The 144,179-nt window shown below is 36.7% G+C and overlaps 1 long non-coding RNA gene across 1 annotated transcript; it reads right to left on the reverse strand.

Annotated features, from left to right (window-relative positions):
* Positions 1–23,289: 23,289 nt before the first annotated feature.
* LOC104913041 (uncharacterized) lies at positions 23,290–91,649 on the reverse strand. Its single transcript, XR_004161208.2, has 6 exons — positions 91,546–91,649; positions 56,955–57,056; positions 55,028–55,123; positions 33,146–33,235; positions 32,794–33,056; positions 23,290–25,724 (listed from the first exon to the last, which is right to left on the reverse strand). It is a non-coding gene; the product is annotated as an uncharacterized LOC104913041 (long non-coding RNA).
* Positions 91,650–144,179: the final 52,530 nt, after the last annotated feature.

Below are 144,179 nucleotides of genomic sequence, written 5' to 3' on the forward strand. Positions count from 1 at the left end.
AGATCCTTTTTTCTCTCTTGGAAAATGACAGCGAGATTGGAAGTAAACCATTCTTAAATCAGTTAGATTCAGAAGATACAGGGAAGAGAAAGAATGAAACATGAAATATCTTTGTGCCTTTTTTTCTGGCCATGTTTATATGCTCCCCTTAGATGTAACTGGCTTTCAAGCATGCTAATTTGGCTATCATCTTTCTTTTTATTATTTTTTTTTCTTGTAGCATAGCTTGTACAGTCTCATAACATCTTCAAGCAGCTTTTATTCATTGCCCTGAAAACCCTCTGCTCACTGGACATGTGGTTTTCAATTTTAAAAAGCCCTCATTGTTCCTTAAATACTAGTATTGGCCTCTAGGAGGATGATAATAATTCCCCATTGGCCTGTTGATGGCTGAGTGTTTTTTCCCCTTTTTCATGCTTCAGTAATTCTATGAATACAAGTAATGAATGAGCCATGGCCAGTTTGTGCTTTTCTTTCTCCCAGTGCAGTATTACTCTAAATATAAAATGAGTTGGACCTATTTTAGGAATTATTGGGATTGACTCCTTTCACAGGTCTTTAAGCCTTTGTGATTTGGCAAACCAAAATTATAGGCTTCATTCACTGTGCAGCCAATTATACTTACTTTGCATGTGATAATTCAAGTTCTTTGTGCAGTGCTGGAGGTCTTCTGTTTGTTTTGCAAACTCTGAATTATAAAACCCTTTTGTTTTTGCTCATGTAAGCTTTCCATTCCAGACTGGGCTTTCATGTAGTGTAAATCAGTATTGTTTCACCAGGCTCAGTGAAGCTATGCTGTTTTCTACAAGCTGACAATCTAATACATGGATTTACAAATGACAAAGCCCCCAAAATCAGTATTTTTCCCTGATTTTTATTTGGTTTCCATGCAAAGCTGAAACTTGATCAAAGCACCATTGATAGGTGAGCCTGGCCTAAGTGTTGGAGTTAAAGCAGAATCGGGAGCCAATCAGTTCTCAACAGATAGTGAATTTTTACCAGTGAATTTTCATGTGGTTATACTGAGGAGTTATGTAGCTGCTGAGTATATTCAGCATATTTCTTCACAGGACATACGGGAACATGGAAACAGACGTTTAGCTGCTAATTATTCTGAGTGTTCCACATGTTTTAAAGTAGGAAAAGTCACATTGCTTGCTTCGGCAAATAAACTTTGCACAAAGGCAGATGCACTGGGACATAGCTCCTTGTTTTATGGTGATCTGCAGGCTTCAGAGGGGCAGCTTTGCCATGTCAGAAAGGGAGGGAGAATAATTTTCTTTCTTTCCTGGCTTTGTAAATGTCTTTGTGTTTTTCACCAAGGAAAAGCTACTGTTAGCAGGGCTGGGATGGCAGGTCATGGCAGTCTGTGTAAGGGGAATTTCTTCAGAAGGGCTCATCACAGCAAGAATGGGTTAGTAAGTTACTAGCTCAAAGCACTTTCATGCCATAATTTAAAAGTGGCACTCGAGAGATGCTAAGTGCTTAATTAGTTAAGATTTCTAGATCTTCTCATTCACATATACTCTAATTGTAACTCTCATCATTTAGCTCCCTCCCGCAGCCCCCCTGCCTTTTTGTGCTTGGGTACCATTCAGCAGCCCAGTAATAATCTGCCTGGAGGCTGCGACCCTCTGCCCCTGTACATCAGCAGAATTGCAATGACTTTCTTCTTATATGGGTTTTGTTAGATTGGAACATGCAGCTCAGAAGCAATTGCTGAACTCCTACCATCCAGGCTTTAATTTTGGAAACCTGCTCATTCACTTTGCCAGCAGTTATGTTCTAGTTACAAAATGTCTCTACTTTTTTGCTAGTAGTCAGATTTCAGTGTGAGGTACATTAGGACTTTCGGTCCCTTTTATGGCCTTTAAATGGATTGACCTGAAGCCTCCTGAAAACAACAAAAGTCATGTCATTAACTTCAGCAGCCTTTGGATCAAGCTGTGTCAGGCTGCATACGATGACTCTGAAATATATCTACTGAGTTTTCTTTTTCTTCCTTGGAAAATGTTAACAGCTTTTTGTCAACTTCTTGCATCAGTAAGGGTGCTGAAATAAATGGTTTCAAGCTGCTGCTGTGTCAATATTTTCTAAGTGAAAACAAAATATATTTTATTTCAGAATATAAATAATATATTGGTGAAATATTTAAAAAACAAACCAATCCAACTGAAAAAAATGTTTCTGTTTTTCACATCAGACATAGTTAACATTTTTGGGGAACCCAATTTTGCCTCTTAGTCGTAATTTTGGGTAAGAATATTTCACACATGAAAATTGCCTCTGAATGTGTGATGGCTGGTTTGCATGCTTCCTGATAAATGAGATCAACTCTCCAGAACTTTTGCTGCTGTACTGAGAGTGGCATTATTTAATGTGATAATAAGAGGAGTGAGAAAAGCAAGGTAGGAAAAATGACTGAGAGCCGTAATTCTAATTCCTAAATCTCTTCCAATCTGAAGAGAATTTGTCATCTTTATTTTTATCAGGCTGGGTATGCATAACTTTTTTCACTGCTCCTTCACGTTTTAAATCTTTGAAGTTTGGCATCATTTAAGTTACTCGGTTCTACATTCCTTCAAGAGAAATTATATCTTATCTAAGAACGAATGACAAATGCTAGATATACTACTCCACGTGAAGCCTAACCATTGCTTTGCAAAGCAATAATGCTGCCTGCTTTGATTCACATTGTATTCCCTCAGCTCACCTCCCACCAGCCTGTTTATCTTATTCACTAGCAGCCAAATATAAGGCTGAGAAAGCTTTTGAGATTTGTTTCCATAACAAGTGCAAAATTTTCTATTCTGATCACACTGTTTACTGTCTCTTGTTTGTTTGCACTTCCTCATGCACTCTTTCTTTTGCTCTCTGGGGCTTATTGTTTTAAATGCTCCTTGATTGTACCACATTTCTCTGTCCATTTATCTGGGCCCAGGTACACTAATATTGTAATGAAAAAGGATTTCTTCCCTATAGGAGCTGTTAAAAAAAAACTGATGTAAAGAGCTGCATGGAGGAAGCCATTTGCAGTTCACAATAACAATGAGTTTTATTGGTCAATAAATCCCAGAACTATACTGCTTTTTTTTTTTTTTTTTTTTGTGTGTGTGTGTATGTGTGTGTGTATGGAAACTGTTTACCTCTTATTTATTAACTAGCAATTCCAAAAAAAAAAAAAAAAAAGTGCTTCTGCAGAGACTTTACTGGTACCGGGAAAGGCAAAGTTCGCTCTTCTTGCCATGCCAACATTTAACACCCCCTAGTGCTAATGACGCAGTCAGGGCATTTAGGTAGCTCCTCACAGGCTCATCTTGTGAAGTCTATGTTCAGCATCCATCCGTGTCTTTAGAAAAACAGTGCCCCTGGCCCCCATTTAAGCATTATAATGACTTTCTCAGGGGTATTGGATGTTGCTCTTCGTTGAAACTGCTAATTCCCTGCCATATGCTTTCAGTACACATCTGCGGTGTGTTTGTTTCTGTAGACTTTGACACAAGCAAGCAGTCATTGGTCTGTCACTGACTGGGAATTTGTCAGTAAAACCAGAAAAAGAGAGAAACAAAAGAAGTCATCAAAATCAAAGCATTGTCTGAGGAACTGTGGATCTTAGCAGATTTCCCATTTAAAAAGCAAAATGGAAATTTTCAGATCTCTGATTTCAAAAGGCTAATGCTATAATGCATTATTTTGATTGATCTGATGAAACTTGGTGAAGCAGTAAGCTTCCACACTTCTTATCCATCATTTACATTTGTAGATTTATATTGCCACACACACGGTAAGTCTGATGCAATTTCACTGAAACCCTAGGCAAAATTTAGACATAAATCCACACTGTATTGCTGCAGTACTGTTCCTAGAATATTTAATTAAATTAGTGTTTCAGAAATAAACTATTAAACCAATTCTGGAGTCATTATTTAGGTAGAATGCCAAATGACAGAAAGGTTGTGAGGATCAAGTCCTACTGCATGACTAGTGTAATTTATCATGTATTACTAGGCAGCATTAATATGATTCAGTTTTGTTGTTTGTTTGTTGTTTGTTTTAATATTCTTGCCCATGCAACTTCAATGAAAGCTGGCTTTTTATTAGGATAATATTTATATTTCTATCAGCATCCCACTTACTCCTCAGCTGGGATTTGTCCTTTGTGCCTTTGCTGTCACCTGTGGTATGATTGATACATGAGTAATGAGATAAATAACCCTTGCCACATCGTGAGCTCCCCACATTCTTCAGGTGTGTTTGTCTTTCCCAGAAAGGAGATAAATTCTGACTTACTTTAGGATGACATTTACCTTTTCTGAAGAGAATGGAACACCTGGAATAACAGCAAACGGTGGGGGAAAAGATAGAGGAATATCACCTTGGGCTTTTTAATTCATCCAGCTCAGACAAAATTACTGCAGGTTAACCAGGAGGTTGCTTATAGAAACCAATTTGGTTTTCTCCCCCAGTATGTTCCTTTCAGCATCTGATCAGCCATTAAAAAAAGACATTCATTAGCAAAGGGAAGGTTTAAAATGCAGATGAAAGTGGCTCTGCCAGATCTACGTCATAAGAAAAGTGAAAGGAAGTATGGAAAAGAGAATGTCAGAAAGAACAGATGTTGCTAATGAAACACACACTCTGTGCTGGCATGGTTTTGTGGGAGCTGAGTCATCTCAGAAAATATCTTTACTTTTTTACACTTGAATTACATATCGTGTTATAGGGATGATGATACTTAACTCTTATTGACAAGCACTTTTAGCTGAAGTGTTAGAGTAACACTGAATATTAGATGGATGAAGACTGTTAGCAAGCTATTCTGCTTTATCAGCCCACAGATCCCAGAGCGCGTGTTGATTTCTGAGTGGTCAAAATGTTTCCTAGTTTCCTTAAAATTTCCACTGAGCAATAGTTTGGGCTTGCAACAGATCCATTGCTCAGGGAGGTAAAGCACTAACTCGGTATCTGTCCTGATTTGTAATAGCAGGTGAAAAGCCTCTCCCTGTCTGACAGTAACTGTGTTGAATGCTGTGGGGGGTCCCAGTTTGAGTGCTGAAATGCAGAGGCTTCCTTGTTCTGTAGTGTGACTTCCTGACTATGCATATGTTTGAAGAGTTTTGTTTTTTGTGAAAATGAACATGCTTGAATATAAACAAGTTTCAAGATCTCAGAGGTTGCCACAAAATGGAGTTGTTATCTTCTGATCAGCCTTATCCACAACTGTTTCCCACTACCTGTTATTTAGATACTTTGGAACAAATTATTCAGAAGGAGAAGATAAGATTTAATTGCTATTTTGCAATTTTAATGAATAAATGCCATTTCTGTTCATCTTCTATTTACTTTCACAATGTAAGGCAGAGTTTTAATGCCAAGAATGAATTTCATTACCAGCAGAAAAAAAAAAAGACACTTCATTAATACTGAATTGTTATTGCTGGCATATGTGCAGGCTGGCAAATGTCTGTGATTATCAATAGAAATACAGTATTTCAGAGGCATGAGAAAACCTGCCATTTCACAAGTAACTTATTCTCATCTGTTTCTGGAATTTTGATGTAGGCACTGGAAGAAAAGTTAATTTTTGGAGCACCAAAGCTTGGGATTTTCCATAATTCTGGTCTTCACTAAGGACTGAAAACTAAGCCCAGGGCTTCTTGCAATTATTTGTCATCCACACTACTATTCACACAAGAGCAGGCTGAGGACCACAGCACTTGGAGCATATTTACTTTAAGGACAGTACATCCATAATCCAATGTAACTGAAACAATGACATTGGAATAAAATGAAAGATTCTGTAACATAATACTGGAAGGTAGTCATGCTTCTATCTGAAACACTTGGAACAGTAAAATTCACTTAGAAGAGCTTATCTTTGCCTTGAAAACTTGGAGTTAAGTTCTGCACATAAATGCAATAAGGAAAATGCTAAGGAATATTTTCATGTTTCTTTTTCTAACTTGGAAATGTGATGAAATGCTTGAAGATCAAAATCATTTGATAGCTAATAGAAGGCCACAATGAATTTTAGACAAACATCTTTCTCTTTTTTCAGGCTGTTTTTATCAAAAGTTCAAAATACAGAAAAGTTAAGAGGAGTATATCAAAGCTAACATTTTGAAGTATCTCCTACAACAACTACATATTAATATATATACATATATATACATATATATCTGCATTGAGTATGCACTGACTTGACTGCATGAACTGAGTATCCATAATCTCTCTGTAAATGCTTCTAGGTCCATTTATACCAGCTTAGCAAAACCTGACAATTATCTGATAAAAGATAAACAATTAAATCTGACGGTGTTTTTATAGGGATTTGCAAAGAAGATCATGCTTGTGCTGTTTTTAATTGAAACCAGCTAGTAAATGGGTAAGTTAGTTTTGTGGTTTTTAAACTTGAAGTATATATAAATTGACTCTTGTACAGAAACCTTCTCCATTATTAACTCACAGATAAATAAATGCAACATTCAGGCTCCAGTTCTCAAGACCACTGCATGGATGATTATATCTTTCATTTTCTTCTTCTTGAGAAATTCTGAATTAGATCTGAATTGGGATTTAATTTATTTAGCCTTCTGTATTCAGTAAAAGATATTATTATGGTACCCAAATGTGCTTGTAATGACAGCCCCTGCCCTAAAATCCTCAACAGCCATCTTTGATTTAAAGTTCAGATAGAAATGTAATCTAGGTTTCAGTTCCTTGCTGTAAAACTTGGCCCTTTGCATTATACAATCATCACTAATTCTCCTTGACCTTTTTTCCCATCATATTTTCCTACTGAGTGCAAATGTTTTATACAATTCTTTCAACTCTTGCTGTGGATATCTGACACTGCTTGGCTATCTGATGCCATTCTTCCTAATAATTTCATCCATGTGATTGCATTTAGAAAAATCACGTATCCACAATTCTACGTTTGCAGTTTATATATGTTCTTTCTAATCACATTAGCTTCAGGTTTATTACTGGGATTACCATCTCACATGAGTTAGTCATTACCAACTGCCCTTTAACTACCATTTACCTCTCCATTATAGTTATCCTGACTAATAGCTGATTCCACCCAAATTTCTTAAATTCCTCGAATGTCAGGCTTTTTAAGAATCAAATGTCCCTGTGCTTGTGTTGTGTCATTTGAAAGTAGCTTGCTTATGTCTCTGTTCTGATTGTGTAAGGTTAAACTAGTAATATTCATGTAGTTATTCTTCAGTCCTCATTCTGGTTAGCATATAGCTATGTAAGAGAATCTTTAGTACCTATCCTCAGTTACCCAGACAGTATCTTGTTTTCTCTTGTTTCCAGATTTAACTATCCTGAACCATTCATATGTATCTCTCTCCCAGTTCTCTACACTCTTCTAGGTGGTTCCCAGCCATCTCAAATGTCTGCTTGGTATATCATGTAGGTGCAGGGAATTTGGCATATTTCCTTTACATTAGTATTTTTTTTTCCTTACATTTTTTATCTGTAATTGGTTAAATATTACTCTCTTGCTTCATGGGTTTATTTTAAATACTTTTAGGCTAATTATCTCTATTATCCCTAATAGAGATTCTAGGAAGCTTCAAACAGTGATGATGCAAATGAGAGCAGAGCATAGCTCTTTATGCTTCCTGACTTTCAGGAAAAAAGCATCTCAATGAATAAAAACCAGTGAAAAGACAAAGTCCAGAGATTAATCACTGAAGAAGTACTTACAAGTAGTAGGTAGCTTCAGTCAGTTGACAAAGTGAAAGGAAAAAGAATATGCATCCTTAGTGAACTAAACAACTCAGCTCAGCCATTTTATGATTCGACAGCATTACATACACTTTTATTGAAGTGCAGGCACTGAAAGCCATCAGTTATTCTCAGATTCTTTAAATAGCTTCAGTGTGTGGTGTTTCTCTTCTGGTCACATCCACAGTGAAGCACATTAGTATAACAGGATAAAAGAAGTCTCTAAACCTCGAGCAGAGCCATTGATGTCTTATGACAGGAAAACCTAGTCTCCTTTCATCTAAAGGCAGAAAAATGTGTTCAGCACAATTTAGAAGAGTGTGTTAATTTCAGCAACGTTTATCAGAAATTAAGAGGAGTTCATGTATGGGAGGAATCTGATTCTGTTCAACACCAAGAATGCCTCACAATTTTCAGGAACTGGGATACTGAATTGTGTACAGTGGTGACCTTTGTATTATTACACCAAAATCCACAGTCCTGTTGAGATTGAGAGGGGAACTGAATACAGTGGTATATGCAATTTCCAGCACTGACAAAAATATTGGACTTCGGTATTTCATGCAGCACTTAGTTTTAATGTGCAGCAGCATGGAACAAGCCTGTCTTGGCCCTTTTATATTTTTCCACATTAATATTTCAAGAAGAAACTCTTTTCTCCCATAGAAATCATCAAAGCAATAAACAAGTATTTTACATATGCTGTGTAATTCCAAATCAGTGAAAAATATACTTGGCTTTTCCATGTAGATATTTTGTAACAAGGTCAGACCTCCAACTAGTGTAAATCTTTACTGATCCCATAAGGGATTTGTATCAGTTTGGAGCTACAGCCTTACTTTGCCCTATATTTTCATATGTGTAACTTGCTGAGAACTCAAAAAACATGTAGAGACATTGCTATGCATGAGAAAGATAAGAAAAAAATTATTAAAATTAGCTAAATAACATTGCTTAATATTCTTAATGGGAGGTGAAGCTGCAGCCGGTGATGCAGCACGGTGCATGGAGCTGTCATTGGTTGCAGGTTCTCTGTGAGATCCCATGTTTGAAAGCTCTTGCCCAAATCAGGGCCAAATGCTAAATGCCACTATAAACTGCTGTCAGCACAGCCTTGCTATTAAAGCTTCTGCTAGGGGCCAACAGGCAAAACTTGCTACACTAACAGCTTATCATGCCATACAATTTACTTTTAATTGAAAACCCTAGGTCACATTTTCTACTCAAAAAGTTGTTCTTTTACCTGCTTTATTTTCCCATGGAGAAAGCATATGTAATTGTAAGTCCACAGCAGGCTGCAGTTCACCTCATTGGATTGTACCCAGCCTCCTTTGAGCAATCACAGCACCCAGATGCCAAGCTTATAAAATACTTTTCTAGCTATAGCATCTGCCTCCAGATTGATCAGGCAGTTGTGTCTGAGTCAGTTATGTGGTTAAGGAGATAATGGACTGTCTGCGCTGGCTGGCCTGCCTGAATGCCAATTTCTTTTGCCTTGCATTTCACAGTAATTTATGCATCTTTACCAATTGTTGGAAGGTTTTGCTGCAGTCCACCTTGCAGCAATTCAGTATGCAGCAGCAAACAGGCTCCGAACCCATCTTGTTCCTGACTGAGGACTGCCTATACTAAGAATGTGGCTGACTGGATTTTTGCTAGACTCCCTGCTTAAACAACAGTAGCACCAATTATCTGCTGTGCTGTTGTACCAGTCCTTTTATAATTATGCTGTCAGACATTTTCTTATGATTCTGAGCCACAGCAATATAGTAACCTTTCTATTATGAATATTTCAGTGTTTGTAGCTCTGAATAAAGACTGGAACAAAACAAAAACCACTTTCTCACCCTCTGCCCCTCCCTTCCTCCCTTCCCAGATCCTTTTTATCTTTTGAGATACAGAAAGAATAGGAACTAACTGTTAGGCATTAGAATCTGAGGTTATTTTATTTTATTTTTTTCTCTAAGTCACAGTTATTGGGAATAAATAAATGTGATGAATTTATTGTATGTGAGGTAAGCATCCTAATTTTTATCTTCCCTCAGCATGAAACCAGCCTGCTCTGAAAGGACATTTGAATTGAAGAAATAGAGGATAAATATAAATATGGATGGAGGTTAAACCTCCCAGTATAGGTGTGAAGTCATAAACCATTTGACCGAAAATAATTCATTATGTTGTTTCTGTTGCCAGCTTGCTGAACTCATGCAACAAAAATTCCTGAGAGGTAAAAGAAACTGTACAGTAAACAGTGAAAAATATATAATAATAATAATAATAATAAATTGTATATGTAATGCTAATTTTATTACATTATTTTGTAGTAAAGTCACTCTTCATTGCTTTCATTTTTTCCTCCCAGATTTATGGATTTTCAAACAAAGAAAAATTCTGTGAGAGAGCATGTTGTACTTCTGATTCCAGCAGATGCACTCAGGCATGTGTGTTCAAGGAGCATATTGGCTTAATAGTAACAAAACCTTAGGGGCTTTTTGAGTGCACATCCTATTTATTCTGAGGTTAAGCATTTTCCTGTCAAACTGCAGATAATAGTTAATATATTGTAATATGTGTAATCTCATACATTCCTGTGATTTCAATTATTAAGATACTAATATTTTCTATTAATTTTTAAATATACAGGGCATGAATGTAAACCACTGCACACATCTGAATAATTTTTATATTAATTATTGAACCTTTCTTAATTTTATTATATATAGTTCAATATTCTTTGCTAAAAAAAGAAAAACACAACACATATAATGATGTCTGGAATTATACTATCTCTAGATGTAATAGGCATCCATCTGTTCACACACAGATAACCTTCTATACGTATCTCTGATTTTGTACATCATTAAAAAAAATTTAATTTATATTGATTACTATTGAACCAGAACTGACAACAAAATTTGGAAGATTAGCACATGAATTTGTGTCTGAGAAAGATTAATGTATAGAAACAATGTCTCTCTGATTAGAGAACCAAGAGAATGTGCATATCTACAGAAACATGAGAGTAGGAGAGCAGAAAGAAAAACAAGTGTCCCAGCTTGTACTCTGTCTCCTGTCTGGAGTAAATTGAAAGAGTGGGAAAAGGACATAATAGCTCATGGATAGGATAGTTCTGCTAACATTCCCCCTCCTCAGAGCATTTAGCTATGGTTTTGCATGTGGAATTGATTCTTAATATATATTTTGGAATGCTAATTAAGGGAACTCGTGCTGATTATCATAAACCTTACCAGCCTCCTATAGTGATGCAAAGAAAAGATACCTTCATCATTCACTGCTAATACAAATATCTGAAATGACAGATGACATTCTTGATAGTAATTGCAGAAGTACTCAGAATGTGGTGTGGTAGCAGATGTAGTATTCTAGGTTCTTTGTTTTATGCTCATTGAAATTGGTATTTCTATTTAATAAATGTCTGTAAATGACTGTACTGCAGAAGCTTAGGCACTTGACTAAGAACAGACCCATATATTTTTTAAGGGTTAGCATAGGAACAGCCAAAATAAATTCCATATGAAATGTAAAAAGGCATGGGCATCTGCACAGGAGTGTAGGATCAACACAGCATCTAATAGACTTAAGTTGTAAAGGGTTCCTCCTATCCTGGAGAGGAATGATGTAATTTGTGATTTGTATCTTGTAATAGAAATGTAATTTTTTGTCCTGTTTGGTGTCTCCGTGTGCCTCTTCTGCCTGACTCATATCACATGTGCATTGTCTGCCCCATGTCTCCCTTAAATGACAATTTTTGTCTTCTTCTCAGTTTCCCTTCATTCTTTACATCTTACTTATTGCTCTTGTGATTACTATTGACAGGGTGAGAAATAATATTTATGATTTTTTTCTCCGTGAGTCTATTCCAAAAATCTGATTGAAGCCAATGAAATTAGTTATCTGACTGAAATACAACATATTCTTAATAGCTTTTATGAGTAATGACCTGCCTTTGCCACCCTTCCCTTTTATTATATGCTCATCTTCTGTTTCACAACTATCTCTTCAGGAGATGTGTTTGTGGTGTTGCATGTTCTTGATAGTAATTGCAGAAGTACTCAGAACGTGGTGTGGTAGCAGATGTGGTATTCTAGGTTCTTTGTTTTATGCTCATTGAAATTGGTATTTCTATTTCATAAATGTCTGTAAATGATTCTGAAAAGCTGTACTGAGAGAGTCCTTACACAAGAAAGCTACTTGTCACCAAAAAAAAAAAAACAAAAAAACAAAAAAACAAAACCAAAAAAACAAAAACAAAAACAAAAACCACCAAGCAATCAGGGCCATCACAGCATTTTAAATGAGTGCAGTGTCAGCCCCCAAAAGTCTTCATCGTATTGTTGATGCCACTGATGTTTGGATAAATCCCTCTATTGAGCCTCTATAATTATGCCATAGCTGAATTATAATTAGTATGTAAATAGATACATAAAACTATGCTTATCACATGTAGCTATCTGTGCTAGCAATCAGGTTTTACAAATCTCTCCCTTCTGAATGTCCCTCAAGCTACTTGCTTCACATTTTAAATTCTCTGACTTCAGCTACCAGACTGACAGCAAAATTCCAAGCACACTGTGGCCTGTTCATAATTCACACATATTGAAAGGCATGGCAAATTGTGATTCACTTGGCTAACTAGCAAGACAGCATATTGCTGGCTTACGTGTACAAATATCTTTTCCTTCCACCATAGTTTGTATATGTATCTCTGTTCACAGATTTCTGTAACCAAATTGTTTCAGCAGCAGTCAGAAACAAAGACTTGTAACAGAGGAAACTTTCTTTAGTCATGCTATAGGAGTACCTGACCAGAGCTTGCAGAATGTGCCAGGTTGACTGATTCTCAGTTTTGTTACTTACTCGCACAGCTCTGTAACCATATATCAGAATGGGTCAGCAAACAGATTTTCGCAGAACAAAGAAGCAACCACAAGATAAACCCCCCCAAAGCCAGAATTTTCTCTGAGCAACCACAACCCACATAAACCCTTAAAACTGCAAATCTGTTCTTCACCCATCTGTAAATTACAATATTTATATGCTACAGAGATCATGGTGTGCATGGTTAGAACCAGTGAAGAGAGTAAATGTCATTCTTAATTAATAATGGTGACAAGCACTTTCTAGCATTGAAAGGCAAACTGCATCCAAAAACTGCATATTTCCAGCCCTACTGAGCACTGACTCTGAAAGTCAAATGAGCAGCTTTATCTGATTGTTGTTGTTATTAGGGATGCAGTGAAAGCAATGAAAAGTAGGAGTCAAAGTGAGAATTTAAATACATGTCTCTGTGAAAGCCGCTTTCATCTACAGATGGAAAACTCCTAAAAGAATGAGCATGGGGATAGCTGGGATATACAGCAGCTTTAAACATTATTTATTTAGTTACCTGTTGTAGTGATATGCTCAGCTGAGCTGGTTTGTCTCTACTTGTCGCTGGTCTGAGTCAGCCTGGCTCAGAGTTGAACATTTTTCTTCTCCATTCATAGCCCCTGGAATACTGTGCTGCGTTTGCAGCCCAGAATCAGGGTTTGCTGGCAGCCCTCTCTCTTCACTTGGAGAGTTTTTTAAAAGGAGTATAGCTGGCCAGCAGGATGAGGGAGGTTCTTCTCCCCCTCTATTCTGTCCTGATGAGGCCACATCTGGAGTACTGAGTCCAGTTCTGGGCTCCCCAGTTATAGAAATACAGGAAACTTCTTGAGAAAGTCAATCTCTGGAGATATGCAAGACCTGCCTGATTACTTTCCTATGCAACATGCTGTTGGGAACCAGCATTAGCAGACGATCTCTGGAGATCTTTTCCAAACCTATGATTCTGTGATTGTGTGAGATGCATGTCTTGTGACACATTTAACAGTAACCACAGCTTAACTCTGTCATGTACATGTTTCAACAATGACATCAATGAGAATAAAAGCATGTTTAATAATTTGAAGTAGTGTATGTAGAAAAGTTTGGAAACTCAAATTTTTCAAATGTTTTTGAACACATGCATTTCCATCCATCCTTAGGATCTCTTGGAATATGCAGCTGTCAATTTGCTTTAGTTTAACTATGAAAGATGCAAAAAACAGTCTTGAAAATCTAGTTCCAGTGATGTCTCTATCACTCCAGCTTGAATAGTGGACCTGAGTAGTTGCAATCAGTCTACAGCTGCAGTTAGTTTCATCCCCAAAAAGTCTTTTACATCCAGGCCACATCCAGTGGCACAAAAGGAAGTCTTGCCAAGCCATGGAGCTCTTTGTTTCTACTGGATACACAGCAAGTAGCTGCAGTGTCAGAGGTAGCATTGGGCCTTTGGGTTTTAAACCTGGAGAATTACTCCAGTAATGATTACATGAATTGAGTTTTTATGCCTAAGATGTTAAGTTATAAACTTATTTCCAGCCTGTAGCCTGACAGATCAGAAGGGCTGAGGTATTCTACTAACTATGTAGACTCTATCAGTAATTTTCAAAATTTATTACACTTGGAAGGGATCTATTAGAAATAAAGATAAAATCATTCATATCATTGTCTTTTCATACCATTGCATTTCTCACTGCAAAAAAATGGCAGCAGGCTTGATGTGCTGGATTTGAAATATTTATTGTACTGCTAGATCAATCCAAGACCAAACAGTTTTACAGATAACTTTGGCCAGTAATTATATGCAATACTATACACATATGGATCTTCTGTTAAGAATAATCGAGATTGCACACATACGTTAAGGAAAAACAGAGCAACAAGCTCCCCTCCTTTCCTCCCTCAAACACTGGACCACTTCCTTTGCAGGGCAAGCTGTTAAAAATTAAAGCACTTCTCTGAAATCATAATACTTTCTATAACATATGTGAGAATGCAGAAAGCAGTTTGGAAGAGACAGAAACCTAGAGGGGCTGGAAGAGAGCCAAAATGATAAAGAACAATGAGTGGGCTCACTGGTCTGTTGATCTTGGATTCTCCCCAAGTATCATTTATTTCTGTGAGCTGCCGTTTCTTGTCTTTTATTTTTCGTCTTCCTCACACCCTATTTCTTTCTTACAAGACAAGGACAAGAGAAAAAGAGTAAGGCGGTGCAGTGATTTTTAGAGGATAACTGGGAATGAAAAAAATGAGGTGTTTATTAGTACAGGAAATTGGTTTACAGCTTCATAAATTTAAAATAGGCATATCATATTGCGCAGATTATGAAGTGTTAGACTGCTCTACTCAGAGAACTGGACAACCTGCTTTGTAATGCAAAATATACAAGTGCAGTGCAGGTTTACTGGACAGTTAGAGACTACTTAAATCCACTGGACATATACAGAGTCAGGGACAAGCTGAGGTTGAAGGGGGCCTCTGGAGATCTGGTCTGGCCTCCCCCTGCTCAAGGTCAGATCAACCACAGCAGGCTGCTCAGGGTCTCGTCCACCAGTTTGAAATGTCTCCAAGTCCATGTTGCTAAATGAGATGCACTCAAAGATGCTGACAGAACTACCTGATGCCACTGCAAGGATGCCATTATCTATGAAAAGTCATGACAGTTGGGGACTAGAAAAGGTAAATGTTATGCCCATTTTAAAACAGATGAGGACGGTCCAAGGAACTGCTGGCTGAAAAGCCTCAATTCAGTCTCCCTAGCAAGGACTCCTTCCAGATACATAAAGAAACAAAAGAATGATTCATAATATTCTTAAAAACCTAAAGGGGAGCTATAGAGATTTATGTTCAGATTCCTGTAATATTTTTCAGCAAAACAGCAAGAAGCAACAGACATCAATTGTACTAAAAGAAAGCCCATATATTCAGGGAACATTTTTCCATAATACAGGTGGTTAAAATGCTGGAACAGATTTTCAAGGAATGTTGTAGAATAATTATACTTGACAATACTCAGATCTGACTTGACAAAACTCTGATGTACGTTTTCAGGTGACCCTGCTCCAACGCATCATACAAGTATTACTGTCTGGCACACTGGCTGTCTCCCTTATCATTGTGAAGGCAAGTTACAAAATGGTTCTCAAAAAGGGCTTCTTCACAAAAGGAATGTCTGTTAATTTACTTCCACATATTTAAGTAATTCAGTAACAGCAGAGTATCCATCTTCACTTGACAAGGAACTCACGTTTTTCAGGCAGAAAACCAGTCAGAGAAAATATTTTAAAAGGTGGCAAGAATTAAAAACTGAATTGAAGCCTCATGAGTTGCAGATGAGACTTCTCATATTTTAGTAATTTTTCTTCTGTTTCTAGCTGGACTGAAGTCCCAGCCGGAAGTGTACACAGTCTAGTGCATGAGTAATCACAGAATCATTTAGTTTGGAAAAGTCCCTCAAGGTCATGAAGTCCATCAGGAAATGTACCTTCTAATAAAATTATAAAAGTACTAAGTGCAGTCTTAATCTTATTCCCATTGCAATCCTAACTATTATTTGGCATAGTAAAACCCCCCTTCAAAACATCATTGCAGAAGCTTAAATTTGCAATACTGTTCAAAAGAAGCAATTAGCTACTTATTTTTAAGTTGATGACTATCAGTGACCTGTGAGAATTACAACCAAGATCAATATATGCAGTAAACATTGTCAATTTGAATCTTCCAGCCTGCAATAAAGGAGATGCTGCCATTTTCCATGATGAAGTATCTTCCACTTCTAAACTGTAATCAGGTATATAAATACAACATTACTGGATTTTACAATGCAAATTTAGTAATCTCTACATAGCATGTGCAGTGTAAAAGTCCTCAAATGAATAAAATGAAGCACACTGAACAAAAATATGCACAATTTGTTACGCAGAGCATGGAAGGAGTGTTTGCTCAGACAGACTCTGAGCACCATCTGGGAGACAAGTGTTTAGTTTTGCAACAGATTGCATAATTTTCATGAAGAATCTGGAAAAGAGCTCTAAATGCTTTAATAGATAGTTGATTTAACATGCGTTTAATCTTTGTTTTGTGTTGTCTTAAAGGCTATGCATATGTTTTGAATGACAGAAGTAGTCATTAACTTATTACAGTGCTCATCCCTTTGCACAATTTGCTTTCTTTTCATTTCATTGTGTGTGTCTGTATGCATGCAATAGTTCACCTTACAGAGTTGGTTTTCACAGCACATGGTAATTAATCTTAGTAAAAGCCAAGCATCTATTGCATATGCATGGCATTTGATTGATTAGATTAAAAATTTAATGTTACAGTTCATACATTAGCAATACTTCAATATAACATATACCAAGGACTCTACTATCAATAATAAGAATACTTCAAGAACAACACAAATTAACACCTGAAGCATAAAGAATGACCTTGAGAAAATGAAATGCTTTACCTAAAACACACTGCCTCAAACACATTTAAATTGAGCAGTGTGTTTATGTGTTAAAAAGAAGCTGTAGAAAGCACTGCACAGTAGAACAAGAAAACTTAAGGTAAAGAATTTCTCAGTTGGAGCATTTTGGAAGTGATGCAATGTCTAGAAACGATGCACTCCCTTTTAGTTGTTTTAGTAGTGTCAACTAAATATATCTGCTGCACAGTGGTAAAAAGCTCTTCAATGTTCTTTTTGCATAAAATCATTGGGAGACATAAACTGGAGATTCACTTTATTAGACCAAGAAAGTTAGAGAAAAAAATACAAGGAAAATGGGACTATACATATTGAATAAAAAAGTATTATGCGACATTGTTATGATAAAATGAAATACCATCCTTCACTTGGATATCTGCTCTTCTATATCCGAAAGCAAAATCACATCAAAATACTTCTGCAGAGATTGACTTGTAATGCAATACACGGTAGCATCTTTGAACCTTAAGCAATGATAATGCTTTCAAACCTGCTATAAACTGGGTCAACTGTACGAAGAAATTGTAAAAAATGATGCAGTAATTCAATTTAGCACTGTGTGAAAACTGCACAATAGCAGGATTAAAGGGTCTGAAAATGAAGACAAGTTGTTCATTATTAACTCCTTATATGTTGTTCCTTCTGCTTTTTCTAGAATGTCATTTATTTCTAGCTTAGAATTGTAATTTCTGTGTCATGATAGAGTGAATACATTCTGTATTGCCTTCTTTATGAGTACATTGAAGTTTCCTCAAAGGCTTAATAAAGTTTATTAAATAAGTCAGCATTCTCTATTAATTTTATCCACATAGGTAACAAAATAGATTAGGGAAAAAAAAATTATACAATCATGTAAAAGCTTTGGCATGTGTAAAACACAGTCACCTTAAACATAGAGGAAAAAATGTATCAGCTGTATAAATAGGCAAACCACAAGAAAAAAAAAATGTAATGCTAGAACTGTGAACAGAAAGTGCTTGTATGCAAAGGAGGTGCCCTTGTTTTTCCCTTGTAGAATCCAATCATTTAAACAACTGGCCTATTTTGTTACATAGTGATTTTATAAACATAATTTTTTTATGTGACTAATGAGGTCTTTTCTTATCCTAGGCTACTGTGTGTTGTATGTGCATGTGAAAATGTTTTGGGTCATTGTGTGTAACTGCCATGGCCAGTCTTTCAGCAGGAATCCCACCTCTGGTATCACAATAGCACTCCATGCCGATCATCACCAGAGCCCAGTGTTCAATTCAGAGGCAATGTCAAAATGAGCAAGAGAAGAGAAGGAAAGAGAAAGAGAAGAGAAACCAGCCTGGATTGATTTAAAGAGCGGGTAATCTTTTAAATCTCCAGATTAATAAAGAAATAAATAAATCTGCTCCAGGGGAGCAATTGTACTTTTGTGCATGAATCTATAAAAAAACCTCCTCTGAATTCTTTACTTTGAAAGCTTAGGTATGTTCTATTAAATTCATTCTGGACCTTCAAAAAGAAAGTTGACAATAGATAGAAGCGTAGTCTTTTGCTATGGAAAACAGCCTTTCTTCCAAACTGTAGTAAGTTTGATCTCACTCTTTTTATGTAATTTAATCATATGCTTAATTGGCAGAGGATTGATTCAAAACTCTACTTGGTTCTTAGCATTTGTCCTAACAAATGTCTCCCCACCCAGATCAACCCAAGGCTGTCTGGCCAGGAGCAACTCGGCCACAGCAACATGCCCTGCGCGCAATTTCCAGAGGGAGCAGCAAGCCACAGCTGGCTGAAAGGCAGTCTTAGTCCCCCACTTTAGCTGTAGTCGTGGCATTTTTCACATCTAGAACTAAAACTGTTTGGCCCTCCTGATAATTGATATCGGTGACAAATTTTAACAATCCAAACTAAAATAACTTGAATCATGACTTGAGTCATGATCAGCACAGATATTATTACTGATCAAGCAGTCTCAAGCTTAAACTTAGTGACTCAGCTGCATCTTAACAATATGTGTTCTAAAGAATATGCAAAGTGTTAAGTCAACATTAGATGAAAGTAGCTGGGCAGATAGAAAGGCATTCATACAAAGAGACCTCACTCAAAAATATAGATGGATATCATAAGCAGAAAGTATTTAAAATATACATGACAGGAGAGTTTGGAGAAATAACTGGACAAAAGGGATACAATCTTCTAGCTGTAAAATATCATTAAACAATTAGGGTTCTCCCCAGCTGTGGTCCAAAACTTAAGTTCCTCTCCTCTGGAAGTGATCATTCATTATGGCTCTAGGTTTACTTTTATTTCTAAGAACAAGGAAGGATACCTAACTAAGTGGGAACTAAAATATATTTTTTCTGATGAGTCTAATAAGGCAGTTCAGTTTAGTGATATAAGTTTTTAATGTTTTCTTATAGTCAGTCTCAAGTTTAAGTTATTGGAATTTGCAACTACAAGCTTTGTGCTCTGGAAGTATGCTATTTATACGGAGGGAAAAATCTGTGATCCTGCTGCACTCAGACTGTTGATGTTTTACATATTTTCCAAATGCACAACTAAAGTTCTGGATTTCTCATAATATCATAGTATCCATGTGGAAACTTTCAAGTGAGAGAAATTTCACACTAACAGAATTCAACTGTTTTTGTTCTCATGAAAATCAGTGTACATGGCTAAATTCATGAAACTGAAATGATTAACTAAAGCTTACAGTGTCTACCAGAGTATTAGATTTCCATCATGATCATGCAAGAGAAACAGTTTCTAGATTTCAGAGTCATAGTGTAAAAAGGATGTGTATGCTGTTAGGTACTGTTGCAGAGAGCAGTTCTGCATTGACTATAGCAATGACATGATCAGCAAAAGATTTAAATACTCGAAGTAAAATTCACATGGCACTTGCAAAAGGAAAACTGCAGAAATATACTCCCATTTTTTATAGTTTCTTAGATTCATTAATTTACTTCCTGATCTTGACCACTGTGCTTGCAAAAGCAAGATGTAGTGTGCATTTATGCATACCTTGATGTGTGTTAATTGTCACTATACACAGCAAAGTATGACATTTCAGGCATATGATCCTAAATCTGCTGAAATCAAACTAGCAATTTTTATTTCTCTCCAAATTATTTGAATTGGTCCAGATCAGAAAAAAAGTGATGCATGGTGTATCCCCGAGTGAAGCAACATGAGTCAATTCAGTGCCACAATTTGTGCTTGGCAACAACTTTGGAAAGTGATTGGCAGCTGCCTTTGGTAGGTGTAAATGAAAGGATAGAAGAGCTGTTTACTGTGGAAAAAAACCTTGTATTTTATATGGGGCTCAATAGCAAAGAAACAGGTTTTTAGAAATGACATTTTTGTGGTAGCACCCAATAAGTACCTGTATATGGATATCACTGGTATAGCCAGCCTAAAAAGTCATCATTTGGATGAATCACTTGGCCAAGCGCTAATGTGAATAGAAAAGACAGTTTGCTATCTTGGACTGAACTGGGATAGACATAATCACAGTGTAGGTGAGAGATGGCAGCAAACCATTAACGTACAGAGGATTAAAGCATGAGATGGCAAAGAATAAATGTGGACTACAACATTTGTTTGGTAAGCTAGACATGCAATTAGAGGAAGCAGAAATTTAAGAGTCAATGAAACCTAAAGAGAAGGCAGGCCTGTCTGCTGTGATAAGTTAGTCATTTAGGACTACAACAGGTGTTACTACAGTAATTAGAATATACTGAGTTATCTGATTGGAATTCTTGCATGATGAGAGCATTGCCAACTGCTTTTGATACTGACTGACGGCAGCAGTAACAGGCCAAAAACACCTGTTCTGAAATCTTTTTACCAGCAAGAAGAGAAGATGCTTTTCAGTGGTTTTATTTTTCATCACTTCCCCTTTTTTGTTCTAGCCTCCGAAGTCTTTCATAAACAAATTAACAGTAATGATATTTTAAAGGGTGAGTTGTGCCAGATGTTACTTGAGATCTCTCAAAAAAGAGGTACCATACCATTCTATTTTTCATTTATGAACTTCCCTCTATTATTATATGTGCAAACAAATTTTGGGTTTACTTTGTAAGTCTTTAAAGCTATATATTATTATATTCTGATGTTTGTCATAAGCACTAGCAAAGTTTTTTGCTGTCCAGTCTCTCTCTACTGGAGTTTCAGCTCACTTGAAATGAAAAAGATGATTTGTTGTAGATCAATATTCCCTTAAGATGTAAACACATCAGCTCTTAGAAGTGAAGCAAGAGTACCGGCCAGTACTCTAATGTTAGATCTCTATGGATATCTCAGGGGCGGCAGAAATTGTAATGAGGAATCAATAACTTGAACAAATATCTCTTAGGCCTGAAGGAACCTCTTAGAGTATGTTTGTGTCTTTGTATAACCGGAGCTGGCTTTCTGTAAATGAGATGCAAAATGGAGGAATTCAGGAAATTCATATGGTAGTTTCAATGCCGCACAGGAATGCGAGTTTGATCCCAGAGGTGAGAATGTGCTGTCAGTAATGATATTCTTCCTGCCTAAATTTCTGCTGGAGAAAGTACTCTCTTTCACTCATCCATCTTAGCTGATATACGTTGCTTCCTTTTGCTGTTCAAGAGGATGCTCTATGTCACTCTTGGTATGTCTGTTATACAGTGTTTTATGGTGAAATGAGCAGTTTCAAGTCTACAAATTATGCTGAGTTTTTGCTCTCTCCCATGGTGTCCTTGGATGTGAACAAGCTGAGCTTTCTTGTGTTCATTTAATAGACTAAAAAAAAAAAAAGTCAGGATTGTGCTGCTGGATCATTACAGCCACCCTTTTGCCTCTGAGGGCACAAGAGAATATATTTATATATGTATGAGGGTCTATTTCTTCTATTACCTTAAACTGAAGTGCTCTGGGATGCGTGTCAGACATTTTGCCAGGATGGAGTTTCAGGGCAAGCTGAAAATCTCTGCAGACGAATGCTGAGCATGCGTATCTGTGAGGCAAGCAGGGATCCTTTTGTATATATTAATGATCTGAGATGTGCAGAAAGTCTGCAATTGGCTTGATTTTCAAACAATGCAAGAAAACTTCAGATGCTGCATATTGGGTTTTCTTTACAGTAAGGACCTTTTTCCTTTGTTTTGTGAATGACCTTCCCATTTATAGAGTTCCTCTCTGTTCGCTCAAAGCTATTGTTTTTCTGTGTGTTAATTAAAACCCAGATTAAGTATATAGAAGCACACTCAAGCTTCTGCGCACGCCTGGCTGAAAACAGAGCTGTATGAACAGAAACGCTCTAGCAGAGGTGCGAGTTTTGTCAGTGGAGTAGAATGCCTGAATATGAAAGTCATTATTGGAAGCAGAGTGACATTTAAATTATGCCGCTGTTACTCCTACTGGCTTCTGATGATATATTTTCAGAAAGAAAATTAAACAAGTTACAAGGCACTTAAGTATAATGCTTGAAAATGGTATCTTAATGTGGTTATTAAATGAAATGTTAGCCCCGTGTATCTGTATGATTTCACCATGAATGTGGCATTCAAATCTGACAGTGTGCTTCCTCAAGTCTTTACTGGCACTAACTGGTATCTTATAAACGCTGGCTTTGTGCCATTTCTGTTATACTCATTGTACCCACAGAATAGAATCAGTCATGTAGAGAGGGAAACATCTGGTCAAAAATAATGAAAATAAAACCATAAGCTGCCAACTTGCACTGTCATATGTAAAATACAGCAATGAATCACAAACAAGTACAAAACTAACAAGGAAAAAAGGCCAGTGATAAAGGTGAACCAACTGTAATGCCATGGCCCTCCGAAGAAAGTCATTTGCTGATGGATAGAGGAGTAGAGAAGAAACAGCTTTAGACAAGTGAAGACCAATCCTTCCTTTTGAAAAGAAAGCTTTATCCTTCTTGTCTGAGGCCCCATTTAAAAAAAAAAATATATCTATGGGGTTAACTTCATCAGCTCCACTAACTGCACTCCAGTGAGAGATAAGAAGATAATTAAAATTACCACCATGCTTAATCAACTTGCCAGCATAGGGATACTCTTGAATTGGGACACAATTAAATTAAGCTTAACTCCAAATATATACAAGAAGTAGACATCTGGCAAAGTCTAGCTGAAAAAGCACAAAGCTGCATTATGACAATCTCCAAGGACAAAGGAAATAGAAAGTGAAAGGGTATCAAAGAGCAAGACTTCTGCCAAGTCCTTTAATCTTTGTTTTGTAATGCACACAACCAATCACAAAAAATACTTAACTAGTGATTTCACTCACTTATTGCTAAATCTTTAAACTATTGATTTCACTAGTTTACCCACAGCATACATATATATGAAAACATATGCATCTGTGCTAGTGTTCCTTATTTTTTAATTTTTCAGTAAGCATGACTGTTGAATTTTAAAACAATTTACAACTGCAATTAAAATGTCTGAAAATAATATAAAAGGAAGCAGAATTAGCTAATCACAGACAAAATCAAGGCCCTCCTGGCCTTGAAATCTATATTTCCATGAAAGAAAGTCTTTGAAACTTTGTTGAATCTAAGGATATTAATAAGCAGCATTACAGTTTTATCCTACAAATGACCAAATAATTATTTTTTTGTAATATGTCTGGAAGATATATAGCAGAATCACTACTACTTGTACTGAAACAGAAAGTTGAGAGGATGGTCTGAGCTAGTCTCAGACAGATTATATATTGCAAGTTCTTGATTCCTAATCTTGAGGAATCAAGTGTCTGAGCATACACTAAAAGCTATCTGAAGATGAGAAGGCTTCCATTCAGATCTGGCCTGATGAAAACAGAGTGACTAGCAATTGTGCTCTCACATTCTGATGAGTCAGAACACTTTAAAATAGTTTAGTGTAGAAGTAAATAAATATCTTATTTTCCTCTACAATAGGAACCTTGAAGAAGCTTTTATGTTGTGAAGCTCATGCTTCAGAAGCACATCAAGAAGTTAAGTCATTCACCAAGAGCTGAAACCTAGGATCTGTCAAGGGCTTTCTATTTTAAATGACATTTATCTTCATCTTGCAAAAGTATCACCACATTCCTTTTATTTATCTGTGTGAAGAAAGGCAATAATTTTTTTCTTGTCCAACCTGTGGACTTAGTAATTTCATTAGCTTTTGTTTTGTTTTCTATGCTGCTTCTTTGAAATTGTTGTTTCATACATTGCAGAAGGTGGCAGGAGGTTGTAGAAGTATAGAGGGTGATTGAACAAATGAATTTTTTATTTATTCCTTAGTGAGATTCATCTGAATGCTTTGGAATTGCACAAGTGCTCCTGAATTCCCAAGTCTTTCTGTATGGCTCGTTGCAGCCTGACCACAGTGGCCAAGGAGCAGAATATAAATAGAGAGCTTCCTTGTACTGGGACCTAGTGATCTCACTATTGTTTTCTATTTTACATGTTAAATTCAAATATTACAAAATAGTTCAGTGTACCAGATAACAGATTTAAGCCCAAATATATGATGTCTTCCCTATAGCAGCAATCAGTCCTTTCTCAAGTCATTCATTTGATACTCAAATTAAAAGGGGGAATTTATACTTAAATTCCTACCTACACTCCTGAATGAAATGTATCAGAATCCACAATTTATGGGATTTAACTAGACTGCCATCCTGTATTGGAACTGCTAAGTCATGCCCTGAAGCAGTAATTGAGCACCTGATAGGAAGGCAGGGCCAACCCAGGGGAGCTCAGGTGTATGCAATGCATCTGAGTGACTGGAAGGGGTGGAGCCAGGATCCACCCCTTCCCAGACCTTATTTAAGGGTTGGCAGTGGAGGCAAGGGCATCTCGCTGAAGATTTCTGCTATTATGAGGCATTTCAAAAGTAAGTAGATTTGTTCTTTTGTTTTTGCGCCCATGGCTGCTGTGTTTGGACTTGTCCTCATTTGCTGCAGCCAAAGACTTTGGCACTGTGCTATTATTGCTATACTTTCCATTATATTATAGGTTATGCATGCTGTGCTTAATCTAATAGTCTTTTTTGCTATGGTCTTTTCTACTACAATATCCAAATGTATAGCAGGAGACAAATGTTCTTCTAATAAGTTTTCCTGGATGGACAGCAGTACTGTGGGTTGACAGATAGGAGAAGTTGTACCAGAGCTGGGTTTAGGGAACTGCTACAGGTCCTGTACCTCAAGCTAGAGAGTGGAAACTGGAATGTAGAAAGCTCTAGCCAGCTTGGATGGAAGCTCTAGAACTAAGTAGGAAATGAGGCTCTTGATATAGATGCATGATAAAGTTTGTATATGGATGCAAACAGGAGCCTCTGAAACATGGGTTCTGCATCTCGGCATGAGCTGATTTTAATTTAATTTCATAGGAAAGAGAGAGTTACACTGACCATCTTCAGCTGAGGCTAGCAGCTACTCTAAATAGAAGAAAACACCAATATCCAAGGACCTTTGTCTTTATAAAAAGCCTCAGCTCATCAGGTTTGTCAAGTATCACTGGCACGTAAAACACTGAAACAATCTCTCTCCTTCTGCAGAGGAGAGAGTAGTTCAATTCCTGAAGTCTCTAATCAGGCAGAATTTGCTTCTAATTCTCCCTTTACCTTTCAAAACAGCAATAGCACGTCTCTTCATTTCTCTGTTGTGTTCAGCATGTTTTTCACAGTACTGGGTTGTGAAACCAGAACTCCTGTGGACACAGAATCAGAAACATACTTAAGAATTTGTTTGTGGTTCTGAAGTCTTGGGAAATCTCTCAAAAGCTATATGCTTTTAGCCCTGCTGAATTGCTTCTGTCTTCAGATCTAATCTTTTCAGCAGCTGTTTCTCACTTTATTCAGAGTGGCCAGGCTTCTCCCATAGGAAAAATTATGTTTCCAGATTTCCTAAAATTCTATAATTTTTATTCCCACAGTGACATAAAAATAGGTCACACTTTGAATCCTATTTATGCTAGCTTCACAAACTTATTCATTGGTTTTATCATGCAGATGGTTGCATGTAAGAAAACATATTTGTTAAATGTAAATCTTAACTGCTTGGAGTCTCTGTCTCTACATAATATCTAGCCTAATGTCACCACAGGACAACATTTATGTTTTCATTTAAAAATAAAGTAAGCAGATGGGACTTCTCTCATCCATAGAGTAGTAAATTAAAAGCAAAAGTAACCATTTTTTTAATATTGTACTCTGCTGGGATGAGTGTTTGGCATTATGACATCTGGTCTAATTTGAGTATTCTAGTAGCTGCTGTGTAGCATTTACTAAAACTCTGAAATGAATCCTGCTGATATTATTTCTGCATAATCTGTGTGAACACCATAACCCACACAGCAAACCTGTGCGCTTCTGCGTTTCGGTCGAAAACAAACAAAAAGAATGACAAAAAAGCTCAGTACAGACCTCAGTACTTTCATAGCATATGTCAAGTAATAATCACTGTAACTGAGACACTACCATAGAAAGTTAAACTTACACTTGTCCACTATTTGCTTCATAAAACTTTCATTTCAGATTCTGTTTATGAAGACAGCGAGAACCATAAAGAAAAGAGAGGTAACAGTCTGTCAATTTGTATCTTTGAATACTTCCTCCCAAGTAAATAGCTTTTCCTTGTTCTATTAAACACTGATTTTCTGTGAGTCATCTATTAGGAGACCGAGTTATAGATATTCCATATATATAACCAAGTTATTGAGATTCCACTGAATATTAGAAGTGTTTCTTCAATAGGTTGAGATGTTATGGTGCCAAGAAATCATCAATATTAACTTAATCTTTGTCCTTAATTCTAAACTATTAAAACCTGTCATCTTCTACCAGGCACAAAGCGTGCTTAATTTTTGAGAGTTCAACATACTATGCTGCAGGTATGCCATAAAATTGAAGTAGCTCTTTTATCTAAATACATAATTCAAATAAACACACTCAAAAGATAAATGCACAGATGGGGTTTCCCAAGAAATAATGTCTTTTGTTCTATTACAGAATATAGAATTTTCACTTGTAAATCATTGATTTTAATTTGGTCAAAAATTTTACCTTCCAGAAACTATTAGTTGCTAGCTGGTCCCAGTCTAAATCTTAATAAGAAAATCAACACAAGCCTCTCGCTCAGAGATAACGCTATCTAGTAGGACACGTTTGTCTTTCATCCCTTGTATTTAGCTTGGCACTGCAAGTCATAAGGGCTAAAGCCCTTAGGAACATGCTGACCTTCCAGGTATGGCAGGTGACTTCGGCTCCAACTCTGTAAACTCAACACCTATTTTCTAGCTCCAAGGCTGCGTGGAAAGGATAACTCTCTTAGATTTTAGGAGGACGCTTTGGCAATCTAGCCTAAAGATAAGTTCTTTCTATGTATATATTTGTAATTTATTTAGGAAAAATTGGCACTATTACTAAACTACGGGCAAAGGCATTTTCTCAATAAGGTAGAATTAGAGCTTCGTAAGCACTTATGTTCTGCTGCTAGCTAAGAAAGAGGAACAATTATACCAAGTGATATGAGAAAATAGCAAGCCCTGTGTTTATTCAAAGGCTATATGATTACTTTAGTTTATATTTTTGTTCTGACAATAATGATTACCATATTTATGTGAAATATGTTATGAGCAAACATTCTGTTTTCCAATATGTAAAGAAATTGCACTGATAGAAGAAAAGACGTTTTATTCTTAAGTATCCTTAAAATTTGCTGTGCAAAAAATACCATGAACAAATCTGCTATATAGTTATACTTGGGTAGTCTCATATGCCTGGTTACCCTGGAACTTGGGTTTCATGCAGGTGCAGGGCAACATCTAAATTTATGCAATGGAAAATGAATTTTCTCCTGAATCAGCCACCACAACTGCACTTTCATTTGCAGTTGTTAGTATGAAGACTGTTCTCAATGCAGTGCCTCCTATTTTATTATGTTAATCCACAATATCAGAGATGGATGTTGCTGGTGTGGCAACTCTTGACAGCTACGTTGTGACACTAAGGTGAAAGTTTGAGATTGCAGAGACAGGACAGAAGACAACTTTTCCAACATGATAACAGCAAGCTTCATGCTACTGTGGAGCACGTTGCCTGTCTTGACTGGAATGTCCTACCACACCCACTGTATAGCGCAGGTCCTTCTGACTTGCATCAGTTTTGGCTGATGAAGAATGGACTGCATAGGCAACATTTTTCCTACCAACAGCATTGTCCTAGCAGCTGTCAAACAGTGGGTCATCTCTGCTGGTACAGATTTTTACGAGTGTATCTTCTTCATGGCTTGTAAAAATGCTTAGCAAATGGTGATGAATATTTTGAAAAATAGTGTTTTGTAGCTGAGAATTTGCTCTACCAAATTGTGTTGTTATGTTCTTGGTCTCTGTTTTAGTTTTCATTGGAAATAAATAGGAGACGTTACTTTCAGAGCTATCTAAGATTCAAGAGACTTTAATTTGCCTTCTTCCTGAATACACTTAACTACTTACCATATTAGTATTAGTGAAAACCAAATGTTTTTCATGAAGAATTCTGAACAAAAAATGTTAGTGTTTTCCTTTTCAGCCCAGCTTTTATAGAAAGCATAAGGAACTGGAGTCCAAAAGGAAGCATATGCAGAGAGCCATTTAAGATACCCATTTGGAAACCTGATATCAGCTATATCTTAAATAACACCTCTTTCTGTGGACTTAAGGTAAGGGGAAATTCTAACCTTCTTTCTGGTTTTCTTTAGACAAACGTAAATGTAAGATTTCCTGGCTAAAAAGTAGCTGTTTCTTCTACTCTCATTTATATCAGTAGCTAAACTACTCACTGAAGAGGTACTTCAGTTCACAGCTTCTTCTACCCAGGGAATTGAAATTCAAATTCTTATCTGTCTTTCTAAAGAGTACTTCATCACCACTATATGTTGTATGATGTATACATCTGTAAGTATGTAAGAAAGTATTTTTCTGTCATTTTAGAGAAATAGTTTATTTTGCATGACATACTAATACGGGAGTATTTGTGCTCAATTTTCAATGTAAGCTTGTGGTTGGGACTCTATCCTGGTGAGAGGAAAAACATAGGTTCAGATTCCCTAAAATGTGTGAAACAATTCAAAACAGACCTCCTGTGCTCTGCTGTGTTCTGAGTTCTGGATAGAAGGAGTTACTGATTATTGCTCCTGTATTCTTCCACACTTTGAAGTTCTCATGAAACTAAAAATGAGCCTTTTGTGCTGAAACAGTTTTGTTTTTTTTTTTTTCTTTTCAGTACTAACAGACAAAATAGAATCTGGTCTTTGCAAGTAGCATTCCCATGTGGGCTCTGGGAAGATATTTGATTGTCTTTAGGGCAAGAACTAATTCAGAGAAGGGCTCTTTTATTCACCACCTATGAATCCTGACCTTGACCTAGAAAGTCTATCCTCAGTGTTGTATGAGGGGCAATTAAACTTCTGTTAACCAAAACCTCCCTATCACAGCAAAATATGTCAAGTGTATCAGAGCTCAAACCTCCAATCTCATTTTATTCCTTTTAAATGTGCCAAGCTGCCTCAAATTAATTTGAAGGAACTGAGAACAACATTTAATAGTTTTGAGAAACTGGAAGCTCCTTTAATCTCTTTTGGGTTGTTTGGGTGGTTTTTGTTGTTGCAGGGAGAACAGGTTTCCAAAGACACTTCCAAAACCAAACGTGTGGCTCAGATATTTAACTAGTTCATTCAACTCGGCTGCACTGGCCTAAGAAGTTACTGTGCAGCTACTGAATCTTGTAGCTGTTAGTAACAGCTCGTAGGCGTGTTTTTGAATGAATGCAGTGAAGGGAAAACATCAGAGTAACAGGCTTTTCCCCGAGGAGGGGGCAGGCTGGTGTATGTGCATACACTGTTTCCTGATGAGAAGGACTTTCTATTGCCAAGTGGTTAATACACTGATCACTCTTAACCTTTCGCAGGCTCCAAAAAGGTGGAAAGTGTATTCATCTGGAGCACATACTGTTGAACAAATGGTGGTCAGACAGCTCTCTGAGTTTTTACAGAAGGCAAAGACACTTTAAAATTCACAGGTTCTCCAATTCCTGCTGAAGGAGCACAGCGTGATTTTTTTGATACTCAGTCAGTAGTGTCTGACAACAATAAAGGTTTGCATGTCTCTAAAAACTGCAGGTAATATTGCTTTTCTGAGGTCTATACTTCATTATACTAACATTAAATTTAGTTCTTGCTTACTAGCAGGTGCTATTTATACCACAAGAGTATAAGGGATATAATACAGGATATAGATATAAGGGATATATGTTATTATACAATATAGGAGATACAATATAGAGGGAGCTTGGTTACTATTCTACACCAGAGTAAATCTCACTCACTGTAAATCCCCAAATGTTCAATCATTTTCCTAAAGCTTCATTTTCTTATGTTCAGTGCATCCAGAAGCACTTTCTATATTAAGTCCTTGAAAATATGGAAGCTTTACAGCAAGATAGATACTGAAAATGACATGTAACTTAGGTTATCATTTTCCTAGTAAAATCAATGCTTCTAGAATGCTGGATCCTAGAGTTTTGCAATTTTGCATTGATCTCATTTGCCCTCTTTCCCTTGAGAGCCTTTCTGAAATATTGCTGTTGAGTAACATGCTTGCTAGTATGAAGAGAATAGAGAAGGAGAAACCTTTGCTGGTTGAGTAAAATGCAGAATGACACAAAACATCCAATTCAGCCTCCTTTAGGGTGTTTAAGACACAGAACTCATTTTTCTGGATGAAAAGCAGACAGTGACACTGCCAGCAGCAACTGTGTCAGCTCAGGTTCTCCCAGCAGGAGGGACATACAGGGTGGCTGGAGTGGGAAACGTAACAGATGCCACAAATGGAAGCGCTCATTTAGATCCCCCATTTAACTAGATAAAATGAGATGTGGGAAAGTTAGCAGTGACTCTTCAAAATAGGACACATGCAACTGTTCACTAACGAAAAGTATATAACTAATTAATAAGATCTCTTTAAATAAGCTTGCATCCAAAGTGTCCATATCTAGATATAAATGAATAGTGAATGGCTTGATTTATTATCTTCCTTGCAAAAACATTGTGAGAAAAATATGTGAGAACAAAAGGGTAATGAGTCAAGTAGGGAAACTGTTCTCCTCCATCCAGGATACTTTAATAAATTACATAATTTCATTATGTCATATTTAACTTCTTTCAAAAACATTTCTATTGTGTCTCTTTGTAAAGGAAAAAATTGTTTATTTTTTTTAAGAACCTAAATATCAGAATAAGCAAAATATATTTTTAAGGAGAAAAAAAAAAAAAGGAATTTTGAAGTGGCATTCTTTCTAGATCACCTATATCAACCTTCTATACTACTCTGCACTAATGTGTATGTTGTTCCAAAAGTAAAACCTCCTACTTATGTCCATGGAAACTATATATACTAAGAACACAGTAACACTGTTTGATAGAGGAAATTCTCAGATAAAAATTGCTATTTTTCAAAACACTCACTCCTGTTAGCTCTGCATTCGTGACAGCAATGAACAACAGCCTGCATGCTGAGCTCATAAAAATCTGCACTACTGGAGGTGAACACTGTTGCTTCTCCTGAAATGCACTGTTCATTGCCCTACTGTGTTCACATCCACTATTTGGTCTCCATAAATGTTCAGCAGTCATCAATGAATGTCAGTGGGTGCCATTTTTTCTGCACGGAAGAATTCAGTTCCACACCTTTGCTTCATACACACTTTTCATGTCAGGTGCCATTTTGTCAGACTGCCCCCCCTGCTGCCACCTGTAGCACAGCTACAAAAAGTAAGGGAATATTGGAGGGAAGGTTCATCCTCTACTGCTGTATCACCAACATGTGCCTATGCTGCTGTGGTCAACACAATAAAACAGGAGGCAGTGCTTTTGGAGCAGACCTCATATATAAGGTAGGACTTCATCCTGTATACACTGATAAAATAAAATTTAGTTTTAAAGATAAAATATGAAACAGTCTGCAACTATTTGGATTGTTTCCAAGCCTTTAAAATAAGTGACAGCTATTAAGTTTATCATTTGTCTTTCTGACTAGTGGAATGGTTCTGTGAACAAAGTTGTTTATGTTAACTTGGGATTAATTAATAAAGCAGTTCCTGCAATGATCTGTAAATCATCAAAACCCCAATTAGGAGGGCTACAGCAATTTGTTTTTCTATATAAAGAAAGTTATCATTTCTACTGTTAACTAGAGAAACCAAGACTTGCCTACAAAAATATAAATAACTGATATTTAAAGGAAGGGAAAAAAGTGAATTGCAAACTACAGTTATGGAATTTTTTTTTAAATGATTACATTCTGTCCATCTACTTACAAAGATGAGAGATACTTCATTATTGTGTTGTAATTCATCCCTATATACTATTCTATAATGGAGTCTGCCATAATTGCTTTTAGCGGAAGTTTGGTATAATCTCTGAATTGCAACTTAACTAAAATGTGCTATGTCACTTATGACAGTAGAAAAGTGCGGAAATTTATATACAGCAATAAGGCAAAAAGATACAGGAAGGTCCACGGCCCTGCATTATCAGTGGGGTACTCAGCGAATGTGAGGTTACTGCTGTTTAATGAAGCCCAAAGTAGAGAATGTACAATTGAATTTGGTGGCAGACAGGGAATAGCAGTTATGCTTGTCTTTTCTCAGGAATGCTTTTTCTCTACTCTTGACTCTTCTTTTTGAATTCTTACATGAAATCAGTTTGAGTCCCTCAAATATTTATTTCTATAAAGCAGTTACCTGATGGCACTCCTGTCATCGTACCATGAGCATTAGATGTGGCTTGGATAGTACACAGCTCTTCCCAGGAAAGTTACACTCAGTTGCCTGAAGAGAGATGCAAACAGCTTGAGATGGCCAGTGATGAAGATTACAAGTAGCACATAAACATCATTGTTTCCATGGCTTGTTTAATCTGATGAGCACTCTGGGGTTAAAAAATATTGTTCTGTCTGCTGCGTAGTTTGCTTGTGGTTGAGGCAGAGTACATCTGTCAGGGAAAACTAGAGGCAAATACAGCTAGATTAGATATGCCAAAGCTGACTTCCATTGAGGCATGCTTTGTACACAGCTTCTCCTATGTTCAGCTCACCTGGTAACGCCATTCTTCCAGATCACCAGAGTCCAAGGAGGAACCTCAGCTGTGGTAAGGTTTAGGAAGCACGCAGACTTATTCTGGGTCCTGCATGGAAAATTCTGTTAATTGGGTAAGCTCACTCTAGTGTACAGGCACCAACTGGCAGACACAACTTGCACAATGAGAGAGATCCATAATTTTCAGACATAACTAACAATTTGTGACAATAAAGCTGCAACAAGAGCCAAGATGCTGGCATTTCTTGTCACCTATTTCAAGCATGGTAACTAGCATTTGCATTTGTTTCTTTTCCAAAGGCAGTAACTTATTTTTATGAAGTAGGCATTTGATTCATGCATGTTTAGGACAATTTTATTTTTAAAGTTAAGTCTCTAAAGAGTTTAGTCTTGTTTCTCTTAAGAACTCAAACAGCCTTTAATTAAATTAACACTGTATCCATCCACAGAAATGTTGTTATCCATAGGCACTGAGATCAGAACTGTCTCAAAAAGAGCAAATAGCAAAATTGTGATAAAGGAAGGTGAAGATGATGGAACTATATGAAATTCTGCATGTGGTAAAATGAGAATTCTTGGTTAGGATTTCTTATAACAACAAAAGGATGTTCAGTGAATTGGACAGGCACAACCCTTCAAAACCACAGAAGTAAATAGTTGGTTACCACAGAGTACAACTGTCCATCGTCATTCAGAGAAGTGTCATGTTTACAGATAGATAGCTTAATCTCCCTTGTCCAGAGCATACCCCTGGCTCTTAGGATTCCTCAAGAGGGGATGTACAACTTCATTTTTAGATCACACCCTGGGCTACAATACGCAGGATATCAATCACTCCTACCCTGAAGGTTAAACTTAACGCAGAAGCCTATGCATGGTCAGTGCTAGAAAAACATTCAGTATTTGCTATTTGGCTGTGGGCATAAATCTTTAAAGACCCCCAAAAAAGGAAGAAAGTACAAGAAGAGATTTGTAAACGCATAGGAAGAAAGCAGGTAAACCAAGGGGGAGTAGCTTTTTTTTTTTCTTTTTCTTTTTTTATAGTCTAAATCCATTATTTTGATCCCACAGCAGCAGACTTAACAAAGAGAAGCAATTTGCAACTGAAGAAACATTCACCTGAGCTGGTACTGTCCTAAGCACTGAGTATCATTGTAGAGATGCTAGCTCAAATTCAGAATGGTGTATGGCTGCTGTTGAACAAAGTTAGCTCTGAGCTAAGACCATCTGCCTCTCAGCAGCACACATTAGGCAGCCCAGCACCATGTTGATGTAAACATACTGCTTTACGTTCTGGAACCAGCTCCTGCACAGTCATTCTGTGTTCAGACTGCCCCCCAAGCTCTCTTTCCTTGAAAAAAACCACCTCTCTATTCAAATCAAATGGTGTGCTTTTGTTTATTGGGTGATATTTCTGGGAGAGGGAGTCCTTAATCATTTCTTGTCACAACAAATTTCATAGGCTGTCTGAAAAAGGATGTAGAGTCATTACAGTTAACACTTCTGACGTGGTTTCTTAACAGCTCTTAAGCATCACTTGATGGATGGCTGTCTGGACCCATATCCTCCTTCCTGCTGATATTCCCAACCAAACCCAAGCAATGCAAAATGTCTCAGAATCCCAGCAGTCATCTACTAGCAATAAATTACTACATGGCACTCCAGATCTTTTGCAGTCTTCTATAATACACTAATCCTGTACAGGCTTTTTAAAGGATTAAGCATTATATGGATAATATGTATATCTGCAGTTGTGTTAGATAAGATAGAAAAAGAAAGAGACCCTGAGAGTAGGATTTTGTGTCAGAGGTTAGAATGAACTTTTCCCTCTTGGTGGATCAAAAATCCAGGGCAGCACGATGGATTAGGTGACCTCTTTAAGGTCTTTTTATGTTTAGAGTTTTCCCCATGCCCTTTTCCTGACACCCCTCAGGTTTATGAAATTGCTGTGAAGCACCTGTTAGTGTCCCCTGCCTAAGGCAGTGTGACAGGAAGCTGAACTATAGCTCTGCCCAGCTAAGACATCTCCTATTTCCTTTACGGCCATTATAATAAAACAAAAACTTTGAGAAGTCATTTGGAAACTTACTTTACACCAGGAAAAGACTCAATTTAATAAATACAACATGAATTTTATGAGGATAATTCATATCAAATTTTATATAGGCAGAAACTATTTCATTCAGCTTCTGGAGAAAAATAATTATGCTCTTTACAATTTGAAGTGCATTTGTATTCCTTCCAAATAGTCCTATTACAACAGATGAAGTACTTACTATACATCTTTTTCCTGCTGCTTTTCAACTTAAATTTAATTTTCACATAGATTTATTTAAAACAATTCTCGAAGTGATTCAGCCAAATGATGAATTTATGGAAGGTTTAGTAAATGTGTAATCTAGTTGAAGTTAAAAATGGCTATTTTGTAATTCTGTGCCTACATGAAATTATCCACTGTAGCCATCTACAGTGCATTCATTTAAAGCCAATTTCTTGTGGCACATACTCAGTTCATAATGAAAGTAAACAAAGCAAATATTTTGCTAACAAAAGAATGTATATACACATATACAACAATGTTAAACAAATGTTTTAATTTTTTTTTTGGTTCTCTAAGCCTGCTGTAGCAGATATACGTGTGTATACATTTTGTATACGCAGAGAATACATTGTACATATTCATGATACCCTGTTTTGCATATAATAAATGACTCTCTCTGTCCAAATATAAATATAACCTGAACTTAAGAAAAAAAGTTAAATTAAATGAATGTTCCAGAGCATAAAAATTTTGTAATGTGCTCTCATTGCAGAAAAGATGTGTGACTTATACTGATAATAACACAGACTGTGAAAGAACTTTGCTTTAGGCAAATTGTGAGACTGTTTTCTGTTCCATTGTTGGCATTAAAAAAAAAAAATTAAAAAAAAAAAATCAGTGCTTATGCCAGGTTCGTGTCTAAAAATCAGCATATACCTGATAAAGAATATTCTGTAACCAGTCTATTTGAGCTTGCAGTTAGCAGGAGATAGATAGGTACAAGTTCATCATTTGTAAAGAGCAGGGCCCAACACTTTCTGAGAGAACATGTCACTGAATTTTCAGATGGATGCCTAGCATGAAAGGACGCTCAACTTTTGGCTTATTAATCAGGAGTTTTGATCAAGTTATCCACATTAAGTAAGTTTGGTGAAGATAAAGTTCATGTATCCCACCAAATATGTCAAAACTGACCTAGTAAATTCTCTGTCCATATCACCCCAGCCACATACCAATTATGTACAAGTTGACTACTCCCAAATTCAGTGTCTAAAATCTATGGGGAAAAAAAAAAAAAAAAAAAAAAACCAAAACGTAAGAGTTCTGGCTCATATTTCCCTCTGCAGTAGTAATTTCTGCTATCTACTTGTTCTATAATGTCCTGATTCAGATCATGGGGTTTCTACTCTCATCTTTACAAGAACCAGAGGAAACACTGGAAAGAAAGACTTAATTCCACATCTACAGATACACCTACGCTTCCAAAGTCAAAATTACTTCTGTTCACATTACAGCTCATCCAACATGTAAATTAGACTTCAGCTATATTAACTACTGAAAATGAAATTACTTTATTCTTTCTTTAAATAAGACCAAAAAAAAAAAAAACCCACAAAATGCTTAATCTTCTTTTCCCACTGTTCTCATTTTTGATGTTAGAAGGCTGCATGTCACAGAGATAGGCTTACAGCAAAGTTACGACAAGCTAAGTGAGAGAACATGCCAGTTCTTTGGAGGTAACTGTCTCGAAGCATGCTTTTAACCCATGGCAACCCATGGCCATCTTCTACTATGGGGTCACCCAACTTGCCTGCATTCCAGGGAAGGTGCTGTGAACCTTGTCAGTTACCACAGAGCATTTAACTCAATGTAAGCGCATACCCTACATTGCCCTGTAATAACATTTTCATGACTGTCTAGTTACTCTTTGATACAGGATTAATGAAGTACAGCAAATACTCAAATATTGATAATAAGAACTCATTTTTCATTGTTAGTACCCCCTGCCTACTACTAAACTACACAGGAAAATCTGGAACCTAAAACACTGCCATCTTACCAAAAAAAAAAAAAAAAAAAAAAAAAAAAAATCAGAACTGCCTGTTGTTGCTTTTCTTGCATTAAGCCAGAGGGAATATACTGGGGAAAAGCAGGAAGCTCTTGACTTGTGACTAAGCCACAACTTTTAACCAGACCTTGTTTTGTAATCCTTTAAGCTGTGTATCTGAAGTTTCCATCAAGCATATTTTATTGCAACAATTGTCCATCAAAAAAATAACTTTAGGTCATGCACCCAGCATTTCCTGAACAATGTTGCAAAGATATATGGAACTCCTGATAGTTCAGCCACTGCCTTCCTCAAATTTCCCCACGTGACAGCAGGAGGTGGGTTTTTTTTTTTTTTTGGATAATTTATATAGTTCCAAAATCATACTGAAGCCTGGACTTACATGAAAGCCACCATAGTTCCTCCATTCTTCAGAAGGCTCAAAATCTTTGAAGCTGATAGCACCTTCTCTTTTGTCTTACATATTCAGTGATATGGAAGGTAGACAAGGCATTTGATTTTTGTAATTTTGAAACAAGCCTGTGAAAGGGGCTTGCCATAAACAAAACTTATGAATAAATGAATGCATCTGACAAAGAAGTTAATGATCACATGGACCAAGCCGAAATTCCTAATCAATGAGTCATGTAGACTGCTTTGTTTAGGCTTTGGCAAATCAATACTCCATTTTGTTAAGCAAGTACAACAGATCTTTGTGGGGGTGCTTTGGATTAATCTTTAAATATAATGTGTCAGACAAAGAAAATCTGCAAGGGTTCTTGAAAATACTGCTTGGAGCTTTCCAAAATTCTTTGCTTCAATACATATCTGATAGGCAAGGGAAAGAAACAGAAAAATTGGAAAGACTATATTGTAGCTACAGAGCTGTGAGTACAGAATTATTAATACAGTAATAATTATTTTTAATTATTATAGTATAATTAGATTATTATAATAGTAAATATTAACAGTAATAACAGTAATATTCTTATTACTGTTATTAATAATAGAATATTGTCACTACATTACATTGCTATTAAGGAATTGTATACAGTAGGACAATCCTCCTTTCTTTCTCTCCCTGGACTTACAACACCTAGGATATTAGAAAATAAAACCATCCAATTTGTAGAACAAGTTTTCTTTTTGTCTTTCCTCATATCACATTGGAATGTTATTAGATGCAGGCGATTACATTCTTCCTCTGCAACATACCACACCTGCAGTGGGGAAAGCAATTCCAATATGCAGGCTGTTGTTTTTTGATCACAGAAAGCACAAAAGTCAAGACTCCTAAAGGGATTTAGGGATGCTGTGATGGCAGATGTACCTTTTTCAGGTGCTAAGAAGTAAATTTTGACTGGATAGTAGATATTTTCTACCCATCAGCAAGGTTGATGCTTGAGGAAGATCCTTATGAAGAGACAGTTAACTAACTACTATGGGTTCCCGACAGGAGGCAAAAGAATGAAACTAGTATCTAGTTTTCAAGCTCACTTGATTGGCTGGCTTTTAAAATGTTCTCCTGCAGTATCAGACATAATACCAATATGAGTATCCAGATGTCTCTTCTGATTCTTGCCCTACAGCATTTTCAAAACTGATAGAGCAGACTAGACAATTAGCTTTTGCTGAAAGGCAATGGCTCCTTACTTTACATTCTGCTTAAGAATTTCCACAGATCACTTCAGATTTTGAGTGCCTTTATAGCTCCCTAATTCTAGCCCCAAAAGCTTGGGTCAAACCTGGTACCATGAAGCATTTGAATATTATTGAGTTTGCATCTGTCTTCTTGATACAGCAAACTACTAAAATTCCTGAGCTGGGCTCAGTGAGTAAACTATCTTGGGAAGAGAACAGAAAGTTTCTAAACCTCATCAAGAAAATAACAGTGTCCTGCATTTGATATTGCCAGAATGATATTCCTGAAACACAGCTTCTAGATAGAATTAAGTAGAGACAAAATGCCATGTCTGATTACATAGCTCAAAGCTGTCTGCTTCTGCAAAGCTCAGAGTACTCATAACTTGTATTGCCAAAATTAGATTTGTGGGTCAGTGGAATTTTCATCATACCAATTTATTTTGGATACTTAACAAGAATTTAGGGATCTAACTTTGAAGCCAAGACTGAAAACTTCTGCTCTGATTTTCTAAGAAAAGGTGCTGCTTTCCAGATTCCCAGTTATTTATTAGCTTTAGCAACATTTCTTGTTAAAGATGACATCCTGAAACAACTTCTAGCAGGAAAAACAGCCAGGACTATGATACACGTAAGAAATCACCTTTTTCCCTAATCCTGTTGTTACTGGTCTTTCATCAAGGCTTCTGTATGCAAATACTGCCCCAACAGAAAATGACAGTGTGACCTGAATAAGAAAGTTGAACAGGAAACTTCTGTCTGAACCATGGATTAAGCAGTCAGTATGGTCACTGCAGTGAGTCTGTGAGAGAAAAAAAAAGAAAAAAAGAAACCAGATATTCTGTGAAAGATAAGCCATTTCAGGGGCTAATAATTTATGTCCCCCACGTTATTAGTAGCAAGTGATTGTAAGTCAGATAAAGGACACAAACTATTGAACAGATCACTAGGGACTCTTCTGGGTTTAGTCAGTTAGAAATCTTCACAACTATATCAGAAAATTCTTTACAGAATAGGACAAAGTGGTGCAAAAATAGAACAAATCCCAATCGAGTATTAGGCCTTACAAGTATGTATAAGTTTAAAGATTGTTAGAGAAACTAAAATCTGTTTGTTAGTTTGTAAAGCCTGAGCTCAGTAATTGGAATGCTAACAATTACTCATTCATAGAAGACAACAAAACAAGAAAATGCCAGCAAGCCAGAAATAAGACCTCATTCACAGACCTACAGTATGCGTGCTGCAAAGCTGTTGACTTGATATTCTCTGGCTGAGACCACCCAGAGGCAATTACTCTCCATTTAAACAGAAACCAAGACCTAGCAGTTCTCAGGCATTTTTCCTGTTCTAATATTCTCCCTGATTGCAGGTTCATACATCGCTGGAGGTCTTTTTTGAATCCAAGCAGTGCTCAAAATTAATAGTGGCACAATTAGTTACTGTCCTTTTCTTTATCAACTTGGGATCAAGCATTCTAATGAAAATCAATACAGTACTTCCCCGTTTTGTCTCTGACAGCAAGAACAAAAACATACACTAAGTAAAATGATTATGTTTACACAAGCAATTAGTATAATTCAAGTACTACACCGCAAAATAAATTTATGCGGAACTAGTGTTTTTCTTTAAAAAAAATAACACCTCACTGTTTTCTATGAATACATATTATAGTACATCCTTTATGCAGCAGTACCAATCCACAGCCCTGTTTCAGATGATTTAGGCAACTAGTTTGCAGAACACACGAAGAAGAAGCAAAAGAAAGAACGAGGATGTGAATTGAGCCCCAAGGCAATAAAAATATCCACTGCATGCCATGGAATATATCTGGAGAAAGGTGTTGAAGAATTTCCGCAAGGGAAATGATTGTATATATAGCTTTTTGTCCCGCCCTCCCCTCCCCTCCCCCCAAGGGAAAAAAATGGCTCTCATAACATACGTAATGATGCTTCAGCTCATTCAAAAATTCTTCACAACATAAGAGTTCACAGCTACAACTGGACACAGTACATGAGAGATAGTCAAGAAAATCTCCAGTTCAGAGAAAGCTCAAAGTGTAATGGAAAGCAAGTTGGCTGCTTCTATACCCAAGACACAGATTTCACTCATCATTGTTACAGAATGAAAAATTTAAGAAAGCCCCAAGAGAAGAATTTCCTTATTTTATTCAAATGAAGCTTCCATCTGAAGGCACATATGCCACCATATGGGATCCATTTCAGGCATTCATTAGAAGAAGAATAATTAGTCTAGCATCATACCAGGAAGAAAAGAAGAGGCCCAGAGGATAATTACTTTAGAAACAGAAATAAAAGACCTTGAAACTAAATTTGCTAGGGACAAGTCTATGAAAAAAAAAAAAAAAAAATAGAAAAAAAGACTTTATTTATGGGAATTTTAAATTCAGCTATCAAGGAGAATTGGAATAGGGGCATGCCCACGACAGGATTACGTTTAGCTTGGGGAGAAACTGGAATGCCATTGTTTTAATGATTACAGAAAAGATGTAGCATTGTATTTTCACCATTCAACACAAGCAGGAAGTCTCTACTACTGAAAAAAATAAAACACTTCTACATGATACTAGGAAGAACTGCTCTGAACGTCTTTTCTTTGCAAATATAACATCATTAGTGCTACAGGTCATAGGCTTGAAATACAGCAGTGACTCTTTAAAGGTCATCAAAAAGAATTATTCTTTTGTATACTTAGTAGAGCTTACTATAAAACAACCTACATGAAAGAGAAATACCTGTACTACGAAAATAAAGCACAGATGGAATAACACAAGAAGAGTGTGTGTGACATGCTGGAACTTCCTACGAAGAACTAAACATACAGGGATAGTACTACGTCAGTTATTTCTAACCATGCAATTAACCAACTTTGCCTTCTGGAAGGTGACAGATAGTGACATCATACTGAGTAAAAGAAGTATAGTGCACCACAGCCTGTCTGCAAAGCCTAACACCTTAAGTAACTAACCCCTAATTAACCAGTGAGCTTGGAGTTTCTGTGCTACTCAAAAGACCTGTGGGAAGTGCACAGTGACAAGATTTGGCCCTTAGAATAGGGCTTGTGACTGGATTCCTCCTCTTCATACCAAGAAACATTTGATAATGCTACAGCATTAGAATCATAGTGGGAAGTAAGGATTTGTCTAGGTAAAATCTTTTGATTCAGACAGTGGTCAAAGGGACAGCTCTTTGATGTCTGCAGCTTTTTGTAACAAAGAATAAAATGAGATCTCACATTGCTGTGTGTGAAACAGATGGTACGGGTTATGGCAGCAGTTCATTCATATTGGGAACACTTGTTACAATGCATTATCTTTTAAAGATATGGAGAAAGCTATCTAGCATTTTGTGACTCACCTAGAGTATAAACAAGATAATTATCTGGTTCACCTGCTAGAGCAGGCAGATCGATTATAGAAGCTAATTAGAGACCTGTTTTAAGCAGATATGAACTCATGGGTTTTTTGTTATGGGTTCTTCTCCTCTTAACACACCACAGAGAAAACCATGGAACAACCGTGATTAGCCTTATTTCATTTTTATTGCTTCTCCCATTCAGAGTAAAACCACAGAAAGTCAGAAGTGTAGCTAATTTACTTTAGCAAGCCAGCAAATGTAAGTTAATTTCCTTGCTTTACTACTTCGAAATCTCTGCCAGCGCATTAATGTCAAAGGAAAACAAAGAAAAAATATGCATCCATATGGAATATGAGTGAAACTCATGGTTGACTGGCAAACACTGGCAGAGAAAATAGTCACATTTGCACAGTAGTAACAGATATTGGTGATGGGCATTTAAATGCTTAGTTATTTGCAGATGTCATTAATGCAACAGGCAAATATACTAGGTTGTGACGTTTCTCATTTTTAGTTGTCTGACACCGGAGAATTTTTATTCCCTTTAAGTAGCAGGCTTCCTTACTCTTACCATTCCCAAAGCCCAAACATCCATAGCATAGTGCCCACAAGTCTCTGACTGCTTGTATTTCAACATTTCAAATGTCTATTATCTGCTCTCATTTCCTAGTACCCTAATGTAATGTAGTAATGATATAATGCAATGAAAAGTATATCAATAGTGGAGAAGTGACACAATCCTAGGCTGCAGCAACTGAGAACAAGCCCAAATGCAGCAGCCATGGACGTAGAAACAAAGGAAAAAAAGACTGCTTACCTTTGGAAGGCTTCTGTAGGCAGGAGTGTCCAGTAAGATACGTTTGCATCCACTGCCAACCCTTAAATGAGGTCTGGGAAGTGGTAGATCCTGGCCCCACCCCTTCCAGTCACTCAGGTGCACTGCATACACCTGAGCTCCCCTGAGTTGGCCCTGCCTTCCCACCAGGTGCTCAATCAGTTCTTCAAGCTGTAACTTAGCATTACCTCTACACATACTTCAGAATCTGTTTGAAAAAATATTACAGTGCATCTGCAAGTGGGATGAAAAACAAAACAAATTATTTTATGAAAGCAGAAAGACTTACTTACTTAAATAATCAGTATGTACTTCCTGAGTGACTGGCTATTAGTGCAAACCACAGTGCTGAGCAGGGCACTCGGGGTCCCTCTAGTCTGGAATGGCAAAGGGAGCTAAGAGATCAAATGTGGAGAACTGTCTCTGTTTCTTGGAAGTCTCTCAAATGAAATTTGGCCTGAACTGAAACCTTGTCAAAGACCTGGAGCAGAGTTACAAAAGACATTAACCACAAAATGATAAACTAAAACTCACATTCATCAGGAAGGTGAATATCAATCAAATCAATCAAAATAGTTAGGTTTACAACAAGTCCTTAACAAGAAAGTTGACTCTTTTTTAGAATGCCTAAATACTGCTCTCTGGCACACAGATTGCATCTCAATGTGTTGTGATGTACAGGTAGGTATCTCATGTCTCATGCATAAAACCAAGGGAGGCATCACTTTAAGACCATGTCTGCTACATCAGGTCCTACACAGAACATGATTCTTCCCCTGCTTCTCTTCCTCTTCGACACACTGACCAGAGCACCACAGTACCTCTGCGTGGCTCCTGCTGAAGCTGTTTCGTTTTGTAGGAAATGTGATCACTAAGTCAATGTAAAGAACTAGCAACTATTATAAGCAGAGCACTAATGTAAGTGAAATACTAGCTCACTTTTGCTTCCCCAGTTTATTGCTGTTTTACAGCTCATATAAATATAATAAGGTAAGTATGGTAATACAGCTTAAACAACCTGAGCTGAAGAAGTCCTGTTCCAGAATGTGCAAACCTAATCTTTCAGGCACTCTCTTAGGAGACACAAAGTTAACCTATTGTCCCTCTAATCCCAATCCTAGATACTCAGTCTTCAAAGCAACAACTACTCTAGACTAGATGGGAAAAACTGCTTCTCAGGCTGACTAGCCAGTCTATCTCCTTAGATCAGGGCAGTATACTGATACTGAAGTTTCTTCCCAAGAAACACTCTCCAGTGTCAAAAATTATTTGTGGATGCACTCCAAAGAGTGTAACTGGTGGCGAGAGACTGGATCTATACAGTTACTTCCTCGCAGATAGGAGCTTGATTTGTCCATACTGGCAAGACTGTAACACAGGCACACCAGTGCAGCATCACACCTGAGGCAGTAAACACTTTCTCAAACTTAGAAGCTCACCTGACACTGTGCTTACTGAAGCTGCACAGACTGTCCTAAGCGAAGGCATAGGAAGCTCACATCTGCATGCAAAGGACCATGTATGCACATTTCAAGAAGTTCCAAGAGTTAATCAGCAACCAAGAAATCTCTTTTACATTTTTAAAATACTTAAAATACTAGAGTTAGAAACCTGGGTTAGTAATCTTCGGTATCTATGGCTATTGCAGCTGCTGCGCTGCCCATCAAAGATACCAGCACTTCTGCAAAAGCTGGACAGGAACAAGTACTAAATGTCTTTAGCGGCTTAATTGCCTTAGCGATACAGTCATATTTAAACCAATTGCTTTCTAAACGCATGCATTTCAAGGAAACTAACACAACCTGGGTTTACAAAACAGCTAATCTTGACAGACTGCTGAACTCCATGAAAAGCTTTAGCAGAGATAATCCTAGAGCACAGGGTGACATCGATCTCTGGCCACAGAGCTGCTATTCTGCCTGCCTGTCTCTTTACTACACTCTGGGGTAACACACACATTGCGGACAGTACACTGAGGAGGCTTGATCTGCACACTGAGAGTCCATATGAAGGACTCTCAGACATGGAAACAAACGTAGGGATGGCTAGTGCTTAGATGTTAGAATGTGCTCTTATAGACATAAATTTGCTATTGAAAATGATATTAAGTATTGGTTCTGCTTGCATTTATGCTACCAGATTGGTGCAATACTGTAAGAAATCACTGTGCAGTAACAGAAGCATACACTAGGTTACTAACTTGAAAAATGTCACAGTGCATGTACTCTACATACTTCTTGCTCCATAGCAAAGTTAGCATGTCTGATAAAAAGATTAAAAGTCATAACAGATGTCAAAAAATGAGAGAGGCATAAGCAGTATCTGAGGATCTGCAAAGACAGTATGGTTGTTAAACTGGGGAGTAATGACTCTTTTCCATTAAACATAGCAATGGTAAAACATTTCTCAGTAAAAATAATATTTTACATTAAAGCAAGCCTGGCACAAAGAAAAAACACTGCTTACATTTCATGTTCTTTCATCTCTGCTCCAAAAGAACCGATGATTTTCTCCTTCCTTTTGACTTATGGAGTCGGTGAAAATGTTTGCAATTACTAGGAAAAGGCTAAGAACTTACCAATGCAACTCAAAACTAAAAAAGTATTACTAAAACTAAGGTGACATAAAAACAAACAAAACAAACAAAAAAACCCCAAAAAACTCCAAAAAACCACCCAGTAACATTACAGATTTAAGACTGCTTTATTATTTTTTAGGAGAGTAGAATTATAGTAAGATGAAGGTCTTATTTAGTAGTTCCTACCAATCAGATAAAGGCTGGCTTTTCACCTTAGTTCCTTAAATACCCTATCCAATAATTAATTTAAACTTATATGGGACAGCTATACCATCCCTGAATAAAGTGATTTGTATACATCTAAACTCAAGTGCTGTGGTGGAAAGACAGGGGTGATCATTATTTCAAAGCTCATTTTTATTTTTCTCCTACACTTAAGACTTGTGAAATTATTTATTTGACAATCTGAAAATAAAACTTGAGCTGTATTAGCATGTAGGCTGCTCAGTAAAAGGGAAAAAAGGGAGAGAGAGGATTAATAAATTACATGCTAGAAACGGGAAACAAGATTAGAGGTGACATTTTGGCAATGTCTTTTTCACAGCAAAGGAAAAAATTGAAACAAGATTAGTTGGAGGGAAAAGAGGATGTCAATCAATAGGAAAAAAATGAAATCGAGAAAATATGAGAAAGACTGTAAAAAAAATGGAGGGGTTGACTAGGATAAAGGGTGCAATAAAAGTGACTCCATAGAAAAGAGGGAAATCACTGTCAATGGGTAGAAATCTCTAAATGAATCAAGAGGGTTAGAAGGCAGGCTAGTGAGTAGCATCCATCCAGCAGTGAGAACACATAAACAAGGGATGAGAGGGGAACAAGGTGACAGCAATGCATCCTACTCGTGCTACAAACATACAAGGAGTGAGTTCCCTGAGAACTGTATGCGTGTCTGCTCTACTTTCTTACCTCCCTTTGATGATGTGCATGGATGAATGGCGAGCTATAACCAAATCATGCAAGAAACAATTATGTGAAATCACTGACTAGGGCATGTCTGGATTTTTTCAGCTAGATTTCTATGGGTCAATATAGACAGAATGTATCCTACAGCAAATTTCAAAAGTGTCTATTAGGTTGCTTCCTCAAGCATATTACTACAGCAACAACACTTGAATTACTGGGCTTGTTGTTTTTCTTCTGTTTCCCATACAAAGCCAAAAGAATGATCCAACTATCTTCTCTGCAAGTTAGATGAACCTCTTATCATTCCCACCTCTTCCCCACCCACATCATAAATGCTGACTCTCTAGGATCTGTCATCTTTAGTTCCTCGAACTCCTCAATCACAGTTAAGATCTGTTCTTTCTCCTCACTCTATTTATACCCTGATAGTTGCTGTTTTGAATTAAATGAGACCATGAGCATAGCAAGCAGCAACATAGGAAAAAATTATTCTCAAAAAGAGTGGTAAGGTATTGGTACAGGCTGCCCAGGGAAGGGGTGGAGTCACCATCCCTGGAGGTGTTCAAGAAAAGAATAATGTGGCACTTAGGGACATGGCTTAGTGGGCATGATGGGGTGGGGTGATGATTGGACTAGAGGATCCTAGTGCTTCTTCCCAACCTTAATAATTCTATGATTCTATTCATGCTATTACTAATGAAGACAAGTGATGACTCAGGATTGACTGCAGCCTGAGTGGTTACTTCTTCTTAGACTAACCATACCCTCCTTTCCTGATATACATATATAATACAAAATGGATAGGATGGGGGTAGAGTCTATTGCCATAAGAGAATGAAGTGGAAAGCTGTTTGAGTTATCTCCATGTACTGGCACACTGCCATCAGCAGTCAGTCACATCTCAAAAAAAAAAAAAAAGTAAGCACCTGTTGCTTTTCAATACATTTAGACTGAAAGTAGCATGCATAGATTCCAACAGCAATTACTCCAAAGCATCTAATTTTTTTCCCCAGTATTTTAATACTGGAATACCTTTCAAGGTAAGATTTAACTGGTAACTTGACAGTGTTGCTTATTTCACAGAGTCATAGAATGGTTTGGATGGGAAGCGACCTTAAAGACCATACAATTCCTATCCTCCTACCATGGGCAGGGACGCCTTCCAGTAGATCACGTAGATTCATAATTCCTGTAACTGCTACCTATTGAAAACTTACATCAATTCATCAGTGAAATCAAGAGTTGTTAATATATAAAATAGAAATGTGGCAATACAAATATTTGATGGTTGAAATGCTTATTAACCTTGAGACTTAGAAACGAATGCATGCTTTCGTGTTGGTCTTAATAGAATATAATTTCACCTCAAAAGGAAAATACAGGTGATATATGCATACAGTATTTTCCTTTTTGATTCATCAGCAGCCTTTTTACTTTTCAAGTAAATTTTAATGATAATTCTTTCCTAGATTATTTTACAACCTGCTTTTAATTAGGATGACAGACAAATTTAAATTTGCCTTCATTTTCCTTCTCACAGTGTTCTTTATTCTCTATTAGTCTCCCACAGAGATTTTTTGAAGTGAAGCATTTTTGTTTCAGAATTTGTAATCTCTTAAACAGACTTTATAATGAAGAAATACAAGACTTTTTTACACAATAACCTGCTTTATTCTCAACTGTGTTTGGAAAGTTTCACATAAGGCAAGAGGTTAAGTAAATCTCCAGTTTCCTAGGGGTCAACGTGCAGAGGACGCAGATACATACCTAAACCTTGTATAATCTATTAAAACTCTCTGCAAATGTTGTTCTTCCTCTTGGCATACTTGTTGTTAAAGTTGCAACAGAAACATACTAGAAGAACAACTGCATCCTAGAGAAGATGTCATACAGTCCCTGCAAAATATGCTGCTTATTTAGAATTACTTGCTAGAAGACCTTACCTGCCAGATTGCTAAACTGCCATTGAAGACTCTCTGTTAACACATACAAATTCACCATTTGTTAGCCAGTATTTTCAAGAGTATTCTTCCTAGAATGTGTATCAATGCTGATCAGAGATCTTATGGCAGAATTTAGAAGTCCTATTCAATAGCATATTCCTTATGTAATGTATAAGAAATACAGTTTCATCTGGATATCAACACGCAAAAGATTTCAGTTACCAGAACATAAGACATAAGGAGTTTAATACACATCCTCAACCCTACATGACTGGACATTTAAACATGCACTGAATGTATAAGACTAGAGAGTTGATGAGGTGCTACAAGATATGGTTTAGTAGCTTAGTGGATAGTAATGGTGATAGGAGGATGAACGGACTAGTTGATCTTGTAGGTCCTTTCCAACCTTCTGATTCTATGATTCTACGAAGTTTTCAAGATTCTAGGCTACATTTTTTCAGCCTTTTTTTTTTTTTTTTAAACTGACATGAGAAGTCTTATGATGATTCAGCCCTGATGTAGTTGCCTTGGAACAAACACATAAGTGTTATGTTCTGAAGATATCAGAGTGTTGTAGAAATCTTAAGAATTTTAAAGAGAATATTCTAAGTTGTGTGGGAAAACGGTTTACATCTGAGATGTATGCTAGATGACATCTAACATTACAGAGAAACAGCTGTAATACAGAAATAAAGATAACGAAGGAAAAAATTGGCAGAAAAAAACTATGATCTGAAAGAGGTTTAACCAAATGTCCATCAAAACCAAACAACGTAGATGTGAAAGTAGTTAGTTATCACAGTTCTCAGTTCATTTGACATGAATTCTGAAGAGGAAGGAACAACTCAAGTATGATGAAGGTTTGTAAGAAGAATTTGCACACAATGTAGTAAGGAAAGAAAAGCTAAAAAGGAATCAATGAGATTTGGCAGGAAGCCAGACACGATCAAGTTGCTAGATCAAAACCAGCCCCATTATTTTTGTTTATCTTAAATGAGGAAGATTTCTAAGTGAGGACATTAAACTGGAGCTTTAGAAAAGTCACATAAGCATAGAGTAAAAGGAAATAGAATGAAGAAGTGAACAAATAAAACACAGAAGAAAAATGAAAATTGTTTCTCGATATTAAAATATGACCTAGATGTTACTGCCCACCATGACATCTGGCAGAAAATACTACAATAAATATTTCTAACTTCAAAGAACATTCAAGAGTTAAGGAGCAAAAACACACACAAAATGGTATATAGGAGTACCAGTGATAAGGAAAAGAAAGTGTAGGCTGAAATTGTATCTGACATTGTTTCTATAATATGCATAATAAAAGAAAAAATGTTTTAAGGGCTGAAAAGAGTACTATAGTGAGAAAAAAGATGCATAGAACACTAAACATTTTTTTTTTTTACCAGAAAATGACACCAAAAGAAAATAAAACTATATAAAAAAAATGCCAGATAGGTATCAAAGGGAATCAGTTTCATATAAAAGAGGATCAAGAAATAACACTACCTGAAGATTGACACAGCTTTAAAGTGAGCTCAGAGCTGTCCCAGAATTCCAAATAAAATGACAGTCGGCCAGGTAAGCCTTTCAGAGAGATGCACAGATGAAACTGCTTTAGGAAATAATTATAAGGAACCAACACCTGTATTGCAAGGAATCCAGTGAAATTCACTCTTGTATGGAGAATCTTAGCAGTACGTAAGAATTCAAGTTTAACAATTAGAATTCCTAAACAGTCATGATAAAATTTAGAAAAACTGGCATAGAAGATGAAAGAGAGGAGATAAGGACAGAACATCTTAGGTTGCGCAACAATTTTGTCCCTGAGGACAGAATTTCAGGGAGGAGGATTACTACTCAAAGTGTAAGGCACACACACAAGATGATAAATTCAATGACTCAGTACTGGAAAGAATAAATTAAGCATCTGATATTTATTGCTGAGTTCTAAACAAACTCCTTACAATCAAAGAGAGAAAGAATCTTCTGAATCTCTCGACTCTTTAGTGGAACCTTAGTAAAAAGGAGAGAGAACAATGACTCCACATTCTTTTCAAAATGCTGCACAATAAAGAAAGACCAAAGATATGTAAATCTCTCCTCTGTGTATGATTACTGCCTGTCTTATAAACATATGTTGTAATGAGACTAATATCATATATTTAGGCCAATTTTCTGTCCAGTTGCATGCTAAAAATTAGGAGAAAAGGGAGGAGATGAGAGGAAAAAAAGAAAAAAAAAATAAAACAACTGTGCGGATAAACCATCTTACTCTCATTTTCAAAACATTCAGAATAGCCTTAGGAGTTCCTCAAATATGACAAACCCTATCAGTGAGGACACAGGAAGTCAAGAAAAGTTCTGGAGTCCTATCCCTTGCAACCAGATCTGTAATTACGCAGAAGACCTTCCAATTAAATCTTAAAAACCTATTAAAAATCAAAGTACTTGAAAGCCAACACATCTAACATGAGAACAGTGTTCATCAGTGCAGTGTATAGAGAACATGACTATCCAAACCCAGCTAGGGTTTAAACATCTGCACCCTCATAGTTGTCTGAGTGGGACCTTCTGAGGACAAAACAAAGCTCTTAGTTGAAGTGCAACATGGTACCGTACACAGATAATGTGCTCTTGTTGCTGCTAATAAAATATAAGATAGGAGAACAAACTGAAGGTGTCCACAATATTAAAATGGTTGTATTCTGAAAGGGAAAAATTAATGCCAAAAAAAAAGCTCTCCATGCTTATTACAGTCATGGCTGTCTGGCTTGTGTCCATGCTATATAAGCACTTGTCTCCATGTTCTGCAGTGCACAAGAGCACTCAGGGGTATTGCAGCTGCCATATGAAACCTTTGCGTCTGATATTTAATTTGCTGCATAACAAAGTGAAATCCTTGCTTCCCTACGTAACATTCCCTCCCCCACTTCAGTTATTGTCTTTGTAATATTTTATGATTTGTCATAAAACACTCTGGGATATTTTCCTACAGAGGACACAATTATAAATACATTGCTGAAATGAAATACCTGTATGGTAGTCCTTACTCACAGTACAGCTGAGGCAATGGCAGACTAGGCAATATGCATATTTTAATATTTTATTTTGAGTTTTTCAATTTTTGTAATAAAAAGCGAGAAAGAAACAAAGAAGAAAACAAGCTCCACATTGATTTAGGACTTCAGCGAGAAGAATAAAGCCATTCCATCTATTTTACAAATGTGAATATGCTTATAACATTGATCTCAACAATGTAAATCAATAATACGCAGAGCTTTCCTGTCCCCCACAGATTGCCTGCAAATTATAAATGGTGGTTACAAAAGTATAATCAGGGTGAAATATTATCAACTCTCATATTCTACACATGCTGTAATTCAAAAAAGCAGATATCTTGGAACCTAGAGTTTTGATGTTTTAATGAGTGTGCTATTTTTTTCTAGAGAAGCACAACCAGTTAAATTCGGCATCCAGTCTTTTGCTAAAGAAACAGTTTGCAGCTTCCAAATGATTGCAATTCTCTTTTGCCATTATAGGAAAATCTTATAATATATTATATATATTATAGGAAAATCCTGTCACCAAACTTAGAAGATATTAAGCAGTTTAAAATTCACCTTAGTAGTATTTGATATAGTCAGACTGGCTTGTGTATCTGACACAAGGAGACATTAAAATACACAAGGAAACACTAACATATTTTACTGTGGGATGAAAAGCAATGTTTCACAGCTTTTTCAATACTTTGGTTCAGCCTTTTGAAATTTCGTCCAGATTCTTAACTGTGGTTGTTAAGTCTGAAACCTTAACACATTTCAAAGGGTTGAGTTATGGCCACTGTAAGAGCAGTGAATCCTAGAATATGTTCTCCTCCTTACACATGCATTTGTATTTTATTTTTAGGGATCTTGAACAGAACAGCCTCAACAATGAGAGAACAACTTCTCTTAAGATTAGCAAAAACAATAAAAGATTGAAAAGTCCAGTCTACTAAATCATAGACTCATAGAATAATTTCAGTTGGAAGGGACCTTTAAAGGTCACTTGGTCCAACTCCTCTGCAGTGAACAGGGACACCTACAGCTCCATCAAGCTGCTCAGAGCCTGGTCCAGTCTGACCTTGAATGTTTCTAAGGATGGGGCTTCCATCTCTCTGAGCAACCTTTGCCCACGACTCACCACTCTCATTGTAAAAAACTTCATTATGTCCAACCTAAAATTTCCCTCTTTTCATTTGAAACCATTTCTCTTGTTCTATCACAACAGATACTGCTAAAGAGTCTGCATCTTCCTTTCATGAAGACTAGCTTGTTTGTGAATACTCAGGGAATGTAGCAAACATCTCCATCCTACACAATGTTTTAAACATCTCAGGGTCCCTAGAGAAAATCACTGCTAGAAACTTTTGCACATGGGATGTCAGGTGTTTCTGTATTCAGGGTTTAGCTAAGCAAGAATTTTGAGAATCCAAAGTTTGATGAATTTAGCCCTGACTATTTTTCTAGATTCTTACAGAATGGCTTGAACCCATCTCTCTTAAAGCTCTAGCTTATTTTCCAAATACCATCTTGATTTTGCCACCCAACATTATTTTTTTAATCATAACTGACCAGAAGTTAAAGCAAGTCTAAAAAGTCATCCTGATTTTAGAGGAAAAAGTAGCAGTTGATCCTTTCCCCACTGTTCTTAAATTACAGAGAGACAGAAAACTGCATTTGAACAGTGTAGTATGACTTCCTTATTGTTTGCCCTGTAGTTATGTCACAGAAAAGCCTCATTGTAAAAGGTATGCTTTTTCCATAATGGTGATTACCTGGTTTTGTTCTGACTTCTGAAGCCACAAAGGGAAGTTTGGAGGATGCTGGAAGACAGTCATGAGCCCAATGACAGACTCCACTAACGGCTGAGGAAACATATGAGAGTCCTTGTTCAGGCTTTTGCAAACTGGTCTGGAAATTATCTTTCTGAGAACAGATTAAGAATTTATTTTCCATGTTTCTGTGTTCATTTTTGTTCAAAAGCTTCAAATTTTTGCTGGGCAAAAAAGAAATAAAGATGAAATGCTTGTGTGGTTGTTTTGCTGAGTTGAGAGGTGACCCCAGCTTTGTGCTATTCTTCTTATGTGCATCTAGTAGAAAGGTTTCTAAGTTGCTCACACCTTTAATGAAGCTGTCCTCACAATAACCCCATGGGTAGGTAAATGCTATTATATCCATTTTACAGATAGAGAACTGAAGCACACAGGGACTAAGTGATTTGTTGAAGTTCACACACAGCGTATAGCAGAGCGGGGACTTGAAATCACCTTTCAAATTACAGGGCTTGAACTCTGTCTGATGTACTGCACAGTCCTTTCCTTACCCAGCCAGCCTTGTATCCCCTTTCCACATCCACCTGTCCATCTGCACAGACTCCATCACATATCTCAACTCATTTCCTTCTGGGCATGAGGCCAATTGAATCATTTAAATGCCCTGGGACATCATGGAATGCCACATGCAGGAGAGCACATCATGCACACATCTCTGCCAGACACAGACTCCTAAAGGGTCTGTGGAAAGAAACTCTTGCAAAAATACTGGATTCTAGAAATGGATTTCAGAAGAAGACAATTCTCTTATCGTTTTTGGACACTTCACAAAACTAAGTTTACAAAGTATTATCAATGATTACAATACAGTACAGTTTGCATAATATTAAATTCTATTATAAATAGAAGATATGAAATCTTGTATAGCATATGAGAAATAAATATACTTTAATACAAATAAAGTGGGAACTCAGGCTCCTAGGATATGGGTATGGCTTGCAATCAGTCTACCCCTGAGGGAAAAATTAAAAAAAAAAAAATTAAAAAAAAATATATATATATATTTATTTAATTAAAACCAGGCTCTGTGTAATTCTTTATAAAACCAGGTCATAACACCAGATCATCAAAACGTTTCATAAACACACCGAAAACTTCTCTTGTGCTTCATATGGAAAACTAATAAGTGCCCTTATTTAAGTTAGATGAAATAAATAATTTCATAGCCACTTCTCATTTAATAAGGTTGGCTATGGCCTGCCTTTTTTCTCCTCAGCTTGTATATTTTTGTTTTGAATGAACATAAAAGCATATTTTCTTGCCTGCTGAGTGTTCATTAAAACCACTTCCAAATCTTTGCAGCCATTTAGAGTCCTCACTAAGCTCTGATCTTACTGGTGTATTGATTTAACTGTAAAAACATTCATCTCTTCAAATAAGAATACTAAATACATTAACTGAATGTTATGAAAGACATCTCTTTGTCTAAAGGCCTAAACTACTTGCAAAGGTTTCAAAAGGGAGGAAAACACCAATCAACTGAAAAAAACAAACCAGAAGGTCTATGAGAAAGGAGAGTAATCCAAACATGAATTTTACAGACTTATTAATAAAACACTGTTACCCCGTAAGCCTATGAAAGTGGTATGCTGCAAAGGAATGACCAGAACATTTTCTTTGAACTAATCCTGCTCCCTACCTGCAATCCACTCAGTTTGTCTGGCTGGTCCAAAAGCTATGGAAAATTTGAGAGCAGGAAACGCCACAACTAGAGGAGGGCAATGCTGAAGAGACACTATGAAGGGAGATAAGAAAAATATGTAAACAAACATAAACATAACCCAGATTTTCAATGAAGCCTATGATATGCACTCGTTGTTAAATTGTAATTCAATATACTTCTGAATTAGCAGTCTGAGCAAAATTACTGATTGGCTTTTCAGTACACAGTCTATTTAAGAATGTATTCCTCTGGTTAAGGTGACACATTGCATGTAATAAAGTAGATAACAGAGCTATATTAAAAGCATACTTAAGATCTTTATTATACCAGAACTCTGTAAATAACTCTGCTTTTTAATTACCAAAGATTTTCTATGCATAAAAACACTCAAATTATATAGAGACAGAGAGAGAATGCTCTGCAATAGGGAACATAGATATTAGATCATGTTCCTTTAAAATTCCAATTTTCAGACAGGATTATAATGACACTCAGTGCTCTGGCAAAAAGCACACAACTGATTATGAGTACCTAATAGAAAAATGCGGAGGACAGCAGTGCAGGAGCTGCCTGGTTATCTGTCTGTCCGAGAGATTGCTGTACTACTAATTGCAGTTAGTTATGGCCATGCTGCTCGAAAGATATAAGGTTATAGGAAAAAAAAAAAAGTAAAAGTTTATTATTGCCAGCAATCAGATAAGCTACTAGAACATATCTCTCCCTACCTCACTTCTGCAGCAGTTGAGTCGCTGATTACTTCTCAGAGAAATAGTTAAGAACAATTATGATAAAACTGCGAGTCATAATTTTAATGTCAAATAGAAACAGTCCTTTGCACACCACTGTAATAAACGTTCAGCTGTTGTCAAGAAAGAACTAGATAAATGATAAGATCCATTCTCCCCATCATTCTAAACATACAGAGCTGTAACTATTACTTTATTATGTTCATCTAGGCTGACAAATTGTATGTTAATATGTACAATCTTAATCACAGAAATAAGGGCATAAAAATCATTCAGTTATGTTAACATGCTTCACAGTTAGTTTTTCATTTGCCTGAACTCATATTGGTAGTTCAGTCACACACCTCATTGTTACCGAAATCTCAACAACCTCTTTGCAACTTGTCGGTAAAATTTTCCTTCTAACGTCAGTTTACTGTTGATGCCTCTCTAAAGAGTTTTGTGTTACTGTATATTAAGGCCATCCTATAAAAACACAATTTGTTTTACTACATTATAAAAGAATGCCAGTTATCCTGCCACATCTGTGTTATCTGCACAGTCCCAGGGGAAATATCCATATAATAGTAGGGAATATGTTACAATTTGTTTGGAAACATTTTTACAATCACCAGGTGAGAAAGTAATTGCTCACATGAAAATGGTTATCTCAGAGCATTATCACAAAGTTAGAGATTATGGTGTGTGCACAAAATATTAGTAACTGCTATCAGATTTCTTTGGCAAATCATTTGTTGACTAGCTAAATGAAGGAAGTAATGGAGATGTGTTCATGTCTGAGGTAAAACTGTAAGTTTTCACTAGGAAAATTCTTAGATATTGAGATAAATTGCTGATGTTGACCATCACTTTATGCACAAAAGGAGGTAGGAGTAGTTCATGCTTATCCCTGTGTGGGCTGTGCTCTTCTAGACCCCAATTACACTAATTGCAGAACCAGGACTCCTCAAATTCAATAAGGTTTCTCAAAGTCATAATCTAAATTAACATAATCTTCTGATGAAGATTGGGAAGTAATGAGAGGCACGGAGAGAATTCAGGTGTCCCTGAATGAGGGAATGCAAGCATGCAAGAACCTGGAGAGGAGCTGTTTTTGTGGAAATCAAGATAGCACTCCTTGCTTTGGGAAAAGTGGATCGTACAGAGCAGCCAAATACCTTTCAGAGTTTGTAGTGCTTTCTCTGCTCCACACTTCTCTGCTTAGGAGGGTTCAGCTCTCACAGTTGCACTCTCTGAACCAAGTGGCCTTACTGGGGTGTCTATGAAAAAGCAGAAGGACTTTATTTACTCTTTTCCTACACATTAATATAACAGCTTACAGGCTCTTAGCACATGGCTTAAAGAGGCATGCACTGCCTAAGGCTTTACTGCGTGAAAATGGAGCTTTACTATAGCTTTGTTTGCAGGAATGACTGAAATTTCATAGTAAAAAAGTTCCAAGATAAAACTAAAACTATTAATTCAAACAAAAATGGGTTTTTGCTAAAACACCTCGAAAAAAGAAAAAAACCCAAAAACCTGTTCTTTGTCCTCCCAAGCAAAATATCAAAGCTTAAAAATATCTCCAAAAATAAGAACACAACAGCTCATCTTCATGAAAAACTGAAACTGCTGGAAAATGTTACCCCTAGCTAGAACCACAGGAGTTTAGTTTGCTCTGTCAATATGCTCTAAAAGTAACTTCCAAAATTTTCTTTTTGTCGCACATTGTTTTTAATTTTTTTTTTTTTTATGGTTTCACTTCTTTATTTAGGCAAATCTGTAGAAAGCTTAAGCTCTCATCCCTTTTTCCAAGTCTAATTATTCTGTATACGCTTGTGAGATATCTAGATCTACATTTCTACTGTCCTTCCTTTCTAACTATATGTTGTTCACAACCGGTGATCATCCTAAGATTTGTAATGCTATAAATAAAAGTCGAGAAGCAAAGCACATCTCTATTGTTATGATGTGCTGAACAACCAAAATGCATTCTTTTGTATTCTGTAAATGGACTATTATCTTGTCCTTCAATGCTCAGATGGTTTCCCTGAGTAAAAAAATTTAATAGATAATTTTACAGCTGAATAACATTTGACCTTGGAACTGCTCACTGAAATCAATCAGGCAAGCTGATTTTTATGCATCATCTATGCACTAAAAAGGCACTTCAGGCAATTCCAAACATGAGACAGCATAGCAATAGGAAACACTGGTTTCTTGAAACATGAAAGAGCTTGTAAACTCCACGAGGCTTGCAGTTACTTCTGTGTAAACTTCTAAATAAGTATTTTATCCCAGCAGGACTCATATGAAGAACTTCCACAATAGCTGCACTAATAAGGAGTGATCCTTAGAGTTTCATCATAGCAGAGTACGTCTGGCAGTTTTGGTATTTTTTAAATTGAAAAATTTCTCCAAGGATTATCAGCAAAAGCACTTTTTTTATAAGCCAACAATTACAGTAGAGTGGATCTGTTTTTATAGAAGCATAGACAAAGCCTGTGATAAAACCATTATTTTTCTTATATCTCAAAATTTAAAGATTAGAAATTTAAGAACTGTTAATGCGTGGTCTGGATGGAAGCAGGTGTTTCAAATAGCATATTGTCTTCTGTAGGTTGATTGTTCTCTGTTACTTGAAGCCACTTCACTGATACACTGAACCTTTAATAATTCTGATGATTATCTATCCATGAAGTAAAACACTATTTAAAAAGTGTGTTAGTATACTTCATGAACAGATAAAGAACTTCTCGATGCTCTTATCTGCACCATGATCTGATCTGATCTGAATTAATGTTATGTGATGATATAAAATTCACTGTGAAACCTACATAGAGTTTTGAAACTCCAATGTGTAGAAAAAAAAGTCTGGCCCTAGCCAGCTACTCATCCTTCTTTGCAGACATACAGTTAATATAATGAACTTCAACAGTCTCTTTTGTCTTCCTTCTTTTCCATTTACAGGTAGCACAGCCAGTCTATGGCATTCTTCTCCCATCTGCGGTTGCTAAGTGTTGTCCAGTTCTCCAGTAATGACCTGTAGCTCTGACATCAATGTCTGTCCAATAATAGCTACTGGATAGTTCATAGAAATATGCCCAAAGGAAATTGAAATGAGCATAGCTACAAGATCAGGAGTCCCTTCATCATAGTATCATGGAGGCAATGTGGAACAACCCCGGATTTACTTGTGGTAGCATAAGAACTAAAAGGAAAGATTTCAGTATGTTTCAGAATCCTACTTTAAGATATAAAAGCTTTTCCTCCAGAGAAAACAAACACCTGATCCCCACAAGTTGAGATCTGTAAAGGCTGCTGTTTCAATTTTAAGATATGAAACCCTCTAACATGGAACAATCACCCCCAAATTATGTAAGTTGCAGATTAATTTTTGCTGATTATTATACACTGAATTCATTTTAGAGAACAACTCACTAGAGGATAAACGTCAATTTCATTATTATTTTTCAAAACTAAGATTCAATTTTGCATTTCTATCATATTCAAAATAATTTTTCTATGTAACTCAGTGGGATATCCATATGTGCTCAGAAACTAATGAGGTATGGGAAATAGATACACTATCATAAAATGAAAATCACTAAATGAAAAGAAAAAAAAAAAAGATTTTAAAAGGACCTTTTCAGTAAAAAGAACAATTTCATCACTCAGTGGAACTGCTCCTTCACTGTATCTCTGTTTTTTGCCATCTCAAGTGCCCTGTTCAATTCTGTAACTGTTTTGAAACATTCTTCTTCTACTGACTGAAGGAATACTGTTCATTAAAAATCTTTGTAAAGCAATGTTAAAAAAAAAAAATGAAGTAAATAAGTTTACAAACACTTCTAAAAATAAAACTGTGCTTTTTTCTAATCCTATTTTGTCTACAGTAAATAAATGGTTCTCTAAAACACGGACAAAATAGACTGTACTGCTTAGTAACACCTCCTCCCCATTATTTTAAGTACACCGAATAATTAATACCTTCCTCATCTTGAGGGGTCAGTGGTCCTATCCACTTGGTGTACTTTAGATAATCTGGCTGGGCAGAACTTTCATACAACCACTTGCCATATTCCAGTTCTTAATGAAATCTGTGTTTGTCCCTAATTTCCCTGCTTTCAAACTTAATTTTGGCAATTATACAAAACTCAAATGATTTGTACTAGCAGGTATTCAAGACTAACACATGCCCAGTTGTAAGGATGGTATGTGAACTGGTCCAGGACACAACTATAAGGTACGAACCTGCAGCAAATTGGTAACAGCTGATGGAAAAATGCTGCTACAGACGAATTAAAAATTCTCTTTAATTAAGAGCTACATGTTCAGAGAAAGTTAGTGAAAGATGTCTCTAAGCAGAGTAAGAAAAATACATATTCATATTCTGATAAGGCAATCAAGATGTTGATGTTAATATTAGAGCAATAACTTTAATTGTATTTCAGCAAACGAATGGCAATTAGAAAACAAATTATCTCAGAGAAGCATGTCTGCTGCACAGCTTAGCCCCCAAGGCAAGCCAAAAGCTAAACCTTTTTCTTGAATTTTAATGCAAGAGATAAATAGACACACCTCTGGAATTATTCTAAATAGAAATACCATAAACGATTTAAAGTTACTCTGAGGCACAAATGTAGAAAATGCCTTTCCTCTTGAAGTGGAATCGTTGTTGCCATAACAAACATTAGCATGCAAGAGTAAAATATTACTTGGTGCTTTAAAGATGGGGAAAATGTAACAGATGTTGGCCATGCTAATTAAAGAGCATATGTGTATAGTAAATGAGCTCCATTAGGGTAAGACTTAGTGCATAAATTTAATATTAATGATTCAAGGTGAATTTTGTGCTAATTCTCAGTGTTGTGCTGCTTATACAATGATCAAGCACAACTACAACCACTTTGTTTTCTGACAAGCAGCAGTTCTCCCCCTGCATAGCATCTGACCACTCTGCTCTACAGGAGAGGTCTTGGGACCACTCAGATCTTCTCACAGTAAGTGGCTGTCAACGGTTTACGGGCTGGTTCGGCCCGGTTCCGTGACTAGAAGGGCGGAGGGATCCGCGGATCCGCGCCCCCGGAAAAAAAAGAAAATAAGGGACCCCGAAATAATTGAAAACAGTGGCAACAATCTGAGGTAAAACAAAGTAATTTACTAAATATGGTATCAACAGAATTTTATAAGGAGAGAGAATGTGAAATTGATGGTGGATGGCCTTACCACAACGCTGAGATGAGAAGCGCAGGCAGAGAAGCGCAGGCGAGAAGCGCAGGCAGAGAAGCGCAAGCGAAGCAGCGCAGGCAGAGAAGCGCAAGCGAAGCAGCGCAGGCAGAGAAGAGAGCATCAGGTGACCTTGCCGGGAGTTATATCTCCTCGCTGACCGCAAAGCCCCCTGGGGAAACGTAGCTGCTCTTCTCCGCTGGACAGGCACCCGGAACTTGAGCATCAGCAGTCAAACCCCCAGTACATTGCATGATGTTATGATGTGGAATACCGATAATGAAAAATCATGAAACCATGACATTCCACCCCTTATTCCACATCACTACATCATGCTTAATATAGACAAACAAAATATAAACACACGCACTAGGAATTACTGACTGCACTCCCTCAACATCAAGTTCCCTTGCGGTACACATTGAACATCCCCGTTTTCCTGCATCACCCACCAAGTGGACCCAGGTCCCTGGGCAAAAACAGTTCCACGAAGAGGTTTGTCCTTCTCAGAGGCTGGAATAACCCAAACTGCCTTTCCCAACATATTCTTCACATGTACAACAGGGACTTTATCTCCCTCTACGGTATGTAGGGAGCTGGACTGGGTTGGACCACCACGATTGATAGATCCTCTGGTATTGACTAACCAGGTGGCTTCTGCCAAATGCTTCTCCCAGTGCTTAAATGTACCGCCTCCCATTGCTTTCAGCATAGTTTTTAACAACCCATTGTATCGTTCAATCTTACCTGAGGCCGGTGCATGGTAGGGAATATGGTAAATCCACTCAATACCATGACCTTTAGCCCAGGTACCTACAAGAGAATTTTTAAAATGAGTCCCATTATCTGACTCAATTCTTTCTGGGGTACCATGTCGCCACAGGACTTGTGTCTCAAGACCTAGTATGGTATTTCGGGCGGTAGCGTGGGGTACTGCATAGGTTTCAAGCCACCCAGTTGTTGCCTCCACCATGGTGAGCACATAACGCTTACCATTACGAGATCGTGGCAAGGTGATATAATCAACCTGCCATGCCTCCCCATATTTGTACTTTTGCCATCGCCCTTCCTCCCAGAGAGGTTTCATTCTCTTGGCTTGTTTAATTGTGGCACACGTGTCACAGTCGTGAATGATTTGCGCAATAGCATCCATAGTTAAATCCACCCCTCGGTCTCTAGCCCACTTATATGTCGCATCTCTCCCTTGATGGCCTGAGGTCTCATGGGCCCATCGGGCTAGAAATAATTCACCCTTGTTCTGCCAGTCCAGATCTATTTGGGCCACCTCAATTCTGGCAGCTCTGTCTACCTGATGGTTATTTTGCTGCTCTTCAGTAGCCCTATTCTTGGGCACATGGGCATCTACGTGACGCACCTTTATAACCATATTCTTTATTCGGGCAGCAATATCTTTCCACAGGTCAGCAGCCCAAATAGGTTTACCCTTTCTTTGCCAGTTGTTTTGCTCCCACTGCTGTAACCACCCCCATAGAGCATTTGCCACCATCCACGAGTCAGTGTAAACATAAAGCATTGGCCACCTCTCCCGTTCAGCAACATCCAAGGCCAGTTGGACAGCCTTTACCTCTGCAAATTGGCTCGATTCTCCTTTTCCTTCAGTGGCCTCTGCAACTTGTCGTGTGGGGCTCCACACAGCGGCTTTCCATCTGCGGTGTTTCCCCACAATACAACACGATCCATCTGTGAATAGGGCGTATGTCTTCTCATTTTCGGGTAGTTCATTATATGGTGGGGCCTCTTTAGCACGTGATATATCTTCTGCTGGCGGTGTTCCAAACTTTTTGCCTTCAGGCCAGTCCATGATCACCTCTAGGATTCCTGGACGGTTGAGATTCCCCATCCGCGCTCGCTGCGTAATCAGCGCAATCCACTTACTCCAAGTGGCATCAGTAGCATGATGGGTGGAGGGACCCTTTCCCTTGAACATCCAGTTCAGCACTGGCAGTCGAGGTGCCAGAAGGAGCTGTGTTTCTGTACCGATTACTTCGGAAGCAGCCCGAACCCCCTCATACGCGGCTAAGATCTCCTTCTCAGTTGGAGTGTAGCACTCTTCAGACCCTCTGTATGCCCGACTCCAGAATCCCAGGGGTCGGCCTCGGGTCTCTCCTGAGGCTCTTTGCCACAAACTCCAAGTGGGACCTTTCTCTCCAGCAGCAGTGTAGAGGATGTTCTTCGCATCCTGTTCCATCCGTACTGGCCCCAGGGCCACGGCACGGGCTATCTCTTGTTTAATCTGCTCAAAAGCCTGCTGCTGCTCAGGACCCCACATAAAATCATTCTTCTTCCGTGTCACCTGATAAAGGGGGCTTACAATGAGGCTGTAGTTTGGAACATGCATTCTCCAAAAACCCACTACACCCAGGAACGATTGTGTCTCTTTCTTATTAGTGGGTGGAGACATGGCACTGATTTTGTTGATCACATCTGTTGGGATGTGACGACGGCCATCTTGCCACTTTATACCTAGGAACTGAATTTCCTGGGCAGGCCCTTTCACTTTGCTTCGTTTAATAGCGAAACCAGCACGCAGAAGGATCTGGATTATTTGCTCTCCTTTCTCAAAAACTTCCTTTGCTGTGTTGCCCCACACGATGATGTCATCAATATACTGTAAGTGCTCAGGAGCACCTCCCTGTTCCAGTGCAGCTTGGATCAACCCATGGCAAATGGTTGGGCTATGTTTCCACCCCTGGGGCAAACGATTCCAGGTATACTGAATGCCCCTCCAGGTGAAAGCAAACTGTGGCCTAGATTCTTTGGTCAAAGGAATGGAGAAAAAGGCGTTAGCAATATCAATGGTGGCGTACCATTTGGCTGCCTTTGACTCCAATTCATATTGGAGTTCTAACATATCTGGCACAGCAGCACTCAATGGGGGTGTGACTTCATTCAGGCCACGGTAGTCCACCGTCAGCCTCCATTCTCCACTGGCTTTACGCACTGGCCATATGGGGCTGTTAAAAGGTGAGTGAGTCTTGCTAATCACTCCCTGATTCTCTAGTTGGTGAATCAGCTTCTGAATGGGGAGCAAGGAATCCCTGTTGGTGCGGTACTGCCGTCTGTGCACCGTTTTTGTAGCAATCGGTACTTGTTGCTCTTTCACTCGTAGCAACCCCACGGCAGATGGATCTTCTGACAGGCCAGGCAAAATAGACAACTGCTTAACACCTTCTGTGTCTACAGCAGCTATTCCAAAGGCCCATCGATACCCTTTGGGATCCTTAAAATATCCCCTTCTGAGGTAATCAATACCAAGTATGCATGGAGCCCCTGGGCCAGTCACAATAGGGTGCTTTTGCCAGTCTTTACCAGTGAGGCTGATTTCGGCCTCCAACATAGTTAGCTCTTGGGAACCTCCAGTCACCCCATGAATATAAATTGATTTTGTCCCTTGGTGACTCGAGGGCATTAGAGTGCACTGTGCACCAGTATCCACCAGGGCCTTATATTTTCGTGATTCTGATGTGCCAGGCCATCTAATCCACACAGTCCAATAAACTCTATTATCCCTTTCCCCCCCCTGGCTGGGGGCAGGGCCCCTCTATTTGTTACCTTCATTGTCTGCAGCAACTGGAGCAATCACCTTTTTGGAGAAGTTCACCTTGGTGGTTGATTTGTCTTGTAACTCTCTTACCCGTGCTTGAAGTACAGGAGTAGGTTGTTTATGCCACTCCTTCATATCTTCTCCATGGTCACGTAGGTAATGCCACAAGGCAAAACGTGATGTGGTCTTACTGTTGTCACTTGCTCGAGCAGGAGAACGTCTTCTTTTGATGGCTGAGACATTAGATGCCACCGGCTGGGAGGAAATCAAGTTGATGAGCCCCTCCAATAGGCTGTTTTGGGAATTCTGGTCCCCATTTGATGTATCCGTTACCTCCACGGATTTATCAGCTTCAGGCACGGTTGATAGTTTGTCTATTATATCTTCTTGTTTGTTTTCCATTCTGTCCAGCTTTTCAGCTACCTTTGTAATGGCTGAAACACAAGCTCGCAGAGGGCTTAAATGTAACTCAAAGTCTTGAAGTTTATTAACCAATTCACTTATAAGGGGTCTTCTTTCCCCTCTGCCATACATTGCTGCAAATGTGCTGGCGTACCTTTCTGGTGCGGTCTTTGTGAATGTACGCCACATGTTTGGTGTACACCTGACTCTCTCGGGATCATGCTCTTGGTCTGGCTCGTCAGGAATGAAATCGGGGCTATGTAGCATTTCCACCACAGCATATTCTCTTAAATAACAGATGCCTTCTTCCATATCAGCCCATTTCTTTTTCTCAGGCATCAGATCATCTTTGAAGGGGTATCTTTCTTTTACAGCTAACAACATCCGCTTCCAGAGGGTAAAGGCCTGGTTCTGGCATGTACTAATACCTCTGTCAATGGCTGAGTCCCTGGCAATGCCACCCAGTTGGCGAGCTTCTCTACTATCCAGCCACACACTGTTGGCCCCATTGTCCCAACATCGAAGTAACCAAGTGGCAATAGGCTCATTTGGGTGACGTGAAAAGTCTTTTCTCAGACTTCGAATTTCATTCATTTTCAGAGATCGATCAACAATAGTAACGATATCTTGCTCACCTCTTACTCTTTCGGGACTTCTTGTTGCCCTCATTGGCGCCGGTGACCGTGGTCTTACTGAGGGCCCCTCCCCTGGACTTAGGGGTGCTTCTTGTGGATCTTGGAGCCACTCCTCTGGACCTCTCTCCTCTTCTTTCTTCTCTTCTAACTGAGTCGAGATTCGTTTCATTTTCCGTCCTCTTACAGGGGCAAGTGACATCAATTGTGGTGCTTCTTGTAGTTGATCAGGTTGGTCAGTTCCAATGCTCTCATCCTCCAGTTCAGCTCGGAGCCTGTCTCGTTCGATTATGAGAGTATCTAGCTCAGATTGGAGGGTGTCTTGTTGAGATTGAAGACTGTTGAGTTTGGATTGCAGGGAGTCTCTCTCAATTCGGAGGGCATCTCTCTCAGATTGGAGGCTGTTTCTCTCGACCAGGAGACTCTCTCGCTCATTTTGCACTGTTTCCCTGAGACTCTCCTTTTCAATTTCACAAACTCTCTCCCTCTCCAGGATAGTATTGAATAAGGCCCGGTAAGCATTAGCCAGGCCCCAAATAATTTGGGCCTCCTCAGATCTTCCCGAGCCGCGACATTCCTGTCTCAAATATCTGTTTAAATTTTCAGGGTCTTTCAGGTGTTCTGGAGTAAAGTTCCATGACACCGAAGATTTCCATCTCTCTAAAGTCTCCCCCAGGCCTCTCCACATTCCCTGCCACTCAGTATTTACTGGTTTTGGGGCAGACTTCCTCAAAATATAATAAATACTAATAATAAGTGAAATGGTGAGCAGTACATTCACGGAGATTAATAACGTGACCAGGTGAGCATTGAAAATCCGCATAAAGAATTCAAAGGAGAGGCTGGAAACCTGCTTAAGAATCCCCAACCTTGTAAAATTAGCAGCTCCCTCTGGAATGGTATGCCACATAATATGCAGATGCCACATAGTTATTTCCATCCATGTTTTCAATTGGCTATATATACCTATTGCTCCATAGAGCAAAGTGGTGAACTTAATTAAGGCCCAGTATGTTTTTAGCATTAAGAAAGAAGAGACAGTGGCATGCAGCCCCTTAAAAGGCAGTTTCAGTAGAGAAAGCATTTTTTTTTTCTCTTTTTTTTTTTCTTTTACAGAAACAAGATAGCAAGGCTCAAAGTTTACAAATATCCTAGAGTATTGGCCGTCCGCCTGGACTTTTCAAGGTCACGCTTTCAGACAGTACTGGTGAAACAGATAAACTTTCCCAATGAAGCTGTCTGAGAGCGGAGAGAGAGATTTGTTCAAAAAGCTAAAAAGCAACTGGTGCCCGCATTCTCCACCAAGAATGTCAACGGTTTACGGGCTGGTTCGGCCCGGTTCCGTGACTAGAAGGGCGGAGGGATCCGCGGATCCGCGCCCCCGGAAAAAAAAGAAAATAAGGGACCCCGAAATAATTGAAAACAGTGGCAACAATCTGAGGTAAAACAAAGTAATTTACTAAATATGGTATCAACAGAATTTTATAAGGAGAGAGAATGTGAAATTGATGGTGGATGGCCTTACCACAACGCTGAGATGAGAAGCGCAGGCAGAGAAGCGCAGGCGAGAAGCGCAGGCAGAGAAGCGCAAGCGAAGCAGCGCAGGCAGAGAAGCGCAAGCGAAGCAGCGCAGGCAGAGAAGAGAGCATCAGGTGACCTTGCCGGGAGTTATATCTCCTCGCTGACCGCAAAGCCCCCTGGGGAAACGTAGCTGCTCTTCTCCGCTGGACAGGCACCCGGAACTTGAGCATCAGCAGTCAAACCCCCAGTACATTGCATGATGTTATGATGTGGAATACCGATAATGAAAAATCATGAAACCATGACAGTGGCAATGGGAGGCCAACACAATTCTCACTGGACTGAGTACAAAGAAATATCCTAAAATCTGGTGTAGCAATTCCAGATGTAGTTTTCTTCTGTGATAAAAATACCTCCTTCAAATGAGAATATACTCACGACATGTTTCTAATCTCCTGCCTCTCCCGGGACAGAATGCCTCTCCTGCTGGGGTAAAAACCTGTTCCCATGCCCCTCGATGCTACAGCTCTTTTGTTTGTATCACTGGGCACTGACTGTCCTTTGCTAAAGCAGTGGTAGTATAACATGCTTAGACGCTACTCAGTCCTACAGGGTTTCAGCCATGCTATTTAGAACATTTATAAAATCTTCTGATGTAGCTCAAAATGGTTTTAATGATCCTGCAACTGAATTCACACAGATTGCAACAGAACACTACAATTTTCAATCACCAAATTATGCATACATGCTAAGAAGGATGGACTGCAACTGAGATCTCAATCCTTAAAAAGTTCCTCACTTAGAAAGAGAATAAAAGATAATTTCTCATTGTACCTGGAATGCCACAGTCCATCTTGATTCTACAAAGCAATTAGGCACCTCATTAACTTTAAGCACCTGCTTAATTCCCATGGCTTTGAAACCAGTGGGAGTTAGATGCTTGTTCCTGAATTTGGGCAGGAAAAACATGCTTGTTAAAGCTTGCAAAAAAGAGGATTATGTGTGCTAAACTTGTTATGGACTAGTTTAATAAACTTTATGATGTTTAGCCTTCAAATTTATTACATCAAGCCTTGAACTTGAGCGCAAATGTGCAAAGACTTGTAGACCATATCTTCAAATGATGTGCCAGGCATTAGCTGATTTTAAGAGTCTATTTATTACAAATTGGAATAATACTAATCTACTTGACTGGCAACTATTACCAAGGGGAAAAAAGTAGGAAATGAAAGGAATAAGAGCCTTCTTGATAAATCTTACGTTTTCAGGATACTGCCCATTACAGCTTTACTGAACATGATATTCTTTCCTTTAGCTATAAGCCAAACATTAAAGGCTTCCAGATTCACATGAAAAATCTACAGTTTCTTTCAGGAAAAGATGGTGTTGGCCAGGTGTTTTACAAAATTTATATAAATTCATAAATGATATGTCAGTCTCACAGTATCTATCTTTACACTGAGGAAACAGAAGATGAATTTCAGCTGTAGGCTAGGAAGATGTAACAGACACACCTCCAAAATGTGCTAACAAGCCTCTTAAACATGGTCTGGAAGATATGTGATTGCATTCTCTTCCAATGCTAAGCAAGGAAGAACACTGGAATTACAGTCAGCAAGACCTGAAAGGCATCAATATGAATTTCCAGCAATGAGATGTGTACCTCTCTGGCAGGTAGATGTGGTGGAAAAGTTGTAAGAGCAGCCAAGACCTCTGTACTCTTGCCTGTGGAAACAGGAAATAGCGCTATGATAGGCTTTGCAGAAAATAAAACACACTGCTAACTCCCAGGATAATGTTTTCTGATGAATTGATAAGGAAAGGAATAGCACTCTCACGAAACTACCTTTATGTTAACAATCATACCAAAGGCTTTTATTTTACATTGTGATCTTCATTGTGATGTAGCAACAAACATATGTATCAATAAATAAAAGATGTCTTCTGGACTGCTGAATACTTCAAAGTAATTTTCTGAAACTTTTCTTCCCTGCTTCTAGAAATAAAAGTATTTTCCATTGTGCTGGCTATCTGAACACATATTTTATGAACAGTATACTGATATTAGTGCTTTCCTCTCTGCAAGCTATTTCCCTTCACAGGTGATTAGAGGATTTCTCAGTAACCCTTTCTGATCTGAACAGTGAGTTAAAAAATTGTAGAAGTTGCAGCTGTCAGATGATGGAATTAATGGTAGGGCCAGGTGTTTCTTACTATATTTATTAATAACATATGAAGTACTTATTGCTTGGCTACAAGAGAAGTCATAAAAGCTGCTGTACTTTACCCACAGCAATAGGCTTTTTTTTTACTAGCAAAGAATTCAGCTATAGCATAAAACATATTGAGAATCTGTTTTACTGTTATTTTTCACTACCATTATTTTATTTATTATTGTAAAATAGTACTGTAAAATAGTTTCACTTCAATCAATGCTGGAACAGTAAGTCTTATCACAGAAAGTGAGACATTTCTTCTGTCATGTACTATTTACTATAGTTATTTAACTGTTCTCTCTTTAGCTTTCAAAATGGAAATTAAATTTTCCAGTAAACTTTTCCAGCAGTACATTCATGTATTGTTAAAACTACTTCTCAAATAAGTCTGCATTGCTTTAACAACAGCAGACAGGAAAAAGCTGTGGCTGGGAATCCAAAAGGTTACTGGATTAAAATTCATGGGGGCAATTTCTTCCTCAAGTGTCAAAAGTAATTGCACACACTGAACATCAGAGCAACTCCAGAAGTTCCTCCAACATATTATAAGCAGCAATGCAAATGTGTCAACACCCTTTCTGCAACTTACTCAGTGCTTTTCTGTCTTTAAAACCATAGTGAAAGTAGTTCCATGATTTGAGGTAATAATCTAGATTAAAAAAAAGATTAACTATTTCAAATGTTAGAGGTGCTGTAAGAAATACATGATAGAAACAGCACTGAGTATTGACCTATTGATGGAATGTGGAAGTCCTGAAAATAAGTCTCTAGTAATTACCAAGGCACAAGTTGAATATTAGAATGTATTAAATATAGACATAATTCACATTTCTCTATCTTTATAGTTTTTTTTTTTTTGAAAATTCAAATTTAATTATTTAATGCAAAAAATCTGATGACCTCAGTCTATTAACGACAGAGAGCATACTGTGTTTACATCATAGTGTGTTAAAATTCACAGGAAAGCATCCATTAAGTGCACACTCTACCTTTTCCTTATTTTTAAAAACCTTTTGAAAACAAATCCATCATATTTAGCATTTGTATTTAGTTCTCATCTGACAGGCCTAAATGTTACTGAGTGACAGAATTGGTACAAAACACTGCAGCACTATTTACTGCATTTGAAAGTCAAGGGGACCAGTTTTAGTGTGGGAGGAAATGATATTTTTTGTTCCTAAGTCAAGACAATTTCTTTTGCTAGGTTTGCTAACAAGCATAACAATACATGTCTCTAACAAGCATAACAACATGGCTCTATTTTAAATATAAGAAAAGGCCCATGTATTGTATAAATGATGTATAAAATCTTCACATGTGCAGACACACATATTTATATAAAGTAAAGCATAACACCTGCTACACAGAAGTATAAACACATGGTGTGCAACTTCCAGATAAAAGCCATCTTGAATTTTTTCTTGAATTATGTGGTGGGAACTTAAAACAGTTTTTAACTCTTATTTCACAGTGGAAAAGAAGGCCTCTCTAGCTCACTGAATTGAATTAGATGTTTTTCCCAACTTTAAATTAAATAAACTTTAAAGAATTTACTACAAAGAGAACAAAAGAGAGGGGAAAAGATAAATGAGGAAGTGGAATTTAACAGTATTTTATTACACAGATAATCACGTCCTTTGCCTTCATAATATCTACCATTAAAATGCTTTCTGAAAGCAAAAATGAATTATTTTCTTTACGGTTTATTAATTAATCATACTCTTTTTACGAGAGACTGATTATTTAATTTTAGTCATCAGTGGAAATGTTCAGCTTCTTCATATCAGTCTGAAGACATGCAAGAAAAGAGTATTAATTAGTTTCTTTCCAAAAAGCAGGTGGAAAAGGCAATTTAACAATCTAAATAGGCAGGTACAGGCCCTGATCTCACGTGAAATCTCATTACTGTCTTTTACATGACTGTTAGTTAAAATTCTACTATTCTGGAAGTTACTTTGTGGACTACATTAAATATGTTGATGGTCCCACTCTATTTCCCTGTGTTTAGGTGCCACCATCACAAAGATGTTGGCAGAGCTGTCATTTTTTATATACATGCTGACAGATATATCAAGTAAGAAAGATTTAACAGGCACAGAAACTGAATGCAACTCCTGGCCCTATAGGGACTGCTACCCAAGGCACATCAGGGAAACACTACTGTGTGAATTTTAATTTGCGGTAACATCTAGTAAACTTGTTCTATGGAGAAACCAAATGATCTTAGTCTCAATTCTTGTAAAAAAGTCACCTTGGTTTACTGGAGAGGTTAAGGTGAGAATCAGAAATGAGAGAGATGTGCTGGCATGCACGTGGATACGGATATAATGCTTAAAAAATGAGAACTTTGACAGAGACAGCATAGATTAGATAGGAGTTTGCAGAAAACTGCTGTAGAAAGTTAAATATACAACAGAAAAAAAAATGTGTGTCTCAGGTTGTAGGGCTGTGAGAAAGGATTCCTCCACTGCTAATTCCTCTCTGAAAATGTTAGGGAAAAAAAAGCGAGGTAATGACAGAGACCCAATACTAATGCATAATGTTCTGAAATAATGTGAAAGCTTCAGTAAATATATCTGAAGCTTCTGAAGAGAAATAGAGCTAGGTACTTGAGCCACAGAACCCATATTATTTTCCTGAATATGTATCTCTAGTTATCATGAGAAGCACACAGGTCACTTCTCAGGTCACTTAGAAGTGAATGTAGCAACTCCAGCCTTCTCTAATTAAGGAAGATAACACCATCAAAGGTTAAGATGTTGAAGGCAAAATATATTGAGTCTTTTTTCAAGTAACTGAGTTTTACAAATCGGAAAATTCAATTATTGTAATAGGGCAAATTTTAGCTTCTGGTCCTACTGCCTCATAGAGTGATCCTACGGTATACTAGTTAAAAAAAAAAAAAAAAAAAAAAGGTTTTTTTGCAGCTAGAAGCTGAACCATTTTACACATTTCAAATTTCAATATAGAATATGAAGATCAAAGAAAAGGTAGGAAAAAGTCGTTGCCTGGACAACACAGAAGTAAGTGAAGTCCTGCAACTAATTCAGAATTCTCTCTGGACAACATCATACTACCCCATCCATGGAAAGCAGCCATAGAGACAGATGCTAGTGATGACTAAGTGCATTTATTCTAAAGAGTGATATCCATCTTCTGCCAAGCATAAGAGATGTGTGACTACATCTGTTCACTCCACTAAGGGAGCAAACAGGCATAGGACAGAAGAAAGGGCTGCCATAAAGTAAAATGTTAATTAGTGCACAGAGTCCCATTTGAATCATTAGGAAGTCTGTATTTCACAAGCCTTTAAAATTAGCCTATCGTAAGCCCCACTGAAGGCAATGAGAGCTCTGCACTCGGTGTCAATGAGGGAAAAAAGAGATCAAGGATAAGTATTCAAGTTTGACCATTATGCAGAGACCCTTAAATAGCTAACAACCAGCCACTATCCACATGCATGATACATACAACATGCTTATTTTTGTTTGTGAATCAATGCACATAAACCTTCTTCCTCCAAGTCTGACTCCTTTTAAAAAACAACTAGAATATATATATATAAAACATTCTTATTTTGTACTTATTTTCTGCATTAGTTAACCACAATGGTCAGAAGAATATGAACATAATCAACTATGGCCCTGGCATAATGAATATATTCTCTAACGACACATTTCATGTGAAACATTGAGTTGATTTTGAGTAGTGTCATTAAATAACCATGAAACTTCAAGAGTTCATTCAGAGGTCTGAGACAGATGAAGCTCATTTAGGAGCACATCCCTCATTCTGCAGCTTAGGAACAGACTTTACTTTGCAACACTGCCTTTGCTTAGGTTTTAAGACTCTTCAGTGCATCCAGAACAACTGTCAAATAGTGTATCTAAGAAGAGAATAACTGTTAGCACATTTGCACTTTTATATAGTTAAATGCAATTTTCTATTAAAAACTTCAAATACCACTTATGTGCGTAAGTATATGATGCACACACACAACTTTCCTAGTGTCCCAGATTAGCTGGGTTTACAATTATGACTCCTTCCTAACAACACTGTGTGATGTTTTCCTCTCTTACTGAGTCCTGGTGCCCTAGGTGAAGCCAAACAGAAAAATGTTGACATCTCAAGTATTTTTCAAAAATAGTTTAAGTGTTTAATCCCCTCCAAATGCTGAAAGCTCCTTAAGACTGTATCCTAAAACAATACAGTACAACATTTATATTGATAACAAACTCCTTTTCAGACTTCAGCTGTAGACATTCTGCTATTTCATGAGTTTTTGGACTCTATATGTGTATCTTTGACTCAATAATTCATCTCCCAGAGATGCTGCAGTAAACTATGCATTCACCTCAATGTACATACAGTACATATAAACACCTTATTTTAAGTTTTCCTGCTGTTTACTGGCACTTATAAAGTGAAATTGGTCATTGCTATGTAAGTTTTATGGGTAGGCAAAAGTAAAAGTCTCTGAAGGCAGAGAATTTTCTGGCTAAGATAAAGCATAGATTTGCTTTCAGCAGCTTTAAGCTGATGGGTTTTGTAGGACAGCCAACTCATTCTGAACACTGTCATCCACAGGTCCTGGCAGAAGTATACTATAGGATATCAGGTATGATTACCCACAGAATTCAAAACAGGGGCACTGATGCACATGGCTTCAAGACAGTAAATTAGTAATAACCTCAATTATTGTATGTCCAAACTAAAAGAATACATTTTCTGCCAGAAGAGGACAGAGTAAATGTAGCATCTTAAGTTTGTTCTGACAAATTAATGTTTTAATGATAGTTTCTGTAAATTTTGTCTTCATTGCATGAAATGCCAGTTACCTATAAAGTCTTCTTTTCGATATTTTATGGCTCTTATGCAAATATGTGATGTTACTAGTTTTTTTTCTTTGTTTGCTTTGTATAGTTCTGCTGAGTTGCATTATGCAATCATTAAAAATGAATAGCCAAAATAAAAATATTTCATATTGGAAACAATACTTAAAAATTAATGGTGTTTTAGCAAAAGGCTGTTTCCCATAATTTCACCAACACAGCAGAAACTTCATAAGGGAACAGTTAATCAGCTGAAGACAACATTTATCTATGCCCTTTTTACATTTGGTACATTTGGTTAAAAATATATATATCTATAGTTGCCCAAGCTTTACAGGATCACACACTCAGAAATTAACAGCATAAAGGTTGACCTCAAAGCTCCCTTGTCCTCTGTGCAGTGTTCTGTCAGGTGCAGGCAGAGTACACAGCTCCCTTCCACTCACAGTGCTTAAGAGAATGGGGAAATAACTTTCTGCAAATTCTTGTGCTTTGGACAAATTACAGTTATGATTTTGTCAGTTGATAGTAACTCCACTAGAAAGGTTGCTCAGGATATCCAACAGAGAATAGAGGAATATGAATCTTGTTTCAAGTAAGGAAAATCTTAAAGATTGTACTGATTGGATTTACATTGCAGCACAGAGCCATAATAGCCTGTTCCCTCACTTTTATACGGGGGATGGAAACCCATTACTCTCTTACAATCAGATAATCCAGCAGTCACAATTGGACCTTCTCACTGATGAAGTTACAAATTTTTCCAGGAATTCAGTATGTATTTTAATCCTATATAAAAATATAGGATATAAAATAAATCCTGTAAATCTTGATATAAAAATATAATGTGCATCTAGTAAGGACATGTGCAAACAGTTATTCAGCATAGTGGAAAATAAATGTGAAATAATAAAGAACACTGATTATCCCATAGTTTATTTAATATTCCTAATTGCTCACATTACTTTTTGTAAATCATTACTTAGAACTCAATAACAGTGTCAGGGAGAGTGAAATGGAAAATGGAAGAGAATGGTAGAGAGGAATGGGAAAGGAAGAAATAAGAAGTAACCATGAAAAGCAATGAAGACACAGATAGAACAAAAGCCATTAAGGACAGTATGAGTTGAATCAGATTTCATTCTTAGAGTATGAACAGCTTTATGGTTTGTTTTGTCCTGAAATCTCCGTCATTATCACGACTGCTTTTATATTTATCCCCTTAGCTCAGCAGAGAAAATGGCAGCTGAGATCATTCTCCTGTGTAGGCTTAGATTAGGCAAATTATGCATCCTCTTATTTTTACAAAAGATCAGCTTCAAATTCAATTCGCTGTATTCGTTTCACATATGATTATGAAAGTTTAGCTATTTCATTTTGGAAACAGTTCAATTCATATTCCCTGTACTTACATATGGTTCTACTTTGCTGTCTTAAAAGTTTCACTGAGGAGGACTCCTTTGCATCGGCAATTCAGAACGCCAGTGATTGATTACTGAAATTCTCCCAAGTACAGAGAGAACATCAAACAAAAGTCTGTACCCTGTTGGTATTGATTTAGAACTGGTGATCTCATTAGAAAGCCCTAATTCTTAACATTGCTTTGGTTTACACAATCTTTAATTTATTTTTAAAAGCTGATTGGCCAACTATATCAGCCTCATGACTGTCTTCTCATCTCACTAGACAACTGCTTTAGTCTTTGAACATTTAAAAGGTCATTAATTCAAATGCTAATGCAATCAATACTATATTAAATAAACTATAAAAAGTAAATTAATATTAGGTAACCTGATGTATTGTGCCGTAAGGTTTTAAAATGTTCTTGCTGTCAGCACATTTACATTGATAAATTACAACAGCACACCTTTCAAAAAATAATCTCAGTCATTTGAATGTGACTTACTCCAGTATTTAAACATTGATTCATGGTACATACAGTAAGGAAAATTTGTGCTCTTCACTTTTTGGTTGAGCTATCTTTTATACTGATATATTTTTTACAAAGTTATATGTATGTAAAATTCAATTTTAAACACAAATGAAAATTCCTAAGTTGGATGAGTTTGGCCTCAGAAATAGAACACTTGTTCCAATTTGTTACGGGTGCAGGCTGAGACATGCTACATGTTACATGAAGCTCTCGAAGATGAGGAGGTCAGATTTGGCTCATATCACTACTTTAGATCACCGAAAAGCATGGATTATTTACAATTATTTATTATTTTAAACTCCGAGACCATAATCCTCCTCCTTGTTACTTTATCTAAGATGGCACAGTTAACATTCCACGCTCACACTCTCATACTGTGTCCATACTCTTACATAGTAAGTGGTTTTGTTTCTCTGCACTTATAAACAATCCTTTTCAGTAAGCCTCAATTTTGAGTGGCCAATAGGCACTATTCAAAAAATTTATAGCACTTGCTTAACGTATTAGAAAGGCCATCTACATTTTCAAAAGCATTTATTTAATGAGGTTTCAAATTAAAAAGCTAGTTGAGAAATCAATGTACATGCAACTCTAGCATCTATCCATCTTGCATCCTGTGAACCACAGCCTAAAGCGTGTGAAAAACTTTATTTTTTGAAATATTGGTCAATGAAAACAGAGCTCTGGGGACTACAGTGGTAAAAGCTCTTTTGTTATCACTGGAAAATCCGACGTACTTTTAGAGCTTGCATTTGCACTCTGTGCTATTTATCTTCCTTCTCAGATTTTTTTTTTTTCCCCCTGTATCTGTGTTCTTATCCAAATAGCTCTTTTCTGCAATTTTGTCCTGAACACTAAAACAATCAGCATAGAATTTTGGTGTATCGTGATTCCTTTCACATGCCTAATGGCTGATACCAACCACTTTCTGTCTTTTGAATGAACAGCTGCTTAAAAAAAAAAGAAAAAAAAAGTCTTTTTTGGCAATCACACTCATCTTAGTATCACTGGTGTTCATTTTTCATTCACTGGCTATACCAGCTTTGTAGGCTGTTTGTGCTCACCTTCCAGGCCCATCATCAGCTTAGCTTTCTCCTGTTCTGCCTTCTGCTAACAAATCTCTAAACTGCCAGCTGAAGAGTTCAGCCAAGGAAGCTTTGGGGAACAAAAAAATGAAAAGGAGTTCAATTTGTATCCACAAAAATAAAAGGGGATCACAATTTGTATCCACAAAATTTTGCTCCTGTACATTTGCTCCTGTAAAAATGAATAGAAGGTGCAGACTTCAGTATTTGGCTCTTCAACTATCAGCTGTGAGTACAGTATATGGGAGAAAGAGGTACAGAAATAAAATTGTGTCTTACAATGGTGAAGGTGCCCTGAAGAAAACAATGATGCTTCACATATTACTGCTATGTGTTGATGACAACCTTAAAAGTTTACAGCTAACAATACAGGAGTGACCCCAGTTCAGCCAAAAAGAAAGAAACCCAAAATAAAGATTGATGAGAAAATGACTTAGTAGAGAAGAATATCATTTGATTACAAAATCTGCATCTTGTGTACTCTTGCTATCTGCTTTGAGCTGATTATTCCTTTGCAATTATTAGATAAACATTTTTTTAACAGATCTAAAACTTAAAAAAGAGGAGTTGTGGAAGGAATTGGAAGCCTGGATTAATTTCAGTTTATAAACTAATGCAATCAGCCTAGCATAAGCAGTTCTAGTGCTAGACAGTTTGGCTGAAAAAAGAATATTTTAATGGATCAAAGCTGGAGTGCAGTGGATTAGCCTCTGACCAGCTGGCAGCTGATAGGAAGACTGTGACCAGTACCAACACAGGTGAATATGTATGGCTTTGGGACCATTGCTTGTTCCTCCTCATCATGCACCAAGAGCTTTGTTTTGCTAACACAAAGGTCTAGGAACATCCTTAATTTAGAAAAGCATGAAAACTGAAGGCGTAACCGAATAGTTCTGTGTTCTTTCCACTCTAATTGTGAAGCAATCCCCTGTAAGTATGTTGTGCAGCAGCAAGGCTCCAAGAAAAGCAGGGGCACAGCTCACAGCCGGCCTCCAGGAGCCGTGCTGCAGGGACACAGAGTGAAGTGATGGAAAGGTTCCTGCAGCTCCGAAGCAATGCACCCACAGCTCTTTATGTGCTATAACCCAGCACAGTAGTATTTTAACTCAACTAATAAATGACAGAAAACAAAGGGCTTTAGAAATAATTTTCCTTGATGAAAATAGATCAGTAAAGAGCCAATCATACTTGGATACGAAAACATTTTCTTTCACTTCATTTTGCCTTCTTCATTGAATTTTTATGTTCCCCAGCGTCTTGTTTAAAGTATCTTGGATATTTTGCAACACAATCCACAAGAGGTGACATAATGAGTACAGGGAGAATGTAACTAAGTGATGTGTAACGATGTAGTGCTAATTTCCACAGTGAATCATAAAAAGATACTTTGAGAATATTGTGCAGAGAAGCAGAGAACAGAGGATCTGAAATGACAGTACAGAGAAGAGTGGTAGTGGTGAGAATACTAAGAGATTACAAGGAACAAGTATTTCAGTTTTGAAGACGCTGATTTCAAAGCACTTAAATACTTCTCGTCTTCCAAGCTAAGCAGAGGGACAGACCACACTGGAAACATCCTGAGGTCACCAAGAAGCCAATGCTGTGGTTGAATTACCACAAGGTTACAAGTTTCTTCTTTGATTCACTTCAGAAGGAAAATATTCAGTTTACTTTCTCTAGGAAATACTACCTCGCATCATTCTTTTGTGCACAGTTACAACAAATGACCAAGAAAATTCTTTCTGAAATTCCTGACGGTTATTTTAAGAATGATTGCTACATAGTTGTGAATTTTCCCTCACAGTGGAATTTCTGGAATAGTGAAGACTTCAAAGGAACAATTCATTTGGAGTGAGGTCAGCTGAGATGCAGGAAGTCTGTTTATAAAATCAAATGCTAATTGAGGGTAGCTATGCATGCATCACTGTGTCCTGTTCTCTCTCAGAGAATACAAGTTGCTCGCACTACTAGAACCATGCATCTATGTGTAGTGATTCAGAAGTGTATTTGCTAACAATTGCCTTGTTCATGAGTGCACCCTCACTTGTTGCAAGCTTCATGGGCTTATTTCTAGCATCAGTCACTAGCACACTAAAAAAGGAGATTATTCTGATTTGAATTAAATTAGTATAGATTTTCCATCTACATTAAAACTACCACAGTCTAACAGTGTACGTATTTTGTTTTTCGTTGTTTTTTTTTTTTTTTTTTTTTTCCCCACAGTATGTGATTGATACTGAGTCGCTCAAACACATTGTTTTCTTGGCCAATCAGCACCAAGACAACACAACATTCTTAATTTCTTTTTTCAGAAGAATAAATTGATGACTGTAAAGTAGAGAAAAAAGCACCATCTAAAAGATGATAAGCATCAAAGAAATGCATGCAAAGCTTTGTTCCATGTCTTTAAATAGTGACTACAGTTCCCAGGATATTTGGGTCAGTTAGCCCCATCTCACAGACTGAAGGATATCACCAAGAGCAAAAAGGACATGTAAGAATGAAAATGGTTGCTTTCTGCTGTTAAGCAAACAACCGAAACATCTATCATCACTACCTTCCTTGGAACACAATGGGCTGAAAGGTATCATCTGTATCTTATCTCTTCTGAAAACAAAGCTTGATTCTACCAGAGAGAAAAATATCCTGACCAGCATTTCAGGATTTGCCATTCCATTCTAACGTGGGCAAAGTTTTTTGGTAAAACTCAGAAAACTCAGCTGTCACCCCCCCAAAAAAAAACTTATTTTTTTAATATTTACTTCAAATCTTACTTTTTAGTAAATTTTACTAAGATTACTAAATCCTTTCAACCCCAAGCGTTACTCATTAATGCTATGACTTGTATATGAAAAAGAGAATACTCTAAACTGGATGAAAGGCAATACATAATTGTAGAACAGAGATGCAGGCATATCCTGATCTTAATGCCTGGTAATGCCTTTTTTCTAGTCTGTTTTTAATAAATACATAGTTTTTCCATTTATACCGTATTATTATTATGAGGAATGCACTGTTTTAATGAAACAAAGATTCCTCCTTGCCCTCCTTCAGGTGTCACATTTAGCTAATGTCGGGAATAAAGGGTTCTCTCTGATCACAGCAACACTACAAGTATACAAGGGTGTATTTGCATCTGTTGCAGCTTTTACTATGCACATCCGCAACAGATAAAAAGAATTTGGCCCTGAGTGATTTTTAACCCCACTCATTAAAAGCCACTTTAACATCAAAGTTTCAGACTATGTTAATACTCTCACTGACAAATTTAAGAGACAACCTTGAGTTTGGCTTAAAAGCAGTGCAAGGAAGGATTAACTTTGTCATTCTTCAGAAGAAAGAGAATATGATTTCTAATATGCTCTTCATGAGGCAGAAAAGGAAAGCAAGCACACCACATTACAGTGACTTGAATGACTTGACAGCTGCTAGCTAAACAATACAACATTAATTTTCAACATTTTTGCACATGGCTGGGTGAGAGATCCCTTAATCCCAGTTCCCATTCTACTTCAGCCTCATTGTTGCTGTCTCCTTTTGTATCACTTATTATAATCAGTTTCTGCTGCATACTCCCTTTCACCTTATTATTGTTGCAAAACTAAGGTACTAGGTTAATTCAGACTTGCTTCCCTGGGGTACGTTAAGAAGGATTTAAGTACTTTATTGACACAGTCTGACTTCAAAAGCTGCTTTAGCAGTTACTACCAGAGAGAAGGAGACCCATCCATGACGGCAGAAAACTAACCATAAATTCTTATATTCTATATGCTGAATGACTTTCAAAGGAACCATTGATTTTGTCATTTATGAATGGATTTAGTCAAATTAGTCTTTTCATTGTGCACAATAAGACAGCATTGTAATTAGGAATTAGGGGATAAAACTGTGTGAAACAAATGGAACTGCTATTTTTTTTTGGATCCTCAACACAAATTCAATAAGCCTTAGTTATGCCACCCTGATCATTTTGTTTATGACCAACTACTCTCCATATTTTGATTGTCTTCACAGGAAGGAAAAAAGTGGCCTCCATTCTCAAGAGGCACTTTGCTCTCCAGAAGACTTAACCTTTCAAAGAGCTCTAACGTCTTTGCCTGTGAAGGAGCTAATAACTTGTTTGCCAAAACGATGTGAATATTTACAGACACACTTGAAATCAGACAAAGGTTACACAATGAAATAAACAGAGACTGTTACCATCAACAAGAAATTAAGTTTGCAAAAACAAAAACAAAAAACAACCAACAAATGTTTAGAGTGTAACAGACATCAATACGCATTATACTTCTCAAGCCTCTGAACCTTTCCAAACACAATGAGCGCTGATAGGCCCTGGATACCTTTTCTTGAAGAGCCACTTCTGGTGGTTATTTCAGTAGCGGAGCTGTATTGCTAGAAACAAGGCTAGCACTTGTGTCCTGATATTCATCCCTTTTGCATGGTGGCTGGCATGATGATACCAGCTCACAGCTACACAGAGAGCAGTGTGAAATGCAAAGCCATTAGGGAGGAGGAGCTCTGTGTGAATATTGTGCTGCCTGTGTCTTCAGCTGCTTGTATATCCATAAATCATGTACAAATGAGAAAGCGTATAAATCTTTGGATGAAAAAGGAAATTTAGAAGCCAGTCCAGCATTTGGTGCTTTCCAACTAACTGAAAGCTTTCTGCACCTCATCATGACTTTTGTAACTTAGAAGTGCTGAAAAGCCTTGATTTTCAATTTCCTTCACAACAGCAACATTATTTTCTAACCACTTCTATGCCCAATTTTATTATATATGAAAATACATATATATTATATATATATACTTTAATACTAATTTCCAATTTTTTTTAAACCTTAAAGATAAATGTCATCTTGCAGTGCTATGTCTAGAGATACTGCATATTAACAAAGCAAATAAATTTCTGAATGTAAGGAATTTCAGTCTCTGATCCTCTTCAATTTTAGGAAGAAACTGTGTTTACATTATACAGCTGCTGTAAGCCTGTGAAGTAAGCCAGTGCTTCTGGCTTATATAAGAACTGGCTTGAATATAGCTGGCTTGTAGAGGAACAATTAAGCCAGTAATTTTAAAAAGCAGAAAGAGCTGTGCAGACATAAGAGCTATACCTCATACAGTGCATAATGAATGCACTGTGTCCCAAAAGCAGTAGGTTGCATGAGCAGCAAGCAGCTGTACAATACAGACACGAAGTCGCATACTTCTCAAAAGCTTCAGTCTCACTGTATGTGTAACATACAGCACATCTTTCAGAGTTGGAAAACATCAGCAGAGCCTTGTAAATATGTTGCCATTTCCAAATAAATTAAAAAATATATATTTGCAGAAAATTCCAACACACACACACAATAGAAATTAAACACGTATTGACTTCAGTTTTTCATGTTACTTCTGGATGCTGATTTGTGCTGACACATTCAAGCTTGACGCTGACTCTCAAACAGAAATGATGGGGAGAAGATGAAACTCTCAACAGTGTGGCCATTGGCAGCTGCAGAGTATGGAATATTAGGGATACTTCTGCAGGTTCTTCCCTGAAGTTACTGAGTTTTATAGCATTAGCTACGGTACTTATGCAAACTCACAGAGTACATACATGGAACAGCAAGGTGTAAAAACCAGAAAGGTCGCTGAGCTCTGACTTTTCAAAACCAATAACCACTATTGCCTTAAGTTCATTGCAAACTTGCTCTACAAGTAAGCGAATATAATAAGCTTGATTAGGGGAATACACATTGGATATTTCATGGCTAAATAAGCAATAAGTTGACTATAAAATTTATGATCTATTAAAAGTAGCCGATTATTCAATATTGGTATCTTTATGTTCCTCAGGTGAACTGAATAAAGTTTCCACAAAAGAATTAATGTGATTAAGTTGCTCAAATACCTAGATATCTCAGATAAGTGGATAGGAGTGTGAAATGGAAAAAATGGGTACAGAGGTACAAATCTGTCTGAATTCGCTAGTTTTATGACTGCTATCTCAACCTAGTCTGAAGATGAACAATGTTTTGTTAGAAAAAAATAGTTAACAGACAATATCAAACACAGTACTAAATGAAAGAAAACAAAACAAACAAATAAAAACAACAAAAGGAGTGATGTACAGCCATATTTATGCAAAATAGGAATTTTGTACAGGCCTTGGGCCCATACATAGCTTTGGGTGTTGGATCTGAAGCAGATCCAGAAAGGTAAACATATTGGCATGCTTCACTGGATAAAAGGGAAGATATAAGGCATTAAAGCAAAAGCAAGAAAATCACAGTGATTTGAGATTTATGTACAGCACAATGCACACATTTATAAGGCTCAGAGCAACTTCAAGTGTACTAATTGTTTAACATGAAGTGATTAAAATCCATCCAGTCTTTGCCTTCTAAAATCCACACACCACTAGTTAGGACAATTATCTTAAAATAAGAGACTAATAAAGTTTCAGAAAAACTAGTTATTACACAGCATAATGACAACAACTAAAAAGTCCCACGTAGTAGCTACAATAGCTGTTACTTATACCATGCTTGTTATATATACACCATCTTATTCATGTAAGAAAAATGTACGTATTGGTGTTGAACCCTACTATAAGTTGGGACATACTAGAATGATACACTTCAGAGCATTTTCAGGAAGATGCTTTGTTAGTCTCCTGCTAGAAATTGTTACTGGAATACAGCACTTTTTTTTGTTGCTGAAAAAGTCTCTTTTTACCTCTATACTACAAATCTCTTTGACAGTCTAGGACTTATCCTGCAAATGCTTATACCAAGGGGATCTTAATCATCAACTGTAATGTCTTTAAGAACAAAGCCCTAAATAATTCTGCCATTAGTGTGGTTGGTAAACCGTGTAAGCTCAACTACTGTGTTATTCAAAAATGATCCTGCTAAAAAAGTAAATCATGCAATCTCTAGCATCATCAATTGGATACTGGATGCAGCTGTGTAACAGGTTTGTTTATGCAGCTACAATTTTGCTCTCTATTTTCTTTTGCTATTAACTAATAATGTAAAGTAAAAAAAAATCTTTGAATCTCAGAGAAAAAGAGCCAGCTGTAAACAAATGTTATATTTTCTGAGGCTTATGTTTTCTCTTATGGAAAGCAATGCATGGGAAAATGTTATATATTTCTCATAAAAAGATACCTAAAATATCACTGCATACCACTTCATTTAGAAGGAAGATTTAGATGTTCTGATAAATGTTCATATGTGTGTGATTAAAAAAGAAAGGTGCCCTGAAAACTGAAGATTTGATGAACGTGAAAATCCATGAAGAGTTAGGCAACCAAATGACATATCTGAGGTATAGAATATTACTCATATTATTATTTTAACAGTGAAGTCTAAATTCTAGTCTCTTTGCATTACTGACTTAAACTACTTAGTGTATTTACAGCCTGACACATTTGAAAACCGATACAGTGAAAACGATTTTTTTTTTCCACCTTTAAGCTAATTTCCACATTTTTCTGCTGTCCTTCCCAAAATAATTCATTCACTGACAAAAAGCTATTTGAATAATCTTTATATATACAAGTTTCCGCAGAATGGAAACTAAAGAATAAAGAAGTGAGCTGAATTCCTAAGTGCAGTCTGAAACATTTGGATGCATGAAGATTACGTTATTCACTGCAGAAATTTTCACTGAGCAAAAGAATTGACTGTGAGCCTGGTATGCCATACATTCAGTGACTACAAGACATTTTTTCTTGAATGTCTCTGAATATATTTAGCATTACTTACTTTATGGCCAAAGAAACAAAAAACAATTATTGCATATTAATTAAGAGTAAACATTACCAGATGTGTGCTATCTACAAGAATAGCTTTGTGTCTGAAAATGACTAGATCTAATCTAAAATGAAGTGCTGAGATTAGCTGAAATCCTCCAGACATTATCTCTATGTAGCACTTGTTCTAAGGCTAAGATCGATGAAACCTTAAAGAAGGATTTAGTGATGCCGATAGGATTTTCTCCTTTTGATAGACTGTTAGAAGAAAAAAGCCATATTAATAGGAACACATTAAAAAGTTTCTTGATTGTGAATTTGCACTACATGTAATGCTCACCCTGTAGAAATGAATTGTAAAACAACCCTTTATTAACGTAAGAAATTCTTTTTTACATTGGTAACACCACTTCAGATGTTCATGAAACATAAATCTTTCTGATTATAAGATGCCAAATTTGGATTGCAAAAAAAACCCAGATTCGAGCAAAGACTAAAGTTAACGAAAACACTGAAATCTATGTCAGCTGCATGAATCCTACCTATTATCAGAAGATAATCTCTTGCTTCATATGCTCTCAAGCATTCCAACCATGTGTTAGTGACACTGCTGCTGTCTCAATGAGGTATTTTCTATAGTGGTGAATAGGTAGGTGAATACTCTCTGCTGAAATACACTCAGAGAGAATAAAGGCTTTTAATACACTTTAACATGGCAGTCATGTCTGAACCATTATGAGCAGTTTTTATTCCTAATTTCAATAAAACCAAACTGTTATTATACATTAATAAACAGATTACTACTGCTGACAAAACAAACTGTCCACCCATATTTAGAATTAGATGCACTTCTTTCCCAGATGGCAACTACAGTGAGACAGTGCTTAATCTTCCTATAAGCTGCTGTATTGTGTCCAAATGCAGAGGAGACAAAACCAGTTCTAGAACAGAAAAACAGAAGTAGATGAAATAAAAAAAGAGACAAAGATGTGGATAGGAATAATAGATAAATAGAGCAGGTCAGTAAGGAACAAAGGAAGGCAGAGGCAGATGATAGGGAAGACCAAACAAAGTTGAAAGCAGGTTGAGGCCCATTAAGCAGGAAGTCAGAGTATGGTAGGCTTTGGCTCATTAAACAAAATATAATCTAGAAAAAGGGCAAAGTGGGGTGTTTAAAATACACCACAACTAGAAAGTAGCTGAAGGACATACAAGCTCCTATAATGGGACAAAAGCAGGATACCAAAATGAAAAGTGAGTACCTTATGCAATAAAATTAATTTTTTAAAAGGTTATTTGTAATGAACACATTGACCAATTCAGCAACTCAGTTGCAATAGTGCAACCCAACAAAGGAGAAAGAAAATTCAGCAGTTAGCTATGTCAAAATCAGCTCAAGATTAAGTGAGACAGACACTGGGCTCAAGTTTTACTGAGACTGCAGAACAGAAAATAAATGAAAACTAAACATACACTAACTGAAGTAAGAGATATGCTGCACATAGGAAATTACTTAAGCATTAATTAGCACAAATTGGCTGAAAGCAATGTGCTAGGCTTTTACTAGAAGATGGGGATAAATCTATGTCAAAAAGCTTTCTTTTTTGTAGTCCTTATTCAGGGCTTTTACCTCTCACCCACTATAGTGGGTATTCTCAAAACACCAGAAGATCTGAGCCACATTTTTAGTTCAACTGAGCTGTAATGTTTTACATCTGAGGCATTTCAGGGGATGATTCAGGAGAAGAAATATTACTAGAAACAGATTTAAATGGAAAATATATTTTAATGTCCCACAGAGCACTGAGATTTCAAAATCCTCTCGTGCTATGCTGAAACAGAAATCTTAGGAAACCAAGAGCAGGAAACCATTAAAAAGGAACAAAACCAGAAAACCTCATGAAAACTGTCCACTTGTACTCTGCTTATCACAGCATTGCTCTGGAATCTGAAAGAGTTCAAATTCCTGCTCTGATCTTCACACGGCAATTCAAATCTGGAAAATGCCTTTCCAACTCAAAAAAAGCTTCTGACAAAACCTTGTGTGTTCCAGCAGAGCTCTGTTTTTGACAAGCCAGTATTTCCTGATGTAAAACAGCTTCTCAACAAATTTTGAAATAGACTCTCTCTGTATAATGACACATTAACAAAAAGTAACTCATGGACAATGAGTGTAAATTGTGTTATAGCAATTAACACACTCCAAACTCCTGAAAGTTTTCAGTGGTTTTAAGATAGATTATACTGACTGTATGAATAGGACCATCAAACTTCATGCTTATTACAGAAGGACTGGTCTTACTGATGAGCCATGTATTAGTTTTGCTGGGAAAAGGTATTAAAATGCTGTTCAGTTTGATAAGGATTGTGCATCAGAAAGGATAAAAAAAAGACAGAAATGTTCATCTAGGAAAATCAGTTTGTTTGTTACTCAGTCATTTGTTAGGAGACAGTCTTAAGTACATCAGCAGTCATATAGAAATGTGAAAAACATTTTGCAGTGTCAATAACAAAATGCTGAAGTATATAGGTGTGATAGAAGATTTTACTTTTTATTTGGCTAGAAAAATTCATCTAAGAGAAACAGTCTTACAGGTAGCTGAAAATTGGTCATTTGTGGGCATTTTAATAACTTTTTTCCTTCTGTATTTCATATCAGCTTATTCTCTTTGAACAGAAGCACACAGATAACATTGATGCTACATTTATATTTAAACAGAGGAGATCATCATGATGAGGTTTAAATGAAGAAGAAAGAATTGAGGAAGAATTCAGGAAGAAATGAGCAATTTTTCACCATTTCTTTTAAAGGAGAAGATATATTTGTACATTTCTCAGAATGTACAATATCTGCCTGAGAGACTGGAATTTATTTATATGAAGAAGCAATTTCCTGTCTCCCTCTGGTAAATAATGTATTCAAATAAGAGTTCTACAAATGTGCATTATGTGTTGATTGCCTCTGATGGAACTGTTCTAGTCTGATAGCTAAATACGTATTTATAAATCTCTTCAAAATCCATAGTATAGACCACCAAAGTGTAATGGTTCTTCCTGACGTGGTTCCAGTCTGTTGTGCAAATACACATTTAAGATGTATAAGATGGATATTACTTATCTTAAAAAGGCAAACACACTCAAAAACACCATTCAGGAAATACCAAGTCACTGTAGACTCAGTCTGAAACGCATCAGAATCCAAAATAATTGAATCCTTCTGTTCACTTTGATCTGAAAGTACTCAACATCTCATCGGAAATGCTCAGCATCATCAGAACAGGAGGACAGAAAAAGATTATAAGGAGTCAAAAAGACATTTTGTACAAAATAGTCTTTCTTAGGAACAGAATCCTGAAGATGCAATAATAATGCATACAGCTGTAATAGTAGATGAAAATACTCATTTTTTTACATTGTAATGAAAGGAGGTTAGGGTAGGGGCTATTAAACGCACATAATCCCTCACCGAAGTAATATGATGTCTATTTCCATTACACGCTTGAAACAGTGAGGCTAAAATATATTCTCTAACATATAATGGTGGCTTTGTCAAGCAGCAGATCTGATCTTTTGTATACACAATACTTGCGAATTATTCTTGTTTTTAATCTATCAGTCTACTTTTCCGCCCACAAAAAACAAACAAACAAACAAACAACAACAAAAAAAAAACAACAACAGAAAAACACTTGATAAACCCCAAGGAAAACAGTTTGTATTGCTAAATCTTTTTATCATCTCTGCTGTAGCTGCATTCAAGACACCTCTGAAATACTGTAATGATCTGAAGCCTGTCTTTAAAGTGTATCTTTGCTTTATATCGTCCATCCTTCAGGTGAGAATATTTCTGGAGTTGACCTGTCCTGAGTAGTGCTGAATCTATGCAGCTCTAGAACATCATACTGGCTGAATGTAAGCAATAACATTACATGTGTCTCCTTTCTTGTTCTGCTGCTTTTGTTGATTAGGCTAGGACTCAAGGACAGAATATTAGATCACATATTCTGAACATGTGAAAATCAACTGTCCGTGTTCAAAAGACCCAAGATACACTAAGTATATTCTTTATCATCTTCCACGGAAACAATGGGACTTCAATGCATCTACTGATAGTAAAATTATTATAATTTTTCTTTAAAATCTGACTATAACTGAGCTTTCTTTGCCAACTGAAAACAAAACCAATTAAAAAAAAAAGAAAAAAAAAAGAACAGCTACCCCTTACACATCTGCCTATCTCCAAGTATTTGCCAAGTTTTTGGAGCAGAGTCATTCACTTCAAGAGAATGAAATAAAAAGTCTTGTCTACACTGTTGACCTTGTTTAAAATTTCCTTTTTAGCTCAACTCCCAATTTAATCTCACTGGACTAAACTCTCAAGGCAGGATGAAACCAACTTCTAAGAGATCTTTAAGAAGGAATTCTGAATTAAGGCAATATAAGCCCTATTTATGTATCCCTGACTAGAGATACAATAGCATTTTAAATATGGCTTTAGCCTCCACTTATTCTCTAAATACACCCATGTGATATTGTAGTTCTTATTCAATCAAAAACTGAGAAATATTTAGTCTAAATGCTACTCTAAACAGTTTCAACAGAATTTTCATACAGTCCTGACTCTATTATAAAGGGCAATGCCCTCTTTATTTTAATGGTGCAGGCTTTCATCAGATGTACATAAAATACCTGCATAAAAAGTAGAAAGTTTGGTTGTCAGCTTTCAAGTCTTTCGAGAGTAGAGAAAGAAGGATACTCCCCTCAGAGCCACTAAATCTACATATAATTAATTACACTTAAAAAAGCTATGCATCTGGGGGAAAATTTTCAAGCTGTAAAAAGACTCAAACATTCGCTTTTGTGTTTTGAGTGAAGTGGTCCTGAAAGCAACCTGACACATTTAACTCAGCATTACCGGCTGCTGCTAACATAAACAGTTTTGAAAATCTGAAGTAAAATACATCTGTGATCATTTGGGCTGGATGAAACGAACGATATATGGCTATTTGGGAAAACAATGAGCATTCACTGGAGTTCAGAATTTAATATTATTCAGATGAATCAGTGAAAATATTGGGTGTACAGCTATTTCAGATAGATAAGCCAGAGTGAAAACACATTCTTCTCTTCATTCCTATTAGCAGACCACAGTTCATTTTCCACCTTGTATGAGGCCTGCTGTTTTCTCTTTTTTTGTGCATACATTGTACATTTTGTACTTTTACAGTTCATATAAGGGGTCAAATCCTAAGCGATGATGAGTGACTGCTATGCACACTGGCTTAAATAGGCATTTTACAAACCTGCCTCAATTTAAGATTCAGTTCTCTCTACACACTGTTTACATCAACCTCATTGCCAGTTTTTTTAAACAAGGGAAAAGCAATTGCCTTGAATAACATGGTTCCTACTGTGTACATAATCTGGAAAGCATTTTTCTTTCTTTATACCAAAAAAGAATTTGTCTGCAAATTCAACGTGTTTTTTCCTACAAGTCTTGTACATCAAGGACAAAAAACAGACTTTGAGATGTTTGAAAACCTAAAAACTTTGCACTAAAAAATTAACTAAATAAAATAGAAGGTGGGACCTACAGCCCAGGCCTGCAGTTATTGCTGGGTTTGGAATAAATACGAGGTTCTAAAACTTACTGTTAGGTCTATACAGAAGATGATATTTGGGAAGAGTAAAATGGCAAACTCCAACTTTCTTAACTTTCAACTTTCTTCATTATTCTTCAGCCAGTTTAGATGCTCTCATCTATGCAAACTGGCTCTGCAAACTATGCTTTTATTTGATGGATTTTATGTAATTAGTAAGTTATGTATATGGCTGGACAATGGAAGCAAGCAAACTAAGTGAAAAAAGAGTGTTCATCAGCAACTGGAAGAGTCAGCTTTACTGATTAGAACTGTCTTGTTCTTATTTTGCTCAAAAAATCTCTATATGCACATAGGTTGTCTTTGAGGTTTTAGCATGGAAAATTTCGTACAAATGCAAGCTTAACTCTAACCTACCTAGAACCACAGCATTATTCGCATGGTACCTCTATACTTCTAAGGTGTCATTAAAATATTTTGGTTGATACCTGCTCTTAAAAGATACATAGTCACTTGCTCTTATCTTGATTCATATTACATTTATTTTTAGAAATTAGGGCTTTCAAATAGGCCTTGATCCTGCCTTGCTAAAGGAACTTACGTAGTTAAAACTATACTGAAAAGGATGATAGCTGTAAGTTGTACCTCTAGATATTCTTCAGATTTACTGTAATGTTTTTGAAGGATAGAATTTTCCAGGAGTAGCAGAAGCATCTCAGATTTTAATATCATAAATTGAATTCAGTATTAAATTCAATGACAGCGGCTTTTTGACCACAAGTGGTTTTGCATGGAAAATTCAGCTTTAGATTACTGAATTGGATGAGAAATAGTTACTACTATCTGCTGTCTTCTGGTCATACTTTAGGAGTTATTACTTCAAAAAACAGTCAGGAAAATCTAGCAAAAGCAGCCATTTTTTGAACAAGAGGCAATTACTAATTTTATAGCACTATGAATGTTATACAACCAGTATAGAAAGTAACATAGTATTATATATGCCTTACTGTTCACTGAGCCACTTCATCTTTCAGTAGTGCCTCGTGTACAGAAACATAGTTGAGCATCTTCATGCTGGGGCACCTCTCTCCCATACACAGAACTTCTAACTGTAGGGAAACAATACAAGAGATCAGGATTAGATCATCATTGTAACTTAATCAAGTAAAGGAGTTTAAGATATCAGTGAACAAAAAAAGTATGGGGATGTTCTGAAGAGGTAATGTGTAGCTCCTAAGCATCCACAAGTTGACAATTCCAATTAGATATTGCCACATTTTAAAAGATCTGGCTTTTGAAAATAGTCTCACTTCCTGGCTACCATTTAGGGCACCTCTGTGAGCTCTCCAACCACATGACAGCAAATAAATGTCTCCTTCAGGCGTGTTGAGTTCAGTGCTACCATGCCAGGTACAGTCATCAGCTGGGTAACACTGTAGGTCTTCATTTGGATGAGGCTAAAGGGAAGCAGATGTGCCTGCATTTGGTACTCCCTTGTGACTGGGAATCCTGAAAACTTCACAGAGATTTGCTATCTGTTCAGCTGCCAAATGCATCAACTGCTGCCTGTGCAAACTGGCATACTACAGTTTTGTTTGAACGAATGGTTAGCATTTAAAGCACATTCCAGACAAGATGCCTGGCACACTATATGCAAAGAAATGTACTTTGATTTCCTCTCATTTCTAACTATGTATCCTCCCCCTTGTTTTTCTATTACAGCTCAGGTTACACTGCTATTTAATATGTTGGTTGTTCATCCTCATTTTCTTCCCTACTGTCCCTCACCTCATTACCCTCTTGCATACAGTCTAAGCCAAGCACAACTTAGGTTCACAACTTAAGTGTTTATTAGTGTAGTGTCCAGCAGTAAACTTAGGAAACACATATGCTGAAACTTGTACACCGAGAACTTTCTCACAAACTATATCATCTTACACAAGCATCACAAAAAAAATCCACATTTCTGCATGATAAAATATGTAGTCAGATCTGCAAAATTAGCTTTAGCTATTCATCTCTGCAGATGTATCCATGTTAATCATAATGCAGCTACAAACCCATACAGACAAATAGGAACATGAAGAATAAGAGAAGGCACAGATGTATTTTGCATTAAGTGTTAGAGGTCGGGTAAGAAGTTCAGCACAAACAAAACGTTACCACCAGTGATGTACATAGGTTCTGCTCTGCAGATTTGTTTAATCTGTCTTCAAAGAGAAGTTCAGCCAAGAGGTTTTGATTTCGGGCTCGCGGCTACACAAAGAGAGTGACCCACTCAAGGTCATGCAGCAAGTCAGCAGTTTAATTAGGATTTGATCTCAGAACTTTCCTGGTTTATGGCTATTAGCTCTAACAAGCAGCTGGTACAATCTTCTATAAACATTTATGTAGATGGTCAGTGGCCAAGAATGAAACCTGTTCCAGGCAGCTGTGTTCACCACTCTACTACTCTGTTACTCAGAAATCTAGATAAATCATCACACAATGAAGTGGTTGGATAGCAGTTCCATAAAAAGAGATTTGGGAGTTACAGTGGATTGCAAGTTGAACATGAATCACCACTTAGATACTGCACAAAGGGAAACACCATACTGGGATTATAAGCAAAAATACAACCTGCAGGATACAGAAAGAAACCTCTCTGCTCAGCACTCACAGCTCCTGTTAATGTTAAGTCCACCTGTGGACAACACACTTTGAGATATGTGAACCAGTTTGAGAGAATCCAGAAGCAGGAAAAAGAAACAATCAGAGGCTGAGAAACAGAGTTAAGGGGGGAAAAAAAAAGAAACATACAAGCAAACACTGAATGGAAAACTCAGGTCTGCTCTGTAGGTTGTGGTGAGAAGGGCAACAAGCAGAAGGGACTGCATCGCAACAAATAAAGTATTGCTTAGGCAAATAAAACTTACAGTGGAAATTACTGGTACAATAAAAGGTGAATTGTCCTTTATGTATTTCAAATACCCACCTGTCAGTGGTCATTGGTACTCACAAAAAAGTGCTAGAAACCCAGTACACATGGGTGCACATGGAAGTGCTTTTCAGCCCACTCTTCACCCTGTCACATCTTTGTGAATGGTATCCCTTTTCTGCTATGTAACATCAATTGTTTTACCCAGTTTGGTGTCATCCATCAACCTGCTGAGGATTTCAATCCATTGCACAGGTCCTTAATGAATACTTAAACAACAGTAGTCTATTATTAGCATCAATGCCTGAAGAACAAACTTGTAACTGGTCACCAACTGGACTTTGGATTAGTTCCCATTAGTCACATTAGTTGCCATAGGATCCACATTACACTGTATAGAGAACCTCATAGGATTAAGCATACTCTGCCACTTACTCAGTACATATGTACATATGTATGCCCATATATTTCCCATAAACCCTGTCCTCCCACACATATAGACTTTGTGGGTGAAAATACCAAGCCTTGGCTTTCATAACTCGAACAGTTTTTTAGTAGAAAAAATGTGTACAATACCTTATTCAGAACCACCAAATCAAATGCTTATAAATAAGAGAAATTAGACTTCAAGTGATACTCTGCAAAGGTGTTGACACATAGTGTGCCTTGACAGACCATCTGGTAAATGTGGATGTCATTCAATATTCTGAATTTCTGAGTGAATGGCATGCCAAAACCTCACAAGAATAAGGAATTGTACACCAAATGCCAATCATTCATTATTTTCTAATTCCCTAAGGAATACTTTTTATTTCAGTATGGCATTTCTAAAGGAAAAAAATCCTGTGCCTCTGTAAATGAAAATTCTTCAATTTTGTATCAAGCCAAGGCTTGACACAGAGAATGCACGCAGTCTGCATGCAGGCTTCTCTAAGGGATGACCATGTACAAGTTATGGAAATGGTGATGCTATGAAGAAAAACAAAGGCCTCATTAAAATGCTGTTGAGTTTTCCTTGTTTGTTTTCACTTTCTAGACTTCTAGGAGACAGAATTTAAAGAAAAGAAAAAAAAAAAAAACAAGAGTAGGAGAGTAGGAATACCTCAAAATACCATAATAATTAACTCAAAGTGACTGAAATGAGTAATGCAATATCATGCCTAGATTTTACATCTATTATAGACTGCTTAATGTAACAAATTCTGTAGCACAGATGGACACTAACGATGCGTGTGTATTAGAAAATATAAATAAAAGAAGACATGAGAATCACAGAATCAGCAAGGTTGGAAAAGACTCCCAAAATCCTCTAGTAGAACCATCTACCTACCACCAATATTTCCCCACTAAACCATGTCTCTCAGTGCAACATCTAAATGTTTCATGAACACCTCCAGAGAGTGACTCCAACAACTCCCTGGGCAGCTTGTTCCAGTGCCTGACCTCTCTTTCAGAGTTTTTCCTAAAGTCTGAATCTCCCCTGGCCCAACATGAGGCCATTCCCACAAGTCCTATTGCAAGTTACATGGGAGAAGAGGCTGACCCCAACCTCACCACAACCTCCTTTCAGGTAGTTGTAGAGAGCCTCTTCTTCTCCAAACTGAACAATCCCAGTTCCCTCGGCTATTCCTCATAAGACTTGTGCTCCAGACCCCTCACCAGCTTCACCGCCGTTATCTGAATACGCTCCAGGGCACTGATGCCTTTCTTGTAATGAGGGGCCCAAAACTGAACGCAGTACTCAAGCCACTGAGAAAATCTGTTTTCCAAATGTAGTACATTCCTCAGTTCTTACTGTTTGGTACACCTCTTTTAAAGTAATTTTAGTAACTTTTATTATCATTTGATAACTTCCTTTCTACCGCAACAAATACATGCAAATCTTCCTTCCACCCACACAAAGTCAGCCCACCCAACCAAACACAAATTGAAACAGACTAAAACCTTTTACATATGTAAAATTGTTGATGTACAAAATATGTTCAAGAAAATATACCTTCCTTGTTGCAACATATTTCTCACATATCCAAGAATTGTTCATTAAGTGCTTTACAAGAAACTATGTTTTGTTTAAAAATGTACTTCAATTCATACTGTTAAGTATTCAGAATGGAGTAAGCTGTTGTGTTTTACCTGATTTTTTTTTTCAGACTGCAGACAACATAGTCAGTTACTAGTGCTGCTCTACAGATGACTATTAGTCAGCTAAAATTTTTGTAAAGCACATTTTAGCTTGTATATTTGTATTATGCTTTGTACTTTTCAACTTCCACTAACAGTAAATAATTTCCAGCATGCAAAACATGTATGGGAAATAAGAAAAGAAAATCTTCAATCCGGGTTAAGAGAAGACCAACAAGAAAGATATTTGACCTTCTATGACCCGTTGTTTTAACTAAACTTTCAGACTCCTCTTAAACAGCAATGCATGTCTCTGAATTGAGAAATATAAGAGAGTTGTATATTGTCCTGAAGGATGTGCTAAGGACATACAGTGCTCCAGGCATGAACACTGAACACAAGGTATGCCTTGAAAAATGTCAGAAGATTAGGGATGAATGAAGGTGCATGTGACCTTCATTGTGCAAGGGCTCGAAATAGAGAAAAACTAAGAAAAATGCATTGATTTTCTCATTTCCCCTATTTGTATGTTAGATTTTGCTTCTTATAGGGAAGAGATGAAAAGCCACTTTCCTGAATAAATTTCCAACTCTGCCTTGAACTGTGCTATGAACTATGATTCATTACATCAATACACCATTTTCACTGAAATTGGTGTTTATCTCAGCATAATAAAATATTAAAGTCAACACCAGCCAGTTCTGTTTAGTGAGATACTTAAGCATGCAAATAAACCCAGTGTAGACAATGGCAGTGTGGAAGACACAAGATCTATTCACATTATTAAACATTAAGAGCAACTATCTGAATATTTCCTTTGTTACCATCCCCCAAAATACATGGAACTGTAAATATATTTTCATTTTTTGCTTCATCACTTATTTGAAAAAAGAGAAATTAAATATTATTTTCAATCAAACTGATTTAAAATCATTTGCTTTTTCTCATTAATTTGACAAATCATTTTCATCCTATGTGAAATATTAATTTCCTAAAGCCAAGTGTTCAATAGATTAAGAAAGAAAGCTTCAAGAAAGAAAAAGACTACAATTCACTTAATACTTCCAGAGAAGCTATTTGTCCAATTACATATAATGATACCAAGGCTAAAGCAACTTGGAGTACAACAAACCCATTGCTTACTACTCCTAGACTAAAATAGTATCTCTTTCTCCTACTTCCTAATGCCCCCAAAACAAAAGCTATATGTAAGCAGAGACTTTCGTTCTTTTGATTAATATCAAAAGTGAGAACCAGAGAATTTCAATGCTCACCCAGAGCTGACTCCAATCTTTGCACTACCAGAATACTCTGGTATCTGCAGTACCAGAATATCCAGGTAATTGCCTTGGACACAAGCAAATGGCATTCTCCCACTCCGCCATCTAGGACATCTAGCAGTGAAAATTCTCCCTTTCCTTTGAAGTTATTCAGTGAACAAGACAGACTTGTGAGGAGCCAAACCAATGTAGTTCATTCTTTGTAATTACATAATCTGAAGGGAAAAAAAGCTTAGTTATCAGTTTTGTGACCTATCTTTGCACCACTCATTTAAAACATAACCCCTGTGCCAACAAATCCAATTTTCTCTCATGAACTAAACCACAGAATAAAGCAGATGGATTGACAGTCATGCACAAGAAGTTGTCCTTACAGAACATAATCACTTCAAAGAATTAACTTGTGAACAATATTGCAATGATCCATCCATAGACAGCTCTCTGGAAATGGTCTCTCCTCCTTTCTATTTCCAAGACCTGTAGCAAGTTAGCATAACTTACATGCTTCTCTGTCCTCCATCATTATGGTATCAGCATGAGTCACAAACATTAATTCATAGATTCATGGATTGCAAGGCCAGAATGAACAACTGGGACTGACCTTCTTCATGATGCAGACCAATAATTTTTGCATCAAACCTGTCATTTCAGCTGAGTTATAAAATATCTTTCAGAAAATTGTTTAGCCTTCATTAAAAGATTAGAATTGATAGAAATTCTAATCTATCTGTAATTATTATTTTCTTCTGGCCTTATAAAATGTTTCCTTATTTCTGCTCTGACTTTTCTATTTTTTACTTTAAATCACTGTATTTGCTTATCCTTTTTCCCCCCCTCCGAGATTAAAGAGCAATCAGAAATTCAGAAATATCTTTGACATTAAAATAACATAAAATTAAGTCTCTTTCTTTTTCCCTTAAAAGTTCAATAATCTTGGCTTTTCTTGCTTTCTCTGCTGTGATCTTTTTCAACAGTTTTCTGACAAGGCATCTCTTTCTGCTGTTTGCTGAGCTCTTACAATTTTTATTTCATCATTACAATCTTTTTTTTATTTTTTATTTTTTAATTAGTCAATATTCACAAGTCATTGTCATCCCTATAGTTCCCTATGTGGTGAGAATAAAATTTCTTTAATCCATAAATGTTCACTATAAAATTAGTATAAGACCTGGTATGTCCAATTTAAAATCCAATTTAAAATAAAAAATACAGATAAAAGCAATCTGATTAATGGCAGAAAGGAAGCATGTGGCAGAATCAGGACTTGATGATGTTCCAGCCTAGCCATAAAGACAAGATTATCCTGACCCTTTATTAAGCACAGAGCAACTCCCAGAATTTAAAAAAGGAAATGCAAGTTCTCAGATCTATTTGCTTCTTTCAATACTAATTAAAATCACTAGTGATTGTATTTGTAACTTTTAATGTACTAGTTACCAACTATAAGTATTTTCTTTAACTGAATAAGATGACACTAAATTTCAATAAGATTTTCGTAATTCTTCAGAGAAACACAAATGCCATTTACCCACATCTGTACTACTACTGTAACACATTTTCTGCATTACACATTCAGAGTCTGTCACCTCCACAGCAAGTTCCCATACTGTTTCTCAGTGTGAACTGCCATCTTCGTGGTTACATCAGCTGAAATGCCTGGGTGTTTCTTGGTTGTGAGCTTCTGTTGCTATTTGAAAAAATGACAAAGACAATTTTCCTGATTTGACAACTAATAGAAACATACTACCTGAAGAGATGATCTGCATCCTTCATTTTATTTTATTTCATTTTGTATTAAATACAAGACTTTCTAGATCATCACTATTTGCCAGAAGAGATGTTGGTTAACAGCATTTAGTTCAGCCATTGCTGAACTAAAACTCATGCTTCCTGTGACAATAAACACTATACATGATCTCTCCATCATCAGTGAGACTTCCCTAGTGTTACTAAGACACTGGAAATAGCACAGCAGAGCAATTTTGTTCTTATGGTGGTAAAATCACACTATTTCCTCAAAATATGAAGATTTATTGTGGCAAAAATGATAGATGGATGATCAGCCTGCCACCCCTTAACCTTCCATAGACTTTCTCCACCTTTTCAATTTCTACTCCTTCTGTACACTGTTATCTCTAGCAATGCAATGCTTGCTCTTGTTGTGCCCTGATAACGAGCATTTTAAAAAGTAGCTTTTCTTTGCAAAAGTTACTCAGACATTCCAATTATTCTGATACTTAATTTTTACTTATTTTCAAAGGGTTATCTACACTGTGTTGAAGTGATTTTAATTCTTCTATTTTATTATCATCCAGTATGCTCACACAGCATATTAATCCTTCTTATACTACCATAAAGTCAAAGGAAAACTTTTGCAATTTTGTTTTTATTCCAAATATACTAGCTAAGTCTTCAGCTTTAATAGAAATGCATTTTTATTATTTTTTCTTTTTAACTGTGATAGAAAAGGGATTGCTTCTGTGACAGTTCAGGGAATTTTCATATGTTCAAGTCATAAATTGCTATAACACAAAATGTGCCATTGTCTGTATGACTGAGTATATACATGTCATAGAATCATTAAGGTTGGAAAGTCCAATAAGATCATCTAGTCCAACCATCAACACATGCCTGTGACCTCTCTAGACCATGTCACTCAATGTGACATCCATCCTTTTCTTGAAAACCTCCAGGGATGGTGATTCTACTTCTTGGGGAGTCTGTTCCAATACCTCACCATGCTGAGAATTAATTTTTCCTAGTTTCCAACCTGACCAAAGACAGTGGAAGGTCATTAAACTTCAAGGATGATATTAGGGAAAGAAAAAAGAAAAAAAATAACAAAAAAAAAAAAAAAAAAAAAAAGCTTGGCTGAAAGCTATAGAAATCAGCCCAGCCCTTGTGTAAAAGAAGTTTGTGAAGAAGTTTCACAATTTAGCCAATGCTTTACAATTCTCATTTGCTCTACTGAATCAAATATGCAAAATCACAGAGGCATACGGCTCCTGCATGTGCCATTTATAGTTTTGATTTCTCCACAGAGAGGTGTGAGTAGACTATGTGAAAATGTCTGTACTTAATTGATCCTCATTTATTTAAAATAAAACAAAATAAATGAAAAGATTAAATCTTGTTTCTATTTCTGTTCTACTTGCAAAAGTAGATCCGGAATGCAGGACAACATTCTTGTTCAAAACACAATGTCATTCAAAGCTAGGACTAGTCTTCCACTCGCTTGCCTAAGACTATTTTCATCCTGAAATGACCCATTGGTCACAGAGTAAATTCAAATAATATTTTCAAGTCAACTGAATATTGAATATGGTGTATATGAAAGAAATTTCGTAGAAAAAACATCATAATATTGATGAGTAGGAATGAAACTATTTCACAGCAGCTTCCTGTATTAAAATTAAACAAAACACTAAATGTATGTTAAAGCAGAAGAGAAACTAATATATGTATTTATTATATATACATACACCAATGAGAGAGATACCAGAACTGGAGTAAGATTCCTATTATATTTTGTATCTCAACATATATTTACTATTCCATTGTTAAACTATGCAAATCAGACTTTCAACTAGCACTTACCCTTAATTAGCTCTGATAAAGCCAACTCAGCGTTGAATAAGAAGTGTATTCTTATGTAAATTAAATTCCCTGCTTAAAATTTAGCTTAAAATAACTTTAATTTTGGATAGCTGTTGGTAATGAGACAAGATCTCCGTTTGTTTTTCTATGCTTAGAAGTGCATGGAATACAACCTAAAAATATAGGATGGTTTCTAATTATTTTTACTTGAGACATTATTTCATACTAGGTTAACAATTTTTACTGACTGATACTGCTTCATCAGAGTTTTCACCCTCTAAAGGCTACAGAAACAGCTTCTTAAACAATTTTAAACTGAAAGATAATTCCTTCTAAGGCACAGAACTTTTCTCCCACTTCTAAGCCATCCTCACCATCTGAGTTTAAGCTCCCTGATGTATTTCCACTGTACTGCTGTGAATGGAGGAGGGCCCTCAGGAGGCACTGCTGAAGACCCTTTCACAGAAAAGGAAATGTCATGTTCTTTCAAGATCAAGAATTAAAGGAAGAGAACTCAGAAGAAAGTGTTCTGCCCTTTTGATAACAGATAGCAACTGATAGGAAAGTCCATTACACAGTTCACGTTTCATTCCTCCACAAGGGTTCACTATAAACTTAACTTTTTGTACAATGTTTATGACAAATTTTAGTGTGGACCTCAAGACCATATGCCTCAGGGATACAACTGAAACACCTCCATTGGACCTGAATGAGCTGCAACCATTTACACCAGTTTGAGACCAATGCTGAAGCAAAGTTAGAGATTAAAATACCTTAAATATTTGTCTTTCATTTCCTTTATTTCTATACTTTCTCTGTTTGTATCTCTATTCCCCATGTGAAATATCTTCAGACTTACATAAAATGGAAGCAGTTTCCTTAAGGAAACTTGAGTTTTTTCCTACTAATGCATGCATATGTCCATGAGTATGTGCATCTAAATAGGCAAGAGTGCATGCACTTAAAACAAGCAGGATCTTCTTGCAAATGAACTTAGGGAGTAGTATTCACATAGGAAGTATGAAAGCCTGATTTAAGTCACATCCAATTCAGACAAATCCCTAAAACTTTGATCTGCCACATCCCACATGACTGACAACCTCATTATTATTCTCTTTCCCTTACCTTGACTGGAAATTCTGCCCTTTACTTTTCATCAAAAATTGTCAAATTCAAATATTTTAAAGGAGAGGTTATCAATCACCACGGTTTTGATGAGAAAACATTCTGGATCAGATCTACAATTTTTTTCTCTGCCATCTGCCTGTATCCATCTGCTATCTGTTTTAAGATTAAAAGTCATCTAGAACAGGAAATTTCTTCTTAATTTCTTCTGTAAAACCTCTAGCACCAAAAAGTCACAGTCCAGGACAGAAAGATACCACAGTGTCTTCTCAGTTCAAATGATAAACACAATAATCCACATGATCCAGTTTCCTAGAGGGAGGTGTATAACAAAGGCAATATGACAGAGGTTTCTATAGTCTCTTCACTGTAAACGCCACATTCTAGTCCCAGGCATTAACTGATATTTTGATGGTAATAAATAGTTTGGTCCTGGCTCTGAATCAGTAGTTTTTGTTTTTTTTTTTTTCTGGGTTGTCTTTTGTTGTTTGGTTGTGGGATTTTTTTTGTTTCTAAGTTTTTTGCTAAATTCTAACGACATTTTCATTTGAGGCAAAACATTTCATGGAGACTCTGTATATCTCTGCTTGCATCCTTCCTTCAGAAAAAAAGTGACTTTCTGAACATTTATAACATTAAGATCTTGATTGTTTGCTTTGCTACTTCCACCAAGAAGTTTCATCTTGTCTTTAATACACAGCAACTGGATATGGGATGCATTTTTTTCAGAAGGTGCAATGTTAGCTTTTAAGCAGCCTCCAGGGTTAGCTCTATACTGCATTGACATTCTACATTTCCCCTCTCCCACTGAGTATATTGCTTTTGTGACACATGTGGCCCATTCAGCAATACTGGCTAATTCCAGCTCCACAGCCTCTTATTAAGTGTTTTGTTTTGTCTGACCTCACATCACAGGATCATCTTGTATACATCTGACTTTTTCATTACCTTTCATTACATCTCATTTCAGTTTTCCCTACGTTATACTGTCATCTTCAGAGACTTGCACTCGTAACACTTGGAAAAATAAGTGATCTGAATAGTAGTAATGCTGTTGACCTCTGCAAAAATGCGTCAGCACCAGCTTTTAACTGAGAATGACAAAAATCCAGCCCCAAAGGCATCAAAGTGAACAGTTTAAGTTCTAGAAAGTTTCTTCTGGAATCTCAGAAGTTGCAAATGGAAAAGAGAGAAGTGATAGCAATGAAGGATGTTAGTATTTTCAGTGAGTGTACATGAGTCAGCACTTTCCCAGAAGATGTCTAGTTAGTCTTGCAGAAAGATGGAAAGGAATGAGGCCATAGATTTTTTTTCACCTTTCCTATCTTTCTCTTGACAGGTAAATCAAGATTGTTCTCATAGTTTTGTTTTTTTTTTCTACTGTTTGAGAGTTGCTGTCAGTCTCTTTTCAGATGGGTCACTCTCTATCCTGTCATCCATTGGTTTGACAAGAAGGAAACTGAGGCAAAGAAGCTCTCTTCCTGGCAGTAGACAGCAGCCATGACTCAATTGCTCTTCTTGCTCTTCTGTTGAAGTCTTTCTTTTTTGTACAATTCAAATGACAAATGCCAAGAGAGTAGACTTTCTGCTTCTGCATAGGTAATGCTGACCCCATTCCAACCAGTCCCTATCTCTGGTGACAGCCTGCATCACTCCTACCCATTCAGAGATGGATCATTTTCTCTACGATTACTCCCAATTTTACTGAGGTTAGCGGAGGGGTTTGAGGATATTTATCTTTTTTTTTTACATACACTGATACTGCTGATTTAATCCTTCCTCATATTCCTCATTCCTCTCAAACAGTGTATGAGCATGCCAAGTTACTGTTGTGCTCGTCATCTGTTTAACACACATGCATTCAGATGACAGTAACGTGTGTTAAACTCTCCTGATGTCATTATCAATTAGGGAGGCTATAATTCAGACATGTGCACGCAGATTCTCCATTTGTCACTAAAATATTTTCCAGTTCTGCCTGCTACTTGAACTATTTAGAGTGAAAACTGACCATTTTCAAATGGTTTTCCACCACAAGTTTGGAACAGCAATTTCCTCAACATACATAATCCTCCCACTGTCCAATAAAAAAAAAATATTTCCAGTCATGCTGAGGAAGTGCAACATGGCTGTAAAGTTTTCAAGGGTGTGATTGGACCTTACTTGCAGAGTCGTCCCTCATGCAACAGGGAATTTCATTATGATAGAAAAAAAAGCTGAAATTTTCACAAAATATGACAATTCCAGGAGCTGATACTTTGAGAAGGATAAACAAACAGAAATGAAAGTTGCAAGAATCCTGGTAACGCTCCAGGAGACAGCAACAATGCCAACATGAGGAAATCATTCAAAGACATCAGTATAGGATTTATCTCAGAGTCTACAGAAGCTCATCACAGTCCATAAAAACAAGTAAACAGCTATATTAACACTGAACAGTAAGAGCTGCAGCACAAAATTGAATTCTGTAATCAATAAATACTGAAGAATTACCATAATATTTAAATTTCTATTTTCTTATGAGTTTGATTCCAGAAGTTATATGTAGGAAGAGCATCTGATGCAACCATTTCTAGAAAGGAATATAGTGACAGAATGGTTCAATCGTATGGCTGAAGAAAAAAAAAATCTACACATCTGTAAATAATTCTAAACCAAGTTGTGGGATACTAGCTTTTAATACAGTTCAACTAGCACTGCAAGTTAAAATCTGTCTCCACTAATCTGCTACTTAAAATGGCTTCCACCAACTGTTACATTTAAGTATTATGTTGTCATTTATGCATTAAGTGGGAATGGTTCGATAGTATGAATATTTAAAAACAAGTACATGGAAAGTATTTTAATTGGCTTTCCATTGCCAACTAATGAGATATGTTCCCAAGGTTTGGTCAAAACTTGCTTAATTTTTCCTTACCTATGAAGCAGCATCCATTGAATTAATGGAAAAAAAGATCCTTTGTAAGGGCATCTCAGGGTGTCTCATCATAGCACTACAGCTTTACACTGTTAGTGGACATTAATTAAAATATTCAGCAGACTCCTACCATGCTGGATAGCCTAAGCTGGATGAGTAATGTGGCGAACTCTTCCTTAGAGATGTTAATTGAAGAAAAAAAAAAAAAAAGAAATTATCACAAAAGTCACTGAATGACTTTAAGTACACTGGAATTCTAGCAGAGATTTTCAAAGGTTTGTACTGGAGACATACATGAAAAAAAAAAGCGTATTTTTATTACTCAGCAAATCCGTAGAGGCCCAAGTTTCATGGAAGCTGAGATGAAATTTGTAAAACAGGTAAACTGTATGAGGATATAGGTCTAACTGTCTTTTAAAACATCCATCTGAGTAAACAACAGGCAATTGTTAGAGGAAACCAGATCATTTATATGGGACTTAGATTTGAAAAATTACACAAAGCATTCACCATTAGGTTTCTAAATAGCTCTTAATAACTCCAACTTACTCAGACATTAATTTTTATTTTTATTTTCTCTAGCCTATAAATCAAATCCTGCATGTGACAGAAGTCTTATCTGTTACTCAGAGACAGTCAAATATAAGATAAATTTGCTAAGCTTGTTCGTGAACATTCTCAGCCCATCTAACTTTAAAGAATACCCAAGATCTGCCTATTTAAGTTATTATTATATGACACACATTTTTAAAAACCTAAAAAAAAAAACAACAAAACAAAACAAAACAACACAACAACAACAACAAAAACCAGCACATTTCCTTAGAAATGAATGACAACTTTTCACAAATATTAAATGACTGCTACCTATCATTAAAGTTCAACAAGGCCCAGAAACCTAAAATAAGTTCAGTAATACTACTGAAAATATCTGCACTTGTCTATGTGCCTTTGACATCCCCAGCCTTAGATTTTTTGTGTTTTACCACTTGCACTTTAATGGGAAGCCTTCATGGGAAGAAAGCTTCTAACGGTCGTCACATTTCCAGCTTTCTTGCCACATCAGGTCTTTCTGGCAAGTTTTACAGAGGGTGCACTTTGTTTTTTTCTAATTGCTTTGCATATTAACTCCAAAACAGATGCAGTTATACAGTTGAGTGCCTTGTACTTCAATCACTTTTCTATGTCTGTTTCACTTCAGTATAATGTTGGTGTCAAGCTAAGCATTTCAAAAACATTAAGCTAACTGTTCATTTCCTTAAGATGATGGAGAATGCCCTTTACATTCTTTACATTCTAGAAAGTCCCATATATCAGTTAACATATACCTTCCACCCATCATGTTTCCCCAAATAAAATGAGTGGCAATTTCACTGCTTATCACTGGAAAATACTTAATCATCCCCAAGTTCAGGGATTCTTCTTTTGACAAAAATAATGGAGTATGAAGTTGAATGAAGCTTCTAAAGTTCCTCATATTGGCTCTCACAATAATTATCTCACTTTTAAAATACACTAAGACAATGAACATTTCAGTGTTTGCACCAGAGGAAACTTACTCCTCCACTGGAAAATAATCAGCTTAATTTTTAGCCTTACGTGGACTTTTTAGGTGATTATTCTTGGGATATATATATATATATATATATAAATCTAAAATGTGTCCTTCTAGATGTCTCACACAGTCCTACTGTGAATTCCCAAAAACATTTCCTTGTCCTTCTCATGCTTTCAAAGAGAAGGAGCAGAGGTGTAGAAGAAGCAAATAAGTAAGACTTCAGGAATTTTAGTTTTCTCATGCTGCTTTGAAAAGATTAATCTGCTTGAAAGTTATAATGTATTTAAATTACAAAAAAAGGAGCCATTATTCACACTTACCTTAATCGGAGGTTTACCTTCACTAGAAACTCCCAGACAGAACAAACCCATGAGCCCATGGGTATTTCTGAGTAGCCAACTGACACTCTTGACAGGGTTTCAGAGCATTTACTGTCTCCCAGATAAAAAATCTGTCAGCTTAGTTTTAAGCAGATTGAAGGTCAGACTTCTGAAATATCTACTAATTTTCAGAAAATGCTAATGTTGATTATGGTACTGAAGACTATTTTGTCCATTCCTTCATAAGCATTTTCTCTCTGTAAAAATATAAGGCATATACAAGGGCTGCTCCAAAAGTAATGTCTCCTATTTTATTGTGTTAACCCATGACATCAGAGGCAGATGTTGGTGGTATGGCAGTAGGGGATGGAGCTTGCTGTCAATATTCCATTACATTTTGTTGCCTGTGACAGATGGCAGCAGAGGGGCAGTCTAACAAACTGGTGTCCGATATGGAAGTGCACGTGAAGCAAAGGTGTAATTGATTATCCCCGTGCAGAAAAGAGGGCACCCACTGACATTCATTGTAAACCACGCTCTGGACAGCTATGCACAGTTGTCACACCACGAAACAATGAGCATCTCAATCAGTTCATTTACATGAATGACTGAATTACAACCAGGGAACTGTGTATGAAGATGAATATTGGCTTCACTGCATTGGAAACAATGGTAACAGCACTGGAATACTGCAAAATTTGCACCAGCTGGTTCCCACAAATCCTCATACAGGAACAGAAAGAGCATCATATGCAAGTTTGTCAGGACCTACTGACAATGAGTCTGAAGCTCCATACCACTCTGAAGACCATGGAGCACATTGCCAATCCTGGCTGGACTGTCCTACCACAGCCAAGATACAGTCCATCTGTATTAGCCAATGAAGAAAGGACTGTGTAAGCAACACTTTCCCAGCTACAATGCTGTGATAACATCTGAGAAACAGCAGGCCACCTCCAATGGTGCAAATTCTATATATTTTTTTAATGAGTGCAGCATGCAGACCTCTCCTTATTACTGGCAAAAATGCAGAGCTAATGGTGGTGACTGTGTTGAAAAGTAGTGTTTTGTAGCTGATAATTTGCTCTATCAGTGTTATTGTGCTTTCTGTAACTGTTGTAGCTTCCATGGAAGTAAATAGAAGGTATTACTTTTGGAATGACCTATGCATCTCTATACCCAACTCTCTTCAGTGTTTTCTTTCTGTCTGTCTACCATTTTCTGACGAGATTATCCTCTTAACACTTCAAGAGCACTCCATAATTGTAAGAAATGCTTTTTGTGGAAATACACTGGCTAAAGGCTAAACTCTAGCTAAATACTAAAATTTTTAGTATTGTAGAAATCTACTAAGAAATCCACAGTTACAACAATGGGGAGAACAATGAAGCATATTTTCAATCAAACTCACTAGTTTAGAAGAGCGATAGGACACTCTGGAAAACTGATTATACCTACTTAACAAAACAGCAACGGGAGAATCAGTCAGTTTGTCTTTCTATTCCACATGCACACTCCTATATGTGATAACACTAAGCAGCATGTCATGTGTTATTATGTTTTATTGTCTTAAGTAGGCAATTTCCCAGCTAAGTTAGGCCTTGGGAAGCTCTTCAAATGCAACCTTAATCAGGAAACTTGCAACTCTATAGATTGCACTTGATGAAATATACTGTTCTCCATCTGACCTTCAGGAAATGCAGCATCAGTTGGAAGCATGCCGCATTCCAGGTCTGTGACTCAGAATTTAATTACATTAGAGAAGGGTATGATCAGAAAAGCTGATGCTGTTTTTTATCCAACCGCTGAGGTTGTTGCCAGTTTAGTTATCGACCTCCATTCAGCTGAATGGTCACCTGGGAAGTCTGTGGTGGCAATGTTAATACAAAGGTTGTTGTGCTGCTTTTTCTGCAGTGGCTGCTTTCCTGGAAAAAGACGAGGTGGGAAGGGGTGGGGTGCAGGGGCTGTACTGGAATGCAATTCAGCTAAGTAGAAGGTAACTTGTAAATTGTCTTAGACATTCTAAAACATTGCAGAGACAATATTTGATTTATACCTAAAAACCAGAACTGACTGCACTTTTCACATACTGTTAAGCCAAATTGCAGGAAAGTAGCTGTAGAAGAAATTGAGATATTGTTGCCAATATTTATAATTAGTAAAGGATATAACCTTCAAAAAAGATCTGCATTCACTGGCTTGAATTTTAATGTTTGAATCTTGTGAATTTTCTACTAATAGAAGTGAAAGCAAGAAAAAAAATGGGTTTTTAAAATAGAAGACAGCATTGTGCAGAACACACTTAATATCCCTCCTCCAGAAAGGAAAGCAAGTCCATTCACATTTAACACTCAAAATAACTTCCAAAATGCACCAGTGTCTATTCAGATACACCTGAAGTAGCTCACCAGAACAATATTTCCCCTCTTTAAATCAAAATTAAGATTTCCATTACCTCGCTACTCCCAAGAGCATGGAACAGACTATTGTACTGCTGTTCTATAAAAACATTTTTAACATGGCCATTTCTTACAAATTAAGGTCTTTTTCCTAACATGGGAAAGAATAACTACTGAAGTTCCATGACAGATGTGTTGGACAGAATATTGCAAAGTTGAACTAAATGCTGTACTGCCATACTCATACCAAAGTCCACCTGGTCCAGACTTCAAGAGCAACTAACAAAATTCTTCAAGGAGATCATTTTTATTAAGAGCTACAAGTTAATACCATCCTGATAACTGATGCTCTCTTAGCACACATCAAGTTTCATCTCAACAGTATTAAGTACTGCATATATTCAACTAAGCAACTTAATCCCATGCTTTGAAATAGTCTCTCTCAATTTATACACTTACATACTTCCAAATGCCAAGGCCCCAAAACTCAGACCTTCAAACAATATAATGAATCCCACTCATAAATTCAAGAATGACAAAACTCAGAAATCATGTGGGGATATCTGACTGACAGTCCATAGGACTTCACCAATTAGTCCATTTAAATTGGGATCTTTCAAAATCAACAAAACAAATTGAATCTTAGTTCAGAAAATTAATAACTGACAGAGAATGGAGTAAGCCACTAGCAAATTGCTGAAACTGTTAGTTTCATGCACTGAAAAAAGTATCACCTTGCATACCAATTAAACATCTTACTCCTAAGTCACAAATCCTTTATTCTATCTACACCGTAAGTATTTACTTTTGCTGATGACCGGAGTATACCCTTGTGTTTTTCTAGAATTAAACACTTTGGTTCCTAGCAAATTCATAACCCTGGTGGAGAAACAAAAGCGAAGCATTCCTTCATGTGGACTGCCAGTGGGACTTGCTTTGGAAAGGGTCATAAATCATCTGTTAGAAAAAAAATATCCCACTGACAATGAAGCGATGACCAACATTCTTTTAAAATAACAGGTGAAAAGGAAAGGAGGAGAGAGTGGTGCTCCCACTTCCCCTTTATTTGTCTGAATACAAACTTGAGCAGCAGACACAGGCACCCTTTGACTAAGTGATTTCAAAAATACATTTTCTCCTTCAACAAACTATACGCACCAAGATTAAACTTAAGTCTTACCAGGAAGATTTAAGTAAAAAAACAAATCCTACTTCATCCTCAAGATATCCTAGTGACTGGATCACACAGCTCTCCACTTGGCAGCCTGGATGGTTTGAAGACTTACTGACAGAGCAACCCACCTGAGCACTGAAAGAAATAAGCATCAAGCACAGAACAAAAGATACTACTAGACAGATGGGCACTAAGAAGCTAGGCTGTATCATATTTTGTATTTTAGAGGTGTTTTACAGCATTTTTTATCCTGATCATTCCCTGGTCATTTCATTTCCCTACAGTGCACAGCATCACAGTGGGAGCATTTTCCACTGATTTTGCAGAAACGATCTTGAAAACATTCAGAGCCACTTTTTCTACATCTGAAGCCTGTCATACTGAAAGTATATTGAAATGGTTCTGGTCAAAAGTGAAAAACAAACTGATTTCACTCAGTTTGCATGGTAACCTGGGTTGCTTTGGAAACATGTCCATCTTATTCACTTGCCCAAATCATGTCACTATGAGACTTTATACATTTCCAAATTGAGTTAGAAAAAGAAAGGAGAAAGAAGGAAAGGAGAAGAGGAAAAAGGAAAGGAAAAGAGAAAGAAGAAGCCAGAACATGCACTTTCTCCCAAGACTTGAAGAAGATCCAGCTCAGTAGCAATTCCCCAGTTGTAATTGCCTTACAAAAAAGTTTAAATCCATTTGGAAAGTTCCATATTAACTCAGTAGCCTTGAGAGTCCTGTTTCCAGAAATAGCTCCCATTTGAACTGTAGCTGTTCATGTATATCCTTAAATCAAGTCTGTTTTTCACCTGGGGAGTCTGTGTACCGAGACAGGCATTTCAGGGATGCAGGATGAACAGGATGGAGCAGACACCAGTGCACACACAGAAATGTAAGCCAGCTGGTGCAACAACTCAGCTAGCAGGCCAGGGGAGCTGCCTGCAGGCACCCCAATGGTGCTACACACAAACCCTGAACATATTACAGTTTTAAACCTCATCACAAAAACCTAAATGGATGAACCTGCCCAACACTGTAATTATTTTTTCTGCTGAGCTATAACACATGGAACATTTTTAACTGTCCGTTCATTTGAAAGTGCAAGTAATTAAATCCTAGCACAGGTCTAGTATTTCAGCAAGCTCCCTCTGATCATAATTATCACATTTAGAAGGAGTCATAGGGTCCAGGCTGTTAGAAAATCAGAGAATTTTTTTTCTCTGACTTCACAAGAAGATTGTTTGCAAATAAGCTTGGAGGCTACAGTCAGTAAACAAGTTTATGTCATATTGTGAAGTCAATAGGACAAGCAGCAGCTCATGTGTTGAGTGGTGCTGTGAGTCACCAGCAGGAAGGTTCATATCACATACAAGCTGGCCTTTATCACTGCACTCCTAAAGCTTCATTCTTGTTTGTGTTCTTTGATCTTATTAGATCAGCATAAACTTGAGAATTCCTATTCAACTGTCTAGATATTATATAGAATCCATCAGTGTTTTCAACATGAAAATTGCATAGTTTATAGTAATGTTTACTGCAGCATTGCAATCTTACTTCTAGAGATTCAAGTTTAAATTTAGCATGAAGTACATCAGGAATAAAGAGAGTGGGGCTCAGAGTCAATCCAACATAGAGGTGAGTTAATTCCAAAACCACATTATAAAGTGATCTGTTGCAACTTTCAATTATTCTCATAACAGCCTTCATGTTAGGCTATCTGGACTCCTACAAAATAGAATTCAGTTAAATCACTCTTCCACCCTACCTGCCTACAGCCCATCCAAATCTTAACAGAACTTGCACTGATTACAAATTTGCCCAAAACAAATTAAAGAGAGGAGTCACTTGTCATCATTTGTACATTCTTTATCTTTCAAAGGCTTCTAACAATTACTTTGTTGAAATTTTTATTAAGTGGATACTTTATTTAGTAGGACACTATGACTAGAAGATGTTATAATGCAAACAAACAATGGCAATCTGTTATTATACTATAAATCTGCTTCCAAATCTGAATCATGCACTGAGGGTTTAGGATCTCTCTAAAGTAACATATTTGTTTACTTTTAAAGGGAAAAGGTCATTTTGTATATATCAAATAGATTAAAATCTAATCAGAATAAAAATTCAACTCTTTCCCAAGCATTGTTAAGAATACAGCAATCTACACTTTCATGACCAAGGGAAAATTATTTAACTAATTAGTGATAAATTAATATTGAAATGCTAGCAGTCATCACTGTGTCCTTCATAGTCACATTAAAGACACTAAATGTTTAATGAGATACAGGAAAGCCAATATGGATCCTCTTCCATAGGTTTCATGTACCTGTGTTATCTATAACCAGCCTGTTTCTCCTTTTTTCTTTCAATTACCTTCTTTGAATGTTTCAGATCAGCCTTACACAGAATCAGAATGGCCAGGGTTGGAAGGGACCTCAAGGATCACAAATCTCCAACCCCCCTGCCACATGCAGGGCCACCAACGTTTACCTGGACCTGTCCACAGTTACTAAGTATTTCAAAATGTGTCACTAAAGGGAACCCTCAGAATACTTCCCAGGGCAATCACACATCTTGCTAATTTCCATACTTACACATTTGTGTATACATGCATGACTGTTTGCCTGTAGGTATATACACACCTAAATAAATGATGACAGCACAAAAAATCTAATTGGAATATGTTTAGATCTACTTTATGGGCTTATATTTAAAAAAGAAAAGAGAACTGGAAAAAGAAACAATGCCGAAAGTACACTGATAGGAGGGTTATATCAAGCAATCAAAACTTTGGGAAAAAAGGGAGTGTAAAAAATTCCTTTATCTTGGGATGTAACAATGAGAATTAATGCTAATCAGATGGCATAATCACACCTGCTTCCATTGTAAGACAATTATAAACTTCACAGAGCAAGGCAGACCATTCAGAATAAAACATGAAATTGAGCAGCACAGCTTCTCACAGCACCTAGAAGCAGGTTTACACTGTATAAGTAATTATGATTTGAATGGATACTGCATAGATGTTATCATCTTCAATTATAGCTGCTATTTCCATAATGCCATTTCCATGTGAATGAAAAGCAAAGTCTGTAAGAAAAGTGTTGACCCTCCTAGGCAATAATACACTACTGATTGTGATAATAGTGGAAACTCCTGTTCTCTGTAAAAAAAAAAAAAGCAGCCTGTATATCAAGGACAATTTGATAACAAAACAAAAAAAAAAAAAAAAAAAAAGAGAGAGAGAGAGAGGAAAAAAAACCAAAAACAAAAAAATAGACAGCCCTACTGTAGTTTGTGATGGTTGTGGGTTATGTAAAGAAAATGCTAGTTATTTGCTGAAGTTGAGGCACAAAGAGGATTGTCCACAGGGCATTATAACCAATCTAGATACTTTGCTTGGTACTTCTCCTGTTTGAGTGTTGTGTTGTTTATTCAGTTTAAAATAAAGTCAAAAAAGGAATACTGCATTGATGTCCATAACTTAACACAAATTACCAATAGCATCCTTTAAAGAGTAAGTTAGCTTTGCAAATAAAAATCATCAAGCATTTTGCTTCTGACTTTTGTTTCAACAGAAAGAAAAAAAAAGACCACTCTAAATACATTCACAGTGCATATTAAAATGGGATCTTTTTCAAAGATACAAACATATTGCAACTTCTACTGTTACAGGTGATATAACAATTCAAATGCCCTACAATTATTGCTTATATGGTGCAATCTCTCTTTAAACCAAGCACTGAATTAATAACAAGAGTCTGATACATACATTTTCTTATTAAAATAGTAGATTTAGTACATCTTCTATTAAACCTTCTGGCAAAATTCCAATAATAACGGCCAACTTCCTAATAATATTTAACTATCATACAATTTCTATGTAGAAATGCCATCAGTAATTAAAACTAAATGGCACTTACCAAATCATGTATTACTTTTTACCTTCTCTAATATTTGGACTCTCAAATCAAGGGACAAATTAATGTTAGTCAACATGAAAAATACTTAAAAGGGAGGGAAAAGGTGTTTTCCATCTATTTATCTGTATAAAAACCCAGACAATGCCCTCCAATTCCCTTAAGCACAATGCATCACTAGGGTGAGACCCAGAATAACCTGCAGTTGCAAGAAAATTGATTTAGTGGAAATGGAAGTTCCCGATACTCTTCTTTTTCTGCATCTGCTCTTGTAACTAAATCACTAACCAAGACTCACGTGCAACCTTTTCTATGGTATGGTGTCCCCAGACTCCGGGAAGCACTGCTTATGTAGGGTCACCCTGGCCTCCCCGTCACTTCAGGCAAGGATTCAACATCCACAGTGGATCTCATACCTCACATACAGACATGATAATCCACATAGCTGACTCATTTAAAAAAAAAAAAAAAAAAATTGCTCTTTTGATTCACAGTCTTGTGAAGTTAAGGCATTCTATATCAGTAGAACGGAGAAAATGCCATTATCTAAAGAATAGTTAAACGGTTCTGCTTGCAGCCTTTCTATTCTCTTTTGACTAAGGTGCTGTGGAAATTGTAAAGATCTAAATCATTTTTTTGTCTAGCTGAGTTCCCCTTCATTCAAAGAGCAGTTCCACTCCACTTTGTACTAGGGCCAAAACATTAGGTATGACACACTTTGTCTGTCTATCTTAAAGAAAGATGGGTTTTGTCCAAAACATTCTAGTATGAAAAAAAGGTTTGGGATATCAATACAACTGGACAACTTCAATTGTGCAGTAGTGTACTACCACTGAGTGGATCACTGGAATAAGGGCATGTTAATAAAGTAAAGCAATGCTAATTATCACTATACGGATGTGAGAGTACAGCCTGGCATTAACTACTTGAGGGTTAAAACACCTTTAAAAATACTATTTTGGCAGCTATTACAGTTGCATTTGAATTCACTATGCTCCTACACAATACATGTGAAGAATAAAAATGTGCATCGTAAAGAAGGGCTTTCACTATGCATTATACTAAAAAAGTACATTACAAAAAGAAAGAGGAAACAAAGAAAAATTGGAACTTCAAAATCCATCTTGGTTGGGAGTGAAACTGAATCAATGGTATTTTGATCAAAGGATAGTCCTACTAGGTAGAACACAACGTCTTGGCAGTACTATCTTTTGTGACAACAGGAGTTCCTTTAGCCAGCTAACACTAGAGACTGATACTGAGCCACTTGGGGCAGAGGACTTTTGAAGATGGCTCAGGAGAGTATAGGATCAAGCTCAGAATGCTATGTACTCTGAAGATCTTAGGCTAGCATGAATCTCAGAGTTCCAAGGACAGCAAACAGAACCAAGGCTGAACTAAATAGACCAAACTGTCATTTAAAACTTCCACCACTTAAAGGAAACTGCAAAAGTTAAAACTTTAGAATGTGATTTTAATAAAATAAAAATAACCTTAGTGTAATATTTCACTTATTTTGTATTGTATGCTTGTATCTACAGCTTCCATTCCATTTTTTTTTCTTCTAGTAAACTAAGGAGAACTAATAAGGAGAGTTCTCTTCACTCCTTCCCTTTCTTCATTCTTTTCCAATTTTATATAATGTCCTAAAATTTGATATGTTAGAAGGAGATGATGTTGAAGAAATTGTAAAAAAAATAAACCCAACACTGTATATAGAACATGAAGGGAAACGAGGAAAATTATTTAAGAGCTTGTATCATTTCTTTAGTTACTTCCAAGCAAATGGCAGGAGGGCACAAAACAAATAGCCTTCCTATTTATACATTAAACCTGACAAAAGTCTTGCCTCAGTCATGCAAGTTATTGTTCCATTCAAAATATTTTTAAAGCTTCACTGCAAGAAGAAGCAATTCCACTTTTGCCAGAAGTGGTCTCCTCCCCACTTCGTATCTACTGTTATTACTGTGCTCCGGGAGGTTATAAATTATGAATTGTATTTAGAAATTTGCAAACACATATTTTCTCTGCAAAGAGGGAGCAAGTTCATATTATTTGTCCTTTGATGTATACTGATGTATAATGAAATCACTGCTTTTAAAAAACCCTGAGCACACCAACCACTTGACCCAAATGTATTTAAACAAGGCAGTATTATTTTGGTTTGTGAAAAATCTCTCTCCCCACCTCACACCTCTTCTGTTTTCCTGGGGTCTTTTTATAGCTCAAAATAGCCAAGCTTATCTCACTGCCAACATTCTCAGCTCATCTCAGTGTTTTGGGAGATAAGATTAGAGGCCTTGATCCTCCTGCTGTTAGAACAAGACCTCAATCTCTCACTGTCTCTATTTAATCAGGTTCCTATTTTAGCAGCCACAAAGCTGTCAACAAAAGAAAATAAGCTATATTCCATCAAGGGGTTAAATTGGATTTCACAATGTGCAAATGCTCGTCTGAACAAAATTCCACCTGCACCCTCCATCAGGCAAATTACTTCTGACTTTTAATTTATTTCTCTAGGAAATGGAAAGGTATGGCATAACCAAAGTCAATAGGGAATAAAGAACGAGGTGTAATCAGCCTGCTCACCAATTCAGAGCCCTCTTCTCTGTCAGCTTTAATAGATTCTCAGACCACACAATTTATAGAATGTAAGATGTATCTTTTCTGGTCTGTGTTTTATTTTGGACTTGTCTAGTTAATGGTCCTAACAAGTGACAACTGATGTTTGTTTGATGTAACAGCGCCTGTGAGACATACATGTTACTCAGGCAGATTGTGGACAGTCTGTTTTCCTACTGCAGGCTGTAACAGAACTGGACTTCACTTGTGCTGATCTGTAGCACAGGGATGCTACGATTTAGTTCAGGAAGCAAACTGATCAGTTCTTTATGCAGGTCTACTCTACAGGCCTAAAAGAACCCAATCATGGGAAATTTAAGTACCATTTTTATTTCTTTGTTCAAAATGCGCTACCAAATAATACCAGATAATACCAAATTATGCTACTAAAAAGTTTCCTTTTCTTGGATACCAACTGTATTATAGATGTCAAATCATTCCAAATAATTTGTCCTGACTTTCCCTCTCCTCAACATTTCAATTTTCTTAATTTTACCACGTCAACTTTAAACCAGGAACTCTCCCTGTTCCTCTGGCCTGCTCACAGGGAAGCAGCAGCTTCCATAAACAAAAGATATCTCCAGAGTAATGAAAGGATGCTTAGTATAACTATACTCTACTGTGTAAACTTCCCTGTCACTGCTTGTCTTGTACATCTATTCACCTTATTTTGTTTGCCAACTCTATAGTAGAACTGCATTGGCAAAGGATGAGGAACCATTAAAAGTTAATCATAAATACAAAGCAAAAATAATAAAATTCACACCTGAAGAAAATGCTTCAACCTCATTAACTTTTTGGAGAGCATTAGAGATTCTGCACCATATGCGAACCCTGCAAAAGAGACAAAGGTCATTTCTTCTCTAAACAAAAGAGGAAGAAAATCCTTTGCATCTTCAACTTCTTTTTTAATCCCATGTTACAAAATATGTACTTGCCTCCAGTGTATTTATTGCTGTCTAGTAGGACATCTGCTACCTTGCTGCTAACATCTGTCTACCTATGATCACAAAGTGTTAGGCATAATTTTGTCCTTAATAGCTTTTCTTGTTGTTTTTTTTTTTCTCTTTATCTCCTCCAATAGCCTGTATTTTGTTATTCAAATAATAAAATAGCTTTTTTTTTTGTCTAATTAAGATGGATAAATTCTTATAATTGCAAAAGGAATAGATTTGGATTCCAGATACATACATACATCCTTCTTTAATTGAGTGACAAGAATTAATCACAATGATATTAAAGGTCCATAAAATCAGGGGAAAGGAAAAGCAATAGTTTGAAGGAAAGGAAACCTGTCATAGGATTATAGATTACACCCTGTTATCAAATAGCCATAGAAGTTATTCATTTTATCCTCTTACAATGGCGCAGGTTTACATTTTTCAACAGAATGATTATCTGAAAATCAAATGCATGTGCCTGAAGTAAATAAGGACAAACAGACTCCATGTAGTTAGGACAACAAGCAGGAAGCAAACAGGCAAAGATGTAAGCACACAATATAAAGGCAGATTAAATATAGCCTCTGATAAACTCTCAAATCCCTGTTTAAACTATTTAGAAACCCTAAAACTGCAGTCTGAATTGCCTGGTACATCTCTTGGAACGGAGATTCAATCCATCTGTCAAAAGTGCACCACCAGTACATCACAAAGTAATGGCACAAATACTGGAGTTCACTAGTGTTCATTCACCAGTCAAAAGATTTGGGGTATTTCATTGTGAAAGTTTACTTGTGATACAGTACAAGCATGTTGGAGTAGCAAGAGATCGGGAGTTGTTTTTTTTGTTTTTTTTTAAGTCATGGAAATATGGTACTAGGGGACATTTATAAGCATGTTGCTGCCAAATGCAAGTGTTGGAGTTCTGAACAATGAACTAGACTAATCACACTGGATCCCAGACCTTTCTACAGTGTGCTACAAAGCTCAAGTGGTCTTATAGTTTCAGAAAAGAAGCTGCCTGAAAGACACTGCATAAATGTGGGTTATTATTATCATTACCACAACATATTATTATAAGCTCCATATGCAGTCATATATTCTGGAGACACACGGATTTCAGACACAGAATGTATTCAGCAAATATAAATTAACAGATTGTCTTTTGCTTTATAAACTCAAAATATTTTTGAAAACAAAGAAATCTATTCCATCTCAAAGCCTCTTAAAATATGAGAAGTCTTTGCATTAAAGATACATACATATTTATCAGGACCCCAAAGGCTTCATCAGAATTCAAAATATTGACAACTATTACAGCATTAAGGTACTGCCTATTCACTACAAATCAGGACTGGAGCAATGTTATTAAACTTGTGGGCCTTCCCACCCACACTTTCAAAAGCTCTACTGCTCCACAGCAAAAGGAGCGAAACACAATTTGCCTGCATACACGGATGACCCAGAAAGCTAAATCTTTTCCCCAGGACAAATAGATAAACTTGTGCTGAAGTTCTTATAGTGGCAGTGCATTCAACTGTTACCTAATAGAGACTGATGTTGGATCACTGAGTTTTCCCTGGAATTTAACATCTCTGTGTGCACTTCTTTCAATAAATAACCCAGTCCAGGTGGTAGAATAAAGAAGTCTGATGCAAAAATCAAACAAACAAACTAACAGTCCAACGAGCCCTTTGATCTCAGTAATGACTAGTAAGTCAATCAAACTTCTCTAATGGTTTGTCTCATACATCAAGTTTGGAAATTTGGAGTTTGAAGCCAAATACCAGTCACTGTGTAAAGCCAGCTGCAAATGCATACCACTTATGACAATGCATCTGTTTAAAGGACACTAGAATAAAATGTCTGTGTTGCTTTGCTAATTGCATGCACAGCAGTCATAAAGCATAAGCCTCAACCATCGTTTAAAAAAAACAATGGACTGTTGTATAAATGGATCTGCATACTATTAGCACTTCAGTCCCCAGTCTCAAAGGGCCAGAGGCATGTAGGAACAATGTACCTCATTTTCCAAAAGTGCTGGTGGATGCCAGGGCAAAATAAAAACAATTCTATCCATCTTTTAGCTCCAGATGAAAATGACTCTGAGATCAGACCCTTATCTCACCCCTACCTCAAGGTAGCTCTCAACTTAAATGGAGTTCCTCAGTTTACAGCATAGGATAATCTGGCCCGAGAAATATAAAGGATTTTTAAAACAAACAAATAACAGGCAAACTGCAATCCTACAGCTGTGAATAAGGTCTAAATCTAAATGTCTGAATGTATGTTGCATTTAATCAAATAGAATTTGTAGAGCATGATACCTATGTTTCTAAATATTCATTTCATTACGCCATCCAGTGTACTTGCTTCTCTGTATTTGTAATTGGTTCCAATGCTATGATCTGTCTTCTTCTGAGCACCAGTGACTCCAGGTCTCTTTCCAAACAGTACAAAGCTTTCCTTTCTCTGGTCTGACAGAACATATCCCTCCAAAATTTAAGTTCTTGGACTGTCACATAAAATATTAAGATTAATTCAGTACATCCTTCCCTCCCACCCCTTTCAAGCTTTTTCTGGTTGCTTAGCACAGAAACTTTTAGTAGCTTGACACCTTCCATGTTTAATCTCTGTGCTACCATTCATTCCATGGACTGGTGTAATTTGTTCACAATTCTAAAGGGCAGCACAAAGAAAAGTAATTTTCCCTGGTAATAAGATATACACACACAGAAGCCAGGAGGGGAAGGTACAAATAAAGTCAGATTATCTTGCAATGTCTCTGGCTGCTCCTTAATGCTAATTTAAGTTTCTATCAGTAGGCAGCTCCTACAGCATGACACTTCAATACTGGTTCAGCGATAGAAAGTGGTAAACTGAATAATCCAAATGAAATGCTCTGTATCAGAAGCAACAATGAAAAGAACTCAAGTTCTTTCTCTTTGCCACACTTCTATCCTTGCTGTTATCTGACACAAACAGTACAAACCCAGCAATTGCACACAACGTACAAGGCCCAGCTACCTACACTTGCTGCTCTTCTGGCCCAGACCTGTAAAATGAAGCAAATAAACAAAAAAAACCCACTAATTAATAACATTTTTGTTCCACAGAAAACAGGGATTTAACTTTTTGGTGATTTTTCTGTATTTTCTTTCTTGCTAATTCTCAGAAGTGTCCACTCTGTCTGATCCCATGTGTGACTGGCCAGTGAGGTCTGGGTCTTCCCCCCTGAGGTACTGCTATCACAAATAGCTGACTAAGACCTGGCAACAGAGAAGGGTGGGAAAACCATGTAAAGAATGACAGCAGCTAGAATGCTATCCAGTTCTTATAAGCTAACTGGCATCTTATGCTAATCCACTTCTTTGTTTCTTTAATTATAGAAAAGGAGGTAATACTAATATTGTGAGACAAAAGGAAATAATCTCAATACAGCATAGATCTTTGTTTAGGACCAGACATTCCAAAGCACTTAGGACCCAAAGAAATCAAAGTCAGAGTTAGCAGATTTTGAGTACTGTAAAGCCCCCAGCAGTGCTTACTGCAACATGGCCAGTGTTTCAAAAGCTCTCAGCACACAAGGTTCTTCTGAACTCTTTTGAGAATCTAGATCTAAGTATTGCATTAGGAGCTGCTGTGTGCTTAGCATACTTAAGTATTAGATCTCTATTGTGAGCTCTTCTGAGCCCTTTTCAAAATCTGATCTGCACTTTAAACATGCAGCTTCACACATTGTTTCAGCCCTTGGAGGATTCAAGAGGTTTATAATGAATTTTTAAAATTGTGAAACTTGAATGAAAAGTGCCTTTTAACAGCTATATAAAGTAGGTTATCTCAGGCTGCACATTTGTTATTGTTGCTACAGGAGGTATATGCCAACTATAAATACCATTTATTAGCAATGAATGATAAAGCCTCAGTGTAACTGAAGGCTTAATAGCAGAATGAATTAACTCCTTCTCAAACTTTAATTCTAATATTAGCCATTGAGAGGAAGAAAAGACAAGTTCCTAATGCATTTCACCAGTAAAGAGTCGAATGCAAACAAGCAGATATAATAGCCAGAGGCTACCAGTCATTAGGACTGAGCAGTGCTTAGCTGCCCTATCCCCATGCAGATGTTATTCTTTTCGGTAAGTGGAAAGACTCTAAGATTTTTCTTCTACTAGCTGATTTACTGGGAGATCCATAATAATGAGAACCACAACTGGAACTCACAAAAGAGGTGAACCTACCATTAAGACGGTGATATCATATAAAACTACATTAAGAAAATTAGCATTTTGCACGTCACTACAGCATTCAATTCTGAGTTAGTTAAAAATACTCAGATCTTCCAAGAACATTCTGAGCTTACTAAATACCCCAAATCATCTTACACAATAACATCGTGAAAAGTAAATGTAGTCAGTGTTTCCAAGAATGATCTACAAACCTCTGAAAGCCACAGCCTGTTTCACGCAGCCTTCACCTGCATGGTCTCCTCCCTTTCAAGAGAGGATCTTCTTTCTGAAACCCTTTGGAAGTACTATTGTAGCAAAGGTTCCATACTATGAAATAAACTTCGTCTGTTGGTAGAAGAAACAAATAACAGAAGGCATTTTGAAACAAACAATGCTTGGATAATTTGCAATCTTGAGACTTTTCTCTAGAGCTACACTATCCCCATTCTACAACAGACAAATCAGAAACAGGCTCTATGAGAAACAAAGATGGAGACAAGTGGTTACCAGCTGGTTACCAACAAAACCCACACCTATTAGATCACCTGCTCCTCTCTCTCATAAGAGGAATTTACACATCAATAGCTGTTCTTAGATTCTGTCCTCATCTAATCACCATGAACACGTGAAAAATAGGTATAGATCTTTCCCATTTCTCTCCATGAAAGCCCCTCATGCAAAGGTTAGGAAATGTCATCCTACAAAGCCAAGGGTTCCCTAGCTTTCATACACTGCTTGCAGCATTTGCAAAGGCAAAGATTAACCACATTTGTAAATCAGATCCCTTGTGCTTGCTATGGATCTGATTTAAGGCTTTGCAATCTTCACAGCCCAAATTGCAGGGAAGGAAAAAATGGGTATTGGAAGAAGTCATAGCAGATGTGTTCACTTCTAAAAAAGAATGCACAACATGTGCTGCAAAATAAAAGCACCATTTGGCAACATAAAATATCTTGGCATCTGTGTGAATTTGAAACTGCTGTAAAATATTGATATGGCTGATAAAATTGAAGTTCCGTTTGCCTCTGCATGTGTGTGCCCTGAGAGAAAGTTTCCTCTTCATACTGTGGGACTGTCTTTGTTTTTTCTAGATTTTTTTATTCTTTCCTATCACTTCGCTTGATATAACAGCAAATAATAATAATACAAACAAGTTCTAATAACTGATCAGACGACTTTTTTTTTTTTTACCTCAGTCCACTGCAAAAATATTTGCCTGTATTTCCTAAGTCTAATGAATTTTAATGCTTAATCTTAAAAAGAGTATGAAATTAGTGGATCGATTACTCTTACTTAAGAATCAGTATATATCTTATATATCTCCTTTTGACTTGTGCTGAGAATTTTCATACAGACTGCAAATGATCAGAAATGTCTAAATGTCCTTTGCACAGAAATGTTCTTCGAGATCAAACAAGGGAAAAAAAAAAAGAATTATGTATCTGAATACACAGGTTCAACTCTGTGGTTTAGGTCATTATTTACAGAAACCACCTATGAAGCTCACACCTGCCTACAAGTTTGGTTTCTCATTTCGTTCCTAAGTTTGTGGCCAACCATTCTCACTTCACAAGCAATTCAGGCCAGTACATTACTGGCAGTTTGTAGATGACTGCAAAGATCCATGCATGTGAATTTTGTTCATACTTATAGAGAGACTTTCTGTACTGAGATAAGTGTGAAGAAAATTCTTTCAGAAACAATGTCTCAGAGCATTTGACCTCGGTGTATCTGTCTAGAATAAAACAAGCACATAAAAATGGAAATGAATGAGCATTACTGTGTTAAATATTTCTTATATTAAAGAAAAATGTCATTTTCCCCCCACAAAGCCTTAATCTCCATTTCAAAACCAGCTTTATCACTTCTGGATCTATGACAAACCAATTTTACCTCCTCCACACAACCAATCAGTGTGCTCCATTAAAATACCACTGCACCCAGGTTTTTGAGAAAGCCTAAGAGATTATGAATATTGAGAGTACTTCAAATGTAATTTCCTTTTCATAAAAAACTTTGGTGTCTGCTCTGAGTGCTGATATAATATGTGGAGGCTGCACGCTTGTTCTTTTAATCCATCGCAATTAGTTTCTATCAGGATATACGCCCACTCTCTTGAGAAGTTTTATAAATTGGGGTGTGGGGGAGCATGAAGAAAAGCAAAGAAACTTCAGCTTCTTAAATCAGAATGAAAATAGCCATGAGACTGTCGTAGGTCTGTAATGGACTGTAAAAAATGTCTGCTGCAATCAGGTTTGCTGTCACTGCTATCTGTTCTGCACACACACACACACACAGTACTTTTCAAGGCCTTTTTTGTATGCTTACATTCCTGTTAAGACTATTAAACACCTATGCGTCATTCACCTATTCACTGAAACTACAGGAGTGCGAGGAAGAATGGGAATACATACTTGTATTACAAGTTTACAGTCAATACCAAAAATGAATCAATAGCTAAAGAAGAGCTAGTAGCTAAAAGAATTTCTCTTGCAATAACATGCTAGTTCCTGTAACACACACCATACAGCTCAGCACTTCCTTCCTAGCTTTCCAGTTACTGAAACAAGATCACTAGCTTGTTTCATCTTCCAGTTTTCTGTTTTACTATTCAAAATGACCTTGTGAGTTATTTTCAGATCTTTAGAATAGACTTTCAACAGCTGCAAAGATAGCTCTTGTAAGCCAATAGCAAACTCAGATATGAACAATGTTCCAATACTGTAGAACCACTTTCTGCTATGTTGAAGTTTGCTGTAGCTGAAATGTTTGCTGCAAGTCAGAGCCATAGCAGAAACAGCTTGACTTCAAGAAAAAGACCAAATTTTAGAACAAAGCTTGTTTCCTGCTCAGGGGACAACTACTGTTACACAGTTTTCCTATCAAAATTTTCCCTTATGAAATTAAAAGTGTTTCATTTACGAATTCATGCTCTTCTTGATGTAAGGGTTGGATGCCTTTCTCAAACAGCTGGCTAACAGCAAGCAAGCTACCAACAGCTTTCTATTATTCTTAATAAAAAACTAAATCAGTAGTAAATCTATCTCACCATAAGCATTACATTAGAAACAAATGCCCACCAACAAATTAGTGAATTGGCTCACTTAACGGATCCTAAAAATGTTTTAGCAGGAAGACTCCATTATTATTGAAACTTTATTTAAATAACATGATTTAAAAAAAAAATTCAGCTGTTTGTATGTGAATTTACAAGTACTCACATAATCTTTAGGAATTTACTTCTCATAAATGAGGACAGAAAGTAGCTGTATGAGTTGAAATACACAGGAATAGTCACAGTCTCATCCTCATTTTTCCTAACAGTAAAAGAGCTTCCTTCATTAGACAGTGGGTTGGTGGGACCTTTAAATAAACCAGAAAACCCCGTGTCTTGTCTTACAGGAAATGTAACTGTCAGCCACCACAAAATAAGAATAATATTGCTAATCATCATTACTGTACAATTAAAGCTAAAATCAAGAAGAAAACTGTTGAAAAGAGGAACTTGATATTGAAAAATATGCCAAAAGATGCAAGGCTCTTTCTTTTGTGTGAAACAGTGCAACGCTGTTCAAGCTAGCTTGAGTATAACAGGCAGTACTGATGCATTTACTTTCATTCTTCTACCTGTGCTAGACAGGCAGGGTGATCCCTGGGCACTCAGCCAGCTCAGCTCCTGCAAGCTAATTCACTCCAAGCTAATGTAGCTTTCCTTATTGCACACTGCACTGTGCCACATGGACAAAGAAAGGAAGCAGACCAAGGCCACGCAACTGGTTTCATCCTTTCCACTCTTAAAGCTCATGTATCTGATGAACAGAAAGAGTTAGCAGAAGCTTCTCCTGAAAATATTCACTGAGGAAATTATTCATTCTCTGGTTAAAAAGAATATTCTGACGCCCCAACAAAAGCATGTGGCTATTGCCTTAATAGACACTGAAGCAATAAAGGCTTGACAGGTGGAGTAGATAGAGGTTTAGAAGCAAAAAAAAAAAAGCTGTCATCAAGCGCTTCAATCCTTTGTTGCTATGTTTTTTAGCTCCATTTTTGTTTACTGTCTGTATTTCAGCCTGTGACTGAACAAAAGAGCAGCTGCAGGATCTGATAATATTGTTCAGCTTAGACATTGCTTAGCAAATCAGAATAGCGTTAAATGGCTGTATTTTATTAGACTAAAAATTTGAATTGCTTAGTCTGTATTTCACTGTGTGTGTTTTATAAGATGCCTATACGTTCCTTTTGCAGTACACATGCATTTACTGAAATACATACGTATTTTAGAACAAATAATTATTGACTACTAAAACCAGAAGAAAGCAATGAGCTCTAGTGCCTAGAAAAGGGGTTAAGAAATCAGTGTGTGTAGGTCTCTATTCCAGTTCTGCTACTGAATATATGAACATTACTGCTTATTAAATGAGAATACCCAATAAATGAGAATTTTAAGAATATCTACACTGTAAAGGCTATAGGGTTCCACAGACGAGCTAGGTCTTACCAGGCATACAACCATTCTGAAGTACTAGTTACTTAACAATTGCATTTAAATATGCTACATGCCATCTCAATTGAATACAAAGGTGTACGTATGACATAAGGGATTCAAATCAGCTGACTTAAACATCTTGATTACAGAATCTTGGTTAAGTATTTGTCATTTTTATATGTCTCCATTTATAAAGCTAATAGGCTCTTTAGCATCTCGTCATCACTTCCACATCACTGAGTTCTGTAAAAACCTTAAGAGGAGGCAATCTTGGCCACTCCAAAATTTTGAAAGAACAGCTAGAAAGAAAAAAAAAAAAAAAAAAAAAAAGAGAAAAATCACCAAGAAAAAAACCTGCAAGCACAGATCTCAGAACAGATTGGTATATCATGGACAAAAGGATGGAAAAAATAACCAGAATGTGTAAAAAGATCATACATATGTCTCTGGTGAGCAAGCCCATTAACTCAGCTCAACAGATAACAGAAGAGAAAAGAACACAGTCTGCAGGAAAAGGTATCTCACATTTTCAAATGTATTATTAGAAACATTAGCAGAGCTTTATTTTTACTGAATTCCTGAAGGAAACAGAGAAACCATTATAGTTGCTCTCTTTTCTGTTATTTTAGCAGTACATTAATAACTTCTAAATTATGACTTCTAAAAAAAACAAACAACTTCTAGCAATAGAAAACAGCCTGTATTTCCAAGTCAGGTTCCCATGTGCACTTCTAATAGTTCAAAGGCCAACAGATGACATAAGCACTGGTGTATTCTCCAGATGAGTTCACAGTTTAGAGTCCACAAGGCTGCAAGCAGGATGATCACACAAAGCAATGCCTACTGTCTCTTGAGTTCTCCCAGCCCCGACCGTTCTGAAGCTAAACAGTGATATTATGTACTCAGTAGAACTTGAGTGTTAAAAAATAAGGTGGCCTGCAGCCAGAAATGGGTACTTAAACAGAAATCCAGTTCTTACAGATTAAAACTGCTCTACAAACCTACAGCGACAGCAGACAGCCTGAAGAGCTTTCAGAATGTTTGTATTCAAAGAGCAGGTACTGCCAAGAAGCACCTTGCAGGTCAGAAAGACAAAGCAGAGGAAATAACAAAGTGCACTGATAGCAAATTGCCTCGGCAGGCAGTGAAAATGGAGCATCTAGTCAAAATCGGTGCTAACCTGTCACATGTATCTGACAAGGGAAGAAAATAAAAACAAAACAACACAGTGCAACTCTTACCTACAGAGAAACTGCTAAAGAATGTCTGGATTTACTGTAAAAGTGACAATGATGTGTCCCATAGCGGAGTCCCTGAGTGACTATGATTAGGAAAACTGGAACAACAAGTACAAATGAAGCTGTGAGCCTGCTGAATTGCTTTGATGCCTGGGCTTGGGTTCAATTCTCATCACCACACTGGTAAAACAGCTCTGTCATTATAAGTGCCTTAATTTTCCTGTGAATTATCAGACATTTCTGGCATTTAATTTACATACACATTTTAAGCTATATTCACTACTTCAGACAAAAATGATGGCATTTTTAGCTTGGGTAAGCCCGAACATTTTTATTCACATCCATTTTAAGTATATTCAAATGACTGAGAGGTACAGCATCATATTCATATTTTAATTTTTGACCCTAATTAATTCATCAACTTCATAACTATTCTTCTCATCCGAAACTTGTTCTTAGCTTTTCAACCTCTGCCTCATAGCTTCAACTTTAAAAGCAAAATGAGAATCTCGGCTTCCTTTCCTCCTTCTTTAAGATGATTTACATTACCTGGAGTTTTTCACACTCCCAGAAATAGACAACTTTTGTGGCATTTTTTGTAACCAACACTAGTTGAGGTAAAGCCAACTTCTACCAGTAATTACAGTGGAAGAAGCTTAATACTGAACAAATACTTAACAGCACACGTTTTCTCTTGAACTAAACTAATTTCACCGCTAGCACAGTAACACCAACAGACTACTACTTCTCAATGCAAAAGTACTTACTTTTAAATATTAAAAATACAAAGTGTAGCATGAACACTTTGACAGTATCCCAAAGACATGAGCTGAAACCAGTTTAACAACGGTCAGGCGCAGCAGAAAAACTCTCCAGGACAGAGTGTTTCAGTGAAGTTGAGTGGATGCTACCATGTTTCTCCCCTAGTTCTTATTGTGCTAGCCTCCAAAGCACTAGATGCTTTTTCTCACTAAAAAATGTGAGAAAACAGCCCTCCCTCTTTCCATGCTGATGCTATTGATGTTGTCACCTTCTTTTTGCAGAGAACCTTCCTGCTCCTGCCCGTGTTGTCATTGCAGATGCTCAGCAAGTGGGTCAGAATCCACTGGGCTGCTGATGATGTGATGCAAGTAATCTTCTGCTTGCAGTGCTACTGGTGCAGGAGATAATTAAACACTGGCTAGTGCTTTTTTCTCAATGCACTTGGGAAGGAGATTTTAAAAGGGCTCGGAATTAAATCCTAGGCTGCATTATTGCTTTGATATAAGGTATAAGTGGACAGAAGGGAATTCAAGCATCAGTGGAGATTGGGATTTTGCATGTTCTGAGAACAATAAGAATGTTTTGGGTTGCATCAGAAATACTTGTCTGAAATTAACTAAAGCAATTACATAGGAGAAGTTTTACTATAGCATCAACACAATTGAAATGCCAGATTAGTATTACTTGGATTGTATTTCACTATCAGTAAGATTTTTACAAATTATTACCCTGAGAAGTATTTTCTATGCAAGGCAGTTATTTCACAAAAACTTGTTTGGTAGCCCACCACAACCAAAGAAACATTGTTTCATGGGGCTCAAAGGAAAAACTCATTTTTGACCAGTAGCCAATTTGATTTTTGGCATAGGTCTACTCTGTTTCAGTTTTAGAGAGTATGCAAAACATGTCAGTATTTCTACCACATGAATAACATTACTAATAATGTTTTACTCCAGGTATACCAAAGAGACTATAAATAGACATGAGTAGAAGTAGTAAATTATATGCTGTGCAAAGAATAGTGTGATAACTGTACATAATGTATCTGCAATTCCTAAACACAATAGATTGGCCCCATATTTGCAGGTTTCTCTGTTTTGGCTTAGGGGTGGGTTTATGTGTTTTTTTTTTTTCGTTTTTTTGTTTGTTTGTTTGTTTTGATTATGCATGTTAGATTAAAATTAAAAAAAAAAAGGAAAAGAAGAAATATCACACGTAGTATTTTAGAATCATGAATCATATTCTTGGAGATTTAAGCTTAAAGCAAGAAAGATTAAGGAAAAAAAATCTACAGCTGTTTAGGTAAAACAACCTGTTAAACTGCAGAAAATAAGACTGTTCTGTTGCCATTGTATGAATTTGGACCTTCAGTGAGAATCAGCTGGTTTGTTAACATATTAGAACTCCTGCCCATTTCAATACTAATTCTTAAAGCAGAGAAGGTATCTGCCTTGTCTTGAAGCTATACTAACTAAAGAACATGTTCTGACTTAATTCTAAAACTAATGGAAAACATATGACAGTGACACAACTAAAGCCCCAAGCTCATTTATGTCAGCAAATAACAAATCAAAATTCTGGAACTATCAATGTGTCATTCCAAATCAAAATATCACAAACCAAATTCATGAAAAACTTCCCTATTTTACCAATCCCCTACCATTGAGAAAACAAGCCTTAATACAGTTAACACTCATTACGGATAACTGTTCTTCACCCCAGTGTCTCACGTCTCTTCGTTCTGACACTGACACAGGTGAGTAAGAAGCAGGGACTTTTTGGCTTTCAGATACTATGAAAAGCCAATGAATAAAATGATTTTGCTACACTGTCTCAGCAGTGACCTCAGTCCTGTCTGAGGAGCTAATTCAATTCCAAGGACTCTCACTATCAGACGCTGTCAATTTGTCCCCCCCCCCTTTTTTTTTTTCCATAGTAATATCTAATATGGACTGGAAGTACTAGGAAGTGAGCTGAGACTAGCAAAATTCTCTTCAGCTAGGGCATGACATGGCACTGAAATCTGTCCCTTGGAGGAAAAGAGACCATCACTTTTGATTCACATACTGTAAAGGTTGTCAATAAATAGTGTGGGCATATAAGCTAGGAGGTTTCTTCTGCAATTTATATATATATAACTATATTTATATATTTTTTTCCATTAATATATATTTGCAGCAATCTCTCATACTAGCAAAGGAATACAACCAAAATGAAAATCTTGTATTGTGAATTCTTGCATAACAAACTCAAACACCCCCATTTTCCCATCTCCTCTTGTTATGTCAAATCAAACTGAAGCTTCTATTAGCAGTTCATTGGGAAAAAAAAAAAAAACGAAAATGTTTTGGGAATTTAAAGTAATGCCACATAAGAAAAAAAAAAAGCTGAATAACATCTTCCCACCGCCCACCCCTTTTTTTTTTTTTTTTTTTTTTTTTGAACAGGAATATGCTTCCAACAGAGGAGGATTCATTGCTTTCTCAGTGTTAATGATCTGCATGCACAGGCATTTGAGATTTCACTTTGCAAATAAGCCTCAGACCAAATAAATCAGAACTTTAAAAAGTTTCATACCAGTTGTTCTATCTCCCTCTTTGTAATTTCAATTGGAACTTCTGGGTCCATTACTATTCTCTGTTCTGGCAATGACTCTCCAGTAAGGGAAGAATCTCGCTCATGCAGGAATTCTCATACATAATTCAGTTTGATACCTCCAAAGTTGTATCGTGGTCTCTCTTTCAAGTACTGTAAATCGTACATGACCTCACTGGACTCCGGCAGTTAGGATGCAGCTCAGCCTTCAAAGCTGCTGAGTTGAGGCCTACACTTCAAAGCAGACCTATTACCTAATTTGCACTATCACACAAATTTTTCTGAGAATTAACACAAATTAAATAATTCAGACTAACTTCAGTTATATGTTAGAAAACTGTGATAAATAAGAGACTCTTTGTAAAATCAGAAGCTGCAATGCAAATGAAATACTTTCTAAATTTAGAGGTAGGTTTATAATGAAAGCACCAACACAAATTCTGATGGGGGAATATTTCAGTCTTTTGGGCATCTAAAAAGAACAACATAGAAGAGAAAGAAACCCAAGTACTACTGCATGAAGCTTTAACACTACAGCCTTGCTCCCATTGTATTTTGAATTTACCTGACACTGACAGATTTGGTTATGCCACAGATTAGAAACATGAGGCGTTAACTCTTGTCAGCCTCTTTTTCATGTCCTTTTTGTTGATTCTTTCTTTCTTTTCCATTCTGCCTTAGTTTTACTTCTACTAATGTCAGCTCAGATGAAATTTTGCGTAGATTTTTTACTGCAGGACAGAGACTAACAAAATACACCCAATATTAACACCAACAATACAAGTTCACATAGTGTCAGAGTACAAACTGAGCCTCTAGCTTTCTGCTGCAGAAAGGGTAGCTTCTTCTAAATTACTTATCTTTGTTTATCCTGATTTGACTGTAAGTATAGCATAAAATAAGTACAGAATCATTGAAGTTGGAAAAAAAACACTAACATCATCCAGTCCAACCATTAGTCCATCTCCAACCACGACCTTAAGTGCTTACATAGCACCTCCAGAGACGGTGACCCCACCACTTCCCTGTCTATTCCAATGCCTTACCACTCTTTCAGAGAATGAATTTCTCCTGGTATCCATCCTGAACCTACCCTGGAACAAGTTGAGGCCATTACTTCACAATCTATCTCCTATCCCTACCTCCTTTCAGGTGGTTGTAGAACATAAGATCTTCTCTGAGCCTTCTTTATCCAGATTCACATTTTGCATCATATTCCTATGTCAAATTCTTAACGCTGTGTCTGAGTACACCCTGAGAAACAATCTCCACTTTGCCTGGGATCACTGCACTAACTTGTGAGAATGCTGGCTGTGTAACAGGTTCCTGCAGTTCATTCATTCCACTGCTCACAGACTAGCATTTCTCAAAATTGCCTGGATGGTACATTGCCATCAATAGCAAATGCCACAGTTTTCAACCTCATCTGCTACTAATTTGCTAACACAAGGGCTGCTCCAAAAGTAATGCCTCTTCTTTTATTATGTTGGCCCACAACATCAGAGGTAGATGTTGGTGGTACAGTAGAGGTTGAGCCTCTCCAACAATATTCCGTTGCATTCTGTTGCCGTGTGACAGATGGCAGCAGAGGGGCAGTCTGACAAAATGGTATCTGACATGGAAGTGAGTACGAAGCAAAGACGTGGAACTGAATTCCTCCATGAGGAAAAAGACTGTACACACTGACATTTATCAACACTTGCTGAATGTTTATGGGGATCAAACAGAGGATGTTAGCACAGTGAGGCAGTAGGTGGTGCATTTTGGCAGTAGCAACAGCAGAGTGAAAAAATCCATGTTCCAGACAGCCATGTAGATTTTTATGAGCACAGCACGTAGGCTCTTGTTCATTGCTAGTGAAAATGCACAGCTAATGATGGAGACTGTGTTCGAGAATAGTGTTTTGTAGCTCAGAAATGGCTCTATCAAATAGTATTATTGTACTCTTTGTATCTGTTGCAGTTCCCATGGAAATAAACAGGGAGCATCATTTTTGGAGTGACCTAAGTATTTACTTTGCATTTTGTGGTAGATTATTTAATGTACTGTTACATATTTGTTTCTTGATACTAGTTTTGCAGTGCCTCTTTATTATTCTCCAGAAGAACAGACTGGCAGAAACCTGAAGGATAATGGCCTATTCATAGTCTTAGTCCTAATTAGGAAACATGTTTATATTCTGTGGAGAAATCAGAATCACATAATAAGGGTTGTATCAGCCATTAGAGACTCACTTTAGTTTCATTGAAACACCTAACGGGTGTAGCGATGTTTAAAGTATTTATGACATGGCTGCCTGTAATTCTCAGACTGGCACAAAGATATTGCACATAATTTGCATGATGTGGGAAGGGAACATCCCCAGTGTACAATATTAGCTCCTGCATGTGTATGTGTAAAGGAAAAAAGAAGCGCTGGGACTGGAATAATCGAGAACAACACTGAACTAACCCACATAAACCATGACAACAGAGGGAAAGCAAGTAAGGAAGCAGGGAGAATAGTCTACTTATTTTAGAAATGAGTAGCTCAAACCAATTGATGTATATTTTTGTTATTACAGTACTTTGAAAGTCCCCCAGATCAGACTAGGATTACTGTTCTAAGTATTTCACACACTCCTATTACAAATTCTGGCACAAAGCTGGCCAGCATCTTTTACCCACTTGTAATTTGAGCTGTTAGTTTACACATGCCTAATTTCTAGCCTGAAATTTGCAAGTAGATAAAAAAACAGCCTTAGCAAAATTTTGGCCTATACTATAGTCTTAAATGGAAAAATAAACAAACAAACAAACAAAAAAAATTAAGCAACAGAAAAAGAGTATTTTGAATTCTACATTTTTGTTTTTTTTTTTTTCCCAAATCTATCTGTGACCAGCACAAAACCTGTCCATGTTCAGGGAACATTTGCAGGCACTTTAAGAGTAGGAAAACCAATTACACATTTAGAACACTAATTCAGAAACTAGCACACAGGTAGGCTCACATTCTCAGCAATATACACTAGATCTGGTGTTTAGAGCTAGTTTTTGTACACCCATAAAAACACGTTGAGTGAGCCATACAAACAAATCTGAAGCTTCTGCTAGTGAACAGTACCTAGATTCTTAGCTACAGAATAGCTTGATAGCACAAGTCACACTAGCTCCCTCATAAATGTGCCTGTGGACAAGGCCTGTACATAGCTGTCTTAGATTTCCTTCCCCCCTGAATAATACAGCAAACAGTTTCAGTGTTAGAGTTGCTCATTTTGGTAACCACCAGAATCCCTAAATCGTTAGCAATCAAGGAACCATTTCAGTATGCCTCCATCTCCAGTAAAAAAACTGTTTCTGCAACAGTTGGAAGCAATCAATAAATTAATGAAAGCTGGAGTGGCTGTGAGGCAGCAAGACTTCTGTGTACCTAAGCTAAAGCTGTTCTTTTGGCACACAACTACTCTTTGAACTATCAGAAATGATTTTGTCTTTTTCCCCAGTTCTCTGATACACCACATAAAAAAAAAAAAAATCACCTTTGTGAATGAGTTCATTACAAGAATATCTTTCAGAAAGAGTAACATAAGAACACAACAACAACTGAATCAGGCCAGACGAAATAACCAGTTAGACTGGAACCTCTCAAAAGAGATAAGAAGAGGGTAATCATGACTTTATTTTAGCCTTCAGCCATTTGTGTGGTTCATGGACTTCTGTAAAAAAAAAACATGGCTTCTGTGTACTTAGAAATATTCAAGAGGAATTTCTCTGCCATTAATCTGTCCAACTTTTCCATGTAAGTATTCTGCAGGACATATTTAAGACCAGCTAAATTATGCATTTCAAACACTTGGATTGGAAACTCTCTGGGCACTGCCTATCCATTTGTTCCTGATTGTTTAGTACATTGATCCATGACTAAGATTAGAAGTACTACAGCAATACAGCACAGCTTGCTAACAAATGAGACTAACCTCAACAGACAACATGGAAATGAAGTAGATGAGAAAACTCCAGCAAGTTCAATAACTTTGAAATCAACCCAGTAATGGCTAATTGGAGTATTTCCAGCTCCTTATAGTTTAGAGAGGTTAGAGTGGCATCAAACAAAATGACAGCTGTTTTTACAGCAACAATATATATAGGGATATAAGAAGTTACATATATTTAGATTCCAAGCCAAGCCAAATTGTAGCTTGCTCATTCTAAACTATTTCCTAAAAAAAAAAAAAAAAAAAAAAAAAAAAACACCAAACCCTGCCTTGAAAGAAATTATGGTAGTTTAGTCAACAATGAGAAGAAAGAATAAATGAATTCTATGCCACAATTCCATTTTAAAATCTTTTAATAAACTAAAACTTCAATATACATTCTTCTACAGAGTTTTTCCTTTTTTCATAAGGTGAAATGAATACTTTAGAATATTAAATCTTTGATCACTGAAGAAGTGGATTAAGTCTCATTTTGTTTCTCTTGAACTACTTTTCAGTTAGGAGAAGACTATTCTGTAATTGTTAAAAAAAATCTTACTATATTTGAAAGATCTGTGTTATTAGCAATATCTAGCTCTGTTAAAGTCCATATAATCACAATCGATTACTGTAATTGTTTTGATTCTCTGGAGAACTGTTTCAAAGTCCATGTAGCCCTTCTTCAAAGCCTCAGTTGATTTTGAACTAACAATAAAACTATTTATTCAAACAAAAAGTTATTCTGGAATGACACTGCAGTCTCCTGTTGCTTTTGTCTTCCCCTTGAGATGCTTGGATTTGCATAATGTTTTTGGCTTTTTCCTAAATATATATATTTATAGAGATAAAATTCTTTTCAAAAGACAACTTTATATCTTAAGAGCTCTGAATATGCAGCAATATAGGTGTGGATGACAAAAAGGCCACTGACTGTGAAGATTTAAGAAACACTGACATCTGCCACCTTAATATTTCCCCTAGAAATGAAGCAGAATATTATACACTGTGGAATTCACTCTCACTGGCAAAATAGAAAACTCATCAGGAATCTGAAATTGAAAAATATCTCAGGATACTTTTTAAACAGATGCACACACAGACCTTTAGAAGACATGTTTTCTGACACAGAGTTGTTTATTGTTCTTTTTCAAGCCTTCAGTTTGATTTCACCAAGCTGGATGTTCATTATTTTAATGGTTAGGTTTAACACTTCCACAGCATTGGTCCAGGGCACAATCCATTTAAAAATCTCTTCACATTCATACTTTTCATACAGTCTCAACTTCTAAGCACAAAGGGAAGACTCAGAAGACAACAGACAATACAATGCTGTAAGCTCGTTGCTGATGATGACAATTCATTATTTTATGGAACTTAACAACAGATCCAAGGGTATAATTTCTTATTCAGCTTAATGGTGTGCCCAAGTGAAAGGTTATAAAGCAGATGGTTACTGGCACTATTCATTTCTGCTGCTGAAGCATAATTTAACCAATATTAGGACTCCATGTGCTAGTTGGTATGCATACTTGTAATGATTTAAAGGTTTTAAGAACTTATTGGAAGAGAATGCCAAAATGAAGAATCTAATGATTGTTCTGAATAATTTGTATTTCAGGACCACTTAGAAGTTCCGAACAAAAATCAATGAGTCAGTCAGATAAGAACACCATGAACCTACCAGCTGATTGTCTCTGCCATAAAACCTTATGTACAATGCATGAAAAATTCAAGACAAGGAAAAAGACAAAAACCTAAAAAACCACAATCTCTATTCAAAGTGAAAGGTCAGTTTTTAAACTAAAAATTGAACTCCAGTCTTCCTAAAGTTAATTCAATACATACTGATAAAAATGAAAAAAAAAAGCAATAACAAAAACAACCATGCACATTTTTAAAGCTTTTTGATGCTTCATGGGTTCTGCCAGGCCTTAATAGTGGTTCTTTATGCTTTTAGCATCTGTCCAAATATAAAACTACAGGAATTAATTTTGTGCATATCTTGCTCCAGAAAATGGATGTTATCTATGTATATTTTACATGTAAGTATGGAATTTCCATGCGACGATTGGTACAGCTGCAGCTGTTTGGTAATTTGTGTCAGCAGTGAACTCTCACCTGAGAACATCTGGAACGCACTCTGGAATTCAACTGGTGTTCAAAAGATAAAAACACATATTTCATCTAAAAATCCTTAGTTCTGGTAAAGGAAAGGTGAAAAAACTCTTAACGATTAACTGAGATGATGCATAGTTAAATAGTTCTCATTTTAAATTTATACAACACAGACCTTTCTGCCATACATCTCCAACGATGCTGTTCTGATGCTTCTTTCATTAGATTACCATCTAAATCTTGCAAAGGGAGCAAGGCACATTGAAATCAAGTGCGAGATTTAAACTGAGTATTTAAAAACTGCTGCAGATAAAAACGAACAAACAATTAAAAAAACACTTATTTTAGAAACTGCTGACTGTGGAATTTGTCATTTTGACAATATTACAGAGATCAGAAATAATTTATAACAACTGTACCTGAAAAATCAATCTTTTCAATAGCCAATAGATTTTCACATGTGTGCATTTTACATGCAAGTTAGTTCTAAATGTTTATTTGCTTCAATGTAATTCAATATAATAACTTACAGATTACATAAAGCAATACATACAGTAATTTTTGAGATTCCTCTAAGAATATAAGCAATTTTTTCTTAATAGCATAAACACATAAATAATAGTCTTATTCTACTCATCCAGAGTGTGCCAAACCTAATTTTCTTTTGATGAGATGGCAGATATTTTACAGTGCATAACATTTTTATACATTCTGTGATATCAGGGCTAATGACAGATTTATGTTCCTTCTGTACAGCTGGAAAAACACAAGCTTTCTTCTAGTATCGTATTTAGAAGACTAAGACTATACAGCATTACCTAATCTCCATGGAAATTAGTTTCAGAACAGTACATTATTCTTATTTCCCTCTTTCCCCAAACTAGGAAATGATAATTCCTAGAGCAGAGAGCTGCATGCCTCAGTGTAAGGCAAGACAGAGTGGGCAGATGACAGCTTAGCTGTGTCACTCCACAGGACAAAGTTTCACCAGTGGACATCAAAATGTTTAAGAGTCAGATCATCAGTGCATATAGATCCACAGTGCTACCAAATAATACCTCAAATATTGCTTCCTTGGTTCCTCCTTCCCCAAGAAATTTTTGTGCTTCAACACAACTTCTAAGTAAAGTAGGGAAAAATGAGTAATTAGATTCTGTCTTGCAGTTCACAAATGTGAGACAATACCTTTCACAAAAGGTCTAGCATTTGACATCATGTAACAAAAAAAGACTTGTTACAACAAAAAAAATTGTCATAGAGGTTAACACAGAATTACTGCCTTCAGACATCTTATTATGCTTTGTCCTGTCTTAGATCTCTAAAGTACGGGATTCCATTCAAATCCCTTGGAGAAATGGATGTACTACTTTCATCAGCAGCATCAAAGAGTTACTACCAGCATCTGCTTGCGCATACATACTGCTACACTTCTTGAAATGTTTATTTTTCCTCTAATAAGCTTCTGTTCCCTACTCACCAAAAATAGTTCTGATTTTAGGGCCAGATAAGGACTTCTCCCACAATCATTAATAAATCTTTAGAATCACCCCAAGTCATTGCAAAAATCAATGACTTAAGTGTTATTTACTGAGTCACTATTTTCTTTCCAGCAAGTCCAAGGAAATTATACTGTAATAGAGCATTCGCCACAGTAACATTTTCATCATAACTAACACAGGCTAATATTCAGTGTAAAATTACTACCATGAATTAACTTTATGTCTGTAGAAAATGAGATTGTATGTAATTACTGATTTCCATTCACAATAAACTAAGCAAATTATCTTCACAAACATAAATGCACCATAAATTTGTTTTGAGGCATAATGAAGAAATAAATTTGTGAAAGAAATATGGACTGAATCTGCCAAATTATTGTAAATGATAGCTTCTTTAAAATTAAGGCATGTAATTGCAATTGGAAAATGTTATCCTCTTAATGGTTGTATTATTATTTAGGTAGACCAATAATCCTCTTTGCTGATGCTTCATTTCTAAACTATTGGCAGATTTTATGCATTTTAATATCAAAATGCCATGCAATCTATAAATAGAGTGATTTACCATTTGCCGGATTAGGTTTGTCCTTATGAATTTTAGAGGATTTTTAGAAAGGAGATAAAAATGTTTAGGAGAAAGTCTCACATTTTTTCTGCTCATATTATTTAACTGAGTGCACTCATTCAATAGACAAGATTGTTTTAACATATGGTTCTCTGAGTTTAATGTTAATGAGTGAAAATCAGCGTACTGAATATGACATTTTAAATCAAATAAAGCAATCGGTTTGATGATGTTTTAACAATTGCACATTACATCCTGCAATAAAATCACAAAGTTAACTCCTTTAAAATGCCACAGAAATTAAAATAACTCGTATTGTGGTATGGCATAAGTGTTATCTGACATTCAGAAAGCACTAAATCATGTCTGACATACCCTCAATCTTTTTAATGACCATTCACTTTAAGGCATTGTTAAAACCCTCAACTGATTTAAGTGGCCAACCTTGTAAAAATCTTTCAGTTTTGAGGAAATTTACTGATGTTACTTAATCTTACCGAATTCCTCAGTATATTGTCACAAAAAAATGTGAAGTGCTTGTCTCTCAAATTATTTGTTTATATAGCTGCTAAGTTACTGTACATTTTTACATATTAAAACAAACAAAAAATATATCACCACCACCAAAAAAAAAAAATGCAAAAACACATTCAAGTAATCATTTGAAGTAGCTTGCAGCCAAATCAGTAGAAATTACTGCACACAATTGTATGCTGCTGCCATAAAGCCTAGCAGCTTTCCAAAACAGCTGAACAAGTGTAACACACACTGAGAATTCAAAACACTATCTGTATACTGTCACTGAAAATATAGTGCAATCTTTGTGTCATGTTGCTAAACATTAGACAATCAGGGGAAACATTCTGCATGTCTTCCTCAGCACGGACATATAGATATTATTTTTTATTATTTATTTTTTAAGTGAAGCAGGTATCATATCTAGCTAACTGTATCCAGTCCAGCACATACAGACTTCTAGGACTGCTCTCATCCCTATGGGTACCTTGTCCCATCCCATGCAGGGCCTGAATTAATCCCTTCAGCCTCTTCTTTCCTTGTTGTGCACCCTGCCGCAGATCTCTTGTGGGAAAGGGAATTAGTGAGGGTAAACTGTATGAGGCATACAGGAAAAAGCCTCTGTAAGCTTACTTCTCCCAAACACATGCAGGTTGGAATTATCGTAAAATAAAATGGAACATACTACAGAATTTCTGCACTTTCTCTATTTTATCCAAGCAAGTGAAGAGAAGGATACTGTAATCTGTCTGTATTCTCAAAATATATAAAGCAGATTAGAACAAAACAACTGCTTTGTTTCAGGAGTGTGGCAATTTCATTTCTTACTGGATGTGGTACCATTACAGCAAGGATGCAGGCGAAGTTGCACTCATTCACCACTTGTATGAGTGCTCAAAGATTCCCCACACCCCGCTCCTTGGGCCTAGGTTGCCGCACGCTCAGGTACAGAGCTGAGTTCTGTTCCTTACACCAAATAATTTCCCTTTATCAATAAGGAAAATGTTCCAAATGGCAAGAGCTTCTGTCAATTACTACACAAAGCAGTGGTAGTAAAACAGTATACTGAGATTCCAGCACAGTAAATTTGTCTATAATGAGAAAGTGATTCTCAGTCACCACGATAATCCAGGGATATCCTGTTCTTTGCTCACTGCTATGGGCATAAGAAGGGAACTAGAATCCTAATATGAAATCATTAAACCAGATTGTTTTGGATTTCTGTTGGATGGCAATGGGAGATGATCAGCAATTACTATGAATAATAACAAATTGTAATTGCAAATAACTTACAAAATATGAGAAAAACCCATACCTCAAGCAGAATCTACAAAACTCAAGTTAATTTCATTGTTCATTAAAAGCCAACAGAAAGCTCACTAAACATGGGGAAAAGGACAACTTAACGCAAAAGTCCCTGTTGTCTTAATTCCCTATTTTGGCATCATAATGACATTGACAGACCACTTGGTCTTACTAAGTTACCTGGTTTTGCCACTCCCATCATATTTACATAAAATCAGGCTTTGCGCACTCCTACTGATTTAGGAAATTCTTGTGATACAGAAATGGCCCTATTCTACCAAAAAACATAAAGTTGAAAGTCTTTAAAGTTAAGCACCTTGTTTTGCTTTGGGGGGGGAAAAAAAAAAAAACACTCCAATGACAACTTCCAAGTCTTTTATCCAAAGCAGATCCATATGTTTGAAACACTGAAATCAGTTATCAATCCATTATCAAAATCACCAAGTAACGTGGTCTAAAGATCTAAAGGTTAAAGACAGACTAATGCCTAATGTGTCATTAGAGAGGAAAAGACACTAACTATTTCATTTCTTATTGCCTTTTGCTTTACTGAACATTCAAGTGAAGGGGATTTACCCCCAACAAGGACAGCTGAAGGTTTATTTCGCATAGAGAGAAAAAAAGGTTTTCATTTAGAAAATGTTTTAAGAGGATTGTGCAGTGTAATTAATATTTTCATGGGTCGATTCTGGACTGAAGTGAAATGCTTTAAAATACAATTATTATTTAATAATAACCGTGAATGTTTCTCCAGATAGTTTATTGCTAGTCCAGATTTTCTAATCCATGTGCAGGAAACATAATAAGTAACTATGAAATTTTGTATACAATACTGATCTAACTTCATAATACTTCAGTACTTCCATGATGTAGCAAATGAATAAAGACAAATACTTATGACCATTGAGGTATCTCTGATGATAGCTTGGACAGGTTTATGAGCGAACACTTCTCTTGCTTCCTTTTCTTCATATATAATATGTGAAAAATATTTTGTCTGATATGTGAAGACAGTGGTTAATTTATTTCTTTTCACAGATAACTGTATATAACTATCACAAGTACTCCACAAGTGGCTGCAGCTATTGTTCAGTGTGTATGTGGAAGAGGAAATGAGGGAATACGCTGCTGGTTGAAACAGAGCATCTTGACTGAGGTCATTTTAATGCTTTTATTTTCTATTTCAAGCTACTACAAAACAGGCCAGCAAGTAAGGACCTAAGTGGAATATTGTTACTCGAATGCTTTCTTAGAAGTTAAAGAGTTGGAGTTTTGCGTGAAGCAACTCTGGAGAAAGGGCAAGCAGTAAAAATAAATAAAAAATAAAAAAAAATACAATAAACAATTCCTAGACACAAAATGCATCTCTTTCATGAAAAAATGAACAATATGATATAAGCTGAAGAACACCACTATAGTGATGTATGTCTGGCTCCCAGACACATTTTGCCCCACAGAATCACATAATACACAAGAGGAAACACTGTGAATTTCTTGAGCTGTAAGTTAAAAAAAAAAATAACCTTAGAAGATAAAGGCAAAGTCAAAAAAAGCCACTGTATCAGAAGCATCTGCCAATACTGGTTACTTAAATACATTTCTGTTTATTATACAACAATCACTGTAGCTTAGAAAGATAGCCATTGACTGAGAGCGAGTAACTGTGGTTGAAATATGTTTGATGCTAGGATGAAAACCTCCAGCACAATGCCACAGAATGTAATCCAAGAACTGCACAACAAATATTTATAGGAGTCATTCTTACATTTTTCATTTAAAAGTTCATGCAAATAAGCATGGTATAAAAGAAGAGTCATTGATTTGTATTGTTGAAAAGTTTGCCTAAGGAAATCTGCCTTCTTGAAGAGGAAAAACATACTTTTATCTATCATAGCTCATAATTACAGACCAATCTTTTATCTGCCTTTCCTCCTCTACTGCATATAATAAAATTAAACCTTAAAAGAAAAATATAAGGTTGAAGGGAAAGGTCTCCAAAAATTATCCTAGAACATTATCTTATCTCTTGCGTATGATGCTGACTCTGATTACACGATCACATACTTATCTCTTCAATATCTGAGGCTTACCATCCTGACAAAATAAGTTCCCATATTCCTCAAAGACAGAATTAAAAACTTTCAACTTCACTGAAGGAAGCGCTGCTATTAAGTAGCAGAGGCAGGAGCATTAATATGAAAAGAGCTTTGCAGACTATCACCTCCGCTTTAAATTACGGCCTGAATCTGAAAAAATGCAGGACTCATATCCAAAGGCATTCTGGCTTTAACAGGAATCCTGAAAAGTTGCTTACGTATGTCTTAATTGGTAGGCAAAACATATCTTGAATTATACAGCTATAACCAAAAGAACTGGTATTCAGAATATAATATAGCTGAAGAACAGTCAAGGAACCAGGTATAGCTTTGAGTCATACATCTGGCTCATTTAATTCTGGATTCTATTTATTGAATGAATCAAGGTTCCAGTAATAGAACTGGAGAGTAACGTAAAAAAATAATGAGCCATGCTCTCAGCTAGTCAGTAGAGTATAAAACTTTACCAGTTCTCACTAGGCTAGCATCTGGACCAAATGCATACATTCACTCCAGCATCATAAATTTCTACCTACCAAGCAGGAAGGAGAAATTCTTCTTGCCTGATGGGAATTTTTAAATTCTCAATCTAAGAGAAATACTAGAAGGCAGAGAACTAACTTTAATGCAGAAGATACATTACAGCTATTTGACTATGACAACAAAAAATGTTTTAAAATTAAAAAGTTCAATCATTACAATGTTGAATGAAAGCTGAGAGAAAGAGAACTCCCACTTTATGTCTATGTGGAGTTATTTCCTTGCAGCTCCACAGACACTAGTGTCACAAAACAAAATAAGCTTTAAGAATAAGACAGTTTATGTACACAAAAAATCCCTTTGTGGTAAGTGCCAACAAAGAACACATTGTACATTAATTGCCGGTCTCTCAGTCCAGACCATCTGTCTCTGCAATGTAATGAAGGCTGGCAGCACTGCTACTATTTGCTCAATAACTAAAATTGGGTCTGATCTAAACCCTCCTCACTGTCTTGTTATACTATCAGCTTGACTTTTGTGAACTGAAATACAAATGCAGTGCACAGCCACCTTTTAGCAGCAACTGCTGAGCCTGCTGTAATGTGCCTGAAGTTGAAAACAGAGAGTATTAGCAGGGATAATGAGAAAGAAATGAAACCACCAACCACACCTGAAAGTCTAGTGTATTATGACTGCTGCGATTTCACACAGTGAGAATGTTCAACATATGGTGATAGCTGCCTCTGAGTATTGCTAAACTATTGTAGTGTTTCAGACTCATCACAGTATTAGGACTTGGAAATCTACTTATGTAGATGGCATATGTAATTATTCTTATTTGACTAACGTTTATAAGCAGCTGTTAAAGTCTAAAGTCTACTGTAAAGTATATAAGTTAACTTATATACAAGGACA

Source organism: Meleagris gallopavo, chromosome 13 (genome assembly GCF_905368555.1).
Source record: "Meleagris gallopavo chromosome 13, MGAL_WU_HG_1.1, whole genome shotgun sequence".
Lineage (NCBI taxonomy): Eukaryota > Metazoa > Chordata > Aves > Galliformes > Phasianidae > Meleagris > Meleagris gallopavo.